Raw genomic sequence first — 121,896 nt, forward strand, 5'->3', positions numbered from 1 at the left:
CGCAGAAAAAATGGAAGAAGCTTTTCCCGCAGTCCCCTCCCCACTGTCTGTGCTCAATAAAGGTGGTTGTGAGCAGTGCATAAATGCTACGCTAAAGCTGAATGCATGTAGAACATGGTAACTGCCTTACTGGCAACATGCTATAGTAAAACTGAGCATCTTATTTATGAATAATGAATAGAAAATAGGATTATAATTTCTTAATCTCATGCTTTTTCTTCTCTTTAAATGACCAAACTATGTCATCTTTATGGCAGCAATGGCATCACATCATGAAATCTGCATATGGATCTTAATGATATACTTTGTATAGGCCTAAAAGAAAAAGGCTGGATTGACATCGGGATGACATTACAATTAGATTTATGTTAAATTCATGAAAAATTTGCATTTAGAATGTGAAAGTACACAAATATAAAATTATAAATTTTATAGATTTAATAAAAATATATTTTTTATGGTAAAATATTACTCATTTACCTGAAAATTACAAAGAAAAATATTAATTTGACTGCATGAACATGAACTTTTATATAATGACCTACATATTAAAATTACAGATAATTATTGCAGTTTAAAATTAATTAGACTGTATTCTAAGAAAGTGGAAAAATGCTGTTTAAATAACAGTAATTTTTCTGAACAAATATTGGAAATAAAAGTAATTTATAATTATTGGCATAATACTTGGTTAGTGTGTTAATTTACTGAAAACATCTGTAATTTTAAAGCTATTTATCTCAGTGGCGCATGATGGTACAAGCTAACAAAGTGGACACTCAGCAGGCTCACTCTCAATATTCAGAACAAATTTGAAGATAAAACCGACCCTTCAAATCCTCTGCACTTAAACTAAAAATACAAACCACAATGTTCCTATTTATTCTATCTTGCACTTGTCTTACGTGATACAGAAACATGTCACATTGTGCTTTAATATTTGACTTAGATTCTTTGCTTGCTTTGTACCTCATTTGTAAGTTGCTCTGCATCAAAGTGGGAGCTGATGAATTTGCTCCATGTGCTGAAAAATCAGTGATTGTTCTTCTTGAAAAAGGCATTTAGCTGTTTTTGTTGTTGAAGTCTGCAGGGGAACTTGTGTCTCAACATATTTTGCCTAATTTAGTTTATATCCTGCGTGAAGAAAATGTCTCGAATCTCTTTGAAAAGAGCTTGTTTCTAGGAGTTTGTTGTAGCTCTCAACCTTTAAAAAAAACTCAACCTTTACAAAAATAACTTGCAGTAATCAGAGCTTTCTATAAACTATAAACTATCTCTCATGCAACTCCACTATAAAAATACTAATATCTACTATATTAAATACAGGCCAGCTTCAAGAAATAAAGACTGAACCTGTGACCTTTGATGAACTATATACATATGTACAATATACAATACAAGTCCCTCTAATTAAAAATTCTATAATCTACTGTAAAATCTACTATATTAACTAAAGGCCAGCTCCAAGAAATACATGTGCAGGAAGCACCACAAACACTGACCTTGATAAACTAACTATATACATATGTACAGTACAAGTCCCTCATACAACCATATATTTCATATGGTGCAGCATGTCTCTGGAGCAAGATGCTGCCAGGGGCCGTGGGTCCACCAGGAACTGTTAAATGCATGAGATCTGGATCATCCCATCAGAGTCTCAAATGCATCCTGGGTGGAGGCAAGCTGCTGCTGCTGTTGTCCCCCTCTCTGTTCGTTGTCCTCCCCTGTCTCTGTGTCGCTGCAAACTGTGCCGTCTTCCTGTTGAAGCGACAGAGGACAGACATGAGAATGTGTCCATCGGCACTGTAGTCAGTCACTCTCCAGTAGTTGTCCAGCTCACTGCCGTCTGAGCAGTACACAGCGGAGATGACTCTGGTGAAGGAGCTGCCAAAAAAGTCTATGTTGCGGACACAGTTCCTCCGGTCGGCCTTCAGCGCTCTGAGTTCGGCCTTCTCAGGATGAACCGGAGTCCAAATGGTCTTAGGAGAAGAGCTGGAGCCTCCAGTGGGCATCACCAAACCTGCTGGTTCCACCATAAGAGGAGATGGTCTTGTGTTCTCTCTCTGGCTCTGCTGGGTGTAGGGAAAAGGTGTGGTGATCACATGTGAGATGAAGGCTCTCTCACATCTAATCACAGGGAAGTCTTTAGTGCCTGTGATGAGGCTGTGGTAGAGGCTGAGGATGGACTCTGACATGGTGGAGATGTGGGAGCTTCTCAGGGGCCGGTTCCTCAGGTTGATAAGAACCATCTCAACGGTCTGACGAAATGGTGTCGGCAGAGCAGCTACACGAAAGAAAAAGGAAATTGTTAGTCACATTAGCTGAGATGAAATTACATGCAGTTTGATAATAAGCTCTGTAACTATGAACCAATTTCTGCTGGTAGATTTTGGCAAATGATTGATTCCAAAACGATTAGTGCTGCATTTGGATTAAATTAAATTAAACTAAAGTAAGTTCAAGCATAAACTTTTATGTCTAGTGTACTTGAGATGACTGGTGCTGTGCAGAGATCTAGGAGTGACTAAGGTTATGGACTAAGGAATGAAGTGATTGACTTTAGTGAGAAAGGTTACACTTATTCAGACAAGTCACATTCGACTTTTATGTTCAGTCACATTGGTTAATGAAAAGTCTGGTTAAGCTCCAGGTACAAACTGTTACTCTACATACATATCCAGTATTTAATTAATAGTTTAGAAGGAAAACATTGTTATTTTAAAAGAATTTCCCATATCATTCTTATCAAACTCCTTAAATAAAGTGTTAACACATGCTCAAGACTCTAAAATAATAATTTTATTTTGGAAGAAAAGAGAAGTATCTTAAAATACTTTATAAAACAGATTTAAATCATGTTCAACTTAAGCTTTAAATAAAATACAACATTGTCTATTCAAACTAATGAACAGTAGAAAAGGTTGTTCAAATTTTCATAACATATGATTTAACACTGCTGGTATCCTGAACTGAAAACATATAGAACAACTACAAAATAAATTCAATTCAATTCAACTTTATTTATATAGCGTCAATTCACAACAAAATCATCACAAAGCACTTTACAGAATAAAGTCAAGACTATAAATATGTATAGAGAGAACCCAACAATTTCCCCTGGAGCAAACCAAGGCAACAGTGGAGAGGAAAAACTCTCTTTAACGGAAGAAACCTCCAGCAGAACCAGGCTCAGGGTGGACGGACATCTGCCTTGACCAGTTGGGGTGAGTGGAAAGTGGAGACAGAAAAGAAAAAGAGCAACAAAAGCAACAACAAAACATCAGGCAGGTTGGTAGGACCAGTAGCTGCACACTGTAAGACATACAGCTTCAAAGCCCGGGGACACCTGCAGAAAGGGACAGAGAGAGGGGGACAGAGAACGAGAAAGACAACTACGGGAGAGAACACAGAGTTATATGTCATACAGTCATACAGTGGTGACAATTGTGGGGTGAGAGAAGAGTAACTTCTTCCTTTTTTCCTTTCAACTTTTAATGTCCACTTTTTTACTTATTAATTCTTTTGTCCATATTTTTCTCTCGTCTCCTGCATCCGTTCAACATTTTGCTGCCTCCTTATTTGCAGCTTTGAAAGTGGAATCCTATCAACTGTAGGCCGTCTCTCATGCAACTCAACAGATCTCCCATGTAATTTGCTCTAAAATGTTTAATTTTCATTATCATATTAAGAAAAGCAATGTGAGACATCTGATCACTCCTACTGTGGTAGCAGGAGAATAAAGGAGTTACATAAAGGAGAATCAGTGAGTTTAATTCTGATGGAGAATAATCAGTAAACTGCACTTTTATTCTAAAAGCTCAATTAGTTTCAGTGCTGTCTAAGTGTTACACCAACTACTTCAAAAAACTAAAGACTTATGCAAAAAAATGATGTTACGCATTCACCCTGATGTCATCATCATTGTGTGCTGGCTGAATGTTAAATTTAGAAGTTGAAGCAAACATTATATTGAGCAACTTTGCATTTTAGCAGGTAGTGACTGGAAGTAGTGAAGTAACATAGGTTCCTACACTTTCAGAGATTTTTCCATTGCAGTTCATGATTTGTCACAGTCTCCATTTCTGCTTTTATCAGGTACCTGTCTGTTTCTTTAAAGGTGCATTTTCTTACTAGTCTGACAGTTTAGCTTTGCTTGTATTTTAGATTTTACAGAAAGCTACTGTAGGTTAACTGCCTGCTGGCTCCTGTTTCACTGTTCTCATCTAACTCTCAAAAATATGTGCCAGAATCTCAAAATGTTACCTTAATATTAGTTTTAACCTAATATTATTAATAAGCATATATTTAAGAAAAGATCCAAGAATGACAATGTCAGTAGGATTGTTGAAGGTCAAAGTAAGTGGGATGCAAACCTTAGAACTTCATGATTACTAAAACTGCACAGTTTATGTGGCATCTCAAAATCATCTAAAAAGTCTAAGATTAACAGAAGCATTAACAATATACGTAAAGCAGCATATTTACCACAATTGTGACGTCTTAATATTTATCAGTTTTAATTGCATCTTTTGCTTTGTATTTTCGTGCTTCACAGCTCAGCAACCAGTAAAAAACATTGTCTGAGCAAATAAGAAATAATTTCTAAGAAATAAAACTGCACGTAACCTTTTCCAAAATTAGAAAATCTAATTATTTTGTTTCAGATGTTTTTGGTGGGTGGCCTGAGTGGACACATAGTCAATTTGTGTGGTCTCTGGCAGTGATAATGTAGTGATGTGGCACAATACTGTTACATGAAGTTAATTGTAGTTGTATATACTGTAGTAATTATAGTTACAATAACTGGGTCAGGTTTTCCTACATTTATCAAATATTACCACAGTATAACAGCCTGAAGGAGAGATGATTTACTGCATCCAATCCTTCTGCACTTTGTTTGTCTCACAGCTTCAAGTATTTTATCAAGAACTACCAAGACCTCTGAGCAGCAGCAGTAGACTGAGGACGTAACAGCTATGGGTACAATTAACAGAACATCAAACCTAAACTGCAAAGAACAACCTCTGAAGAGCTAGGATGACCCAAATACACAAAATTAATATGCAGTACTTTACTGTAATAGAATACATATATCAACAATTGGAAACGATTTTGGGGAAAACCTGGGATGATTAGGAGAGATGGCATCCATCCTACTTTAGATGGTGCAGCTTTCTTATCCAGAAATATGGCTGGTTTTATTAGACAACCAAAAGTATGACAATCCAGAGTTGAGCCTAGGATGCAGAGATCCAGTCCTACATGTCTCTCTCCAGTGTCCTTACAACCGTCACCCCCCCACAACTCCCACATACCTATAGAGACTGTGTCTATTCCCCGACCTAAATTACATAAAGTAAATATGACAACAAGAGGAGTTAATCATAATAACCTAATAAAAGTTAAGACTACTCCTCTTACAGAACAAAACCCCAAAACTATTAAATATCAGATCTCTCTCTTCTAAATCTCTGTTAGTAAATGACTTAATAAACGATCATCAATTGGATTTATTTTGTCTCACTGAAACTTGGTTGCAGCAGGAAGAATATGTCAGTTTAAATGAGTCAACTCCCCCAAGTCATATTAATCATTATGTTCCCAGAAGCACAGGCTGAGGTGGAGGAGTTGCAGCAATATTTCATTCTAGCTTATCAATAATTCCTAGACCTAAACATAGTTATAACTCATTTGAGAGCCTTAATCTTAGCCTTTCACACCCAAACTGGAAAACTCAAAAACCACTATTATTTGTTATCGTGTACCGTCCTCCAGTCCCTTATTCAGAGTTTTTGATTGAATTTTCTGATTTTCTATCTGATTTAGTGCTTAGTACAGATAAAGTCATTATAGTGGGTGACTTTAACATTCATGTAGATGCTGACAGTAACTGCCTGAGCACTGCGTTTAATTCATTATTAGATTCAATTGGTTTTTCCCAAAATGTAAATAAACCCACTCACTGTTTTAGTCACACGTTAGACCTTGTCCTTACATATGGAATTGAAACGGATAATTTAACAGTATTTGCTCACAACTCTCTACTGTCTGACCATTTTTTAATAACATTTGAATTTACAATAACGGACTATATAGCAGTTAGGGAAACATTCCACTATAGCAGATGCTTAAGTGAAAAAGCTGTCAACAAATTTAAAGAAATTATTTCTTCATCATTTGCTTCACCATATGTTAATACAATGGGAAGTAGTCTCCTTAATGTTACTCCTGCACAAGTAGATTATCTTGTTGACAATTCTGCAGCCTCACTACGTACAATACTCGATAGTGTTGCCCCTCTGAAAAAGAAGGCAGTAAACCAGAAGAGGTGATCTCCATGGTATAGTTCACAAACACGTAACTTAAAACAAGCAAGACGAAAATTAGAATGGAAGTGGCGTTCCAGAAATTTAGAAGAATCTCATTTAGCCTGAAAAAACAGTTTAAAATGTACAGAAAAGCACTTTGTGATGCCAGAACAGCATATTATTCATCATTAATAGAAGAACCCAAGAACAACCCCCGGTTTCTGTTCAGCACTGTAGCCAGGCTGACTACGAGCCATAGTTCTCTTGAGCCTACTATTCCCTTAACTCTGAGCACCAATAACTTCATGACTTTCTTTATGAATAAAATTGTAGCTATTAGAGAAAGAATTCACCAGATCCTCTCCCCAGATATTACAGATAGAGCTTTACGTACAACAGTGCTAGAGTCATCAATAAGGCCCCACTCCCTGTTAGACTGCTTTTTACCCATAGATCTCTCTGAGCTAACTTCAATTATTACCTCATCTAAACCAACAACCTGTCTGCTAGACCCTATTCCAACTAAGCTGCTCAAGGAAGCTTTACCCTTAATAGATACGTTCATATTAGATATCATCAATCTATCTTTAGAAACAGGCTATGTACCACAGGCCTATAAGGTAGCTGTAATTAAACCACTACTTAAAAAACCCTGCTTGACCCAGGTGTTTTAGCCAATTACAGACCAATATCTAATCTCCCCTTTATTTCTAAAATAATTGAAAAAATAGTTGCAAAACAATTATGTGATCACCTTCATAGGAATAATTTGTATGAAGACTTTCAGTCAGGATTTAAAGTTCATCATAGTACAGAAACAGCACTGGTAAAAGTCACCAACGATCTTCTCATGGCCTCAGATAATGGGCTCATCTCTATACTTGTTCTGTTAGATCTTAGTGCTGCATTTGATACCATTGATCATAACATTTTATTACAGAGACTGGAACTGAAATTGGGAACTGCACTAGGTTGGTTTAAATCTTATATGTCTGATAGATTTCAATTTGTTCATGTTAATGATGAATCCTCCATGCACACAAAGGTTAGCTATGGAGTTCCACAAGGCTCTGTGTTAGGACCAATACTTTTTACTTTATATATGTCTCCTTTAGGCAACATTATTAGAAAACACTCCATAAATTTCCACTGTTATGCTGATGATACCCAGCTATATTTATCTATGGAACCAGATGAAAATAATCAGTTAATAAAGCTTCAAGCATGCCTACAAGACATAAAGGCCTGGATGTCCCACAATTTTTTACTTTTAAACTCAGACAGAACTGAAGTCATAGTATTTGGGCCCACAAATCTCAGAGATATGATGTCCAACCATATTGTTACTCTAGATGGCATAAGTCTGGCCTCCAGTACTACTGCAAGGAACCTTTGAGTTATTTTTGATCAGGATCTGTCCTTTAACTCACATATAAAACAAATCTCTAGAACAACCTTCTTCCACCTACGGAACATTGCCAAAATTAGGAGCATCCTGTCTCAAAGTGATGCCGAAAAACTGGTCCATGCATTTGTTATTTTTAGGTTGGACTACTGTAATTCCCTACTTTCAGGATGCCCCAGTAACTCACTAAAGAGCCTGCAATTAATCCAAAATGCTGCAGCAAGAGTGCTGACTGGAACTAGCAAGAGAGATCATATTTCACCTTCACTAGCTTCTCTCCATTGGCTTCCCATTAAATTTAGAATAGAATTTAAAACCCTGCTTCTTACATATAAAGCTCTGAATGGTCAGGCTCCATCATATATAGAAGACTTCATAGCACCATATCATCCCAGTAGACCACTTCGCTCTCAGAATGCAGGCCTACTTGTGGTTCCCAGAATTTCCAAAGGTAGAACGGGAGGTAGAGCCTTTAGCTATCAAGCTCCTCTCTTGTGGAACCAGATCCCAGTTCAGATTCAGGAAGCAGACACCCTCTCTACTTTTAAGTCTAGGCTTAAAACCTTCCTCTTTAATAAAGCATATAGTTAGTTATAGTTATGCTACCATAGGCTTAGTTGTCTTTGTCCTCCTCTGTCCCCCTCTCTCTGTCCCTTTCTGCAGGTGTCCCCGGGCTTTGAAGCTGTGTGTCTACCAGCGTGCAGCTACTGGTCCTACCAATCTGCCCGATGTTTTGTTGTTGCTTCTGTTCTTTTCTCTCTCCCCTTTCCACTCACCCCAACCGGTCGAGGCAGATGGCCGTCCACCCTGAGCCTGGTTCTGCTGGAGGTTTCTTCCGTTAAAGGGAGTTTTTCCTCTCCACTGTTGCCTATGGCTTGCTCCAGGTGGAATTGTTGGGTTCTCTTTATACATCTTTACAATCTTGACTTTATTCTGTAAAGTGCTTTGAGATGACTTTGTTGTGAATTGGCGCTATATGAATAAAGTTGAATTGAATTGAATTGAATATTTTAAATATAGTACAGTATCCACTAGCAGAGGTGGTGTTGGGTGTACAGAGGTATACACCTTATCAAGCCGCAAAACTTTGCACATCTTACAGAGCAAAGCACGTTACATAGTAGCTTTAGAAATATGCCATACATATGCTGAAGACTGATCACAGACACAATACTTTGTGTAATGTGGATCAGGTCAAACTTGACTTCCTATATAGGGGATAGCCCCACCAGTTATCAACAATACGCACTTCTTACTAGTTTTTATCATGTTCAACAAACCCTTTTACGCATTTTTTTTTTAATGAAGCTAACTTAAAACAATAGCAAGTAGCAGTCGCAGCAGTAGCAACAAAATACACTACTTAACCAGTGGTAGGCAGCAATTCACAAAAAGGTGCTTAGTTTATTGGGAAAACTTGTAGATAGGTATTAACAGGATCATGAAGGTAAGTATAAATGGGGTTAAAGCATTCGGTGTAATTTATAAACCCAGTGCAATTGACCATTGTCATTTTCATTTCCTAAGGGATCCATCCTTACGATTACATTTTTCAAGTAAAATATATTTCATGCTTATTGCAGTACAGTGTGAAAAACATTTTACATTATGGTGGGAAGGATCTGAGCATTAGATAATTACAGCTAATTGACCAAATAATAATTCTTAGATGGAACAGCTGCGAGGGTGGGGGCCTATCTTCATTAGCAGTATAGTATACAATAGCATAATATTGTGATAGTTTAGTGCACATGTGACCAAAGTAGAAAGTTATGTATAACCAAAATTTAATAACTATTTGTAAATAGAGCAATTCCTATTCCAATTTAATTTTGTCATAGATGAAAACTGGCATCCAGCCTCTAGATATGAAGACTCTACTTACTAGAACCTCAATCCAGTTAGCAGGGATCAGGGATCCAATCTACTTTACATAATATGTGCACATCTTGAATAGACATGTTTCCATTGAGTTCCTAGAGCTTCTCACTTCTGAGAAGGAAAGTGGGTGAAAGACCGGAAAATTATGTTGACATGAAAACTTGCAGCAACTTCAGTGGAACTTAAAGTAGGGAAGTCAATATACACATCAGAAAAAAACTGTAAAAACTGAAGCCATAAAGGTAGTTTTTGGTGCAGTTTAATTTTTTCTCTTTCAGGATCCAATTCAGAATGAATATCCACCAAGTTTTGTTCTTCTGCTTCTTATCAGGTGAGGACTAAATCTTTTTAAACCTGCAGCACAAACACTCCTATGATTTGCATATAGACCTTTTGATCTGCACACATTTATTACTATCAGATTTTTTTTGTGCTGCACTTTAATTTGTTGACTCATATTAATTGATTTATTATATTTTTTATCATGTTTAATAACATGAGAACACAAAGCATCATATGCTCACACTTTAGACTCTGGAATCAGGGAATAAGTCGGGCTGTTTTGCTTGAAAGCCAACAAACAATTAGTGAGAATTAATAAATTGAGTAATCTCAAATTTTCGATTTAGAAGCAGAAAAGCAGCAGATTTTTACATCTCATTTAGTGTTATAGGGTTAAGTTTGATAAATAATTCAAATTTCTCATATATGCATATGTGATACTGTGATTTTTCATTTTTTTTCTGCTTATATAGAACTTGTTCCTGTCAGTGAACCTTGATTCTATGGCTTCTCCTGCACTGTGGCAAAATAGATAATAGCAATTTGAAAATAGCGATAAAATAGCAATAAAAGCTGTAGCAATGTGGTTTAGCCACAAAGACATAGGCTTAAAAACACATCACATCTGAAATGTACAAAAACCACAAATGCCTGTGAACTTGACATGTGAAATGCAAAACTTGAGAAACACACGCTATTTAATTGAATGTATCGTATGTGAAGTCACATGCTAATTTACATGTACATTTTTGAAAGGGCCATATACACGACCCTGGTACTTATGACTGATGATTTCTTTCCTGCAGTGCTGAATGATAGAAACACTGGTATTCATGGAGAAATGATGATTCCCAAAACTGAGGGAGAAGATTTCCGACACTCTATCAAAGTTGGTCGACCTGAAAGCACCATAATTTACCTCTGTAGGAACAACTGCACAAAAGAAGACATCCTTATCGAAGCACTTGGAAATAGAGCCACCACTGGCAAATACATCATTAGATATGATGAGAAATTATTTGTTACCATCAAACAACTGACACTGTCTGATGCAGGATGGTACAGGTTTGGTGTGGCCAATTCTTCTTCCCAAGGTTCTTACATGGATTTTGAAATCAGGATTAAAGGTGAGTTTCCAGAGATATAAAATACCAGCAGAGTGACAGATCCCACAAGCATATGCATCAATTCAGTTGTTAAACCTTTCTCTAATTTAACTGTATCTGAGTTAGAGTTGTGCATCAGAGCCTCCAGCATTTAGCATGGCTAAGCCATGAAATACACTTGAGGAGACTTTTAAATGTCAGGACAATCAGCCATGTAGTTAATTATATGCTTTCTGATTAATTAATGTAGTGTAGAAGTGAATCAATTGATAATTTACATAGATTTTAAAGTTCATTGTCTCAAACATTTTTTCACTATCTATGTGCGACAATGGCCATAACAGTCAAAAATATGATCTAATATGCTGAGGAAATAAATTCTAAAGTGATTCAGCATTCCATCAGTTTCCCAGGCACCATCCAATTTGACTAACCCCCCCCCCTCCCCCTCTTTCTGATCATCCTGTAAGCTCAGTCGATCATGGTGTTTGTACATTGAATTGGCCCATCAGAATGCTCTTCCTGATGCAACCCTTCCCGATTTTTCCTACGTCTTTCTATTCTTTATCTTTTCAACAGAGCGATGCAAAGTAATCTTGGGAGAACCTGGGGTTTACAGCATTCCTGAAGGAGGAAACATCACAATTAGATGTCCCTTGACTGCAGCGGAACTAAACTCGAAGTTCCTCTGTAGGAAACAATGTCAACAAGTCATCATTGAAACCAACAATGTCAAAGCAAGGCAGGACAGATACAGCATTGAATATGGGAACAGCACCTTCTTCAATGTGTCCATCACACAGTTGACCAAGTCTGACTCAGGACAGTACAGATGTGGTGTAGGAAGACAAATGACCGAAAATACATGCTGGGACTTTGAGATCACAGTTACGAACGGTAATTTTCTACTGTTTAGTTGAAAATGAAAATGTTCCTGCATGTTCTGAAGGTCTCAGATATTTAATGTATTTTTTTGTTATTATTGATCACACACAGTCTTCTGGTATCCTGCAACTTTGTCATTCACCCAAAAGAGTCACCACACTTTAATCTTGGGTAGTTTAATATGTTTATGATATCGTTAAATCAGAAATGAAAGAAATGAAGAAATGTCACTTTAACATAAAAGCCTGTGCCCACAACTGCACTAACAAAGGCAATTGTGACTATCAAAGACAACATTTAAGAGTCTAGCTTCTTCAAATTCTGTGAATAACAAGTAACATTTTTACTTATGGTTCAGGAACCATCAGAAAAGCGTGACATATACTATAGGAAGCCATTCGAAAACCATTCAGTTAACCAAAGTGCTAAAAGTTAATCGAGTGTTTAACACAATCCATCAGATCTGTCTGTGGAGATTCTCAGTCCTCTGGCCCATGTCCATCCTTAAGTTAAACAACTCTTAACAGACAGGATGACCAGCAATGCTACATTGCACATCTGCCACTTACATTGCAGCCATTGACATTTTTACACGTGACCTGGTTGCTACCTCAATGAGCCTCAAGGTGTTTAACAATTGAACTCGGCAGAAGTTAAATCAACTAGTCTATTAGAAGTGAATCTGGATGAAAGGCGTTAATTTCTTCAAGCACTTCATTCAAATTCAGTTGCCACTCAGATCTGCTTTCACGTTTTTTAAATTGTGACGAGTTATTTTATTCAGTTTTTCCCACTCTCCAGGTTCAGTCATCCCTCTGGCTGTTTCTCTGAATGCAGTTGTGCTGCTCGCTGTATTTCTACTGTTCCTCTACAAATGGAAGATAATACCAAAATGTAATGATGGGTCATCTCCCTATATATTCTACTCCATATTGAGTTATAAAACAAATAAAACACAATAACTGTCTTTTTGTTCCACAGGTTTAAAGAGCAGAGGGACCTCAACTGGCAGAAGTGAACAACATGATGGAACAGGACAACAGGTATCAGGGCTGTTGGCTCCAAATGGTATTTTAGACACACTATCAATTTTTTGTCACTATGATGAAGTTTCCCTTTTGCTTTTTTCAGCATGCCCTGTATGACAATAATTATCCGGCCTTTGTTGTGGAAGAAGCCCCCTATGAGACTGTGGACCCACCCGCTTCCTACCAAATCCTCAACCAAAGCCACGCAGTCTATGACCATATTTACTCCGCAATCACAACACCAACGTGAAACTAGTTTTTGTATTTGAATAAGATACTTCAAGCAGAAATTGTTGGGGACATGTCTCTGTACTTTTGTTGTTTTATTCTGTTGTATTTTGTTGATTATTTTATGTTTCTATACTTTCTATTAGCCTTTAGAGAAACCACACTTCCGCATCAGCGTGAGGTTCCTTTCTACAGCTGCAGCTTAGTCCAGACATTGAACATAACTCAATTTCTAGATATAATGTGTTGTGTTATGGTGGAGCACATTACTTGATAAGGTCACACTACTGTACACCTTACTAAACATGAGCTCCTAAAGTCCCACTCAGCTAGTGATAGTGATAGAAATAAAGATTGTCAAACTCAATGGTTGTCTTAATATAGAAGTCCAAACTAATTGAAAATGTACACTGACCATAAACTACATCTCCCACAATGCATGTACATTTCGGGACCAACAAAGTTTTGGCATCCCACCACTAGACTGCAGTGTTTTGCCTTCAGAACTTAAACAGTCAATCTTCCAACACGTGGAAATGAGAAATAGCAACAATTAATCCCAAAATGTCCGAGAAGAGAAAAGGTAGAGGGAAGGCAAAAATATTTTGAATTGACTTTTTCAAATATATTTTAATGAGGAAAAAGTTGTTTCAGTCAGTAGCGCAATTCAACTTTATTTAGATTGTGCTTATTCAAAAAAAAGTAATTCCAAGTCATAATAAAGTCAAGACTATACAAATATGTACAGAAATAAAAAATGATATTTCAGATATAAATTGTCACGATCTCTTCCTTCACTTTTGCAGTCCCTTTGTCTCATTTTCTGTTTCATAGTTAATCGAGCAACTTCGACGCTCATCAACAGTCCTGATTGATTTCACCTGTTACCCTGCGTGTTTTAACCCAACTCTCACCACAGTTCTCTGCCAGAAACAATTTGTGTTAGGTTTGCCAGGTGAGCAATATAACTATAACTATAACTATAATTATATTTACAAATGCATTACATTACATAATATACTAGATTTGGTACAATTTCTAGGTCAGAAATTAAACTGAAGCCCAACATAGCAGATAGTGCGAAACAACAAAACAAAGTCAGATTGCTGTTTTGAGCAACTCTCTGACAGAGAAGGCTAGAGAGAAAGCAAGGCTAGAAGCTTAGGAGCAGGGTTCAAGTTGTTCTACCATGGGTCAGATAGGAAGAGAAATGGAGTAGGAGTTATACTGAAAGAGGAGTTTGCGAGGAATGTTCTAGGTGAAAAGAGGATCAGAAAGGTTGTTGAGTCTTAAGCTAGAAATCGAAGGAGTGATGTTCAATGTTGTTAGAGGTTATGAACCACAGGTAGGATGTCAGTTAGAAGAGAAGGAGAAATTCTGATGAAGTGATGCAGAGCATCCCCAGAAGTGAGAGAGTGGTGATTGCTGCAGATTTCAATGGACATGTAGGTGAAGGGAACAAAGGTAATGAGAATGTGATGGACAGATTTGGTCTTCAGGACAGGAATGCAGAAGGACAGATTGTGGTAGACTTTGCAAAGAGGATGGAAATGGCTGTAGTGAACACTTTCTTCCAGAAGAAAGAGGAACATAGGGTGACATATAAGAGCGGAGGTAGAAGCTCTCAGGTGGATGACATCTTGTGTTGATGTTGTAATCTGTTATGTTGTTATAAACAGTGATTAGCCAGATAACACAGGATGGCCGTGTGTAAAATGACTCTGGTGTTGAGGAAGATGAAGAGGACTAAGGCAGAGCAGAGGACGAAGTGGTGGAAGTTGAAAAAGGAAGAATGTTGTGTAGTTTTCAGGGAGGAGCTGAGACAGATTCTGGGTGGTCATGAGGTGCTTCCAGATGACTGGACCACTACAGCTAATGTGATCAGGGAGACAGGTAGGAGGGTACTTGGTGTGTCATCTCGAAAGAGGAAAGTAGACAAGGAGACTTGATGGTGGAACGAGGAAGTTCAGGAGTGTATACAGAGAAAGAGGTTAGCTAAGAAGAAGTGGGACACTGAGAGGACTGAAGAGAATAGACAGGAGTACGGGGAGATGCAGCTTAAGGTGAAGGTAGAGGTGGCAAAGGCCAAACAAAAAGCATATGAGGACTTGTATGTTGGGTTGGACACTAAAGAGGGAGAGGTGGATTTGTACAGGTTGGACAGACAAAGAGATAGAGAAGGGAAGGATGTGCAGCAGGTTAGTGTGATTAAAGATAAGGATGGAAATGTATTGACAGGTGCCAGGAGTGTGATGTGAAGATGGAAGGAGCACTTTGAAGAGTTGATGAATGAGCAAAATGAAAGGGAACAAAGAGTAGAAGAGGTGACCGGTGTGGAGCAGGAAGTAGCAAAGATTAGTAAGAGTGAAGTGAGGAAGATGTTGAAGAGGATGAAGAGTGGAAAGGCAGTTGGTCCTGATGACAAACCTGTGGAGGTATGGAAGTGTCTAGGAGAGGTGGCAGTAGAGTTTCTGACTAGTTGGTTAAACAAGATCTTGGAGAGTGAGAGGATGCTGAGGACTGGAGGAGAAGTGTACTGGTGTCAATTTTTAAGAACAAGGGAAATGAGCAGAGCTGTGGCAGCTACAGAGGAATAAAGTTGTGGGAAAGAGTAGTGGAAGCTCGGCTAAGGGCAGAGGTGAACATTTGTGAGCAGCAATATGGTTTCATGCCTAGAAAGAGAACAACAGATGCAGTATTTGCTTTGAGGATGCTGATGGAGAAGTACAGAGAAGGTCATATGGAGTTTGTAAGTTTGTTGATCTGCATGAAAAGCTCAAATTCACAATAATTTAAGTACATAATGAAATCTACATTAATAGATTTCAAAATAACATCTGTACATTGTACATCACATCTTTACTGTGTATAGCACGAATACTTTACACTGCTTCTCATTCACCCATTCACAATCACACACACACACACACACACCAATGGGGGAGCTGTAATGCAGCTGGGGTCCAGTGTCTTGCTCAAGGACACTTTGACATGTGACCAGGGGATTGACCCAACAACTGTGAGATTGGTGGACAACCACTCTACCTTCCTGCGCCACAGTCGCCCCTGCTATGATGGTTTGTGACTCCCTACTATTTGAGTAACAAATTAAAACATACATGAATTTGTGCATGAAAACAGAATCAGAAGGTTGTAATTTGTTTAAAAAATATTAAATTGTGTATGTGATCATTCAAAACCTTTTAACTCAGATTAGCTGTGATGAGCATGTGTGTAATATTTTGTAGATGCATGTAGGATTCATAGAATGTGAATCATAACAAGTCAATAGGTCCTTGAGTAATATGAGGTAAGTAAAAAAATGCTTAAATATTTTTCATAGTATTCTATTTTATTTCAAGTATAATGCACACAAAGTATGGTTCATATTTTAACAGAAGTTTTCAAATTAGTGTAGCACAGAAATTGTTCTGTCATCACTCAAACTGAGAGTGTTTCCACAAAAACTGCTTTTGGGCAACTGTGTATCACAATTGTGGACTAAACAAAAATCCCTTCTTTCTTTTTCACCAACCCACTTTTATTTCTCTGCTGCTCACTTTTTGTGAGTAAAGATGTTTCTGTTACACACATAAACTTCCTACAGTATTCACTGTGTTCACTTCATATACTGAAGTAAGAGACCTGGGTACTTCTTTAAGTTACTGCACTAGTTCACACCAACTGAATTCTTCCAACAGTGCAATTTACTATTACTGTTACTAGAGGGCACATTGCTCAGTGTTCTAGTCAAACACAATGACACAACCTGACTCCAACATACACAACAAAGTGATACAAAGAGATTCACAAATATATAAGGCTACAAGTTGCACTGATGCACTGAGCTCATTTCAGAGCTCACTGAAATGCTCAAACATGAGCTCACTGAGCTCACTGATACAGTAAAGTAAAATAAAAATAGCAAGAAAAATAGAAATAAGATAAAATACAAATAAAATAAAAAATAAGAGCCAAAAAAGTAAGAGCATTAGGCAATAAAGATAGATAGATACAGCAGCAATGGTCAGTGTAATAGTATTTGAGGGCAGAGTTCGGCAAGAAGTCTTCATTCCTTATAAGGAGGTGGTTGGGTGGGGAGGTTGTACTTTTACTTTCTGTGGCTGATTTTATCTGTCATTGGAAATGACCTTAAAAAACCCCAGTAATAGAGCAGTGCAAAAACAATTTAAAGTCAACATGTTGCTGACATAAATGATCTGCACTCATATAGGACTTTTCTACCTATTGGCACTCAAAGCGTTTTACACTGCCTTTCATTCCCACATTCACACTCACATCACACACACACACACACACACGTAGGACAGATGACCAGAGACAAAACATTTCTATTTTAGTTGATTTACCAAACTTGAATGAATTGTTTCCAGCAGTAAGATCAGATTGATCAGATTATCTTCATTTCCAACATTTAGATTCAGGGATTATAAAGAAAGACAGGTTTAATATTAAACTTGATCTAAATGTAGATCCCCACTTACATGTCAGACAATTAAAAGACAATAACAAAACACAGATATTACAAAATGAAAAAACTCAAATGTTTATATAGAAAAATCCCCAAAGAAAAATATTTGGTTTGCAGTAGCTGTTACACATATTAATATATAAACAAAGTAATAATATGTTAATAGTTAAAATAAATAAAATACTAATAATACACTGAACATTTTGTAATTTAGTGAGGTGAACAGTTCTTTAAAGACACAGCTATGTTCCTGTATTGTCCAGGCCAAAGACATGCGGGACCCTGACCTCTGCAGTATCTGAGCAGAGGGTAACTTTGGCAGCTTAGTGTGAGCTTACAGGGAACGACAGCAACTGTCAGAATAACTGTTACGATCAGATGGCAGCAGTCCAGGGATGAATCCATAGAAATAAAGGACCAGGGGAGTGGGGACACTGAAGCAGAAGTTAATGAAGACCTCTGCACCAATATGACACACTTGTACTTAGTCAGGCTAATTAAAAAATTAATAAATATTAACATGCAGCTATATGAGCTAATATTTCTTTAAAGTGAGGATGTCAGCGTGCTGACATTTACATTCTGACGGAATCACCAGCCTCACACAGCTGCTATATTGGCTGTTCAACAGCAGATTGTCCTGTTTTAGTTAGTTAGAGTTATATTTTAAAAATGGTGTATATCTATTTCTCTTTATTACAATGTCGCTTATAACCATCTTTGTATCTTGAGGGATCAGGGACTGTGAATGCAACCTGTCCCCTTTCCTTGCTATTGTTCAGACTTTACTTTCAGTTTCATTATTGCTCACAAAAACAGCCATGTATCCATCACTTATTTTGACATCAGTGTCCTGACACTTCATCCAATCACAGACACACACACAGACATAAATGGGTGGGAGAAACTCTTCTGGTCTCTTGTTTCTAACAATTTATACCCATGTATCAGCTGAATTTCAGCCTTTAGTCTGAGCACATGAAACATAAAACATCTGCAACAAACCAAGAAACTTCACTTAGGTGAGTCATCAATCCGTAACTTTTTTCTTTTTAGAAACAAACACAGTGTGTGTTAGTATTTCATGTCATACAGTATTTAAATCAAACTGATCTTTTTTTAAGCTTAACATCAGCCTTCTGTGTTTCTCACATCTCAGGAAAATAGAAAGAAAAAATTCAAAATGTTTAATTGTACAAATTGTAATTTTCTGAACACTAGTTATATAATTTAAACTAATACAAAAAAGTATTTTATTTAAATGTTGTTGTGTGTTTTCTATTAACATCATTTGCATTTTACATGAAGCAGAAGCTTAAGGTTTCTATCAGTTTTTATTAGTATAAAATTTGATGAGGACTTTTCCTCTTTCTCTTTCAGAGTAAACAATTTATCCTGAAGATGCCACACTCAGTCGCTGAGGGTGAGTAGGTGGGGGATGATCAAACAACAAACAACGTAATTAAAGGAGTAAAAAAAAATACCTTCCACATTTAGACTCATGTTTCACTAATTTTGAAACACATTATTATAATAAAATGATTTATGACATTGAAACATCTCGAATGCTAGAATGCAACGTAACCCCACTAGAAAGTAAAAGAGGTGTTAAGTACTTTGATATCTGTAATGAGATTTGTCTTACTGTTAGTTTTCCTTTGGTTCCTGTCATTCTCTAGTCATCTGTAACATGCCATTTGGCTTTGTTGCAGCACATTTGGCTCTGCAAGGAGGCTACGAAGTTTCTGTTGGTGTCCCCGGGGCCTTGGAGATGATCGACACCTTTGATCGAACTGGTAAAGCCTACACTGCTGGTACCTATGCAGTTGCTGAAACATTTGCAGATGGATTAGAGAACAAACCTGGAAAGCGCATTCCAAAGGCAGGAGCAGCACTGCTGCAGGGGTGGGTCTTGCTCGAGCTGAATGGAGTGTTTTTGATGCTGAGGCCAAAGGACCAAATGTCAGGAGTCGAAGCCTCTGCAGCATCTCTCAGTGCCAAAGCCTTTGCCAGAGCAGAAGTGGGCAGTGCTTCAGCCTCTGCAGGTCCACTGAATGTTAAAGTTGGTCTGGCAGCAGACACTGGGGTCAGTGTCAGTCCAACATGTGTAGAGGCGAAGATTCTGGGCACAGGCTTCTCAATTGGTAGTAGACTGAGCATTTCCTTATTTGGGAGTGAGATTGGAATTAACTTATGGTAGATTGTGGCTTTGTGCCCTTAATGATGTAAGAATGTGAAGTTACATCACACCATGTTAACTGTGGGGGCAGGAGGGGCCGTCTTGTGAGCTATGCCCCCAAGCCTCCTATGGTCTCCTATACTCACCAACAGAAAGCAGGGGGATCCTCACAATATAAAATTTTTCATTTTATGATGAATTCTGTTTGCAAACTTCACTTTAAGTTCATAGAGCTTTAATAGCATGAATCCATGAATGTCCACAAACAAAGGGATGCAGACGTGTTACCTTTCGGGGTGCAAAGTTAGGAACAGTAGGGGGTCAACTTATATATAATGGATATTTTTTATTTATTTATTTATTTTTTTGTCCTTTCGGTTTATCCCGTGAGTTCCGGGTCGCCACAGCGGATCATTGTTCACATGTTGATTTGGCACAGTTTTTACGCGGGAAGCTGCTAGGGGTTCATTATTACATTATTTCATTATTACATCAAAAAATCAAACATGGTCAGATTTGCTTTCACTAACTACTGAAAAATTTGTTTTCCAATATTGATTTAGAATCAAAAAGCTGTAAGTGTCAAAATAAAAACAATAATTATTCTGGTACTACTATTTTTTAGCACACTTTCATTTTATGCCTAATTAGTGGTTGTATTACACCAGATAGGAGCTTCACGCCAGTGCCAATGTTGTCTTAACAATTTTCTAGTCATTAACATCATGCTGCACACATACTTGAGACTGTAACTTTAGACAAGGCAAACCTAACTGAATCATTTGGTTGCTGCCCTATTTGTGGACAAAAGTTTAAAAGTTAATCTTGTTCTGGTTTTATCGCTGATATTTTCTGACTCTCTACTATTTGAGTAACAAATGAAAATATAAATGAATTAATACATGAAAACAGGATCAGAAGGTTATAATTTGTTTAAAAAAGCTCAAATTGTGTAGGTGATCATCCAAAACCTTTATACTTTTCATAGTATTATATTGTAGTTCAGATATAATGCACTCAAAGTGAGGGTTATGTTTCAACAAATAGTCTTCATATTATAGTAACATAGAAATTGTTCTGTCATCACTCAAACTGAGAGTGTTACCATAAAAACTGCTTTTGGGCAAACAATGTTTTCTAATGGGGATTTGTGGGCTAAAAAATCCTTTCTTAAAATAAAATCTTAAAATTTTTTCTTATTCACCAACCTACTATTATTGCTCTGCTGCTCCTTTTTTGTGAGTAATTGTACTTCTGTTACACTTTCTAAAGTATTTACTAGCAGGATAATGTTGCCCTCCTTGGTCTGGTGGAGGTCAGGGAGAGATGTGTTCCTCAACCCTTTAGTTAGGAACAAAAAGTCAGAAACCTTAAGCTTCCACTCAGCATCACAAACATGTTGAACAACCTTGATTCCAGAATTAATCATAAGCTGAAAGTAGCGCTGGCTTCTATGGGGTTTTAGGGTTCCTCAATGATGATAGGCGCCAACTAGTGGCCTGTTTGAGTATTACGTAGTGTTCACAATAGAGAATTAAACATAAAGGAATTGCCATTCATCATTTTCAAAAGATGAAAAAAATAAATATTGAATAACTGCCACCGGTGCTGTTGACCTACATGATACGAAATTGGACTGTTGTTGGTCAAAGAAGGAGAGGAGGAAGGTATGTTTGTTTGCAGAGAGAGAAGAGGAAAACTAAGAATGTAGGACTGACAGTAGGGACTTTGAATGTTGGGGATTATAGGGAAGGCTAGAGAGTGGATTGACATGATGCAGAGAAGGAAGGTGGACATGTACAAAGATTTGGTCTTCAGGACAGGAACGCAGAAGGACAGGTGGTGGTAGACTTTGCAAAGAGGATGGAAATGGCTGTAGTGAGCTGACTTTGAAGAGCTGATGAATGAGGAAAATGAAAGGGAACGAAGAGTAGTAGAGGTGACTGGTGTGGAGCAGGAAGTAGCAAAGATTAGTAAGAGTGAAGTGAGGAGGACGTTAAGGAGGATGAAGAGTGGAAAGGCAGTTGGTCCTGATGACAAACCTCTGGAGGTATGGAAGTGTGTAGGAGAGGTGGCAGTAGAGTTTCTGACTAGTTTGTTTAAAAAGATCCTGGAGAGTGAGAGGATGCTGAGGACTGGAGGAGAAGTGTACTGGTGCCAATATTTAGGAACAAGGGAGATGTGCAGGGGCAGAGAAGTATGTTAGAGTATGTTAGTATGTTAGTGCAGGACTTGTATGAGAGCTGTAAGACTGTGGTGAGGTGCTGTAGGTGAGACAGAGGAGTTCAAGGTGGAGGTGGGTCTGCATCAAGGATCAGCTCTGAGCCCCTTCTTGTTTGCTCTGGTGATGGACAGACTGACAGATGAGGTTAGACAGGAATCTACATGGACTATGATGTTGTCAGATGACATTGTGATTTGTAGTGAGAGCAGGGAGCAGGTGGAGGAAAATCTAGAGAGGTGGAGGTCTGCTCTGGAAAACAGAGGAATGAAGCTTAGCTGCAGTAAGACAGAATACTTGTGTGTGAATGAGAGGGACCCAGGTGGAACAGTGAGGTTACAGAGAGCAGAGGTGAAGAAGGTGCAGGACTTTAAGTACTTAGGGTCAACGGTTCAGAGCAACGGAGAGTGTGGAAAAGAGGTGAAGAGGCGAGTGCAGGCAGGTTGGAACAGGTGGAGAAAAGTGTCAGGTGTGTTGTGTGATAAAAGAGTATCAGCGAGAATGAAAGGAAAGGTGTTCAAGACGGTGGTGAGACCAGAGATGTTGTTCGGCTTAGAGACAGTGGAACTGAAGAAAAGACAGGAGGCAGAGCTGGAGGTAGCAGAGCTTAAGATGTTGAAGTTCTCTTTGGGAGTGAGGAGGATGGACAGGATCTGGAATGAGGACATCACAGGGACAGATCATGTTAGATGTTTTGGAGATAAAGTCAGAGAGGACAGATTGAGGTGGTTTGGACATGTTCAGAGGAGAAACTGTGAATATATCAGTAGAAGGATGCTGAGGTTGGAGCTGCCAGGCAGGAGGTCTAGAGGAAGAACAAAGAGGAGATTTATGGATGTAGTGAGAGAGGACATGAAGTTAGTTGGTGTGAGAGAAGAGGATGCAGAGGACAGAGTTAGATGGAGGGACATGATTCACTGTGGCGACCCCTGAAAGTGAACAGCTGAAAGGGAGTGAAGACGCTGTCTTTACAACATGTTATTTGGGCTGATATTACACACACATTAACAATAATGACACTTTAATTAGAGGTTTACTTTATCATTTGCACCATTACTTATATGAGTATCTGTTTATAATTCCAATTTTCCAAGTGCATTGTTTAGTGTTGTGGAAGGTTTCATGTAAATTGTCTCTAAATAACAGTCAGTTCATCTATAGACAGAGTAAACAAACCTCCTCTACAAATCTTTTCTTCCAAAAGTGACCTGATCTAACTAGTGTCCCCGGCTCCTCAGGTCACATGTCAAAGTGTCCTTGAGCAAGACACTGAACCCCAACTTAGTTGCTCCCGGTGAGTGTTGGCCAGCTGCATAGCAGCTCCCCCATCAGTGTATGAATGTGTGTGTGATTGTGAGTGTGAATGGGTGAATAAGAAGCAGTGTAAAGTGCTTTGAGTGCCAATAGGTAGAAAAGCGCTATATAAGTGCAGACCATCTGCATGAAAAGCTCAAATTCACAATAATTTAAGTACATAATGAAATCTACATTAATAGAGGTTGAAAATAACATCTGTACATTGTACATCACATCTGTACTGTGTATAGCACAGATACACTGTACTGTGCAGCTCTATATACTGTAGCTGCCACCACAAACAAACCTGTTCTACAAATCTTTTCTTCCAAAAGTGACCTGATCTAACTAGTGATGCAAAGTGTAAACTCAACAAAGCTGTTAACACAGACAACTGAGTAGGTGAGTTTCCATATTCAGTCATGGTGAATAGCTCCTTGTTAGAAACTGCCTTTTTTAATCTTCCATATCCAAATATGATACATACAGAATCTGAGGTCAAACTTAGGTTATACTCATGTTTGACTAATTTTGAAACACTGTCTGAGACATCAGTGACTCATTACTATATAAAAAATTATGTATAACATTGAAACATCTCGGCTGTAAAATAGGTGTTGAGTCTGATATTTGTTATGAGATTTGTCTCAGTGTTACTTATAATATAGTGAGCATCATTTTGTTAGTGACATAATAACTGAGCTTTGAAGTAACAGCACAGCAGGGAGTTGTTGAGATAAGGAATCAGCTGCAGGATCACAGTAAAATGCTCTGTTCAGATAATATGACCAAAGTCATATTTTTAATATGACTTTTGTGGTGCTATTCTTATAAAATTACATTTGGTTGTGTTCTTGAATTCAACCATCATTTTGTTGGTCACATTGTAACTGAACTTTTAAGTAACAGCACAGCGTTAAGGTGAGAAATCAGCTGCAGGATCAAGGTCTGATGCTCTGTTCAGTTTTCCTTTGGTTCATGTCATTCTACAGTCATCTTTAACATGCAATTTGTCTTTATTTGCAACACTTTGGTATCTGCCAGGAGGCTGTGGAGCATCTGGTGAGTAGGTGAATTTCCATGTTCAGTGATGGTGAATAGCTACTTGTTGGCAACTGCCTTTTTTAAGACATGTAAGAGTTCAGAAAAGTCTGTGATGTTTCAACAGCTATTTTATGCCAAGAAGTTGGACAAGCAGGAACAGTTGTTTTCATGACATCAAATATCGACATCAATACGTGATGCCAAAGGCCGTAAAAAGTGACAATATTTGATGTCTTTGGATAAGAACTTGGTAAGGTGCAGGAAACATGAGTGCAGGAAAAAACCTGCATAAACAGCTTCGACAAATTCTTTTTTTGCCCATAACCTTCAGGAGTTTGCAGTTGTTTTAGAAAGCTTTGATTTTACCATAATGTACCACATCAAAGGATGTTTCCCTAATCATGTAAGTCGATCAGGGCAGCGTGATCATAAGGGTTAATGAATAAAGTATAATAAATGTTCCTATTGGCACTCAAAGTGCTTTACAGTGCTTCTTATTCACCCATTCACACTCACAATCTACTACTACTACTATTTGAGTAACAAATTAAAACATACATGAATTAAATGCATGAAAACAGAATCAGAAGGTTCTAATTTGTTTAAAAAATATTAAATTGTGTATGTGATCATTCAAAACCTTTTAACTCAGATTAGCAGTGATGAGCATGCGTGTAATATTTTGTAGATGCATGTGGGATTCATAGAATGTGAATCATCCTCGAGTAATATGAGGTAAGTAAAAAATGCCTAAATATATTTCATAGTATTCTATTGTATTTCAAGTTTAATGTACACAAAGTATGGTTCATATTTTAACAGAAGTTTTCAAATTAGTGTAGCATAGAAATTGTTCTGTCATCACTCAACCTGGGTACTTCTTTAAGTTACTGCACTAGTTCACACCAACTGAATTCTTCCAACAGTGCAATTTACTATTACTGTTACTAGAGGGCACATTGCTCAGCGTTCTAGTCAAACACAATGACACAACCTGACTCCAACATACACAACAAAGAGATACAAAGAGATTCACAAATATATAAGGCTACAAGTTGCACTGATGCACTGAGCTTATTTCAGAGCTCAGTGAAATGCTCAAACATGAGCTCACTGAGCTCACTGATACAGTAAAGTAAAATAAAAATAGCAAGAAAAATAGAAATAAGATAAAATACAAATAAAATAAAAAATAAGAGCCAAAAAAGTAAGAGCATTAGGCAATAAAGATAGATAGATACAGCAGCAATGGTCAGTGTAATAGTATTTGAGGGCAGAGTTCGGCAAGAAGTCTTCATTCCTTATAAGGAGGTGGTTGGGTGGGGAGGTTGTACTTTTACTTTCTGTGGCTGATTTTATCTGTCATTGGAAATGACCTTAAAAAACCCCAGTAATAGAGCAGTGCAAAAACAATTTAAAGTCAACATGTTGCTGACATAAATGATCTGCACTCATATAGGACTTTTCTACCTATTGGCACTCAAAGCGTTTTACACTGCCTTTCATTCCCACATTCACACTCACATCACACACACACACACACACACGTAGGACAGATGACCAGAGACAAAACATTTCTATTTTAGTTGATGTTTATGATATTGGCCTTATTAAACCGCACACATCATAAGGAGAGACACACTATTAGGAAGTGATCAGATCGTGTTATACGTTTACCAAACTTGAAGGAATTGTGAAAAACAAAGAGAAAAAACTCAAATATTTATATAGAAAAATCCCCAAAGGAAAACATTTGGTTTGCAGTAGCTGTTACACATATTAATATATAAACAAAGTAATAATATGTTAATAGTTAAAATAAATAAAATACTAATAATACACTGAACATTTTGTAATTTAGTGAGGTGAACAGTTCTTTAAAGACACAGCTATGTTCCTGTATTGTCCAGGCCAAAGACATGCGGGACCCTGACCTCTGCAGCATCTGAGCAGAGGGTAACTTTGGCAGCTTAGTGTGAGCTTACAGGAAACGACAGCAACTGTCAGAATAACTGTTACGAACAGATGGCAGCAGTCCAGGGATGAATCCATAGAAATAAAGGACCAGGGGAGTGGGGACACTGAAGCAGAAGTTAATGAAGACCTCTGCACCAATATGACACACTTGTACTTAGTCAGGCTAATTAAAAAATTAATAAATATTAACATGCAGCTATATGAGCTAATATTTCTTTAAAGTGAGGATGTCAGCGTGCTGACATTTACATTCTGACGGAATCACCAGCCTCACACAGCTGCTATATTGGCTGTTCAACAGCAGATTGTCCTGTTTTAGTTAGTTAGAGTTATATTTTAAAAATGGTGTATATCTATTTCTCTTTATTACAATGTCGCTTATAACCATCTTTGTATCGTGAGGGATCAGGGACTGTGAATGCAACCTGTCCCCTTTCCTTGCTATTGTTCAGACTTTACTTTCAGTTCCATTATTGCTCACAAAAACAGCCATGTATCCATCACTTATTTTGACATCAGTGTCCTGACACTTCATCCAATCACAGACACACACACAGACATAAATGGGTGGGAGAAACTCTTCTGGTCTGTTTTTTCTAACTATTTATACCCATGTATCAGCTGAATTTCAGTTTCAGTCTGAGTACATGAAACATAAAACGTCTGTAAAAAACCAAGAAACTTCACTTAGGTGAGTCATCAATCCGTAACTTTTTTCTTTTTAGTAACAAACACAGTTACAGTTATGTTTTTTTCATGGTGTGTTAGTATTTCATGTCATACAGTATTTAAATTTAAGCTTAACATCAGCCTTCTGTGTTTCTCACATCTCAGGAAAATAGAAAAAAAAATTCAAAATGTTTAATTGTACAAACTGTAATTTTCTGAATCCTAGTCAATAATTTAAACTAATACAAAAATTATTTTATTTAAATGTTGTCATGTGTTTTCTTTTAACATCATTTGCATTTTACATGAAGCAGAAGCTTAAGGTTTCTATCAGTTTTCATTAGTATAAAATTTGATAAGGACTTTTCTACTTTCTCTTTCAGAGTAAACAATTTATCCTGAAGATGCCACACTCAGGCGCTGATGGTGAGTAGGTGGGGGATGATCAAACAACAAACAACAAAGTAATTAAAGGAGTAAAAAAAAATACCTTCCACATTCATACTCATGTTTCACTAATTTTGAAACACTGTCTGACACATCAGTGACTCATTATTATTAGTATTATTAAAATGATTAATGACTAGAATCTAGAATGCTAGAATGCAACGTAACCCCACTAGATGTGAAATATGTGTTAAGTAGTTTGATATCTGTAATGAGATTTGTCTTACTGTTAGTTAAAAGATCATTATCATTTTGTTAGTGACATAATAACTGAGCTTTGAAGTAACAGCACAGCAGGATGTTAAGATGAGGAATCAGCTGCAGGATCAAGGTCTGATGCTCTGTTCAGTTTTCCTTTGGTTCCTGTCATTCTCTAGTCATCTGTAACCTGCCATTTGTCTTTGTTTGCAGGAGATTTGGCTCTGCAAGGGTACAAAGTGTCTGTTGGTACCCCCGGGGCCCTGGAGATGATTGACACCTTTGATCGAACTGGTAAAGCCTACACTGCTGGTACCTACACAGTTGCTGAAACATTTGCAGATGGATTAGAGAACAAACCTGGAAAGCGCATTCCCAAGGCAGGAGCATCCGCTGCTGCAGGGGTGGGTCTTGCTCGAGCTGAATGGAGTGTTTTTGATGCTGAGGCCAAAGGACCAAATGTCAGTGCAGGAGTCGGAGCCTCTGCAGCATCTCTCAGTGCCAAAGCCTTTGCCAGAGCAGAAGTGGGCAGTGCTTCAGCCTCTGCAGGTCCACTGAATGTTAAAGTTGGTCTGGCAGCAGACACTGGGGTCAGTGTCAGTCCAACATGTGTAGAGGCGAAGATTCTGGGCACAGGCTTCTCAATTGGTAGTAGACTGAGCATTTCCTTATTTGGGAGTGAGATTGGAATTAACTTATGGTAGATTGTGGCTTTGTGCCCTTAATGATGTAAGAATGTGAAGTTACATCACACCATGTTAACTGTGGGGGCAGGAGGGGCCGTCTTGTGAGCTATGCCCCCAAGCCTCCTATGGTCTCCTATACTCACCAACAGAAAGCAGGGGGATCCTCACAATATGGCTCACAGAAACAGCACAGTATAATGTCAGCTTCACAATCTCTATTAAATGATGAAATGATTTTGGAAATTTGAAGAATTAAAAATGAACTGACATTTCAAATCTGAAGTACATTTTGAAGTGTGTAAGTGTTATTAATCATAATGATAAAGTGCACAAATAAAATGATTCTCCCTTTGCTTATCAAATCGACTTTTGTGTACATTATTCAGATTGAAAATTTACACACACAAAGCAAACAATGAGATCACAAAATGGATTCATGGCCTTTTAAAGCATAACAACAAAATGATTTGAAAAGGACATTAATCCTTAGTCTGTTTTTCCAAGTGAATCATAAATTGATTAAAATTTTTCATTTTATGATGAATTCTGTTTGCAAACTTCACTTTAAGTTCATAGAGCTTTAATAGCATGAATCCATGAATGTCCACAAACAAAGGGATGCAGACGTGTTACCTTTCGGGGTGCAAAGTTAGGAACAGTAGGGGGTCAACTTATATATAATGGATATTTTTTATTTATTTATTTATTTTTTTGTCCTTTCGGTTTATCCCGTGAGTTCCGGGTCGCCACAGCGGATCATTGTTCACATGTTGATTTGGCACAGTTTTTACGCGGGAAGCCCTTCCTGACGCAACCCTCCCCAATTTCTACTGGGCTTGGACCGGCACTGCACAGCTGGGGAGGTGAATGGGCTGCTAGGGGTTCATTATTACATTATTTCATTATTACATCAAAAAATCAAACATGGTCAGATTTGCTTTCACTAACTACTGAAAAATGTGTTTTCCAATATTGATTTAGAATCAAAAAGCTGAAAATGCCAAAATAAAAACAACTATTAACTATTATATAACTACTATTTTTAAGCACACTTTGATTTTATGCCTAATTAGTGGTTGTATTACACCAGATAGGAGCTTCACGCCAGTGCCAATGTTGTCTTAACAAATTTCTAGTCATTAACATCATGCTGCACACATACTTGAGACTGTAACTTTAGACAAGGCAAACCTAACTGAATCATTTGGTTGCTGCCCTATTTGTGGACAAAAGTTTAAAAGTTAATCTTGTTCTGGTTGTAAATGTTCTGCACTTATATAGCACTTTTCTACCTATTGGCACTCAAACCACTTTACACTGCTTCTTATTCACACTCATACACCGATGGGGGAGCTGCTAGCTGCCAACACTCACCGGGAGCAACTAAGTTGGGGTTCAGTGTCTTGCTCAAGGACACTTCGACATGTGACCGGAGGAGCCGGGGATTGAACCAACAACTGTGAGATTGGTGGACAACCACTCTACCTTCCTGCGCCACAGTCGTATCGATGATATTCTGACTCTCTACTATAATTTGTTTAAAAAAGCTTAAATTGTGTAGGTGATCATCCAAAACCTTTATACTTATAGTATTATATTGTATTTCAGATATAATGCACTCAAAGTGAGGGTTATGTTTTAACAAATAGTCTTCATATTATAGTAACATAGAAATTGTTCTGTCATCACTCAAACTGAGAGTGTTACCATAAAAACTGCTTTTGGGCAAACAATGTTTTCTAATGGGGATTTGTGGGCTAAAAAAATCCTTTCTTAAAATAAAATCTTACATTTTTTTTCTTATTCACCAACCTACTATTATTGCTCTGCTGCTCCTTTTGTGTGAGTAATTATACTTCTGTTACACTTTCTAAAGTATTTACTCGTAGGCTGATGTTGCCCTCCTTGGTCTGGTGGAGGTCAGGGAGAGATGTGTTCCTCAACCCTTTAGTTAGGAACAAAAAGTCAGAAACCTTAAGCTTCCATTCAGCATCACAAACATGTTAAACAACCTTGATTCCAGAATTAATCATAAGCTGAAAGTAGCGCTGGCTTCTATGGGGTTTTAGGGTTCCTCAATGATGATAGGCGCCAACTAGTGGCCCGTTTGAGTATTACGTAGTGTTCACAATAGAGAATTAAACATAAAGGAATTGCCATTCATCATTTTCAAAAGATTAAAAAAATAAATATTGAATAACCGCCACCGGTGCTGTTGACCTACATGATACGAAATTGGACTATTGTTGGTCGAAGAAGGAGAGGAGGAAGGTATGTTTGTTTGCAGAGAGAGAAGAGGAAAGCTAAGAATGTAGGACTGACAGTAGGGACTTGTGAATGTTGGGGATTATAGGGAAGGCTAGAGAGTGGATTGACATGATGCAGAGAAGGAAGGTGGACATGTACAAAGATTTGGTCTTCAGGACAGGAACGCAGAAGGACAGGTGGTGGTAGACTTTGCAAAGAGGATGGAAATGGCTGTAGTGAGCTGACTTTGAAGAGCTGATGAATGAGGAAAATGAAAGGGAACGAAGAGTAGTAGAGGTGACTGTTGTGGAGCAGGAAGTAGCAAAGATTAGTAAGAGTGAAGTGAGGAGGACGTTGAAGAGGATGAAGAGCGGAAAGGCAGTTGGTCCTGATGACAAACCTGTGGAGGTATGGAAGTGTCTAGGAGAGGTGGCAGTAGAGTTTCTGACTAGTTTGTTTAAAAAGATCCTGGAGAGTGAGAGGATGCTGAGGACTGGAGGAGAAGTGTACTGGTGCCAATATTTAGGAACAAGGGAGATGTGCAGGGGCAGAGAAGTATGTTAGAGTATGTTAGTATGTTAGTGCAGGACTTGTATGAGAGCTGTAAGACTGTGGTGAGGTGCTGTAGGTGAGACAGAGGAGTTCAAGGTGGAGGTGGGTCTGCATCAAGGATCAGCTCTGAGCCCCTTCTTGTTTGCTCTGGTGATGGACAGACTGACAGATGAGGTTAGACAGGAATCTACATGGACTATGATGTTGTCAGATGACATTGTGATTTGTAGTGAGAGCAGGGAGCAGGTGGAGGAAAATCTAGAGAGGTGGAGGTCTGCTCTGGAAAACAGAGGAATGAAGCTTAGCTGCAGTAAGACAGAATACTTGTGTGTGAATGAGAGGGACCCAGGTGGAACAGTGAGGTTACAGAGAGCAGAGGTGAAGAAGGTGCAGGACTTTAAGTACTTAGGGTCAACGGTTCAGAGCAACGGAGAGTGTGGAAAAGAGGTGAAGAGGCGAGTGCAGGCAGGTTGGAACAGGTGGAGAAAAGTGTCAGGTGTGTTGTGTGATAAAAGAGTATCAGCGAGAATGAAAGGAAAGGTGTTCAAGACGGTGGTGAGACCAGAGATGTTGTTCGGCTTAGAGACAGTGGAACTGAAGAAAAGACAGGAGGCAGAGCTGGAGGTAGCAGAGCTTAAGATGTTGAAGTTCTCTTTGGGAGTGAGGAGGATGGACAGGATCTGGAATGAGGACATCACAGGGACAGATCATGTTAGATGTTTTGGAGATAAAGTCAGAGAGGACAGATTGAGGTGGTTTGGACATGTTCAGAGGAGAAACTGTGAATATATCAGTAGAAGGATGCTGAGGTTGGAGCTGCCAGGCAGGAGGTCTAGAGGAAGAACAAAGAGGAGATTTATGGATGTAGTGAGAGAGGACATGAAGTTAGTTGGTGTGAGAGAAGAGGATGCAGAGGACAGAGTTAGATGGAGGGACATGATTCACTGTGGCGACCCCTGAAAGTGAACAGCTGAAAGGGAGTGAAGACGCTGTCTTTACAACATGTTATTTGGGCTGATATTACACACACATTAACAATAATGACACTTTAATTAGAGGTTTACTTTATCATTTGCACCATTACTTATATGAGTATCTGTTTATAATTCCAATTTTCCAAGTGCATTGTTTAGTGTTGTGGAAGGTTTCATGTAAATTGTCTCTAAATAACAGTCAGTTCATCTATAGACAGAGTAAACAAACCTCCTCTACAAATCTTTTCTTCCAAAAGTGACCTGATCTAACTAGTGATGCAAAGTGTAAACTCAACAAAGCTGTTAACACAGACAACTGAGTAGGTGAGTTTCCATATTCAGTCATGGTGAATAGCTCCTTGTTAGAAACTGCCTTTTTTAAGACATGTAAGAGTTCAGAAAAGTCTGTGATGTTTCAACAGCTATTTTATGCCAAGAAGTTGGACAAGCAGGAACAGTTGTTTTCATGACATCAAATATCGACATCAATACGTGATGCCAAAGGCCGTAAAAAGTGACAATATTTGATGTCTTTGGATAAGAACTTGGTAAGGTGCAGGAAACATGAGTGCAGGAAAAAACCTGCATAAACAGCTTCGACAAATTCTTTTTTTGCCCATAACCTTCAGGAGTTTGCAGTTGTTTTAGAAAGCTTTGATTTTACCATAATGTACCACATCAAAGGATGTTTCCCTAATCATGTAAGTCGATCAGGGCAGCGTGATCATAAGGGTTAATGAATAAAGTATAATGCAATAATGGTAAGTGTTGGTGGAATGAAGGTGTCTTGTTGTAGATTTCAATGTGAGGAGATCTTTCAAATATTGTGGGGCATTTCCATGGGTACACTGGAAGGTAAGTAGACAGAGTTTGTAATCAATGCGAAGGTGGATGAGGAGCCAGTGAAGTGTCCGAAGAACAGGAGTGATGTGCTCATGTTTCCTTACCCTCATAAGGATCCTGGCAACGTTGTTTTGAATGTATTGGAGCTTTTGAAGGCTCCTGCCAGAGATCCCAATGAGAAATGCATTGCAGTAGTCCAGCCTGGAAGAGACAAAGGCGTGGACCAGCCTTTCAGCGTCGCAGAGGGAGGGGTGAGGTTTGGCTATGTAACTTAATTTAATTAACTAAATTTAATTTTACAGAGGTGTTGGACATGTGTTTCGAATGACAGGTTGTTAACAGTTGGAGAGGGTAATGGTGCGACCAGAAAAGGAAATACAATTAATGGGTGAGGAATGAAGCTGATGGGTGGTGCCAACTAGAAGGGCTTCGGTTTTGGTGCTGTTCAGCTGAAGGAAGTTCTGTCATCCATGCCTTAAGGTCCTCCAGGCAACAGGTGAGGGTTGATGGAAGTGTTGGTGGGGTCAGGCTCAGTCTGACGTAGAGCTGAGTATCATCAGCATAAGGAGACTCATGCTCACCAATGACGTGGCCCAGTGGGAGCATATAGATGTTGAAAAGGGCCAAGAACCGACCCCTGTGGCACCCCACAGATGACCGAGTGTGACTGAGATTTGGCGTCCCCTAGGGCCCCCTAGGGCCACACACTCAGCTCCATTTGTGAGATAGGACCCAAACCACCCCAAAGCAGTGCCAGAAAATCCAACGCTATGCTGCAGACGATGAAGGAGAATTTTTGAGGTATGGCCTCAAGTCTCCTATGGTAGTTTCAGTGGGTTACCTGCATACTAACACAAGAAAAAAGTCAAAACAAAAACTCCACCTTTCTGTGAGGACAGAAAGGCAGTCCCCCTGCCTTTCTGTCCTCACAACAACACAGCACAATGTCATCTTCACAATCTCTATTACAACAAATGGTTTTGGAAATTAGTAGAATTAAAAATGTACCTGTGTTATTGGTCAATAAGGATAAAGTGCACAAATAAAATGATTCTCCCTTTGCTTATGAAAACTCACTTTTGTGAACATTATTCTTCAGATGGAAAATTCACACACACAAAACATATAATGAGGTTAGAAAATGTATTCATGGTGTTTTAAAGAATAACAACACAATGACTTCAAACAGACCCAAAGTCTCTCAATCATACAGTGATTTAAATGTTTCATTTTACTACATTTCAGGGTGCAAAATTTGGGAACAGTAGTGAGTCTACTTCTCATCCACATTATTTATAAATGAGTATTATTACATTCAAAATCAAACATGGTCAGATTTGCTTTGACTAACAACTGTAAATTCCAAAACCTAAATTGCTGTAAGGTAAAAATGTGCTTGTGTCATAAAATATTGTTTTTTTGTTGTTGCCCTATTTGTGGACAAACGCTTAAAAGTTAATCTTGCTCTGGTTGTATTCTTATTCACCAACCCAATTTTATTTCTCTGCTGCTCCCTTTTTGTGAGTAAAGATGTTTCTGTTACACACATAAACTTCCTACAGTATTCACTGTATTCACTTCATATACTGAAGTAAGAGACCTGGGTACTTCTTTAAGTTACTGCACTAGTTCACATCAACTGAATTCTTCCAACAGTGCAATTTACTATTACTGCCACCAGAGGGCACATTGCTCAGCGTTCTAGTCAAACACAATGACACAACCTGTATGACATTAAATATGTGTGTTTTCTCCCTGTAGTTGTCTTTCTCCTTCTCTTTATTCCTCTCTCTGTCCCTTTCTGCAGGTGTCCTCAGCTTTGGAGCTGTGTTTTTTCCAGTGTTGAGCTACTGGTCCTACCAACCTGCCCAATGTTTTGTTGCTCTTTTCTTTTCTCTCTCCACTTTCCACTCACCCCAACTGGTCAAAGCAGTATGGCTGCCCATTCTGAGTCTGGTTCTGCCGGAGCTCACTTCCGTTAAAGGGAGTTTTTCCTCTCCACTGTTGCCTATGGTTTGTTACAGGGGGAATTGTTGTGTTCTCTCTGTACATCTTTATAGTCTTGACTTCGTTCTGTAATTTGCCTTCAAGATTCAAAGATTCAAAGTGTTTATTGTCATATGCACAGACAGAAAATATGTTTCCCTGCACAATGAAATTCTTACTTTGCCGTCCACACTAAATGTCATACAGTAAATTAAAATAAAAATAGTAAACAGCTATGTCCATGTAAACAGTTGTGTCCATGATAGGACTTGATAGGACTTTGTTGTGATTTGGCGCTATATAAATGAAGTTGAATTGAATTAAAGCCTGTTGTAATCACTAGCGATGCTTTAGTCACTTTCCCTCCTGTACAAACCTGTTCCTTTAGTCTACACTTAAAGCAGATTTAGATTGTTTCATTTCAAGTCCATTGTGGTCATGGACAGAATCACAATGCTGAAAAGTGTGTCACTGTACAAATACGTATGGTTACAAGCTCTGTAACTCTGAGGTTACGTAGCTTGTGCTCTAACCGTTCAGCTATCAGTGTGCTCCTGACAGTGTAGATAGTGGTGTAGTCTAGTATATGAATTAGATTAGATTTAACCTTATTGTCATTGCACATGGTCTAGTGCAAAGCAACAAAATACAGTTAGCATCTGACCAGAAATGCATTAGTAGCAGTGCACAATTTACATATGTACATGGCTATTATAAAAGATGGTAATGAATAAATAGTGCAAGACTCTAAATAAACAGTACACAGAACATGGGTTATAGACAGTGAGATATTGTATGATATTGTATACAATGAAGGTTAAATACATGTGTGCAAATTGTTATTTATATTCAAAATGTACAACAATTATGAATAAAGAAATCTTCACTCAATATACACTAGTGTGTTATGATAGATAGATAGATAGATAGATAGAGCAGCATTGGTCAGTGTAATGGTATCTGAGGGCAGTTTCCAGGGGGCAGAGTCCAGCAAGAAGTCTTCATTCCTTATAGGGAGGTGGTTGGGTGGCTCAACAAGATGCAGGACGTTTCAACTACAGTGGTTTCAAATTACATGAGACCATATAAACACACACAAACTGAATGCAAAGCCTATGATGTGCCTGTGCCTTTACTTTTGCTTTCTGTGGCTGCTTTTATCTGTCATTGGAAATGACCTTCTTGGCGTTTTACAATGCCTTTCATTCACACATTCACACTCACAATCACACACACTCACACCAATGGGGGCGATGCTATGCAGCTGCATAACACTCACTGGCAGCAACTAAATTTAAGTTCAGTGTCTTGCTCAATGACAGGAGCCAGGGATCAAATCAAAAACTGCAGGATTGGTGGACGACCGCTCTACCTCCTGCGCCAGAGTCGCCCCAAAAAGTCGCCCTTTAGTAGGACAGATGACCAGAGACAAAACATTTCTATTTTAGTTGATGTTTATATTGGCCTTATTGAACCGCACACATCATAAGGAGAGACACACTATTAGGAAGTGATCAGACAGTGTTATACGTTTACCAAACTTGAATGGATTGTTTCCAGCAGTAAGATCAGGTTGATCAGATTGTCTTCATTTCCAACATTTAGAATCAGGGATTATAAAGAAAGACAGGTTCAATATTAAACTAAATGTAGATCCCCACTTACTTGTCAGACAATTAAAAGACAATAACAAATCATAGATATTGCAAAATGAAAAAACTCAAATGTTTATGTAGAAAAATCCCCAAAGGAAAACATTTGGTTTGCAGTAGCTGTTACACATATTAATATATAAACAAAGTAATAACTTGTTAATAGTTAAAATAAATAAAATACTAATAATACACTGAACATTTTGTAATTTAGTGAGGTGAACAGTTCTTTAAAGACACAGCTATGTTCCTGTATTGTCCAGGCCAAAGACATGCGGGACCCTGACCTCTGCAGCATCTGAGCAGAGGGTAACTTTGGCAGCTTAGTGTGAGCTTACAGGGAACGACAGCAACTGTCAGAATAACTGTTATGATCAGATGGCAGCAGTCCAGGGATGAATCCATAGAAATAAAGGACCAGGGGAGTGGGGACACTGAAGCAGAAGTTAATGAAGACCTCTGCACCAATATGACACACTTTTACTTAGTCAGGCTAATTAATAAATTCATAAATGTTAACATGCAGCTATATGAGCTAATATTTTTTTAAAGTGAGGATGTCAGCGTGCTGACATTTACATTCTGACGGAATCACCAGCCTCACACAGCTGCTATATTGGCTGTTCAACAGCAGACTGTCCTGTTTTAGTTAGTTAGAGTTATATTATAAAAACGGTGTATATCTATTTCTCTTTATATCAATGTCGCTTATAACCATCTTTGTATCGTGAGGGATCAGGGACTGTGAATGCAACCTCTCCCCTTTCTTTCCTATTGTTCAGACTTTACTTTCAGTTTCATTATTGCTCACAAAAACAGACATGTGTCCATCACTTATTTTGACTTCAATGTCCTGACACTTAATCCAATCTTAAATCATATTCTCGAACTAAACTTTAATGATTTATTAAGATTATAGGAAATTGTTTTTCATTCCTAGAAAGAAGTCCCCACAATGTAAGTGTAAACAGAGTTACTGTAGGTCCCCACAATATCAGAGTAATACAGTTCACACACACACACATAAATGGGTGGGAGAAACTCTTCCGGTCTGTTGTTTCTGCCTATTTATACCCATGTATCAGCTGAATTTCAGCCTTTAGTCTGAGCACATGAAACATAAAACGTCTGTAACAAACCAAGAAACTTCACTTAGGTGAGTCATCAATCCGTAACTTTTTTCTTTTTAGAATCAAACACAGTTACAGTTATGTTTTCTTCATGGTGTGTTAGTATTTCATGTCATACAGTATTTAACATCAGCCTTCTGTGTTTCTCACATCTCAGGAAAATAGAAACATTTTTTTCAAAATGTTTAATTGTACAAATTGTAATTTTCTGAATCCTAGTTATATAATTTAAACTAATACAAAAAAGTATTTTATTTAAATGTTGTCGTGTGTTTTCTATTAACATCATTTGCATTTTACATGAAGCAGAAGCTTAAGGTTTCTATCAGTTTTCATTAGTATAAAATTTAATGAGGACTTTTCCTCTTTCTCTTTCAGAGTAAACAATTTATCCTGAAGATGCCACACCCAGTCGCTGAGGGTGAGTAGGTGGGGGGATGATCAAACGACAAACAACAAAGTAATTAAAGGAGTAAAAAACACATCAGTGAATGATGCTAGAATGCAACGTAACCCCACTAGATGTGAAAGAGGTGTTAAGTACTTTGATATCTATAATGAGATTTGTCTTACTGGTAGTTTTCCTTTGGTTCCTGTCATTCTCTAGTCATCTTTAACATGCAATTTGTCTTTGTTTGCAGGACATTTGGCTCTGCAAGGAGGCTACGAAGTGTCCGTTGGTCTCCCCGGGGCCCTGGAGATGATCGACACCTTTGATCGAACTGGTAAAGCCTACACTGCTGGTACCTATGCAGGTGCTGGAACATTTGCAGATGGATTTGAGGACAAACCAGGAAAGCGCATTCCCAAGGCAGGATTATATGCTTCTGCAGGAGTGGGTCTTGCTCGAGCTGAATGGAGGTTTTTTGATGCTGAGGCCAAGGGGCCCAATGCCAGCGCTGGAGTCGGAGCCTCTGCAGCATCTCTCAGTGCCAGAGCCTTTGCCAGAGCAGAAGTGGCCAGTGCCTCAGCCACTGCAGGTCCAGTGAAGGCCACAGTCGGCCTGGCAGTCGATACCGGGGTCGGTGTGGGTCTGACTGGTTTAGATATAAAGGTGCTGGGCACAGGCTTCTCCGTTGGTTCTAAAATAAGCATTTCTTTTTTGGGGACTGGGTTTGAATTGAAAATACTTTAGCTTGTGGGTTTGTACCCAATACAACTTTTTCCATAATTGTGTTTTGTGCCTTTTTACAACAACAAAGCCTCTTTTGAGTTATACAGTTTTTGACGTTATGAACCAAACCCCAGCAAAATACATTTCTTATGTGCAGTATTAATGGATGATTAATTGTGGATAATAAATTTAACCTGATAAGTGATTTTTCGGTGTCTATTTCTTTTAAAACACAAACCAAATTTACTAGTAAATTATCTGTTTCGTGCCAACAACCTCTTGTTCCAGTTGCTGGCATCGTGGCCTTTTACATAACACTTCAAACAAAACAACCTGCAGCTATCATCAACAAAATAAGATCTATGGTTCAGTTGCCAGTGAGCAAAACCAACATCCTGCAGTACGATAGAACAATTTCAAAATTACTTATTAATTACTTGATACTTTATCAACTCAAGTGTTTTCATGCCTTTTAATGGTGAGTTATTAGTGATAATCATTCATTAGTTATTGTTTGGTCACCAACTACTGGCATAACTATTGTGGACAGTATATGTGGCCAAAGAAATATTACAGAAAGAAAGTTGCATTAGCTGACATGATGCACATTAAACACATATTTCTAAAATTAAAAAAAGTAACTCTTTATTCAGGGTAGATTCAGTCAGTGCTTTTACATGCACCTACATAGGTATCCAGGTCACAGTCAGGTCGCTCAGGAAAGATGATTTAACTGTCACATGAATTGGATAATGAACAATATTATAATAATAATGCACGAAGCTGGGACCAGCACAAAGATTTGGGTTTTTACCTGATGCACTTCGTGCCACAAAACTCCCATGTTGTCTGGATTTGGGACCAGCACCAAGGTGGCCCTTGGTGGTTGGTGGATTTGATCCCACTGCCTTCTGGATCCCAACCCAACGCTCTACCACTGAGCCACCAGTCCCCCCAATGCTGGCATCGTTGAGTAACCTGGATGTTTTAAGAGCAGGTTTTCTTTACTTTAGACTAACACTGTCTTGGTGACTGACCTTATAACATGTTCCACAGAAAGCCAGCAAATCACAATATTTCTACTGTATTAATGTCATCTATGCCACTAAAGACAACACACTACAAGTTTGATCCACACTATAAAACTTATCATTATGCACATCTGTGCAAAACTGCTATGACTTTCCACACTGTGGGACAGTAAATATTTGTGAACATGCTAATTTTTCAATATACTGAACAGATCATGTTGCAGCTGAAGAACCTAAATGTTAGTCCAAACGATATGCAGGTAACATACAAACATAGCCCAGTTGCATTTTATGAGAATCAGACACTGCAATTATCAACCCCTCACCCTCACCAACAACAGAAATATCTCACAGAAATGAAGTAATATCAGGGTTTGATATCAGATTAAAAACAGTTATGGTATGAACTTGCACAACAGAGTAACAGTGGGTTAAGTAGTAACTCATTATGTCGCAATTTGATTCAGAGAGTTTCTGTTCATTAAAGTTGTCTATCGGACACATGAAACCAGAGAAAAAGATTAAAGTCTTTTAATAAAAAGATGATCAAAAAAGGTCATCGAGGTCATCAACAGGACAATCCACCATCTTATCCCTTTGAAGGCAAAGCACTTCTACTGGGAGAGGTTCACAAAAGACTCTACACGCAGCACACTATGCTTTCAGGTTAGGTGGTAAACTCACTTTCTGCTTTGGTTTTAATTCACCAACTCACTCACCTAGCTGCCACTGAACTCCATCCATCCAGAGACCTTTTTTTCTTGGAGACATATCCTAACCATAACTTTACCAAGCATTCAACCTCAAATTAAATGATGAAGTGATTGTTATGGTGGTTTGTTTTTGTCTCCTTAAATGGGCCAGGTCCTCAATACGTGACTGGGAAAAGATTTGCCGTGTGTCCCTGCAACACTATCAAAACACAAACCATTTCAAACACACTGGGTGGGAACTTCCTGTTGTTTATGCCGCTATCAGCATTATCAGCATTCAAGCAGTAAGTCTCCAAATCCCTGAACTGCTGTTGTCACGTCTTTGGAAAAAATACACTTCGGAAGATGTTTTTGTATTTTGTCTTTCTTATGTCAATGTTACAATTCTGTGTCACCCACTATTATGCTGGTTATGTATTATAAATATCAGTCCCTCCAGAATTGTGTGAACCATTTTGTGAATGTTGTGGCCTATAATGATTGATTTTGCAACAGCTTTAAAAAAAAAACAATTTGTAATGCATGTTGTGATGTTTTTATGATGATTTAAGTTTATTCAACCACAACATTGCAAATTCCTGAAGGGACTGAAAATATATACAATATCTTTCAAAGAACTCAACTGTGACTTAGTAGAAATACAATTTTTTGTTACATTGCATCTGTATATTTTAGTGCAGAAATTTAGATTAATTGTGGTAACAAATTAATTAAAAATGCTTTAACATAACAACCTACTTTTATTATCAAAGACATATTTAAAGTAGTACAGAGATCCACCTCTGTGATGAACCTTTTGAGGAACATGAATTGTGGGACAAAAATGTAGTTCTGCAGACTCTCAGCACATTTGGCCTTGAAGAGAAAATACATTTTACATCACTGTCTTCATCAGGTCCAGCTTTTACTTTGAAAACATATTTTCAGTTTCATCAGTGACTGTGTCCAGAATGTTTATCTAAGAAGCCTAGATTGGTCTACACTCAACTACCCAAACTGTTTCAAAGGACAATACTGTCCAATGCCATAAGATTTTCAGCCTCCAGCTGCCTAAACTGTAAAAAACATAAATTAATAAAATAAAGTTAACTTTAAAGGTTTCAAAGTTTTAATACAAACAATTCATATAGCAGTAGCCTATAGATTACACAGTAAGTTGTAAACTACACAGGTCAGAACACAGTGTAGTTTTTATTATTTTCATCACTTCTAACTTGTTTTTTCCTAGTCCAAGTCACACAGGAGCAGAACCCACAGATTAGTAGCACAGTAACATTTCAAGTAGAGTTTCAGTAGCGGTGTGTTTAGCATATTTAGAATAATATAATAAAAATACCTGAACAGCTCGTGACATGACATAATGATGCCTTTTGCCTGTGGTAATGTCGTGTGCAATGATACAATGTGATGTTATCACACGTATTATGCAGTATATTATGTTAAAATACACAAAAACGTAGATATTTACTTTATGGGTTGCATTGGAGACAACGTGTCACCATGCAGCCCCCTCTGCAGTGAAAATATAAAGACAACTAACGTGTGATCAAATAACAAAGTCAAGGACATATTGAGCTGAATCAGATGTTACTGTACTGTGATCATTTTAGAGAATCTGAACTTTTGTCTTTTGTAGGGTGGTGACTGTTACAGTTAAGTCAGAATTTAACATTTCCTTCTGGTAAATATTATCAACGTTCAGAGGTTTAATAACAGGTTGCTCTGCAGCACATACCACAAGCTGCATGTACACACACCGTTTAGTAAATCTAGGTTCCTTTTACTTTTGTTGAAACAAATAGGAGCTGCAACAAACTGTGGTTTGAACTTTTGTTCATAGTTACAGTTTTAGTAATATCTGCGTCAAAAAGGTGAGTGACACTAAAACCCAGATGCTGGTACTAAAGGTCTTCAGGATGTCTTTTGAATTTTCTACAATATACACACTGATAAGGGACCAACTCAAAAACTGCTACATACACATGAGACATGATAGATTATATCATGGCCAGAACCACATAGTAATTAATTTAATGCTTTAAATAATATATCATGTCATAATTGAATTGAATTGAATATACACAACTAGAAGGTCCTTGTTCAAATCCCTGGCTGTCTGTTGCCTTTTGTTGTGGAGCTTGCATGTTCCTGTTTCCCTCCTCCTCCTCTTATCTGTATGTTTGAACCTGAAGACATGTTTGCATCATTTACAAGCTGGGTGTCTGATTTGTTTTTCTTTTTCCCACTAAAGGCTGCAAGTGAATCAGATACTTGATGGTGTCTCCAAACACACATGCAGCAGTTAGATGTCTGCTGCCTCGGGACCACACCGTAAATTTGTTTGGAAATCTTTTTACTTACCTTTAATTTTACCATAAGCTTAGTTTCTTTCCATTATCAAGTTAAAATTTTCATAATTAAAAGAAAGCAGCATATTGGAAAACACACATTTAATTTTGTATTGTCGATACTCAATTAATTTAATTTCTGTTTTTGCTCAGTTACTGTTCTGCTGGTCCAGTGGTGTTGGACATCCAAACAAGAAAATTGGAGGCCTTATCAACTCTAGTGCCCCATTGGATGCAGGGAGGGGGAAATATTGGGAAAGCTTTTCTTTAGTTGCTATAGGTTATTTAAAACTTTATTTGATACATTACTTTGTTATTGCTTTTGCATATTTAAAAATCTGAGAATGTCAGTAAACCGTCCAGTGTGTGTTTATAATTTCCTTAGTTGCAGTAATTGGTTTGGACAGTCAGTATACAGTATTGTTCAAAACAATAGCAGTACAACGTGAATAACCAGAATAATCCAGGTTTTTAATATCTTTTTTATTGTTACCTGGCAAACAAGTTACCAGTAGGTGCAGTAGATTCTCAGAAAACAAACAAGACCCAGCATTCATGATATGCAGCTCGTAAGGTTGTGCAACTGGGCAATTAGTTGAAAGGGATGTGTTCAAAAAAATAGCAGTGTAGCATTCAATCACTGAGGTCATCAATTTAGTGAAAAAACAGGTGTGAATCAGGTGGTTACTATTTAAGGATGAAGCCAGCACTTGTTGAACGTGCGTTTGAAAGCCTGAGGAAAAAGGTTTGTTCAAGACATTGTTCACAAGAACAGCGTACTTTGTCAAAAAAGTTGATTGGAGAGGGGGAACCTATAAAGAGGTGACAAAAATTCTAGGCTGTTCCGCTAAAATGATCTCCAATGCCTTTAAAATGGAGAACAAAACCAGAGAGACATGGAAGAAAACGGAAGACAACGGAAGACAACCATCAAAATGGATGGAAGAATAACCAGAATGGCAAAGGCTCAGCCAATGATCAGCTCCAGGATGATCAAACACAGTCTGGAGTTACCTGTAAGTGCTGTGACAGTTAGAAGACGTCTGTGTGAAGCTAATCTATTTTCAAGAATCCCCCACAAAGACCCTCTGTTAAAAAAAAGCCATGTGCAGAACAGGTTACAATCTGCCAAAGAACACATCAACTGGGCTAAAGAGAAATGGAGGAACATTTTTTGGACTGATGAGAGTATAATTGTTCTTTTTGGGTCCAAGGGAATTTGTGTTGTAATTCAGTTTGATATTTTAAGTTTAGCTAGCTTTTGTTAAACCCTTTTAGGGACCAATCTTAGTTAGTAATTTAATAATAGTATTTGACTTGCCTTGAAAAAAAAAGAGCAGAAGCAGTGCAAACTTTGGAGAAATCAGTAAATCATGGAAACTGAGTGTGTGGTAGCCCATTACTTCAGAGGACATTACACTTTATTTATTTCAACTTAGAATTTAATCATTTACAAATGGGAGTCCCCACAATGTGTGTCCACACAACATGAGTAATACAACACTTCCCACACAGAGAGTGTGGGAGGAATCTGGGAGCAGTCTGGTGTGTGTTTGCCCCTGTAATGTGTGGACTTCAGCATTTAAGTTTAGTGCATCAAACTTCTGCAGTAAACCAAGCAAAATCATTCAGGTAAGTCATCAATCGTGGGGTTTTAATTCAAATGCAAATGTATTTCTGCTTTATTTTGTCGTGGTCCTTTAGCACCTGTTATTGCAGTATGATAGAACTAATTGAAGCTCAGCCTTCAGTTGGAGCTGCTTTTGTCATGTCGCTGGGAAAACTTTAGTTCACTGAAAATGCATCAAGTCTTTCTTGTTTTAATATTACAAATCTGTCTCATGAAGGAACTTTTCATATTTTCCTTCAAATGTATGTATATAAATACAATAATAAATGTGTTTTTGCTGTAAAAATGTACTGTAGTTCTCACAGATATTCTCATCAGTTTGTATCATCTTAACTAATATTGCCTCTTTTGTTCTTCTTCTAGAGAAAATAATTTATCCTGAAGATGTCAGATAACAGAATAGGTATATAATTTATTTTTCTAAAGTTATGAAAAAAATACAAAACTTTAAGAACCAGACAGGCAGAAAGAAAACACAGAAGAAAATCCAACATGCTGTACTGAAATACTGTACAGAAAGCAGATAATCAAATATTCCAGAGACGTTACAGTAAAAAAAGACCAAACAAGAACTGTGTGTCCAGGTGACTGAGATCTATGGTAAGATCAGTAGGTATATCAGTGTATGATTAGAGCCCACATAGTGGAGCAGTGGCACACTGGCCTAAAATTATAATAATTAACATTAATTAATTATATAATTAAGAATTCATTATTCAGGACCCAGTTCACTGGATGAGGTGACTCAGAACAACAATGACTAAATCTTCAAAAATGGAAGACACAGTCAGAAAGATTTAAAGTAATCAAGACCAAAGGCAATAAACCACAAATAAACTTTCTCATCCCTTTTTTCTGTTTTAGGCCTAACTGCTGAGGGTAAGTACATGTTTAAACAGCTGGAGGTGGGTGAGGGTTCACCAGTTAACAAATACTGACTGACCAATCAGATGTAAGAGCACACAGCAGGGGCTTTACATGATATGACTTTTGTCAAACTACAGTATTCTTGAGGACTCCACATGTCGTGGTGTTGTCCTGTGGGTCATGCTTTTCTCTTGAGATGAAGTCTGCATTTGCTTACAGGACATGCACTTGTTGGGGGAGTCTGTAATGTGTCTGCTGGTCTACCGGGGCTGCTGGGGATGATCGATGCCTTTGACCAGCCTGGTAATGTCTTCGCTGTTGGTCCCTATGCCAGTGCTGGAGCCTTCGCAGAAGGATTTGAAAACAAACCAGGAAAGCGGCTTCCTAAGGCAGGAGCAAATCCTGAAGCGGGAGTGGGTCACGCTCAGGCGGAGCGGAGTGTTTTTGATGCCGAGGTCAAAGGGCCGAACGCCAGCGCAGGAGTCAACGCCTCTGCGGCCGATCTCGGTGCCAGAGCCTTTGCCAAAGCAGAGCTGGCCAGTGCTTCAGCCACTGCTGGTCCGGTGAAGGCTACAGCCGGTCTGGCAGCAAACACTGGGGTCAGTGTGGGTCCAACAGGTTTAGAGGCAAAGGTGTTGGGCACAGGCTTCTCTATTGGTCCTAAACCCAGCATTTCTCTTTTTGGGAGTGGGATTGAATTTAATCAGCAGTAGATCGTGGCTTTGTACCAAACACAGCTCATCTTGGTTCTGCTGTTTGTCATGTACAATGGCTTCAATGCAGATAATAAATTTGACCTTGACAAGTGATTTTTTTGTCAGCTCCTTTTAATTAAAATACAACCATATTTACCAGTCATTTAAAAGCCTCTTTATCCACCTATGGCCATAACATGTCCCTCATACTCCTTACAACCAGCACTTATTTGGAAAGTAATTTCAGTTTTTCATTAAACACAGCAGCTATGTCTCTTTTGGTTTAACAATCAAAGACTCTGTTGAAAATGCATAGAATTTGCAGCATTTATATATTAAACCTGTTGCTTTATCAAAATACGCGGCACTGACAGATTTCTCACGTTACACTGTTACTGTGCAGACAAGATTTTCACCACGTCCTCTTAAGTCAAAATATTTATTAAAATGACATTTTTAGGAATTGAATTTTAGGCAGCACGGTGGTGGAGTGGTCGGCTCTGCTGCCTCACAGCTCCAATCCACCTGCCCACTGCAGTTTTTCTGCGTGGGTCTCCCAGTTCAAAGACATGCATGTTAGCAGTTAACCCAACTCTCAATTGCCTGTCGGTGTGAGTGTGAATGGTTGTCTGTGTGTGTCTCCCTGTGCCTCCTTACAGATTGACTGGAGACCTGTGCAGGTTGCACCCTGCCTTTTACCCAATGACAGTTGCGATTACAGATAATGAATGGATGAAACGAAACGTATAATGAAAACGTCTTTCCTCCAACAGATAAATCAAATCCATTTGAGGTTTATTATATCTGGAATGGATTACAAATTATTTAATCATGTGCTCTTAACAGTGTTTGTGGATACAGATGAATCCAGTTAGTCACACACACGTTCTCTTCATTGAAGGGGTTCACACACACACGCACGCGCACACAGATACGTCCGTCTCATGGCTGCATGCGAATAGCTCCATCCAGTCTAATAACTTCTCCATTAATCATAGGGTTCTCCGCTAGTGATGTCACCAAGTGGGCAAACTCAGCAGGGTCTCCCAGGCGTGAAGGGAAGGGCACCTGGCGGGCAAGGAATGAGCGCACCTTCTCAGGAAGACCAGCCAGGAGAGGCGTCGAGAACAAACCTGGAGAAAAACCCGGTGTTGTTTTAGAAACCAAAGAAAAGATCATCAACCAACACTAAAAGGCTTTTGTGTCCGTTCCCACTGGTACAACTATTCTAATATTAAATTAATTGTTAACAGTTTTTAACATATCTTTTTAGTGGGTAAATCTTAATCAATGTAGTGGAAACAAAGTAAAATACAATGCTTGAGTAACTGTAAGTAGTTACCACTGACACAATTTTGAAATGAGGAAATATGTCTTCCAGTGCAGCGATGCATTGCTCTGATGTGTTTTTATTCATTTATCGACAACAAGGCAGGTTCATGGTAGGTTCAGGCTGAAGGCTGACAAGCGACCAAACAAGTAAAGAAGATTTTAACATCTGCCGTGGACAATGTGATTAATGTAAAAATGACTGAAGTTATTCTTTAATGAAATGGCTTCATCAGCCATATTCTTCTAATCTCTTTAGAACTTGTTAAATACTGTCACATACACTTTTTTTTTTGTGAAATAAAGTGTGTATAGATGTGCAAAAGTATTTCCTTATAACCCACACTGAGAGAGTTATGCTGTTAATAATCCCAACTCAGAAAAAAATTCTAACCTGGTGCTATAGTGATGACCCTGATGCCCATGGGTGCCAGGTCTCTTGCAATGGGAAGGGTCATTCCCACAATGCCACCTTTAGAAGCTGAATATGCTGCCTGGCCAACCTGGACGAAAAACAAAGGCAGATGAACTAAAGATCCACTTTGCTCTTTTTTTTATTTATTTATTTGAATGGTTTTTTTTTGTTTTTTGTTTTTTTTAAGTACTTGTCCATCAAATGCTGCCACACTGGCTGTGTTAATGATGCAGCCTCTATGTCCATCTGCATCAGGCTCATTTTTCCCCATCTCACCCACAGCAAGACGAATCACATTAAAGGTTCCTGCAATGTTCACCTGCCACAGACACAAAGAGAGGTCACATGATATAAGCTGTGATCTGCATTTCTTTTTCTTCTCTGTGTGTGTGAGTCTGTCTGATCATCTTACATTGATCACACGCTGGAAGTCCTCCAGACTGTGAGGAATGTCCTTCTTGAAGTTATAGGTTTTAACTGCTACAGCAATACCTGCACAATTTACTGCCAGGTCCAGCTTCCCGAACTTCTCTCTGGCCAGGGACACTGCTGATTGGACATCTGCCTCTGATGTCACCTAGAAAACAACACACCCTCATTTTAACCCAAGACTGTACACATGCTACATGCTGCCTGGTTCTTTAGCAGTCAAAGTTTTATGGGTGAGTGGCAAAGACAAGAAAAGGTGATCAAAAATGAAATCTGACGAGACCAAAACTGATCGTTTGTCAGTAGAGTCTCTCCCATCTCAGCTGGCTGAGCCTGTGAATCCTTCCAGAGGAGTCACTTGTGACTTCCCTCACTAGTCTCCTTGCACGGTCACTCTAAGCAGATTTACTCGTGTGCTATATTCCTTCAGTTTTGTAATGATACTAAATACCTATTAGAGAACAGTAAAACAAACAAACACGTGTATTTATACAACAATCCATTAAGCACATTAACTTTACTCATGTGATCTCCATTTAACTAACCTTGTGACTGTAAAAACCAATTGGCTGCACCAATCATGATTTAGGAAAGTTAGTTGACAGGGGTGTATATTTATCCAGTCACTTATTTACAGTTATACATTTTGGATTCATTTATTTTACTTTGTAGAGAGCTGCTTCTAATTTGACTTGAATTTTTTTCCACTGTAATTTATTGTCAAGAACGTCTAATTAAAAATCGACCCTTAGCCAATGTTGCAAGATAATGACATAAAACTATCCAAGGGGGGTGTTTTCCTCTCTATACCTGCTGCAAGTGAACCAATGTACTAAACACTAAAGCACAGTCAATGAAGACAATTGCCAGGTTGGCCTGTCATAGACAGGGTGGTTGGAAAACATGATCAACAGTGCTGGATGATTTGTGAGTGCCATCTGCTGAGCTAAGAGGACATTACACCTCAATTAAATCCAGAATAATGTTTTGTCTCTGTTCACACATGCAGACTTTAGAGCTTCTATTATTAGGGTAGAGCGGTTCTCCGGTTGCTGTCTAAACCTTCAATCTGTAATTTTTTAAATAGGTATACATGTTGACTTTGTGTCTGGATCAGTTCTGGACTTACATCAGCAGGCGCGAAGGTACAGCGGTCTCCCAGACTGTGAGCTAGAGCTTGTCCATCAGAGGAGGGCAGGTCCAGGATGACAGCAGATGCTCCATTCTTCACTAGACGTTCCACAGTTGCCCGACCCAATCCAGATGCACCTCCTGTCACCAGGCCAACCATACCCTACACAACATGCACATACGTGGACAGAGACCAAGAGATCAATGGAGGACAGGAAAACGCATGCAGATTGTTAAAAAGAGGGTCACTGAGAAAAAACCAGTGAAAGGACAGATCAAAACATTTTTATTTTTAATGCAACCTCATACTTAGTTACATCAATGATCTGCCAGACCCTGATTTTACAGGATAACACAGCATTGTAACTGTAGATAAAACTGTGAGAGCTTACAGGATATTTTTGCTCAAATGTAGCACTTTTTGGCAGGATTGATTTTAATGTATACAGTCAGTTAAGCTGACAACATAGACCTGTTGTTATGCAGACATTTGTTCTGTTTTCATTATATAATATATTAATACATTTTGCACTTAAAAAACAGGTTAAGATGCCAATATTTTCACTTAAAAGTGTGGGTGCAGACAATTTTGTAGGACCCCACCAATGTAAGAGCTCACCACGAAAATCTGTTGTTGGACCCAATAGAGCACCAAGCGTCGCAAAGCTCCCTGATACATTCTGAGAGATTTTAGATATTTCAGTACTATGTGCAGGGCAGCACTGCCTGTGGGTGATAAACCATAGTGTTTGTTCTGAATCAGGTGGACTGAGCCTTTAAATTATGTAGAATTTGCTCCTAAAGCGTCCTATCACGGAGTAACGGAGGGATCAAGTTATCAAGACAGAGGACGCTAGTGGTTCCCGACGTTAGGGACACAATTAAACGTGAACTACAGAAAAATGCAAAGTGACAGAAAAACCTGGGATATACAATAAAGCAAGTGTTACACCTATTCCCTGAAAGTTTGTAATATGAACAATACAATACCAAAAGCGAAGGATTTTCTTTCTTATTTGCTCACCTTGATACACCGAATGTTCGCCATTTTGAGGACGTCACGTCAAAGATCGTGTATTTTTGACACGGGACGGAAGTCAGGAACATATTTTTATTGACAGTTGGTAATTTAGTTGGCTTTACTGCCCCTAGTGGACTGGAGTGTGGCGCATGGGATTGGCAGGAAAATTCACTAAAAGCGTTATTTTATTGTAGCCACACTGATGGTCAAATCTCTTACGTTTGTTTTAATATTTAAACGCGTTTCCCCACATAAATTACACTGTGTCACAGCTATCAATGTTTTGACCCCATCTAAAATAAATGCCTTCAAAACTGATTTTGTCAATCCAGACAGTAAACACAGGAATACTGCATTTTGTTTCTGTCAGAAAAAAAACATTCAAATAGATCTTGGAACTGGGAGAAATGTCAGCATTTAAACTGTTCAGGATTTAAATAAATCTAATTAAAAAAAAGCTTTATCATATAAGCTTGTCGGAAATTAAGGACATCAACGGCTACTTGGAAATTATTTTTCGCGATGAGTGGTATTGTAAATATAGAGAGTGTGAGAGCTCTGTCATTATTCTTCTTTGGCTAAAGCATGGCAAAACCCTTAAGTCCCGCCCACGCCCGTTGCGGACCAATCGATTAGAGTTTGAGGAAACGCCTCCTCCTGGTATTGGCTGAATAAGTCAAAGGCATGTTATCCAATCACTGCAGTGCAAAAGGTCAAATCAGGGAATCAACTGCTCCGACGATCTCTCTAGTAAAATACAATTTTATACCATTATGTTCAGTAGTGGAAAATAATGCAACCGCAAGGGGACACAAGCCAGTGTCTTCTTCTGCCAGTCCCGAGTCTGGATAAATGCAGAGGGTTTTGTCAGGAACTGGGCCCGGGAGGGTGGAAATGGCTGTAGTGAAAACTTTCTTCCAGAAGAGGCAGGAACATAGGGTGACATATAAGAGCGGAGGTAGAAGCACTCAGGTGGACGACATCTTGTGTAGATGTTGTAATCTGAGAGAGATCAGTGACTGTAAAGTATTGGTAGGGGAGAGTAGCCAGACAACACAGGATGGTGGTGTGTAAAATGATGCTAGTGATGAGGAAGATCAAGAGGACATAGGCAAAGCAGAGGACGAAGTGGTGGAAGTTGAAAAATGAAGAATGTTGTGTAGTTTTCAGGGAGGAGCTGAGACAGACTCTGGGTGGTCAGGAAGTGCTTCCAGATGACTGGACCACTACAGCTAATGTGATCAGGGAAACAGGTAGGAGGGTACTGTGTCATCTGGAAAGAGGAAAGTGGAATGTATTGACAGGTGCCAGGAGTGTGATGGGAAGATGGAAGGAGAACTTTGAAGAGTTGATGAATGATGAAAATGAAAGGGAACGAAGAGTAGAAGAGGTGACTGGTGTGGAGCAGGAAGTAGCAAAGATTAGTAAGAGTGAAGTGAGGAGGATGTTGAAGAGGATGAAGAGTGGAAAGGCAGTTGGTCCTGATGACAAACCTGTGGAGGTATGGAAGTGTCTAGGAGAGGTGGCAGTAGAGTTTCTGACTAGTTGGTTAAACAAGATCTTGGAGAGTGAGAGGATGCTGAGGACTGGAGGAGAAGTGTACTGGTGTCAATTTTTAAGAACAAGGGAAATGAGCAGAGCTGTGGCAACTACAGAGGAATAAAGCTGATGAGCCAATGAAGTTGCGGGAAAGAGTAGTGGAAGCTCAGCTAAGGGCAGAGGTGAACATTTGTGAGCAGCAATATGTTTTCATGCCTAGAAAGAGTACAACAGATGCAGTATTTGCTTTGAGGATGCTGATGGAGAAGTACAGAGAATGTTAGAGGGAGTTGCATTGTGTCTTCGTAGATTTAGAGAAAGCGTATGACAGGGTGCAGAGAGAGGAGCTGTGGTATTGTATGAGGACATCTCGAGCGGCAGAGAAGTATGTTAGAGTGGTGCAGGACATGTATGAGAGCTGTAAGACCGGGGTGAGGTTTGCTGTAGGTGTGACAGAGGAGTTCAAGGTGGAGGTGGGTCTGCATCAAGGATCAGCTCTGAGCCCCTTCTTGTTTGCTCTGGTGATGGACAGACTGACAGATGATGTTAGACAGGAATCTACATGGACTATGATGTTGTCAGATGACATTGTGATTTGTAGTGAGAGCAGGGAGCAGGTGGAGGAAAATCTAGAGAGGTGGAGGTCTGCTCTGGAAAACAGAGGAATGAAGATGAGCCGCAGCAAGACAGAATACATGTGTGTGAATGAGAGGGACCCAGGTGGAACAGTGAGGTTACAGGGAGCAGAGGTGAAGAAGGTTCAGGACTTTAAGTACTTAGGGTCAACGGTTCAGAGCAACGGAGAGTGTGGAAAAGAGGTGAAGAGGCGAGTGCAGGCAGGTTGGAACAGGTGGAGAAAAGTGTCAGGTGTGTTGTGTGATAAAAGTATCAGCGAGAATGAAAGGAAAGGTGTACAAGACGGTGGTGAGACCAGAGATGTTGTTCGGCTTAGAGACAGTGGAACTGAAGAAAAGACAGGAGGCAGAGCTGGAGGTAGCAGAGCATAAAATGTGGAGGTTCTCTTTGGTAGAGACAAGGATGGACAGGATCAGGAATGAGGACATCAGAGGGACAGATCATGTTAGATGTGTTGGAGATAAAGTCAGAGAGAACAGATTGAGGTGGTTTGGACATGTTCAGAGGAGAAACTGAATATATCGGTAGAAGGATGCTGAGGTTGGAGCTGCCAGGCAGGAGGTCTAGAGGAAGACCAAAGAGGAGATTTATGGATGTAGTGAGGGAGGACATGAAGTTAGTTGGTGTGAGTGAAGAGGATGCAGGGGACAGAGTTAGATGGAGGCACATGATTCGCTGTGTTGACCCGTGAAAGGGACCAGCTGAAAGGAAAAGAAGATTATGTTCAGTGGTGGAAAGTAAGTACTTTGTTACTGGCTCACAGTATCACACAGTAATCTTGTTTTTTTTCCACCCACAGCCTTATTTAAAAGACTTATCTGACATATTAGCAGTACTCAAAGGGAGTCGGTACTCTGTAATTTTATTCTTTGGTGTGTTGTGCCAAGTTTAGCCTGTCTACAGAGATCTGCATTCACTGTACAGGAGCCCACACAGCTAAAGGTTAAACCGCAAGACTGATGATCTATTTCCAGACATAAAGCTACTAAACCCATTGTGCCTTCAAATAGGATCATTGAACATGGTCTCAAAGTCGATTAAACAATAAAACGAGCAGCGCTCCAAACGTTTTGTTTACATATTTCTGTTAACTTTTTTTTGTTTGTGCATCCTGAGCTTTTTCTCAGTGTTATATTCTTAAAATCGCTGAGCTCCTATACGGTTGTCGTCATTATGCCACGTTACAACATGAGTGGTTTAGAAATGAAACGAAGAAAACACCAGATCATAGCAAAAACGGATTCAACTCATCATTTGTCTATTAACATTAGTTAGTTGATGCTTCCACCCCCCACCAAAACAAAGCATCACTGGTCCACAGACAATAAATAATAGTCTTTTACTTTTTAATACTTTAAGTAAAATATAAATCATGTATTTACTTTTACTTAAGTAGAAATGTCAGTGGGTACTTATTCTACAAAATGTCTGTGTTTTTGTACTTTTACTTAACTAAAGCTTTTGAGTACTTATTCCACCACTGATTATGGTTATTGTTGAATGACTTACTTGACAGCTGGACTCCAAAAGACTTTTTCTTTTAAAGGTAAATAGTATGTTCAGGCACTGGAAAGGATTTTACCCACTATACTTAGTCTAGTAGGCCCCAAGTCCTTTATTTGAGTCAGGCGTGGAATACAGATTGGGTAAAAAGTCTCGACCAGTAAATATTTTATTAATAAAACACTAATAAATGGCAAAATTCAGTTGTTACAGGTTTACTGTTTATTTTCATTATACACAAGGAAATATATCCTATTGTTAAATGACACAATTCAATCAATCAAAACATATTTATAGCTTCACTATAAATGTAACATGCTTACTTTGCTAAATCCACTTATTTAACAGCAGATTTTAACACTTAAAGAGGTCAAGTAGTGAACATGTATGAACATACTGCAGAAGCTGGAACACAGTGCATCATGCTGCCACATTGTGGAAGGCAGTAAGTTGTATAGTTGTATCTCCAAAATAGGGGTTGCAATATCCCACACCCCACAACAACACAACTTACTACCTCACCACAGCACAGCTAGAATCACATCTGCCTGACAAACCATTCAAACTGAATGCATTTCCTGCCCGTTTGAAACAACTATAGTAAATCTGTTCCACTGTTTGACTTTATGTAAACAGAGATGCAGTTTAAATGAGCCTACATTTTTGAATACAACTATTGCAATATTTGCATGTTTCCGGGTACAGCAGTGGACTCTACAGTTAAAAAAAAAAACTGAAACTAGGGTAAAATACTACCATATTATATCCTCTACTCGAGAGTCAGGTATTGTCTTCTTTACAGTGTCCGATGATCAGAGCAACAAAATACAGAATATACCTGGACAAATTACTCCAATGTTAATACTGTTGAACAGTTTTAGGCTCCCTAGATGTTTAAATTCTTATCCTAATACAGAAGTGTCCGATCAGTCCTAAATTCCTTCTACAGCATGGCACCAGTCCGAGTATACAGCCACAGTTATGAAGAACTAGCTTCAGAGCGAAACAAGACCATGAAGGAGTCCTGAACTAGATTTCATGACACTCACAGAGCCCAGATTTCTAACATCACAATCAGTCTGGGATCACATGAAGAGAAAGTGAACAGAGTGATGACTTCAATCTACAGAACTGTGTGTCTGGAACAATCTACCTGGAAAGTACCTTGAAAAATTGCATTTAAGGTACTAAGGAGAAACAATGACATTTTAAATGCAAAGGGTTATAACAACTTCAGTAATTTCCTGCACTTTTAGCATCTACTGACAAATAATTCATGACATTACTTTTGATGACATTCTCTCTTTACTGCACATGTTGTAAATCTTCAAGTGTTGGTTGCCAAATGCAACAGAGGCTCCAGTCACCGTGGTAACAAGAAATGGATGAGGCTGGCAGTCTTCCTAGAGTAGGTGATGGCCTGGTTGCCGTGAGAAAGACAGTAGGCTGTATAGTTATCTCCCAGATCTGTTGTGATCCTAAAACTATACAAACTACTACCTCATCCCACAGCTCCCCATTCTTCTGGAGTTCAAGTCCTCCACATCTTTATACATCCAAATGTAATTCCTTACTACACAAACCATATCTAAAGGGTTCTTGGTTATACTTACAGACTCTACTGAGGACTGAGTGGAAGGAATAACGTGAGGAAACAAAAAGGTGACTGATTCTATTAAAATGATGTCGCCTACTTCTCAGGGGGCTCCCTGTCCTTGAGGAGGATCTTCAGTGCCAAACGAGTACCTGGTGAAATACAAGACACAAGCTTGACAGAGGGCAATTAGACACTAGCACACACATATCCTCATCATTATGAAACTAACGAACTGACATAATATTGCTAACGTTCTCTGCTGACAGCCTATATCATAAATCACGTTAGGCTAACAGGCTAAGTAGAGAACCACCTCAGCCTTTTCATGCTCTCTGCATCAAAAGTGGTCATGTCCAGTAAGAACGACCACTGACTGCTGTTAAGCGCTGAATAATTACTTCAGCATTTAACTGGAGCACCAATAGTCTGCTTCGGAAGTCGGCTAAGCAGCTAGCACACAGTGTTAACAAGCTAGCTGACAGCTAGCTAGAATTGGCGGTTCTCGACATCTCAGTTCGGCTGCTATCACATCCGCTGAGCCAGTCACGCTCACATACCCGCGACTGTCAGGGTCGTATGTGTCACTAATGGCGAACACATTTCCGTACGTGGTCTGTTTGGGTGCCAACACGAAGCAGCAAGCTTTCACCCCAACGCCTTTACGCCGACCAGGTGGCTCCCCGTATCATCCTCGCCATCTTTCCTTAAGCAGCGGGTTGGTTTGTGGTTGCTGCCTGGTTAAAACTGACGGCAGGGCGAAATATCTCGATATCTACGAGTCTGTGGACGAGACTTCAGCTGAGTTTTTTTTTTTTTTTTATAATTCCAGCTACACAGAGAACATGTCACAAAAAGTGTATGTAACATCAAAAACGTGGTTGCGCAAAAAGAAAAGAAAAAGTGGAAACTAATACATCATAAATAAAATACTTAATTACAAGTAAAGGTTTTGGGTTCGTGAGTATGATGATGGATAATCTGGCGCACAGGGCCCTTGGTCAGCTCCTACAAAAATGCAATAAAGTCAAAGTGAAAAAGACACGAAACGACATCAAACCACACAGCCATGGTGACTTGGCCTAACAAAAGTTGTTTTTTGTCTGTTATGTTATGTTTCGTGGTCTTTTTATTCAAGTCGTATCTGGTGTTTTCTTTATATTTTGCAAGTGAAGATCATGCTCCCACTCACCCTTTTGATAGTTCAGCCAGCCATCTATGGCAATGACATTACTAAGGCACATTCTGAGGTTTCTGGATTGTGGAAAATACTCTACAATCACTCTCTACCCATCTTTAGAGAAAATACGGGTACCCACCATCAGTGCAGTGGGCAGGTGTCAAAGCTGACAAGCTTCCAGTCAAAGCCAAAGTCAATCTAGAAATAAAGACACTGGACTCAACAAATCCTTTTTTTACTAAAAGAATAAATTTTATTTCAGCACTGTAAGTCATTTCCCAACCAGTACAAACATGACTGCCATCTTTGTCTCTTTCTGAACTATTCCTCCCCTCCCTCTGTGAGATTAGACCACCAACAGCCAAAGTAAAAAACAAAAAAACAAAAAACAAACAAACAAAAAAAAAAACAAAACTTTCCTTTTCTTGACTTTCCACAAACAGTCTGGTGCTTCCATAATGCTAACAATGACAAATTATACCAACCATAATTATAACAGCAATAATGATGATAATATTTCTATAACAATATTATAGATAAATTTGAACCCTTTTCGCTGCACAGGAAGTTTTGGGTGGCCCTGGGTACTTAAGTACATGCACTGGTTTCATTGAGGGTGCGATTGACTAACATGCCAAGAAAAGGCCCAAAATGATCAACTTGAGTCTCTTCAGAGACTTCGCTATAGAGGAGGAGAGGGTTATACTGATACTTGGGGGCTGGGGGGGGGTGGCAATGTAGAGAGAGACAGACAGATTAGGGACTTTGAAACTGAACTGAACAAAATGCTGTGAGACTCCGAATAGATCAAAAAGATACAAAACAATGAATGATTCCGTTTCACATTCTGTATGACAGACAATAATACTGTGCAACTTCAACAATACTAAATATCACATCTCTATTCTGGTACTTAAAGCTTTCTTGTCATCAAGCTCTTGTGAGATGCTCCCATTTCTAGGTACAGAGGCAGGGTGCTTCTATCCATTACTGACAACTCTTAAAACTTTATCCAGGAGGGTGAATTTTCCTTGCATCACTTCAACTGAGATTGTTAATTTTTAAATTTTCCCTTTGTCTTACGCCAGACACTGGTCAAACAAAGCCATATGGAAGATGAGGAATGCTCATGCCTGTTAGGGATGCAACTTATTTTTGTGTGTGTTTATAATGTAATGCAAAAAGTGACGTGTTATTTCCTGTAGCTCAATTTGATGAAATACAATTTGCTTTCTTTGTAAAGACAAACCGGATGCTTGACATGTTCGATATATTTGGCAATTGAATAATTTACACATGCACAAAATAAGAAGGATGAAAAATGTTATTTGAATTGACTTTGTCCTCAGAATTCTGACTTAAAGCTTAAAAGTCTGGACAAAAAGTCAGAATTCGAGAGAAAAAAATAAATCAGAACTCACATTTTTAATGGTGGCCTTAATCTTCTTTTGTATTGAAATCTTGTTGCAGCTCAATTTATTCAGATTCATTAATTCTGGCTCATACTTCACATTTTATATGACATCTACGATCACACAAACTAATCTCAGATTTGTTTTCTTTTAAGGAAAATTCAGCCCCTTTCATTAGCGTCTGTGCAAAGTATGAAGAGACTCAGTGGAGCTGTATTTTACTCTGTCGATCTGAATCTAGGGAGTTAAAGGCAAGTTTCAGAGAGCAACAAGTGCATTTAAGAAAAATGTAATAAAGGGTCCCAGACCCCAGCATGAGTGAAGCATATTAGTCAGGTGTTGCTCCTTCCTGTGTATCATTGTAAATCTGATGCAAGTGGGTGCAGTGGGTCACACGGGCTGAATTCAGTCCAAGGACTGAACAAGAAAACATGAGTAGTGAACTTACTCTTAATGCCTACACACAGACTCGCTCTCCAAACCACACTTGTTTCCTTCTTCCCTGTCTGTCTGCATCTCCACGACAGCCACAGTGTAAGATCACCATTACCTCACATTGTCAGACTTGTCAGACGTGCTGCAATATAAAATCATATTCATCAGAAAATTTGTTGCTCGGGTCAAACCGTCAATATCAGGTGGGGTAAAGGGGAACTTATAGGGGCTTTATAGCGAGTCGGGGGGATGCTAGGTGCACTTTGGTTCTCAGGTGTTTACAAGAGATGTTCTGCTGCTTTGTGCAAGGGCGCAAAGTTAAGCTTAAATTCATAATGACAAGGTCAACCACAAAATCGTTATAAGGGATATTATGAGAATCAAACGGTGCAGACGACGACTTTCAAATCAAAGAAATGGGCAATATTTACTTACATATAAACTGTGAAGTGGTCTAAAGATGCCATATAAAATACAGGTAAGGAAAATCGCAATCATTACAGTTCAAATCTCTAGGTTGGCTAAGCGTGTTTCAGTACTAACTGAAGCAATGGTAGAAGGATTAGATTAGAAGATGTAATAACATTAAAAATAGTAAGAAAAACACATTTGCACAATTGAATATAACAGTTTTGATTTTTTTCAGATTTTTTTTCCCAGACTCTGCTCTGGCTAGATACATACAGAAACTGATTATCAACGTTAATATAACCTTTACTGTTAGTTGGGTTGATTAAAGGGCGGGGCAGCCCAAAGAGAGAGAGAGAGAGAGAGAGACAGAGAGAGAGAGACAGAGAGACAGAGAGAGAGAGAGAGAGACAGAGAGAGAGAGAATTAAACAAAAAAAAAACAGCCAATAAAAATGGTCCTAAGTGCTAAGGGGGAGGCAGAGAGGGAGGTGTAACGTGAAAGAACTGAATGGGAGAATGGGGTTAACCTGTGTCAAATATCTGTATTGGTGTGTGGCTGCTGTCTCTGACAATCGGTAGGCATGGTGTTTGTATGCTTGCGTGTGGAGAAAAGATAAGAGAAAAGTGAATGAAAAGTTTGAGGAAGTGAGAGAAGGGGAGGCAAGAAAACGTGTCATAATGGAAGGGGTGGGGTTAGCATACCAAGCATAAAAAAAAAAAAAGATAAAATCACTGATCAAATATCTATTGAACTAAAACGGACAAGGACAAAAGAGGGACACTACATCATGTATTGTTGACTTTTTTTCCATACTAGCTACTGAATAACTCAGGGTTTAACATCTATGTATCTGTGTGTGTCTGTATTAATGTGTTGTTGTGTCTACCTGATGACACCTGTAATGTGTAGTTTTTACCAGTCCATGCAAACTTTTGTGAATATGGGACTTTGGAGTCAGTAGAATGTGTTACCAAATGATCTCTGATGAACTGACAACCACTCCACTGGGAACTGAAACTGCACAAAATCACTTCAGCACAAAAGCAGAGAGAATGCTGCTGGTAACAAATGCAACTGAATACCTGCCTGTCCTGTGTGTGCATGTATGTTCTGAATGTGTGTCGTTGTGTGTTTGTGTGTGCGTCTGTTATCTGGCGAGCCAATCAAGAGACTCTGGCTCGCCGCAGAAAAGCCATCTTTTAACAACGTACTGTGAGACACATATTTGTACTAATGTCAAAAGGTTGAAAGCAGTTAAGTATGACTCCTAGAAATTCTAGACTTAGTATTTCGGCCAGTGGAGCTATATTCTCTAGCCTAGTCAGTTTGTCTGTGTATTACAGTCCTGTGTTAAGCCAGATGCTGTTACCTATTCTTAACCTATTAACACCTACAGCACTCGCATGCTTTAACCCTACCAATAACAGCTAACAAGTCTGAACCTCTGATTTCATTTGGTGTTTGTGTAAGAGACAGCGGTGCAGCCCATCTCTGGGATGACAAACGTAAGCCTGCGCTCACGGTTGGGTAAACTGTCAGCGGTTCACTGTAATGTGTTGAGTTCATAACAGAGGGGATGTCTGACGTAACTACATTAACACTTACATATATAGTCAGGGTTGTTTCCTTCAAAACAGCATATCATAAGAGCTTTTTCCATGTCAATTGTTGTGGCACACGATAGAGCACAAGTCATCAACATAGTAAGAAAATAAGGTGCTTCCTGTTGACTTGCCTTTTTTTCCAATTAGCTCATTTTAACCTCGTATGTTTTCTGAGATTACAAAGTTCATGGGCAGCATCTCTCAGGTAGTATCTGTCCAGCTACTGCTTTTATATTAGCAGTTGTGCTACCAGAACTGGTAAGAAATATATACGTGTATTTCCACTGTCAGGTAAAACCTACTGTAGGGGACACATCTTATTCTCTACAAATATAAGTACTCTAATAAAACTATGCAGATTCTTAGAAGTCTCAGATTGCGTGCGGTACACTCAGGTCCGCCATGAGGCCTCCCTCTCCTCTGTCATGTAACAGGTGATCTGACCCAGAAAGCCTCTGCCGTGTTTGGCTGAGGTCCTCCGGGCCTGGGAAGTGTTTCCTGCTGGTCTAAAGTGACACACCAAAGCTCTGCTGGTGGGGGGGACGCAGCTCTTGGTTTTGGGCTATTGTCATGACAACAGCTGCTCAATCACCACTGGGAGGTGGGAGGGATCTTTGAGGTGTTGAGGCCCCCTCCCCCTTTTTTTTTTTTTATTAAATCAGTGGCTGCCTCAGAGGCCTCGCCTTGTTAAAATACACTTTGGATACAAGTTTTTAAAAATCTGAAATGATTCCCAGGAATCCAGGAGTCTTTTCAGCTTCATTGCAACGTTCTTAAGTGAATGTGTGAGGCCAAACTCAAGGGAACTGCGTGGTAGCAGTCACCCAAACCATCACCATTCATCTCCTTTAGGGCAGCATCATTCTTTTCTTTTGGCCTTAAACTACAGAAGGTGCCTCAAGAGTTTTTCGTTTCTTTATCACCTGGTAGAGGACAGTCCAGTGTGGTTTAACATTTTAAAACAAAGTGCTTCTTTGTTTGAAACCACTCTGTTCACATTCTGACGTCTCCCAAATAGATCTCTACCTTTAAATGTAGTTCTGTGTGTCATAATGATTTATTTAGGTGCAGGGGACACCCCTCACAGACTCTCAATTCAACTGTATAGGGGCTTGTTCAATGTCATTATATTTAAATACAATATTAAGTGCTTCTGTTGGGCTTAAACAATCAAAGCTTTGGGAAAAACTTACAAGAAGGAGGGGAATATAATATAATGCATTGTATTTTTTTTGGGGGGGGGGGATAAAATCTTGCATACTTGAGGGCTTAAGGTGCATAATTTTTATTGGGTCTCTTAGCACAGCTAAGCACTAGGCTATGCTACATAGATCAAAATAAGATAGCACGGTAATACCATGGTGGTGCGTAAGTGCTCCAGTGATAGGTAACTAATCAATCTATAAAGGGGTTTTTTGCTAGCAAGTATGCTAAAGACTGTGTTTAGCAGTGTGGCTAGCCAACAGAGTGGGAGTAGATGAGGGGCACTGCACGGTTGAATTGTACATCTGAGTCCCACTCATCCAGAGTCACACTCTGAACACTCAAACTCATGAGCTCATGTAAGAGAATCCTCACATGAAATGGCCATGGCAACAAACTGCATCCACACACAACTACCCACCATGGTGACCTGGCCTAGATACTGTAACCATGGCAATCACATCCAATCTGTCACCGTAACCACAAGCTTAAAGTCTGTGGGCAGAGATTCCAACAATGGGACCATTAAAAAAAAAAAAACAATAGATAAGTAACTCAAACTGTACAAATAGTCATACCTAAAGAGGGGGCTCGTTTACGTGGTGGGTGGGGCTTTATGTTTACTTTTGAGTGCGGCAGGGAGGCATTTAGGATTGTGAGGGGTGGGGCACTAAAGACTCATGGAGAAAACCTCTCTTCATAAAATAATGAATAACCACATGAGAAACCTAAAAAGGGAGTATCTGCTAACTGTTTGAGCCTATCACATGGAGCATCAGGGAGGGTGAGGGGGAGCCACGTCTCACCTGCTGCTCCATGTGATTATGTGCGCAGCTAGCAGGCAGGGCTACAAAAACAGGGAAAGGCAGTCGAACACAGATAACTCTCATAGAGCAGTGCATCCTAGGAAGGATGCCATCACTCCTCCTTCTGTAGCGCTCCATCTGATGGGCAGTCGTCAAGGCAACAGGGGGCCTCCACTTCCACCCCCTCTGATTGGTTGTCTCTGCTGGCTAAGGCACACGGGATTGGCTGGGCCAGGGGGGCCAGCTCCAAGGACTGGCCGATGGCGGAGGCTGCTGAGCTGCCATTCAGCTGCTGAGCTGTAACCTCAGGCATGGAGCCAGACTCCTCTGAGGACTTTGGGGGACTGCTGGCTGGGGGGGATGATGACATCTAGAGGAGGAAAGCCCAACATAGACAAAGAGAAGAAATGTGACAGACAAACAGAATATTGTTGGGATGTTTTCTGGTGATCTCACAGTACATCAAGTACAACAAACTACATCATGAAAAAAATATGCATCGTTCGATAAGCCATACCTGTGTTCTATTGGCAACTGTCTTTTTCCCTCCCCTTACTTTTGCCGGAATCTCTTTACCCCTCCTGTGATGAAGAAAGACATATTTAATTAGTATTTGATCAATTTTCGCATCATCAGTCTCACAAAGTTAGTTTAGTATAACGTTAATGTCTCTGTATTTCTTTATAACCCTAGAACGCTTGTGGTTTCATAGCAACATGCTTGTGGCTGATCTGTAACTACACGTACAATACTTATGGGCAAAGCAATAAAGTATATCTGAGCTCTCAGTGTTTCCCCTCAGTGGCAGGGTTTTGCGCTCGCACAAAAAAAAGAATTGCGGGTATTTATTTCTCATCCAGCACCTTTAGTTGTTAAATTCAATGTAAAGGTCAAGTAAAAAAAAAGTGAATATTAACAAGATATATTTATTGCACGCAAATTAGTTCTCCTGTATGTCTCACTGGGCGCCTCAGTAAAGCCCCCAGCATGTTCCTCTTCTACCAGGCTGTTTATGCTGATGGCATATACAACAGAATATTCCTGCCAATCCTGCCAGTTGTGAAAGACAATGTTGAATTGTGCTATTTTCATATATATTGCTTAAAAAAACTAAATTATAATAAAAAGAAAATACATTTACATTTTACTATTTAAAACTTCCTCTTCGGGGAGGAGGAGACAAGTAAATGATGCATTTAACGGACAGCAAGTCTTTAGTAAGTCTCTTTGGGAGTGGAGTGGATGTAGGACAGGCAGTGAAATATTAACAGGAAAGGCTCTCGGAAACCTTTGTACCTACATAAAACAAAGACATAAAAAAAAGAATGGTAAATGGTCTGCACTAATACAGCGCTTTTCTATCTCTTGGTATTACAAGCGCTGAACATTGTTTCTTATTCACCTATTAGCACTCACAATCACACGCTATACACCTGGCCTACAGTCACCGGGAGAAACTAAATTGGGCTTTATTGTCTTGCTCAATGACACTTTGACATGTGACCCGAGGAGCAGAGGAACGAACCAGTACCTGACTGGTGTACAACTGCTCTACCTCCTGCTCAACAGTCCCCCCCCCCCCCTCAGAAGTGGATTGGTCGTGAATGTAACATCATCATATATAAAAAAATGTTTTGTTGCCTGTCGTGTAAGCGTGGCGGGGGTCTCGTTGGCAGGGCAGGTCGCAATGCTTGTACCAATGTAGGGAGAAACAGTGGCTGTACAATAATGCTTTGTTCTTTCTTGAATAATATTGTGGCAAAACTTTTCTTTTGCAGCTGAAAAGACTGGCTGTTTACTCACCCTTTCCCTGCTCCCACTGACACCACCTGCATGTTGAACCCCCCTCTTCCTCGGACTGGTTTGTTCCCAGCCCACTGGCCAACAACCATACCAGCTATCTCCAGCTTCCCTCCCTGAGGGGGGATCGACTGAATGCCTAAAGAAAGAAGAAACAAAGTAATGAATGACGGTGATAAATACATGTCTAAGAAGGTTTTGTGTAAATTGGCCGTTAGACGGACTTGTATTAGACTCAGATTAACAACTCTCTCTAAAATGAATTTATTGATATAATTGGCTCCATAACTTTCATATTGAGGTCTACCATTTCCTATCATAGACCTCATTAAATTATCTTTGATGAATGTTTATTGAACATTAGTATTTTTATTGTCTTACTATGTTAAATAATTAAATAATCTTTTCTGACTGATGCATAATATCTGCCTAATGTATTCAATAAGTATTTTAACTTTGAAAAGGTATTTATCAAAAAGGCAGGCATTTCACAATGGGAAGGAGGGTATTATATTGGGGCCAATATCTTATTTTTTTCCTTTAATATTTTTATTTGATATGTTTTTTTGTAGGGCTACATAATGTTGCAGCATCATTACAATGTGCACATGTGTAATATTTACACTGCAGGATATATAATAGTTAATAAAAATGTATACAGCTATATGTAATTATTTTGGACACACTTGAGAAGAGTAGTCACAGAGCTCACCAGCTTGTGCATGGAGGTGCTACAAAATGCTGTTCATTGAAAGTGACATTTTGTTGGTGTTTGGCCAATAGAACAAATTTATTTGCAACTAAAGAAAGTGAATGGACAGACATAGTGAACATGAACAGCAAATACTTCATTTACTCAGTGTGTTTTGCTTCTATTCAGACTTCGGAATGACAGAGCCAACTAAAGCTGAGGAATAGCCTGCAAAATGTTTTCTCAAAAAATAAGGTTCTGATTTTATGAGGTACTTATTACCACCCACAAAACAACTCTGAATTGTGGGTGAGTAGTTTAACAATGTAGTTTTTTTAGTTTGTTTATTCTGTTACTTTTTCAGACCGACAAGAATATAAACTCCAAAGCTGCTTGGAATTAATATGTACTACATCACTGGAAAACAACTCATGTCTACGTTCACCTAAAAGACAAAACCTGATCAACAGTATCTACATATTGAAAACGGCTAAAAGAATTCATCTCTGTACCTGGAAAGGCTCTGGGTCTGTGCTGGGCAGGATGATGTGGATGATGCGGGTGATGATGAGGAGGCATGCCACCCATAGGGCGTGGTGGATAGAGGGGGGGCATTGGGTAGAAAGGGGGCACCATGGTAGGGGGCAGGAAGGCAGGAGGTGGAAGTGGAGGGGGTGGGGGAGGGGGGCGTGACAGGTTGATGCCCTCGAGGATCGCCTGACGCATCTTCTCAACCTTAGACACCAGCTCCTCCTGCAGAGCAGAGAGACTGTGAGTGAGCCTTTTTAGGTATAGTTAGTAACCACAGGCTGAATGAGTCTGAGTGCCCTTAAACCAAGGTACCAAAATGCTCCGTGTCACCACCACTGTGGGGTTAGAAGCCTCTTTTTAACATGTAGCACTACAATTAAACGGAGAGAAAGAGAAAAGGCATCCAAGATCACTGTTATATATTATCTCAGTCATCTCCTCCTCAGGGGCAGGAGGACGTGTGTTTCATCAAACTGCTCTAGTGTTGCCTGTAATGTACAGGCAAGATTTCTGCTGTTAAGGTAATCTACCATGTCTGAACAAATGAACAAGAACATCAACATGAAGAGCCATAGTTTGAACAGATTATGAAATGATGATGTATTCCATTTATGAAAGAGCCTAAAGCATTGGTAAAAATCTGTGTATTTACAGTATTCCATCAAACCATCCAGCTTCCCTCTTTGTTACCGTTTTGCACGTTGCACATTTTCGTTAACTGCTCTTTGCTTGAGAGCTTATGTTGTCCCACCTTATGCTTCAACATACACAAAGGTGTTTAATTTGATTCAAATCCAGGAACACAGTTGGCCAGATGATTGGGTAACTTTACTCCATTTGAAAAAGTCTTAAGTGATTTGTGCTGTGTCTGACATAACTACTGGCAATCTTTTTAAGAGAGGAAGAAAGATTTTAATTGTTTTCAATTATAGATATAAAGTATAGGACATTTAAATTGTCTTCCGCTGAAATCATCAGGAGAAGTTTTTCAGTTTAAATGATCTTGAGTAATTCTGGCTAAAACCTCCATCGTATGAGCAAAGAGACAACATCATCTGAACTGAAAACTGAAAAAATAATAAACTCAGTGAAGACGAGCAGCAAAAACAAGATTGTCAAGCAGTGAGACTGTTAAAATGTAAATAGGCCTATCTGGACCACTGCTGTATGCTCAGTTCAATGTTGTCTATTTCCATGGTGCAATGAGCTCACATACAAACACCCTGAGGTTCATACCTGCCCCTCACACATGTCCAGCAGGGCAGCCCGGTCACGAGCAGCCCGGGCCAGTTTGCTCTGGAACAGTTTGCCATCAAAGAACCCCCAGGGGCAACAGTGTTCCCATGGCAATGGCTGGCCACACACATCATTGATGAAGAGTGCTGTGTCAACGCCGGCCATAAAGAGAGCAGCCAGCTGCACGCCGCGGGCATCCACCTTCTCCACCTATGGCCAACACAAATGAAAAATGATGAGTTATATGGGCACAAACATAATTCCTTGGCTCCCAGGACAGTCTTTGCGTGTAAGAAATTAGAAGAAATTACTCTTAAAATCTTATTCAGGAGACTCAAACTTGCTCTGCACAATGACACTAAATCTGACCAACAAAAAACAAGAAAAACAAAGTGACAACTGTGTGAAGTAACACTGGATTCAGTGAAACAACCCCTGTGACCCTTCACTACATTTACACCTTCATCAACTGTTGGCTAAATTAAGTCCTTCTTATACTGATCATTCTAGCACAGCAACAAATACAGTGGTCTGATTTGTTACCACAATTTTAAACACACAAACCTGGAGCAAATTTTAAACTAGCAGACAAAACATTAATCAAACATGTCATGTTAGCTATTAGCCAACGTAAAAAATAATGGACTAGGGCTGGACAATATTGTAATAATAAAACTGCCATTACATCTATTTTTATGCAGGAATTTTTACCAGATGAATTCAATAGCTCTATCGGAAATTAACGCTTCTAGAAATATTAAGGATTTGTTTGTGGTTGACCAACACTCTATACGTCCCTTGAATGCCTCTCAACCAAGGTGGGATTAGGGAGGGCTAGTAGTTGATTAAGGCATAGGGAAAGACATCTAGTCAACAAATGAACATGTTCAGTTTACTGCACAACACCAGCTATGCTGGTTTTTACACACCACTCACATATCAAGGATAATGCTGTGACTACTCGTCCAAAGTGATTTTGTAGGGCAATTTAAGTGGTTTAATACAATGATCGACTGTTGACAAAGTCCCAGATGATTATATTATTAGATGTGGAAAATGGGAACCGTCTGAGTTATATTCTGCATTAAGGAGAATGAAAGCTGTAGTGTGACATGTTTCACTTCATTTGCCTTACTTGATACCGCATCTCCTACACTGTGACCATTGCACATGTGCAAGATGTCCTATCACGAAGATGATGCCAGAATAATGATTTGTGCAGCCTTGATTTGGACGTCTAACATAAGCCACGAAAACTACAACGATGTTGATGTTTGTACTGAAAAGGATCACAGGTGCTGGTCTTAATAGTTATTTTATTCGACTTTTCTGTTCTTAAAATTCCGCATGCACACACTTCACTGACCTGATGTTATCATTTTAAAAACAGCCTAGACACTCTCAGCCTTGCCAAACTCATCAATTTTTGTTTCTACGGCAACATGCCACTGTCCTACTCTCATTTTCCTGATGTTTCCCAAGACTGAAAACTTCTCTACAAGTTTCTAGGTTTTCCAGGATGTGCAGGAACATTCTTGCTGTGTTTGTCGTGGCAAACAGACAGCACAGTATTCGCAGTGTGAATATGTCTGACTAACAGTCTTATATTCTGCAGGGAAAACATATTTACACTTCATGAGACATCTGTTGGATTCAGTCGGAGTCTAAACCTACAAAGATGCATTAATAAAATGGAAACAGTGATTTATTGACCTAATTTTCACACGCCTGTGTGTTATCATGGTAACACATATACTAAATAACATTACTCACTCAATTAACGTTACTTACATTTAAACTAGTGAAACTAATTCCCTTCACCTTTCCACTCTTCACTGTTTCGGGTTGCTTACAAAATTAACACCTCTTATTTTTTGCTAAACCAGTTCCAAATAACAGATGAATGTTTTTCAGAATTCATTCTCTGTTACGCTCTTCCTACATGCAGGCTTGGCCTTCTGCCAAGTGCTTGCTGTGTTTCTAGGCTCATACAAGATGCCCACATTACAGCGTGCACATGCAAAGTGTCAATATCATGATGTTAGAAATGCTTTTATCATGCAGCAAAATTATCCCAATACACAATAGGTGACATAATATAGCACAGCCCTATCTGCTCCACAGTGATGCTAGAGGTCTCCTAACAGAGCTCAAATGCACCAGGGTCTTTTTCAGCTGAACAAGAGCTGAAACAGTTGACTAGTTCATCTATTACTTAATTATTAAAACATCAACAAAAAACAAAGTAACTCTTAAGGCTTAATATTCTCAGATTTCATCAATAGAAAAAAAAATAAAAGGAGGAATGAAATGTGAATTATGCGCAATCATCTATAATTAGTGTTTCACCTTAAGCTCCTGTAGCTGGTCAGGTTCATAGAGCTGGCTGGAAACTGCTTGTGCCAGGAAGGCATCTAGCTCATGTCTCTGGAGGATCCTTCCTCCAGGCCACTGCATCATATACCTATTTAAAAAAAGGAAACTTTAAAGCAGGAACACAGAACTACACTTTAGTCATGTCTATATTATACTGAACAATACTGACAGTAAGAAAAAAATCTGCACTGCTTTGTTTAAAATATAATCTGTAGGTTAAGTATAAGTTGAAAGATTATGAGCTGCTCATACAGGCCACTGAAAAACAAAATCTACACTAGTTCATGCAAAAGAACAAAAGTCACAAAACACTGTCTACACATCAAAGTCAAGGTAAGTATTAGGAAATAGTTCTAAGAACTAAGCCCTGAGGAGCTTTCTATTCTATCTAACTATTCACCTATTGATAGTCAATATGGTTTATGTATTTCAATACTTATTTGTGGTGAGACTGCACCCTTCAGTAATATCCAATAAAATGCATTTTGTTTTATTTTTCAAAATGCATTAATTTTTACAGGAACATTTAAAAAAAAAAAAAAAAAAAAAAAAAAAAAAAAAACTTAATAAAGCAACGATGTCAGCACAAAAATTACAACAGGCATGAGCCTCAAGTCTCTGAAATTACCAATGCACTGGAGGTGCTCTGAAAAGCAAAAGCAATACTGTAAGAGGAGGTCTAATAAAGCAAATTGGGTTAAAAAATCCAGAGTTTCTAGACCACAGTAAAAAAGCCTTTGAACAACTAATGTGGGCCGTTTCTGCAGGGTCATCTTGGTAAATTATCTGAATTATTAACTATGTTTTGCTGTATAACTGTACCCCGCAATCCACATGGAAGTTAATGGAGTAGATTTATTAGTTTACACTGTGTTTTTACAGTAGTGTTCTGAGAAACTGCAAAGTGCACAGCAGAACTGCAGCTAACAAGTATTTCCATTATGAGTTAATCTGCTGATCATTATCTTGATTATATCAAGAAATTATTTTGCTGTTAAATGTTAGAAAATAAGTGTGCCAGCCACTGGGCTGATCCCACAGCACAAACCTTTGTGTTCTTTTTCTCTCACCACCATTTTTGCGAGACCAAATGAAAGAGTACTGAAATCAGCAGTGGGTAGAGCAGAGTCATACCTGAGCACGCAGCACATGAGCAACAGATGCTGTGGAACCTGTGCTGGGTTGAGTAGGGCTGGGCAATCAGAGCGTAGGCAGGCCAGGAAAGCCCTGGTTCTCCTGGAGCGGTCTTCACTGGCACGACCCAACCACAGTCGCCGCAGGTTGGGGCAGGTCCACTCCCGGAAACACAGGGCTGGAACCAGCTCTGGAGTCAGGGCTGATTTGGCCTTACCACTGCTCCACTCTTTGACAATCACCGGAGGGACTGTAACACAAAGACAAAGAAGGTGTGTTAGCACAAAAGTGAAGAATACAAAAATGGATCCTAAACATATTAAAGACACTGAGACTGATGCTTCAGTGCCAGCTTTAGAGGAAGTTGATATATGAGTGTTGCTGATTGTGCGTAACACACTGATCCTAACAAGCACGGTGAGAGCTATCCAGATTAAAATGTTGATTCAATATACATCTTTATATCAAATATACAATTGTTTTGGTTTTTTTGGTTCTTTGAAGCAAATTTAAATGTATCTGGCTTTGTTGTCATAGTATTCATTCCTTGAGCTGAAGGGCAGGTTTATTTACAGTTAGTTGATTTGAGCACAAGAGAGAATCAGTTTTACACCTAAAAACGATCACTTCTCTAAAGTCAGCAGAAATAACCAATTGTAACGTCACAATTTAATTCCATATATGGAAACATGATAAGATCAAAAACTGAATAAATTATGCCTCAAAGATTTATCACGTGTTAATAAATATTCCAAATCAACTGAATGCAATTTTCATAATGCAAATGATTGCAATTAAAATTATTTTGTAATGCTTCAATAATATGAGAAGCATTCCTGCAGGTTTTATATGACCACAACCTACAGAGGAAGTGAGTGAGAGCAGATGAAAGTTTACATCACACACATATATCGACAACTTCAGTGCATCGAAAATAGCCATGCTGGGTCATCTTATCATTTAAGGCTTATTTTCACTGAAATAATTACATAATTTATAATAATAAATCACTCAAATAATTTGTACACAGTAAATTATCCAACAATACAGATTTTTAGATGGTAAAAATATATTAAAACTTTAACATGACAATTTCTCATTTGAATGCCAACACTTTAAATTATTTGCTGACTTTACTTTGTTGAAAACTGCATATGTACTTCATGCTACTTTTACTACATGCTACATTTTTTTTTGTTGCATTTCAAAGTTCAGGGCAGGCACAAATGTTACATGGTTATGAGGAACCCTACCAGTCATGGATCAACATAACGCATGGTCTGAAAATGAAAACATATTTATGAATATTATAAAAACAAGCAAGACACTGAACCCCTTACAGCCTATTCCCCCTCCCCAGCTGTGCAGTGCCGGTCCAAGCCCAGTAGAAATTGGGGAGGGCTGCGTCAGGAAGGGCATCCGGCATAAAAACTGTGCCAAATCAACATGCGGACAATGATCCGCTGTGGCGACCCTGAACTCATGGGATAAGCCGAAAGGCCAATAAAATAATAAAAAAATATTTCAACAGTAATAATGAATAGCAAAACAAAAATAAAGTTATCTAGATGAATGTGTTTAAAGACCTAACTCAGGTACAAGATACCTGCTGTCACATGATCAATATTTAGTCAAATGAATGCTGATCATTGTTTCAACTTTGGGCTTTTTAAAAAGCAAAAATAAAACCACTTAACTCAGGATTTACAAATAAATGGTTTCTAATACCCAAATTAGCTGGATGAGCATTGACAATATTATTTAACATGATATTACCAGGTTAGTCTGACCTACTTATCTCACCTTTGAAGAACAGGGCCTGGGCTAATTCCAGTAATGAACTCTGTGACCTTCCAGTAATGAGACAGTTGCTCAGTGCTCTTTAATATAAATAGAGGTTTTAGTTCCCATGGTTTTTAACATTCTGCCAGCAAGCACTCTGACAATTAATTTCAGGTAAAGCACAAATTTAACCAATTACAACAATACAACAAAATGTCCAGCAACTGTTAGACCTGAAAAGATTGTAGAAATCATTAATGATGTAGTGTTTTTTGTCTCTTACTTAGTCAGCAACAGTAAAGCTACAAATGCAAAGCCAACTGTCTCAGTTCCTTAACCAGACTGAAAACTCAGCAGATATATAACCAATACTAGTCTACTTCCCATTAAAAAAGGAAACTGATACGCACCTAAACATTTCATCAACAAGAAGGATTTTACTGGTGCTGTGGCCAAACAGCAGAGCAATATAAAACTTAAAACCAGCCATGACCCAGACAGGGTTGGTGAAAGGTGCTGCTTCCAACCCTCCCAGTGTAACATTTAGATGCTTTTTATGGTTTGTTATATCATGATAAACTGTTAAAATTCTATTAAATATCTGTAAACAATGACATTTAAAGATGGCAGCTTTGATAGGCATTGTGTGGAATTTCCTAACATTTCAAAGACCAAACAAGCACTTTAACCATTTTGTATTTACAAGACATGCAGCCGGTACTTGGTACGGATATAAAAGACTGACAACTAACCAACTAGAAACTGGAGGACAGGGTTTATTTAATTAAGTGAACCTGTTAATGGCGCTATGGTAAATTACAATGTACAACCCAAATTCCAAAAAAGTCGGGACGATGTGAAAATGTAAATAAAAACTGAATGCAATGATTTGCAAATGTCATCAACCCATATTTTATTTACAACAAAACTTAAACACCATATCAGATGTTTAATGCACTGCATTAAAAACAGGCAGGACTCTCGACTGGACATCACTGCCGGGGCTCAAGGAACACTTCTAGAAATCACTGTATGTGAAAAAAAGGTCGCCGTCCAATCCACAAATGAAAGGTAAAGCTGTATCATGCAAAGAAGAAGCCATACGTAAACATGATGCAGAAGCGTTGCCATGTCACCATCAATGCTGAAAAGTCCATAGAGGTTTTAGGGCAACATATGCTCCCATCCAGACAAGTCTCTTTCTGGGAAGGCCTTGCATATTTCAGCAAGATGATGTTAAACCACATACTGCATCCATCAAAACGGCAGAGTCTGGGTGGTGAACTGTTCTGCCTGCAGTCTAGATCTTTCACCAATAGAAAACATTTGGTGCATCATAAACCGAAAAATCCAGCTACAAAGGCCCAGGACTGTTGAGCAGCTATAATGCTGCATCACATAAGAATGGGACAACATAACTCTACTATAACTCTAGCAATTCTCACTTCTCAGACATTTATAGACATAGGTTAAAAGACGAAGGGATGCTAGACAATGGTAAACATCACCCTCCTCCAGCTTTATTGAGATGTGTCGCTGCCAATAAATTAAAAATGACCTAATATTTTCCAAGAAATGGTAAAATGTCTCAATTTCAACATTTGATATATTTATGTTTTATTGTGAATAAAATATGGGTTGATGAGATTTGCAAATCATTGCATTTTGCCTTTATTTACGTTTTACAGAATTGGGGTTGTATTACAATTGTAAATCCACATATGTGACACTTGACACTGTGACTAAACAAACCATGCAAACTGAATTTTCGATATGTTAAATCAAACATGGAGTTCACCATAGCTAATCACTTAGCTAAAACACAAGTCCAAACTTTTCCAGAAATAGAGTTTGTAAAACAAAGCCTACACTAAAATTATCAGGCTGCTCAATGGAGAGTATTGCAAATGTCAGGTAAGGGTACAGCTAAAGGATCCTCCTGGATTGAAGGTGAAATTACTTTACATAAATGACAGAAATGTATTTGAAGAAAACCTTAACCAGACACATAATTATCAGGCACAACAGTAGAAATAAATGTGAGGTTAAATACTGTCAACAAAAATCACCCTGCTTCCCAAACTGTGTTCATCAGTCAGCTGTACTCAGTCCAAGGACTTACCTTCCAGGGGAGCTCTCTTTCGGAGAGCAAGCCTCTCCAGGCGGCGATGTGTTTCAGCCAGACTGAAGAGGACACCATAGGCATACTGTCTGGCAGCACGGAACAGCAGAGAGGCAGGGGGCAATTCAGAGTTACACTCGTCCTCTATACACACTGGCATTTTCATCTCTCCCTGGGGGGTGGGTAGAAAGAGGGGGGGGAGGGGGGCAAGCACAAAAGGGAATATGAAGTGTGATCAACGGAGGAACGAGAGCTCGGATAAGACTGATTTAATATCTGGCACTGTTTTTACAGCCTGTGCTTAACTAGACAAGATGACTTGGGGTTCTTGTAAAAATGGACACATACTTTCATAAACAAATGCAAAGACAAATAATACTTAAATATCATCTAAGTGAAATATTGTTTACCTTGGTCAATATGTGGTAAATCTGGGGGTACATCAGTCCTCTCCTGTGTCTGTGTTCGGCTACACGAAGAACCTCAGCACTGACCTAAAATGACGGAAGTGACAGAGACAAAATGAAACTTGTGCTCCGTCATTTGGTCAGAAAAAATGTTCACAAAGAAACCAACCTGAGGCAGAGGGGGTGTGGTTATGTCCATGTGACTTCGCGTCGCCATAGACAGCAGTGACGGAATGTTTGACCCGCTTCCATTGCCTTGAGAACCGTCTCCAGAGGCTGAACCCCCCCTTCCAGCAGGATCTTCCCACCGAGAGGGCTTGTCCGTCAAATGGCTGAGGGAAATGAATTATGGTTATGTTTGGTTATCCTGCCCAGGATTAAACATGAGTATGTGCATATTAACACACAGCATCTGCTTTTGCTGGTTTCAGGACAAGCAGGATATATAAGATATAATATATTGAGAAATTGAGAGGAAAAGGCAGAGCTCTTTCTGATGAGTAGAAAAAATCTACAGTACAGTGGCTACATCTGCATTAAAGTCTGTGCAAGTTATTTTAATATTGAATTGTTGGGAAAAGTGGTAATGATCCAAAAGAGATAGAACACATTTCTCACCCAAAAATTTAATTAAGCTGCGATTTGCACAAGATGAACACCATCACTGTAAATGTAAAATTCCACCCACGTATTCATGATTTGGGTTTGTTGACCTCAAACAGATGACTTGTTTGGACATAACATTGATTTTTGTAAAAGGGGAGAAATTTGCATCCCCGACCTCCCTGATACGGCTACAACCCTACTACACAAGTGCAACTGGGCCCCATTTGGTTAGTAACTCATGGTTAGGAGCATGTGTTTGCAGTTCGGTCTATTTGAAATAAGGAAATTGCACAGACAAAAAGTCTTTTGTCCCAGTCCCAGCTTCTCAAAGTAGAAAGTATATTCAGTTTACAGTTATAGATAACCAAGGAAACAGGAAAATATTTACACTGAGAGTCTGGAACCAGAACATTTAGGCACTTTCAACTAATGGATTATCGAGAGCAAGACACTGAAACCCAACTTAGTTGCTCCCGGTGAGTGTTGGCCAGCTGCATAGCAGCCCCCCCATCAGTGTGAGAGTGTGTGTGTGAGTGTGAATGGGTGAATGAAGCACTGTAAAGCAGTTTGACTACCAATAGGTAGAAAACCGCTATATAAAGTGCAGACTCACATAAAGCTTTCATTATAAGGAGATCATTGCAGATGTTGTAACAGTAACAAGCTTCTTTAATTCAGACGTTTGTCAGCATTTTTAGGTAAAAATTATGACTTTAATATCTTGTGATAATTATTAATGAGACATGAAATGTTCTGTTTTCTGAGTTACGGCTTTTCAGACCCAAGCAATGAATAGACCTATGTTTGCCACTGGTGTTCATGTGCCCATTTACCATTTGTGCAATAAATTTTCTGCTTGTCAAGTAATATTCCACCCAGTTCCTTGTTGCGGTTTGTAAAGTAGACAACATTGTTAAAGCTACAAATAAACATACAAGGAAATAAGCACAAGAATTAGCACAAAAATCATCCTTTCTCACAACTAGCTGTGTTTTTTTACCACCAATTATTTACCAGCCTTTTAACCAGCACTTTTTCTCAAAAGAAACTACTACTACTATGCTCGGAGTATTTAAAACGTGTTGTGTAAATTGATTTGCTCCACCTTCACTTAGAATATAATATATATTCAAGGCACTTGTTAGTTTGCTGTGACCAAAATTGTACATCTTACTTAGCGTTGCTGTCATTGGGTTCATCTCCATCAGATGATGAGGAGGGCGATGGAGAGGGTCCAGACTGAGTGGCTGTGTGATGATTGGGTAATCGACTTCCCCCCTGAGTGGAATCATATGGAGCTGACCAGTCAGTAAAACCCATCTTGCCCATCAGTGAATCGTTACAGTCCTGGGATGGTGGCGGTGGGTTCGGGAACAGAGGGGTGGAACCAGGACCATATGGAGCATTTTGATAGGGTGGCTTTAACCCTGGTATCTGGGGAGGAGGGAACTGTGAATGGACAAAAGAGGAGGAGCAAGGAGAGATAGAAGAAAGGAAAATGGGTTGAAAAAGAAACAAGAAAAACATGGCAACAGAGAAAAGAAGTATGAGAATAGAGGAGCGGGAGGAGATGTCTCAGGGACAAGAATTAATACGGTCCTTTTTTACTTTCTATCACACTAGAAGCTTCTAATTAACCCTGGAGGGAGGAATTATCGATGGAGGAGACTGCATCCTGTACCCTTACCCACTTTTTCCTCGTAATGAGTTTATGTCAGAGATTTCAAGGAGCAAAAACCTAATCCACTATGCTATAGCTACATACATCATCATACGTAAATCAGAGAATAATACAACATACATCTAAATGATGAAAGATTACCAAACAAAGAATTCTACCTGATTCTTTCCAGGCTGCATCGGTCCCATGTGGCCAGGTGGTCCCCCAAATGGAGTGGGTCCAAACCCAGGTACTAAGAACAGAATAACAAAACGTTGTTTTCATTAAGTCAATTAATGTAGCATACAATTGATTACATTTTCAAAAGTTGTTTCCTAAGCTGTTACTACTCACAGATGAAAGGGGAGGGCCCCATGTTGGGTGAACGTGGTTTGGAGGCAGCTGAGAAATACTCCACAGCTTTCTTGAATCGGTCCACCTTGTCCTCCATTCGAGACTGTAATAGAAACAGATCCATATTTTTACTACGGGCTGTGCCATATGGTATATCTGACACCAAATCCTCCCAATCATGAAAATGTGTCCTAACGTGAAATTGTCTAAATAGTTTCATGATCATGTCAGTAAAACAAAAGTAATTTTTTCGTGCATACTTTTGACATGGGCACCCCACATAGGCCTCACAAAGAGAACACAGGTGATGGAAAGATTAAAGAACAGAAAGCCTTCATTATAAGGAGATCATTGCAGATGTTGCAACAGTAACAAGCTTCTTTAATTCAGACGTTTGTCAGCATTTTGAGGTAAAAAGAATGACTTTAATATCTTGTGATAATTATTAAAGAGACATGAAATATTCTGTTTTCTGAGTTACAGCTTTTCAGACTAAAGCAATGACTAGACTTACGTTTGCCTCTGGTGTTCATTTGTTATTTGTTATATTTTTATATAATTTGTTATATTGTTATATCTAAGATATATCATCTGAGAAATGTACGTGTCATATAACATACCTGCAGTGATTCATCCATAATATTTTCCACTTTCAATTATTAACTGGGATTTGTGTTGAACAAAAAAAGGACATGGCTTCACTTTAGTTAGCTGCAGTGAGATAATAGAATGTTGACTGTGGCAGCTCAGGTTCAAATATTTCACTGCACCTGTATAATGAAGCTACTTACTGTCAGGAGGACTTAATGAATTCCTAACACAAAGTTTTGAGAAAATGATACTTGATTGAGGAAATGTTACCATTGCAGCAAACACTTCTTGCAAAAAAAAAAAGATCAGTATAAGGAGTGTTAGCAAGCACTAACACGTGTCACATAGGTTTTTAGCCTGTTTCTAGATTCATAACTAATTTGATAATTCATCAACGTCTATCATGCATCAATTTGTCATTTAAATGGTGAGTTCAGTGGCGCTATAGCTCTGCTTTTCAGGCTGACAGGCTGATAACCTTGTCAGGTGGCAGATTGCAAAACCTAGGCTACACTTTCACTTTATCTGTCAATCACAGGAATTACACTTTTCATTCTCCATTCATCATTAAATTGAGAGTTACGTTAAGTAGTTAAGTTTCAGTTATTGTTTAGTAATCTGAATGCAATTATTAACATTTTTTTCGCATTTTAATACTTGATTTTTCCAGCCAAGTGCCAATTGATACCTAAAAAAATGTAACACACAAAGATACTGTTGAATTTATACAATAATTATACATTGAGAAAAAACATAGGTTGCTTTTACACAAGCACTGCATAGCTAAACTTCTCTAAACAAAACCTGGAGAAGCTGGCTATGAGAATGCCTGGACATTCCTCAGGCTTTTTCAGGCAAGCCCTCTAATACAAAGTATGGTAAATCTTTAAGTCAGGCCCTGTGGAGCTAATTGTCCAGACCTGATTCTCCCGACACTGTGTGCGTTAGAAGTCACACATCTAACAAAAAATCTGGGGAGGCATTAGGCTGCCTTGATCAAAGTTAAAGTAACAAAAGAGTCGCCCAATAAAAGGGTCAACAAAATGGCGATATACCAGAATCTGTGCAATAAGGGCCAAAAATATTTAGCATAACTGTATACAATACTTTTTTTCATGGTGCTAAAACTACAAGGTTATCCAGTGATAAAAATAATGGTTTGGTACAGACGTGTCATTTAATCCACATACTGCCGCACTCTCTTCTAATGAAGTAAAACTAGATAATCCTGTTAAGCAGGTGGATATATAGAAGGTGTGGTGCAATTCTATAATTCCGCCCTAATATTTAAGTGCAGATGCTTACTTAGATCTCATGTCAACGGCAACGACAGTCGGGTAGGTTACTTCAAACATTACAGTCTTTCTTTTGCTAAGTCTAAGCCTCCTTCCCTCTTTTCTATTCCGCGCTTAAGTCTGCTCAGCAAAATGTAGCAGAGTGGGGAGACAGAGGGCTAATTTTGAATACTGTGCTACTAGCTAGATTCTCCAAAATCAATTTGTACCTTAAACTTATGATTTAAAATATCGAATCAATTTTAATTCAATTCAAAATCAACAATAATCACTGAAACATTCAATGCAAACTGGACTTACCTGTGACTGTTTGAAGACATCTCTGGCGATAGCGTCAAGGTTTCCCAGGTCTTTGATGGAGGAGACGTATTCTGCGACTGCTTTGATCACCACTTCACAAGGCGGCAGCACCAACTGATGGGCTCGCACCTGAAGCAAAAACACAGCACAAAGGTTGTAATACGGATAAAGTGGGGTCAAAAAGTATGAGATCACACTAAAACATATGACCTACCTATTCGCACTCAAAGCGCTTTACGCTGCTTCTTATTCACCGACTCACACTCACAATCACACAGACACTCACACACTGATGGGGGAGCTGCTATGCAGCTGGTCAACACTCACCGGGAGCAACTAAGTTGGGGATCAGTGTCTTGCTCAAGGACACTTCGACATGTGACCGGAGGAGCCGGGGATTGAACCAACAACTACGAGATTGGTGGACAACCGCTCTACCTTCCTGCGGCCATGAACACTTCTTAGTAAAAAGTTCATCAGAGTCTGTTTCAGTCAGGTAATCAACCTACTACCTCTACTTTGGTTTTTACTGAAAATCAAGATTATCCTGATCCACGCTCCAACTTGGCCCTAAAACTAGTGCTGTGCATATTGTGCCAAATGATACAATGATAAATACTTTGATAAAAATGTGTCATTTCATTATAATGACCAATAAAGTGAACTTCTAACACAAGCCTAGAAAAAGACCACAAAGAACACCAAGCTCATATTTGTTTGAGGCTCAAAATGTTTGACGAAAAGTTAATTTAAAAAATATATCTTAAATAATTTATATGTTGACACATTACATGATTTGGGAAAGTGCCCTTCCCTTCAACCGCTAAGTATTTTAGGAGTGCACGGAGGCATAGGTTACCTTGAGAGAAGCGAGTGGGTGTTCTGGTCCAAGTAGACTCCAATGGAAGGCAGCCAGGTCCTCATCAGGCAGTATATGATTTCCTGCAAGAGAGAAATTCTTTGAAATGTTTTCTGTGTCAATGAACAACTACAATAGATGAAGCGAGATCCTAAAAATACTAACTCCTACACAAGGGAGTGAGGATCAGTGAGAGAGTAACGAAGACAAATGTGGGTTATGTATTGGATATCTGTGTGAACCGAGATACCTACAAACTTTGCAGCTCCTTACCAAGCAGAGCAGCAAAGCAGGGCAGGTGTTGTGTCTTAAGCCCAAGCTGCCTGGCAGCCTCAGACAGCAGGTACTGGTGTGTGGTCAGGTTCTTGCCATTCCAGCTCAGTTTGAGCGCATGTGAGGAGAAATAGGCAGGTACGTTGCAGAGGGCAAACTCAGAATCCTGAGCAATCAGGCCAGAAAATCCATACTCTCTGTAGAGAGACAACACTTCCTGGTGGTGGTCCTCCAAAGTCTGTACGACCTGAAAATGCAAAGAAGATTCATTCAGTGGGGTTTGCCTTAGTTAAGGTTTTAATTTTAAGTAAAAGAAGCCAGTTAGGGCATTTTATAACATGTAGTTTCAAAGCTCTGGTCCAAATGAGTGGACCAGTTTATAAACTTAGTCACCCCCCTTCATTTAGTTTCCTTTATCAGTTAATATTTTGTAAAGAAAACATACTGTCAATTAACCTCTTACCAAAAAACCTGCCATTTAAGGCCAGATCGAGATCAAATTACATTCTCACCACAAACAAATGCCTCCAAAGTTTGCTTGCGACCCCTTTAAGACCCCATATAGTATAGGGTCTACATGCAATTGTTTCAGTTTACACCTTAGTGCAATTGCTGTGTTAAGACTTTTCCAAACAAATCATATTATAGGGGGTGAAAATGAACCAGTGTTCAATTCAATGCAGCAGTGCCTACTTCTCCAATCATTGCCGTTTATTCTGCTGGTTTTACAAAACAAGAAATGTGTTGTAAGTTTTGACTCTAGGAAAATGTGACAGGAATTTGTCAATATTTCCTAATGTTTTATAGAGCAAACAACTACTGGAACAATTAAGCAAACAACTGTGGGATTAATCATTATCTTTGTATACCAACACAAATCCTCATGAGCTGTTGCAACACTTTATACAGAAGTCTTAAGGTTAAAATACATTTTCGGTCATTGGTGCTGCACCAATTGCAAACAACTAGCTATGCAGACACTTAAACCTGAGAGCACTGATGCCACACTGAAAGGATAGCTGCACACAGATAAGCCACAGAGCTCAAAAGAAAGAGAATTATGCAAGAAGTGTTAAGTTAATCTTGCTAGTCAATGTCAATCAAAATGAAAACTCAATAATTACATTAAGTAACAGCATTATAAATCTATTTAATCAACTGGTAATGAAACACCTTCCATCAAATTTATGCCATATCCAACAGGAAGTAAGGTTGATAGTAAGAAAACGTGACAGTCTGGTTCAACCTGCTAATAATACCACCAATAGCAGCATAAACAGACAACAATAAAAGTCAATACAGGTGTTATTCAAGCAGATGTAAATAGAAGCTGCAGAAATAGGAGTGTTTTCTCAGAATACAGGTAGGAAAAACAAGTACACATGGGAGTAATGACAGTGTACATGCACAAAGCGCAACGGAGTGCGTTCTACTGTAATGTGGGTGAGATTTTTCCATTTTAACAAGGATCCTCTCAAGATAAACTATGATACTCTGTTTCAATGCTAGCACACAAGCACATGGGACTGTAGATCGAAGGCAAAGAGTGACAGCAAGATAAAATTGAAGGGAGGGAAGCTTGTGAGGCGATCAGTGGTTTAAATTGCAATTATGGCAGTCGCATTTCTATCTTCAAACAACTCGTTTGCCATTATTCAAATGAGGAGTCGGTTTGAGACAGTAATAATATATTGTATCTTTGTACTAAATCTTGGCTATAGATGGAAAACACCTTGCTGTGTTTTCCATCAGAGCAAATGCTGTCATCGCAAAAAAGCCAAATACAGAAAAACTGTAATTCCAAATTTTGAAATTATCCTAACAGAAACGCATGACAGAAGTCATTACAAATGCATTACCGCCGCTGATGGGAGGGTTATAAATAATCTATCCACTCAGCAGTTGTCCAACAATGTATGAAAGGTTCATTGAGTTCAGGTTATGCAAAATATAGACTAGGTCATACTATACCATACATGTTTCTAACCTTTGGTAAATAAGGATGCATAAACTGGCGAGCTAGGAGCCTGCTGCATATGCCTGCACTGAATACATCTTCAGTCCCATTAGACCATCCCAAATATGTCCATGAAAGCAGAGTAGCCCAGATACACGCATCAAGCAGACACATCTGCTCTGCTAGCTAGAAACAACCAATGCAAAACATCCAGTTAAACAGATCGATGTTGTGTAAACTACAAAATCCGAGGCTGACTCATCCCAGTGGTTTGGCCTCGCAGTTGTACTTGCATAAAAAAGTGGAAGGAGTTAACGCTGGATGATGTCAGCTACTGATTGAGTGGGCTACGAGAATGACAAGTGTTAATTCACAGGCACGTCAACTGACCACAATAAAACAACTCTATACAGCCACGATCACATTTCTTACCCGCACTCGGAAGCGGAACATGGCAAGGCGGACGCAGTGGCTGAGGCAAGCCGGGGGCAGGAACCATGCTCGTGGAGGCGGTGTGGCCTTGCTGCCGACGTGGTTGACTATCAGCTGCGCTGTCTGTCGCTGGCCCTGAGCTCGCCGCGCCCACTCGGGCCAGCGCTCCTTCCCCAGTGTGCCGTTGAAAACCACGACCAGCTCCAGGCCACCCTGGTACAGGCAGGCCTGTGACAGGGCAGCCAGGTAGCCCAGCATGGCGTTCCACTCGCCCCCGCACACCCAATCCGTCTGGTAACCGCCGTAGAGGCGCTGCAGGCCAGAGTCAGCGTCGATTAGGATCCTGGCAGGTGGCGGGGGAGGCATGGGCCCGGGGTGATGTGGGTGGTGGTGTGGGTGATGATGGTGAGGGGGCTGGCGGGCCGCGGTACGGGCAAGCTTCAGGAGGTCCACCGGGACTGCTGCCCCGGGACAACGCTTCTCTAGATACTCTTGAAAACCCTGCACTCCCATGACGGTGTTGTTGAGCCTGTGTGTCTGGCCGGGAGGGGGCTCAGAATATGTTCTGTACGCCGTGTTTGTAATGTGATGTGGGGTGAGACTGTAGCTAGCTGTGCACTTCAGGCAAGCTAACTGGTCTCCGATGTAGTGACTAAGTGTAGTTTAGTTAATCCTGCAAAAGAAGTTATGTGTCACTCAGACTAGTGAAATGAGTCACCGTGCACTGTTGTACGACCGTGTCAGCCAACTCCACTTAATCTGAGGTTCCGAAACGACAATTTTTTCAATTTTGGTCGCGGGTGCTCAGTTTAGTGTCCATCCCTGTGGATTTTTGGTGAGATCCCAGCAAGGCCAGCGTAGCTACCTTACAGCCAGAAAAAGTTCCAAATATGCACTGCTCCCATAATTTGGCTTTAGGATACCGAGCTTCCAAAATGTGGTTGAAAGCAATTAACGGACATGCAACACGGTAATGGAGAAATGCCTACAAAAGAATAAACCTGCTGGTTTCTGCACATGAAAAATATGCAATACTGCGCATTAGTTAGCAACCCACAGGCTGGATGGCCAGTTCGCGGACATGATGTGCAACCGAGTAGCTTCAAAATCGGTATTTATGAGTGACAACTGAGTTATTTCACATTTGTTCTGCGCTACCTCAAAGAAAACGCAGCACATGTGCAGCGTTAGCTCGTTGGCAGGCCGGCTTCTGAATGCCAATTTAAAAACCCTAATAAGCTATGTGACTGGCTAGCAGTACTAATATTTGCTAACTGTGTGGTTAGCTGTTAGCTGCTGGCAGGGTCCCCGGCGTGATTTGACGCGTCAACTCCCGAAGACAAGTCCGGGGCGGACACGACGCGGAATGAAATGGATGTTTGACGAAATAAAACAAAAATAACTAAAAGAAAATAAAAATAAAAGCCCGATGGTGCCTCCCTCGCTTTCTTCCACACTCACGGCTTCATGTTGCAGAGGGGAACATTACTTCCAAGCGACATCAGCCATCTTGCGACTTCCTCGCGGCCCTGTGGAGTGGGAGGGAAGACTGAGGGAGGAGGCGCGGCCGCAAGGGCGCTGGGAAATGTAGTCTAATACCTAAAATTAGGTTTACCAAGGGAAGCTGTGACGACGAACTGAAAAACTACAACTACCAGTATAAGACGATGGAGAGTTGGATGAGGATAAAAAGCTGGAGAGAAGAAATTCTTCTTCAAGTGGCCCACGAGTGATTGTAGTATAGTCGCAGTTATTAGTCCGCTCGCAGTTTTCAGTTTAATTAAAATTGTATCTTCATTTGTGTATTAATATAACACTATCCTTCATGTAACTGCTGTTGCAGTATGTCAGTGTCGGGGCCACTCTCTGTTTTATAGTTGCACTTAACATATATTTAATCAGTGACACTGGGAAAAAAAAAACGCAATGTAAACGAGTAAATTTAAATGTTAAATATGTACCTGACGTTATTTAGCGGGTAAAAATGACAGAGTGGTGTAACAGGTAGAATTCCACTGTCCCGTCCATGTGGATGTTGGGGGATTGTCGCCTCCTGGTGGTTGTCTGTAGTTTCGTTCAGCCAGAGGAGAGAAACATGACTGAAGGCCTTCTCTGCTGGCTGCTAAGCAGTGAGCCCGGCAATGTCCAAATAAAAACGCCTTGGATTCCTACTTTCTCCTGAAATGAGAGAGGTGGATGCAGAACGAACAGTATCATTTTGGCTCATTATTCAATGCATCAGTCAAAAATGCGACTGATTTTTTTTTTATTTGCAGAAATATCAGTAAACCATGAATGCATTTTTGTTTCTGAAATTTACATCCCCTGCCTCCGCAGACCAGGAGTGTTAGATGTATGAAATATGTTCTGATCCCTGCATTTGAAGTCTCAAGAAAGAATGTCAAAAGCGTGACGCAATATTAAAAACCCAGATTTGCTTTGTATAGCCTACTATTTATTTGCAGAATTAGGGCTTGATTTTTTATACTTTCTTTGCAAAAAATCTAAAAAAAAAAGCAGATATTAGATATGCCAACGTGTCTTTATTCCATATACAGATGTAGGGATGTTTGGTCTAATTGATATGCTAGTGATGCCACGAGAAGGTTCCCGACCTCTTTGTCCTGCTAACTTCCCTCTTTTCTCTCCTCTGCTCTGAATCTCTCCTTCCTCCATCCACCGACTACAGACCAAAGTGACCATGGCTGCTTAAAGCTCACACAGGCAGTAGTCTTAGAATTAGCAGAATAGCCAGTGTGCCTGTCTTCTCAGTAGTTTGAGTTGCACCTACTGGATTTTATCAGGAAGCACCTCTTATCTCTCCCTGTGTGTGTGTGTGTGTGTGTGTGTGTGTGTGTGTCATAGTCCCTCCTGCAAAGTATGGAGGCAGACATCCAGTGACTCTAGTTTCTGAAGATGGCATTAGACCAGAGCCTCCCAAACGTGTGTATGTGTGAACAAAATATTCCGGTGAGAATTTACTCATACTGAACTTAAAATGACAGACTTAAAATGAAGTCACTAACTGACTCATACTGTTGTCAGATCACTCCCTTTCCTCATACTAAAGTGCTTCCCATCAGTTTTTACTGTCCGGTGTATGAGTGGACTTTAAAGTTGTCAGTGTGGTCCCGAGTATGGTGGCTATTACACACAACGCAGTTAAAGTTAAGCGTTTAATGTATGTGTAAGCCTTGGAAATTCGATAAGTGTGCAGTACTGTGCGACATCTATAGGCGCTAGAAGTTAAGTGAAAATGCTTGAAAAATGATGCCATCAATTCACTTCATACCCAGAGCAGAAAATAGTTAAGTGGTTAAAAGTTAGTGTTAGTTCAATGTTAGCGGATGCACACTTAAGCCTCAGTGTAAAATAATAATACTGTGCATTCAGCTAGTACCAATGTTATTTTATTAGAGGAAACAAAAATGGTCAGGGACTGTATACAAAAATGGTCATAGTAAAATAATAATTACATAGGTGTAAAAGTTTGCATCTCCCTAATAAATTAATAAAAAAAAAGTTGATTACATTTCTGATTTGTAGTAGCCAAATTTGCGTGAAATTTTAAGTCGATGAAAAAAAACTTGTGTTTAATTAGTTATGACATTTAAAAAAACGGGACAAACTTTTGTCCCCCAACAACAACTCTCTGCTGCTATCCTCTTTTTGACTCTATCTGTCTTCTCCTTGGTTTTCTTTCTGCAGCACCACTGTGGATCGTTCTGCCAATGTTCTGCACTGCCAGTGTCTCCCAGAAATGAGAGGTGATGACACAGAAACACTGACAGGAGGATCATCCAGGAGAACACAGTGGGAGAGCGAAGCAGCCTGGAGCATGAGGTGTGTCAATAACTAAGGTTACAGTAAATTTCCTGTAACTGTGCACAAAGAATAACAAATTAAAACATGTGTCTCTATTTGCTGTTTTGTTCTGTCTATGCAAAGTTTACCAGGGGTTGTAGAATGTCTCCATATCACCAGGAACGAATCTTTACGTATCGCTGACTGTGCTTTTAGAACAGCTTGAGAAAAGGACATAGATGCTAACGACATGTCAGTTTCTGCCTGTGTTTTATCTTTTCCTCTTATTTTATTTATCTTTCTTCCTCTCTATCAAACACATGACACATCCTAATTTCACTCAAAATGTGTTTCCTGCAGCAGGACGTTTGGCCTCTTCCTGGTCTGTTAAAAAGCGGTTGCCTGCAGTTACCCTGAAATCTCCTTCGACAGCATGATTGTTGACAACACCCTCATGCAGGTACACGCATTTAGAAGAGAACACTCAGCTACTGCCCTGCTGGTCCGAAACAACCTGAGCCTTTACTCATCTTATTTATAGTCAAACGAGCATTAAAATTGTAACTGAGGAGTTTAAGAGGGATCTTTTTCCCATGATACCTTTATGTTTATTCACGGTGAACATTGTGGCTTTTTTAAAAAAAAATTTGACTAAATTATGACTCAGAGAAGCGGAACAAATTTTGTTGCAAAAATCAGACAGTAAAGTCTGTGGCTCTGTGTCACAACCTCTGCTGCAGCTGACTATGTTTATAAATGGGTCAGATCAATCGAACTACAATCGACGAGCCACTGTTGTTAAACTGCAATGATCTATTATTTTACCATAATCAGCAATTTTTATTTGCAAGAAAAAGAGTGTAATCACTTCAAAATGTGTGTGTTCAAAAAGTCCACAAACACAAGCTTGTGAAGAAGACATTACAAGCTAAAAACCTGAGAAAGAATCTCTGCTATCTCAAGAAACTAACAAAGTGATCTTCTACTTTTTCTTTCAGCTGTTCCCTTTCAGGTGTCGCCACAGCGAATCATGTGCCTCCATCTAACTCTGTCCTCTGCATCCTCTTCTCTCACACCAACTAACTTCATATACTATAACTTCATATTCTCTCACTACATCCATAAATCTCCTCTTTGGCCTCCTCACTCCCAAAGAGAACCTCAACATCTTAAGCTCTGCTACCTCCAGCTCTGCCTCCTGTCTTTTCTTCAGTGCCACTGTCTCTAAGCCGAACAACATCTCTGGTCTCACCACCGTCTTGAACACCTTTCCTTTCATTCTCGCTGATACTCTTTTATCACACAACACACCTGACACTTTTCTCCACCTGTTCCAACCTGCCTGCACTCGCCTCTTCACCTCTTTTCCACACTCTCCGTTGCTCTGAACCGTTGACCCTAAGTACTTAAAGTCCTGCACCTTCTTCACCTCTGCTCCCTGTAACCTCACTGTTCCACCTGGGTCCCTCTCATTCACACACATGTATTCTGTCTTACTGCAGCTAAGCTTCATTCCTCTGTTCTCCAGAGCAGACCTCCACCTCTCTAGATTTTCAAGTCTCCTTGTCCACTTTCCTCTTTCCAGATGACACACCGAGTACCCTCTTACCTGTCTCCCTGATCACATTAGCTGCAGTGGTCCAGTCATCTGGAAACACCTCCAAACCATCCAGATTCTGTCTCAGCTCCTCCCTGAAAACCACACAGTATTCTTCCTTTTCAACTTCCACCACTTCGTCTTCTGCTCTGCCTTTGTCCTCTTTATCTTCCTCACCACCAGAGTCATTTTAAATCCTGTGTTGTCTGGCTACACTCTCCCCTACCAATACTTTACAGTCACTGATCTATTTCAGATTCCAGCGTCTACACAAGATGTCGTCCACCTGACTGTTTCTGAGGGCAACTATGGTGCAGGAAGGTAGAGCAGTTGTCCACCAATCTCACAGTTGTTGGTTCATTACCCACCTCCTCCGGTCACATGTTGAAGTGTCCTTGAGCAAGACACTGAACCCCAACTTAATTGCTCCCAGTGAGTGTTGGCCAGCTGCATAGCAGCTCCACCATCGGTGTATGAATGTGTGTGTGATTGTGAGTGTGAGTGGGTGAATAAGATGCAGTGTAAAGCGCTTTGAGCGCCAATAGGTAGAAAAGCGCTTTACAAGTGCAGAACATTTAACACCTTGTTGGTTTTAGTCTTTTTGTGGGATTTGTTGTCAGCAAAAAAAAGTTAAATTGAGGACTTTTTCCAATTTTATTTTCCGAAATCAGAAAAAGTCCTCAATTTAACTTTTTTGCTTTTTTTTTACTTCAAATGCTCGTGAGTCTTAAATTTGGATTTAAAAGTATGAAGTTCAGATATAGCAGGAATATCAGGAGGCAAAGAGTTCCGCAACTTAGGGCAATAACAGCAAAGCCCCTGTCACCCTAATGCTTTACTGATGGGTTGATCTGAGATTGCAATTTACTAAATCACACTATACAAGCTGCAAGGAAGTAAAAGCATGATGGCAATTTCCAAGTGACTGGTGAAGCTTATTTACAAACTGCTTCACACATGAGAAATGGGTTTTCTAGTCGCACAATGTGAGGAAAAACCGTTCGAGGACTGTGCAGCCTCGTGTGCGTTCGTGTGTCTCTGTGCATGTGTTTACGGTCACTCAGCGGGGCCCCTCAATAATTAGAGGCCTCCCCAAATGAGGGAGAAATTGAGTGAAAGCAAACAGATTATTGCAATGTCAGAGAGAGCCAGAGAAGGAAGAGGTGGAATGCAGAAGAGGGGAGGGAGGAAAAACAGGGGGCAGGACTGAGGGAGAAAAAGGCTGCTGAGAGAGACAACTGCCCTCTTGCTGCTGCTTTCTTGTCGTTTCTCTCCAACAAGCTCACATCCCATCTGTCACAACATCTGACACTGTCTCTCCTCCCTCTCTCCACCTGTTCCCACCCTATCTGATCGCCAGCTGAGGCAGAATCACACGTACACATGAGTTTAATGAGCGTATTAAAGGGCTTTGATCATGCTGAGAGGCCAATAGCAGAAATCTCATTTGAGCTGCAGGTGGATAGTCCTGCACTCTATGTGGATCAAAGTAGGACCAATAGCAACATGCACAATATCCAACCAGTTACAGGAAATTACATCATTCACCTACACAGCCTGAGAATCACTTCATCGAAACACACATGCTTTCCACCCAAGAACCCCGTCTGTCCTATTCCTCTGCTTCTCTTACAACGAAGAGAGGTGAGGATAGGGAGGTTTGAAGAGGAGGGAGAAGAGAGTGGACCAAGGGAGGACATGGGGAGACAGGAAACAGCAGCATGAGTTGGCAGAGGTCACCCTCAGAGAAATAGAGGAGGAAAAAACACACACACACACACACAGCATGGATAGAGCTGGTGTGTGCGATCAGGTTGTCCTGACTCCCACCGATGCTCCGTCTGATGCTGAGGACTGGGTGAGTAAGTTGTCTACAGTTGCTCTTACTTTGCTCCTGATTTCCTTTGTCTTCTATTGAAATGGGAAAAATAAATTCTGTAGAAGTGGTTGGACAGGTTACGGTTGCAGCTTTGGCATTTTTCTTTTGTGTATGGATTAATCTGTCGAAGTTGAAAAAATTAAAGTAAATGCTCTGAGAGGTGTATAGTGAAGGGTGGATGAGAGAAACCGTTGAACAGCCGGTGTCTGGGCTTCTAATTTGATTTACATGTGCAAGAGATGTCAGCAAACTCGGTTTTGCAATTGGAGAACCAGAAAGCCCATCAGCTATATGGACTGAAATGGATTCTGTATTTAATTAGAAACTGTACGGTGTCTTTAAGGTGGTTTTAAGTTTAAGTTTTTTTCCCACTTGCAGACTAAATAAGTTTAACAGTTGTGTAATTTAAAAGATTGTGATTTCTTAATCAAAAGTGGGTTATAAACATACAAATTTTGCTTGTAGTAGTAGTCTTTAAGTCCAAAGCTACTTTTCAGGACAAGAATAATAAATGCAGGGGGAGCTGAGAGCAGTGTGAGACCTGTTCATTGTTACTATGGATTAAACAGCAGCTTTCCTTACTCTTTTCTGTTGACAGTAGTAAAATAACTAGTCGTATCTTTTACTGAGACGTACTAATATAACAATGTAAGAATTTGTATTGCAAATAAAAGTAAAGTACTGAAACCAGCAACTATTAAAAGTAGAAGTATGTGTTGATGCTACATGACTGTTAGTGGTAGTTTAGTGAAATCGTTCCCAACCAAGGGGTCAGGCCCAGTTAAGGGTCTTGAGAAACATCTGAGGGGTCATCAGAAGATTAATGGGGGAGAAAAGGACAAAATATCTCTATTTTTTCTATAATCTTTGTAATGAACAACTCTTAAAATAAATGTAGTACATTAAAAAAAGTATAAGGTAACAGAAAAGAGTAAATGTACAATGCAACTTTCTACCACTTTCATCTGCAGTATTTTTTTCTTGAATCCCCTACAGCCAGTTAGTGTGTACTGTCCTACTGATTAGTGAGGAGTGGTCACACTGTGACCTAATTACAACCATCACATTCGCACTTGGTAAATACGAGGAGCCCTCTCAGCAGGCCCCTGTGTGTTGAACTGTAAAACTGTGTGAAGCACTGCTGTAAACATGTTTCCCATCTCAGTGTTTCACAATGGACGTGCTCATTACAGCCTCACCCCAGACGTACACCTATTTTGTTTGTTTGTGTGTGTGTGTGTGTGTGTGTGTGTGTGTGTGTGTGTGTTTTGGGGGAGGGGATAAAGATAAGGTAAAGTATACTTGGTGCCAACATGCAGCTTATAGACTCGTCCAGAGTAAATAGATCAGGGACGAAATGGTCAGTAGATGGTCGTTATCCTCAAACTGCAAACAGTGTAATGCTCATGTTTCATAACCATTGATATAACAGCACACTATGATCCATCCTGGCAGAACATTCCAGAACTAAGATATGGGATTTGTACTACTAATTGGCTAAATACCAGGCACATTCTAATCTACATTTGTAGATTAGTACTGGTTCTTTACAGCTGTACTTTAAAGATTAAGATATTTTATCAAAGACCTTAGAAAGTTATAAGATGTATTTGAGTTGTGTGCAGTTCAAAAAGTCTCATCTGGCTTATATAAAAACTATAATAGATAATAACAATAATAGAAACTTCCCCACTCGCCCCTTCTTTGGGGTGCGAGTGGGGAAGTTTCTATTATTGTCCTTATCTTACACACCCTGTTGCAGAAACACCTATGATAACAGTCATGTTTGCTGATTGTTAATCTCATTGTCAGTATGAATGTGTCAAATGGAAATGAGTCAGAACATGAACCAGCTTCTCATTTTCTTGTTGCTTTGAGGTCTATTAAAAGATAAATTCACCAAAACCACAAACATGGCCACTGATTTTAGAAGAAGGCAGCTCAGTCTTACTGGCACACTGGTCCTGAGTTATACCTATACTAATAGAAGTGTGAGGTTTTTCTGGTTCTAACCAAAATATTTCACAAGTTAAAAAGTTAACGCTTGGCCTAGATAAAAAGTTAGAGACATTATAACTGAACAGATTAGATAAAAGAGGTTCATTAATGAGCTTTGCAAGTGTTGGTAGGAAAACTTTGTTAGGACAGAGCAAAGCCAGACTCCCTGTTTCCGCGTTTCCAGTCTTTATGCTAAGTAAGGCTCACTGGCTGCTGGCTCTTGCTCCAGACCTTTGAAAAAAACCGTGAACCATGTGAATGATATCAATTTTCTCTGTTACTTGCTACATCAAAGCAGGTAAGTGGCCTATATTTCTCTTTAGTCTCCGGTGGGACAGTCAAAATGTTTTTTTATCTTTGTCCCCTTTCTTTGTTTGGTTTTTATCTCCTCTCCTCTGTCAGCCAACATGTCAGTCTCCACGCAAACAGTGACGCACCCGTCCACTGACTGGCCGTTGGTCTCTGTGACCCAGGCTGGTACAAATGGGACGGAGGTGAAGCGTGACGCCGTGCTGGCAGTGGCTGAGGTGGTGGTGCTGGCAGCCACCTTGGTGATGGCGCTGTTTGGTAACGGGCTGGTGCTAACAGTGTTGCTTCGGAGGAGACTACATCACAACCCGCTGCACCAGTTCATGCTTAACCTCTGTGTGGCTGACCTGGTGGTAGCACTGTTCCAGGTAACGCAAACACACATTGGGGGTGCAACCCTCTTCTGCATTCTCCCTCATTCTCCTCTCCTCACCCTTTCTTCCTCCGCCTCCTCCTCTTCCTCTTTGAGGTACTGCCCCAGTTGGTTTGGGATGCCAAAGGCCGCTTTCCTGGCCCCGACTTCCTTTGTCGTCTGGTGAAATACCTGCAGGTTCTGGGGATGTTTGCCTCCTCCTACATGATTGTGGCCATGACGGTGGACCGCTATTATGCTATCTGTTGCCCCCTGCAGGCCCACCGTGGCGGGGCTATGCATCGGTGGAATGCTGCCATACTGCTGGCCTGGGGGCTATCGCTGCTGCTCAGCCTGCCACAGGTGGGGTGGCTGACATTAAAAAGGAAAGTTGATAGAACTTTCAAATTAAGTGTACTTTATAAATAGTTGTTGATATTTTATCTAATATCTAATATGATATAAATTATTTATAGAGCATCAATAAGAAGCAGGAACGATGTGATGGATAGTTTGACCTCGGACCTTTAGGATCATGTTGCGGAGCATCTGGACACACATCCGGCTTCATTACATTGCAATGTGTGTTGCTGTAAAAGCTTGTACCAATACCTTCATAACAAATTACAGCTCACATTTGCTGTAGCATGTTAGAAAGTTTGAAACATTATTTTTATCCCTATTAAAAGCTACAACAGTCACTGTTTAAAATACAGAAAGAGTCACTGAAGAGTTAAAACTCAAAAACAATGCATGCATTTTTATTAAAAGGTCATTTAATACATTACATGAATGGTCAGTAGTTTCAACATTCAACATCAACCTTAAATATTTTCTACATATCCCAACTGTCAACAACCAAAATGAACCCACGGTCACCTGATATATTCTAAGCAGACACACACACACAGTCACAAATCTCTTTGTTCCCCCCCACACACACTTCTTTCCACTCTAGGTTTTCATCTTCTCTCGTTCAGAAGTGGCCCCAGGGGTTTATGAATGTTGGGGCCACTTTGCTGAGTTCTGGGGCCTCAAAGCCTACGTGACCTGGATGACCCTGGCTGTCTTCATCCTCCCTGTCCTCATCATCACTGTCTGCCAGGTAGAGGGGCACTTATTATTCATTTCTGTCATGGCAGAGACACAGAACGCTGCTTCTAATAATAACAGATTTACATTTACGTTTAGTCCTTTCGCTTTTATCCAAAGCGACTTAGCAAAAATCTAAGTCAAGGAGAAAACATCAAGGTCATATCAGAAAAGAGTTTCACGAGATGCAAGTGCGAGAAAGAGCAGAATGGAAGTTTTGTTTTTTTTTAAATATAGATCTAAGTGCATAGGAAGAACCGGAAGAGATCTGTTTTCAGCAGTTTTATGAATATTGGGAGAGTTTGCTGAGCGTGCAGTTTGGTAGCTCGTTCCACCATCTAAAAAGTTTTGCTTGGTGTCTTCTGTGCGGTGATGAGCAGATGAACAGTGCTGGACACCTGTGGACATTTACCATCTCTTTACTGTCAGGTGCGAATCTTCAAGGAGATCCACAACAATCTGTACCTGAGGTCAGAGTGCCGCATGTCCCCCACCTGCCTCCCCTCAACCAGCCGGGACAACCAGAGAAGTGCAGGGGGGGGAGGGGGAGTGGACAGAGGGAGGTCCAATGTACCTCTTTTTGTCTCACCTCACATCTTCAACAACACTGGGTGCAAAACCAACTTCGAGCCTGGATTGACGCATCAGCACCTGCCCACGGGTTCACTCAGGTCCAACAGCATCACCTCACGCTGTGATACTCACACTTACTCCCCTGTACAACCTGGTGAGAGCTATTCACTGTTGTATTGGAAAAATGTGAGGTACCCAGAGGATGAATCCTCCTTTTGACTTTCGCTCTGTATCCGTCTTTGTTTAGTGCCAATTAGAAAAAGTCAGCATGGTAACAGTGTAAACTAAGATAATGAGCTAAAAACTCATCACCATTTTAGCCTCGTTTAGCCTTTATGTGTCACTGTCACTAATCCTCCTGTTATTATAGGCCTTCAAGGGTTTAGTGCATCACAGTAAAGAACCTGGCTCTATATGTGAGAAAATGTTTATATTATACTTTACAGATTACTAAATATAAAGTATATGTGCAGTGCACAGAACACACCCATTTTATTTTGGCTTATTTATTTTTTGTCTCTCCTCTTTTTTAGAATAAATCAGAGGAAGGCAGGCTGAAGAAATGAGCTAAACTGTTGTGGCTTGCTGCTAAACATCATGCCATCATCTTTTACCCTGTAATTAATTTAGACACAGCATCACTTTTGTCAAAACTTTTTCAAAAGAGCTGTATAGAAAGTTATATATAGAGTGCTCATATGAAGTATTCTACTCAAAATACCTTGTTATTGCCTTTACTATGTGGGTTATAGTTGAACCACAGCAGTGAACCACTGCTCTACACGTCTAAGACAAGTTTGATATTCATGCTTTAATTGGATAAACTGATTGTGCAGAAGGAAGGAAACAAAGCTGTAAACTGTGTTATGGTAGACAGTAAAGTGTAAATGCAGTATGTGGGATTTAGCAGAAAGATTTGAAATTGTTCAGAAACAAAGTATGTCTGTGTTTCCTGTCAGTTGAACTGAGGCTTGACATGCTGCCTGACCCAGCAGCACCCTCTGCTGCCCACTGCCCCATACCTAAAGGCCCCTCTGCACTTGGTGGAGAGGTATCAGCAGCCATGTCGAAGACAGTGAGGATGACACTGGTCATCGTCCTCGTCTACTCGCTCTGCTGGGCACCGTTTTTCAGCGTCCAGCTGTGGGCTGCCTGGGACCCCGAACCACCTCAAAATGGTGCAAACACACATGAAAAACACTATTTTTGGTGCAGTGGTTTATTCCCCAAACGTGTCTCTGTGTTGTTTTATTCCTAATATATTGATATATTATTATTAGGTGCAGTGTTCACCCTGCTAATGCTGCTGGCCAGCCTCAACTCATGCACCAACCCCTGGATCTACTCCGCGTTCTCCAGCAGCGTCTCTCCGGAGCTCCGACTGCTGCTGCTCTGTCGCACACACTCACAGCGAGACTCCTTACCGAATGACTCCACCACCACGCACGCCTCCAAGTGCTGACCTGTTTACACAGTCACCAAAAGTGCAGGACTCGTGCAGATTTGTTAAGATGTTTAAGATCTGTTTATAGAATCGAATTCCGGTTTCATCGTAGCACACGATCACAGTTTCAGGCAGGCAGAGTCAAGTCATTTAAAAGAAACACGATAGAAAGTGTTTTTTTGTAGATCCACAGTGTAAAGTGAGGGCGGTGTAGGGACTAATGAGGGGCACGTATCCAGGTGTGTATAACACGTCAGATGACAAAAGCAGGAACAGGTAAGCAGGAAGAGAATCACAACAAACATAATGAAATGGATCATTTTGAAATCATGTTATGTAGAACATTCAGAACAAAGAAGTAATTATATTTGATGCTGAAATAAATTAATTACAATTTTATCATAACTATGAATTATATACTTTTTTGTGTTGTAGCAGCTGAAACTGTATCTGCATCTCTGCATGAGATGGACGTCACCCCACAAACTGGTTTTACTGTTTGACCTTTTGAAATACAAATGGCGATTAGCTTTGTTACCATGTCAAATCAAATGTGACGTCTCTTATGCTGAATACCGATTCGTTTTATTAACAACAATATGGAGTATTCATTTCAAAAAACATGCTTTTTAGTATGAGTGCAATTAGTGATGGTTCATTATTTCAGCCTTTTTTTGATGTTACTGACACCTACATACATTAACCATCATTGAACATAGCACCTTTGTATCGGATGAAGGTTTGGAGCAGATCGTTTTAATGTAAGTTAAATAAAACATTTAGTTGAAAATCCCTTGTGGGTGTGCGTTTCCCTTGACAGCAGCTCTGCCAGAATCGGAGCATCTGGGATCATGGTTTCCAGTATTGGCTCCTACCACTGTTTGCTTTTAGGTTATACTTCAACAACTCATTCTACACAGTATTTACACACATCCACATTATGCATCTGACTAAAAGATGTTTTGAATTATCTTAATTACTTTTATGAACATTAAACTGTGGTTACGTTGTGTCTTTTGCAGTTTGTCATGACCTGTGAGCCTGGTTATGACACACAACTCACTGACATCACCAAAGGCCTTCAGTTTTTGTTCCTTCAGTTTTCAGGGGAGACCCATGTTCAGCTGGGTTAATGTCTGGTGATTTGATTCAAATGTTCCACACGACTGAGATCAATAAAGATCAAAGCTCCTGTTTCCAGACACAGTCATGCAACCCAAGCTATGACTTTACCTCCACTGCATTTACAGATGAGTTTCAGTGATTTGGATAATTTGCATAAGCAGATTCTTTCTTCCTCCACACTTTGGCTTCTTCTAACCTGGTTTTCTTACTGCTGATGAGGGGTTTTCATCTTGTGGTGTGTTTTTGGGTTTTCAGTCTACACATGTAAAACCCAGGGCTATATGCAAGAATACTGTAATTTAGAGCCATTTCAAAAATCCCACACCTGGGTTAAAAGTAACTCCATCACATGTTTCAATGCTTTTACTTTAGCTAAACTTTGGGTGATCTGTTATGTTGTTTAACATTTCTATAGGTAAATACCATCAAACTACGATTAAATTCTTAAGTTTATTGCAATCTTAAACTTAAATGTCTATAGATAGAGTACAGCAGAAAGAAATGAATTGGCCTGGTTCTACTGCATTTCAGATACAGCCCTCTATTAAAAATAAATACAAATCTGTAAATGAACAATTTACTGCTCATTTAGGAACCATTTCAATCAATTTTCAAAGACAAAAGTTTTGTTTAAAAACCGTTTATTCAGTCACAAACACATACAAAACATAAAAACATCTAAGACCACTAAACAGTTATTTTCCTGAAGCTTTGATTTCATTGAATTGTTCATAAAAACTAAAAGATGCTCTAGTATAAGTACCGTTTTCAGAAATTCCTGCACTGGAAAACATTCACTTTTTTAATAAAATGGTTCTGTTGCAGTCTTCCCAAGTATCACCTCTTCATTTCACTAACTCATCTAAAAAGATCAAAATAATTGAAGATTTGAGTCCATAAATTACAGTAAAATCATGCTCGTCTATTGGCTGACAGCAAACAATATTACCTGAAGGAAAATCGAAGTTTAGAACAGGGGAATGTGGAAACAGATAAGCCTGTCTGCAGATCATTTCTCTACTTTCAGACTGAAACTGGACCTGTGGATTATTCCAGAGATTCAGTCTATATTCAAGTACATGCAAGTAAGTCGAATGACAAACTGTTCTCCCACACTAATCAACATGAACAACACTGACTGTTAAAATCAAGCATTTGCTTTCACACAAGACTTTGCATGTAACTGGTCTGAAAACATTTGGTCAATCAAAAGGTAACGTGCACCCATTCAAGGCGTTCCAATACAAAGAAAATGTGATGGACCTCCTCCCCCTAAACCAGGAAGGAACGTGTTTCAGCATCCAACCAAAGATCAGAATTAGAAAGAGTACTATTAAACATTTCTGTCTTAATTAAATACAAATGAGAACTCTTTAGTTTTGTTAATAAATCTCATTGTAAAGACCAAATCACATTTATAATTCATCTCCAGGTTTTGCATTTGCTGTCCCGTCTCGCTTTCAACTGGCTTAAGTCTAAAGGGTAAAAACAGCACATCTTCCTCAAAACTATTAGTCATAGAGTTTTCGAAATCACTGTTGCAAATTTAAACCACATACCAAGCAGTATCTGAGAGACTAAAACCTTATAACATCCTGTGCACAAGATTATTGTTTAAAACCGTTTATTTTCCCAGTAAGAAAAAAGCTTATTCGGGCTGACGGGGCTAATATTTCCTATGTCTTCTGTTCCCTATAGTCTCCAACAATCAAATACTACATAGTATATGTGACTGATAAAGTAAGTACACAGTGCATTTGTACAGTTTCTCTGTAAATGGACTGCAGGTCACTGAATCTTAAACAAAATAAATCCTGGGTTCAGTTAAACCTGTCTGATGAAGTGCAAACAGACAGACACACCTCTTCCTCTCAAACTTGCATATCCTACCACCCAAATGCCCTAGAAATGTTTAAAAAAAAAAAAAAAAAAAAATCAGATTGTCATTGTCCCTATAGTTTGTTAATCGAACTGTAAACCAGGCTGTGTTACTATTCAGAAAATGGGTGTTGGGAGTCTGCTCATTGAAATGAGGAGAAATTAGATTTAGGTGCAATTTAGTGAAAGATTTCTTTCTAATTTGGTCAGTGTGGTGTCACAGCCTGTTATTGCCTATGAACCTGTGTGTGGTGTAATGTGAGCAGCACCTTCAGCAGATGCACTGCTGGGGTATTTGTTGAAATGTGTCTCTTCATAAAAAATTGAGACAGCAATGTTCAAAGAGCTGCTCTGGATTTAGTGTATAATATTGCTAAGTTTCACACAACTACACTCATATCTACAAGCACAACACACACATTAGTTTTCTCTCAAATCCTTACTTTTCTATATCTGCGTTTTTAAATACCTCCCAGTTTTTATGCCCTACATTCTTTGACTAAAAGATTCAAAATAATACTGCTGAGACCCATGTTTGGTGTTAAAGTGACTAATTTCTTTCTTTCTTTAAAGTTTGTTTGTGTCCCTTAGCACAGATCTGCATAAAAGTTAAAAAGGAAAAAGTACTAACTCCACACTCTAAACTAAGGTGCACAGACGCCGTAACTATACTTAACATGACTGTGTCCTTTCATTTTCAGCCATTTTCGGAGTGAACCAATGCCAAGTGTTTCTACAATTACAAGAGAAAATGTATAGTATCTCTAACGCACTGTAACAAATTGTTTAAAACTGACAACCAGACTCCATCTGACTAAATCAAGGCCAGGTGATGTGTAAGACGACCCTGAGAATAAAGTCCTCATTTACTGGATTTGCATTGTGCGTCTATCTGCTGCTGTAATAGAAGTGGTGCATGTGCTTCTAGAGGACTTAAAAAAGGCACATCAAATACCAAAACAAGAGGTCAACACAGTGAAACACTGCATGATGAGCATGACGGTCAGTAGGAGTTTACAATAAAAGGGGGAGAAAAAAAAAAAAAATACCCAAAACAAAACACGTTTTTAATAACTGCACGGTTGTGTACAAAGGCGACGTGAGTTGGTTGAGTAACTGCAACTTCCATGTGTGTTTCTACAGTGTGTGATGCATTGTGTGTGTCCACCTTGAATATGCTTTTTAATGTTCTACACAGTGTCCTCATCCATCCTGGCCACGTCATCTAGCGTGACACCTGTTGCAGTGTCCTCCACCTCCTCTCCTGATTTCGCTGAGGGGGAAGGTGCTAACATGGCAGCAGCTTCCTCCTTGGGCTGCTCCCTCTCTTTTCTCTCCTCCTCTTTCTTTTCACGATCCAGCAGGCGGTAGTTGATGCCCATTCCCACGAAGAGGAAAAGACTCCCGATTATGAGGATGATGCCACACAATATGTAGGTGTAGTTGTAGTGTTTGTATGTGTTATACAAACTCGCTGGAGGTGGACAAGAGAGAAAACATTCAGATTTAACATTGAGAAATCAGAATTGTGTTTCTCAGTTGTCACTCTCTCACAGCTGCACGCCAAGTTGCTACTTTTAAAACTAGATAGATTAGACACACACACGCACATAAATTCTAAGCGGTGCACTCAGATCAAATTCTTGCCAATTTTGATCATAGTGGCAAAATAATACAGCTGCTTTGTGTCATCCCTATCTGAGCTGCTGTTCCACATCTGGCTTGCAATGTTTTAAAGAAACTGTCTTTTCACATTTGAATTCTTTTCCAATACTTAATTGGTAGATTGATCATTAAAACAAGCAGAAATTTGTTGCAGCCCTGATTGTTTTTGTTAAACACAAAGCAAGACAACAGTACATGCTTAACACATCAAAAGTAGCTCTGTGCATGGTGGGCACCTTACCTGTTAGCGGGGGGCCCAACAGCACTGGTGCACACTCTACTATAGTAACCAGACCGACAGCTGAGGAGAACCTTTGGGCTCCCACCAGGTCCATCAATGTCTCAAACAACACTGAGCTCAACCATCCAAATGCAAAACCAAAGAAAATGGCGTAGACCACAAATCCAGTGTAGTCCACTGACAGTGGTGCCAGCACGTGACACACTCCATTGTAAAGGACAGCGGCAGCGTAGAAGTACTGGATCCTTGGACGAACCCATTTGGTGTTGGCCAGTAGGCCCATGGATGGCCGGGCAAACATGTCAACAAAAGCCAGCACTGACAGCAGGAAGGCAGCCTTTTCTTTGCTGATGCCAATACTCTTGGCATAATTAGAGAGAAAGACGAGTGGAGCAAAGAGGCCGAAGAACAGGATGACGTTTCCCATCAGATACAGGAGGAAGCCACGGTGTTTGAACAGCGTCAGGTCGATGAAGGAGTTGATGGTCTGCAAGACTGTCTTCTTTGGCTTGGGCTGTACTGAGTCCGGGGCCTTGACATCAGCGGCCTCAGGATCAGCTTTGGCCGGCTGAGGTTTGGGTCCGATGGGGCGCATGAGGGAGCCGGCCACGCAGCAGTTGAACAGAAGTCCACCCAGGATGAGGAAACTGCCTCTCCACCCAAACTCATCATATAGCCAGGTGTTAATAGGTGCCAGGGTCGATAGAAAAACCGGGCTGCCAGCCATGGCAATGCCGTTGGCAATTGGCCGCCGCTTGTAGAAGTATTTACCGATCATAGTTAGAGCTGGATTCAAGTTAAATGCCAACCCCAAACCTGGAGACAGAGAGGATAATTAGAATACAGTCATGTGAGGAGTGACTCATTTTAAAGCCAACGTTTTTATGTTAACATAACTTGATCAAAACGTGGCTATTACATTTCTAGCAACCTTGCACCACAATATGGTGAAGCAGAGCTTAGAGTCCATATTAGACATGTTCATCATCCAGTGGACCCAAACACAATTACTGTAATATTAAATTCATTTGTTTTAACAGCTGGATGTTTAATCAAGCAGCTCGACTTCAAAACATCACTCGGGTGCATCCAAGTGACCAAATACAGAGAAACATAACAGATGTGTGACACCCTGTAAAAATCAGGGAAATTCTCTAAAGAATATTTTGAAAAGCTAATGGCAATATTTTGATTGGTACTAATATTAAGCATGTATATCCCTCTGTATCTAAAAGACAATATTTAGGATTTTGCAACACCTGCTTTCAAAAGATAGAAGGGATTGTTCTGTATATTTTGATGCTGACTTGAACAAACAGCCAGCTTAAAATAAGTATAGCTGGTTTAGTTGCATACAAATGAACTGACCTCCCACTACTCCAATGAAGAAGTAGAGCTGTCCCACTGTGTTGCAGAATGAGGCTGCAATGAGTCCTGACCCTGCCAGACAACCACCAAGGATGATGATTGGTCGACTGCCATATTTGTTCACAAGGATACTGCTGATTGGACCTGAAGAGAGAGCAATGTTATCATTTAAAGAGTGTGGCTTTCAGACCACAGCACTGCTGTGTTGGTTTTTTTTTTTTTTTAATTCAATTTTTTCATAGATTCTTGAACCATAACAAATACCAGCGGGTCAACATCCTTGATTAGTAATGAATTTATTTGATAAATATCTCATACTGCCGTCCAATCATATACATATTGATAAACACCACAATGGGGGGAATGTTTTGGCTCAGTGAACCAGATGGATGCAGTCTAGTTCAACAGCTTTATTGAATGTTGACCAGCAGGTGGCGCTAGGATGGAAGAAATCAAGGGACTAAGTGAGAAGCACAAAGGTGTCAGGCAGTGTGTGGCATTTTATTAAAAAAATAAAAACACACACGGATAAGATAAGGACAATAAAGAGAAAAGGAAACAAAGACAGAATAAGGTTACTTCATTTGAAAGTAACCTTTCAAATCTAGTGCACTGTAATGCATTTATAAAACCAAACAAAAAAATACAATTATAATAACCCACTAACCCTACATTCAGAAACACAATCGTTTGCCAAATACAACCTGAAAGTGCTTTTTAATTTGGGCCCAAAAGAGAGAAAAAAATAAACAACAACAACTTTTCCCTAAACCCTGAAACCACACACTCAGTAAATCAAAACCAGGCATTCAATAAACACACACGCTCAAGTTTCCTAGAGGACACTCCTCCTCGAATGACCAGGATCAAAGTGCTGCAAGTTCATGCATCCCATCCATCATCCTCTGCCACTTGCAGAGAAGAGAAGAGAAAAGAGGGAGAGGAGAAGTTCACGTGTCTGCTTGCATGCCAGGCTCACTATGAATGGGCCTTCACATGAATGCAGGCTGACAGTGGCTCCGCTGGATGTGAATACAAAGTAACAGCCTATACGACCCATGTAAGAACTCCATGTACATTCTGCATGAAAGTACAGACACAAAGAGGGGGATAACCATTCCTCAGCCATAACTGCTGAATTGCATGTGTAAAGAGATAAAACAATCGCTGCTTTAGTCAGTTAATAGGTACTATTTTTTATTATCAATTACTTTCCAAGCAAGCAAAAAAATAAGTCTCTCTACCCGTATCATGCACTGCTAGTTGGACTAAACAGGAGCCTTGAGGTGGTCACCTTAGACAAATCTTTGATGATAGTAAACATAATAATGTTGAACCAAAATAAGTGGCAATTTTGGCACTGAATTTCTTGCCCCGAGTTAGACAATACTTTATTTGCTCCAAAGATAGACAAAAAGAATTTGTTCTGTGACTAATACTACTCCCAAAAAAGGAGTCCAGCACATGACCCCTTGTCATTTTCCCAGGAGCAGGTATATAAAAATAACAGTGATAAAATGTGAATGATCTTAGGAGACAGACTGCTCTTGAAATCCCTGACAGGGTGCTCTCAGCCGGCATCCATTTCCTCACAACCCCCGGAGCTCTTCACAGACCATGGTGGCTTTGCCCTTGAAATTTGGCAGATGATCATGAAGGCCAGGGGCACTCTGGACGCACGGACGTTCGCTCACCAAATATCTCCCCGAAACACCTCATCTCTGTGTTGTGTCCGACTGCCCAGCACAGAGCCTCTTTTGGCAGCCAGCCATGGTCAGAGGGGTGGGTTTCCATGAGAAAAAGCAGGTCATGGTCAACTTAAAAAATATTCATCATACATTTGTCCTGAACACAAACGTGAACCTTTACAAGGACACACCATCCACTCATATAAATAGTAAGTAAATAAAGTAGTGATAGTCTTTGTTGCTGTGTAGCAACACACAAAGAGGGCAGTGAGCTGTGTTCTCAGATATTATATAAACGCTTCACTCCCCACCCCCATCATCATTTGCTCTCTGGAAAATAAAGGACAGAGGAGTAGAGGACAGGAAAAGAGCTGTTCTCAGCTTCACACAGATTCATCTACAAGTGAACATTTCCCATAAAAACCCATAGAGTATGTGACGAGCTGCTACTTTTAGGAGAGATGCTTGCTTCTTATTGGCTAGATTAAAGCGTTCAGCGTTTTATTCTGTGAATTAGGCAGCTGGTAATGAGTTAGTCCTACCAGGACAAAATAGAACAGGGACAAGACAAACGGCTGACTGGACTTGCCCCAAATAGTTCTCCACTAGTTACATTACCCCCAGAGCAACACTGCTCCAGCTGGACTGGCCCGTTAAACAGAACAGTTTAACATTTTGGAATATGGAAAATGCTGGATGAGAAAAATGAATATCCCTTTCATTTGAAGCTGGAGTCAAGAGATGATTTGCTTATTTAAACCAGACACTAGCTCTGTGGATACAATGCAGCTGTCTCATTTATCCGAGACTGCTGTGGTTTCCACAGAGGGCTACTGTTAGTCTGAGCACAGCCTTGTTACTTTAGACGCGGTGGCATAGTTTTCTTACTTTACACAGAGCCAGGTTGGCTGCTTTCCCTGGTTTCCAGCCTTTACGCTAACATCTACTGGGTAGATTCATATTCAACAGATGGAGGGCAAAAAAACCAACACAACAACAAAACTTAAAAGCAGTGTTTATATGACTTTAGCAAATTAGTGTGTGTGTCATCACTGCACTGAAGCATCTTAGTTCCTGAAACTTATCAAGTCTAATATACACCTGGAAATAAAGAACTGATCAGAAAACAGACTCAGCTTCTGTTGGGTTAAACACGTTAAAGTTCACAACCAAGAATTAAAGTCCTTTCACTGCATTCCACAGCTAAATGACTAATAGGTATAGACTTAGCACTAATAACTGCTTAATCCTCAAACGCATTCACTAATGTTTAAAACACTTATAGGAACATATGGAAAACACTTATAACTTGTGGTTATAACTGACACAATAGTAAATACCAAGACAACCTTTTAACTATGCGAAGGGTGATGAACCTGCAGAGGTTTACCGGCTCCTCTTAGCTTTAGAACTTCATATCGTTTCAGCTCATTGTTTAACAGTCAGAACTGTACATTTCCCGTCTGGGATCACCAATCATGTGGTTTGTGTTCAGTGCAGGCATCTGTTTTCACTGGAAAAGTGCTAAAGAAGCTACTTTGTGCTTTCTGCCTAGTGACAAACTGGTAGGTAAATTTTACATTTAATTAATTTCAATTACTTTGACAGTTTTTTTTTTTTTAATTTAGAATTTTGTAAAATTGTCTACAAAAAGCCAAGATCACTTACACTCCTTTAGACTGCCTCATATCCTTAACCTTCTTACTAACTAAAAAGCAAGAACATGCTTGTTTTTTAATCTGTTGGTAGTTTATGTGAAAGCTAGACCGTTCACAAACCCTCTTTCCTATTTAACTACATGCAGAGCATCCTGTGCATTAACTGGCACAATTACTCAGTCACAGACGTCATCCAACCACAAAGAAGTAATGAGTGTGTCTGTGTGTACGTGCGTTGTCTCATGTGTAACCAGTCAGTGAGTAATATAATTGGTAAATTATGCCAAGGTTTGGTCAACAAGTCTTAGAACTTTATTCTTAGTACAGTACAAGCAAATCCTGTACATGCAAATAATGCTTGTTAAAAGGTGAATTGTGAAACCAGGAAGGAAGAAAATGTAAAAATCCTGTTACACAACTTCACTCCTCCCCTCGGTTCCTCCCTTGGCACTTCTCTCTTCTCAATACGAAAATCTACTATATAAACCTGCAAGCATGTGGTTCTGTGCATCTGAGAGAAACTAAACCTGAAAGAGCATAAGTTTCCAATTCTCGAATCCAGTCCAATGATAAAGACTGAAATAATTCAACAATTATTAAATGGCTTATTCAAGTCTCCCATGTCGTTCAATCCTAACCAATAAGCATGCTTACACACTTACACAACTAAAATGCTGAGCAGGAAAATTATGCCTGCTAAACATTAGCATTTATTCAGACCATCTATTGGAGCTAATACTTGTACATACAATCCCCTTCAAAAGTACTGTATCCAAAGATTATCGCAATGTTAGGGCTCATCTAGTAACGAAGATGACACTGAAAAATAAGATGCTAATAAGATATATGCGGTTTAAAATATTTAGATGTAAATATCAGAAGAGTGACAAACGTAAGGAGCATATTCCTCGACGTCTGTGGGCAATGTTCACTTATTTTTCCATCCCTTATTATTCACTGGGTTGCCCATGGGACAAAGACACAATCACCTGAATTTTGTTACAAATGTACCAGTATACACCAAGCAAAACCTTGTTAGAAAGCATAAATCCTCATGATTCCAATGCCAGCAACAACAGTTTCTCAAAATGTAACAATAGTTCATACTCAGTGAGACAGTAAATCTTAAGTTTTATAATGTTTGCAGAGTGTTCCTTTGTTTCCCTGGTTGTCTTGGCTGCATATGAAAAGTAAACACAGTGATGACCACCATTTTGAAACCCCACATCTAAGCTACATCTATGACAAGGATTGGGCCTTCAGTGAGCCTCTAAACCAATCAAAGCCCCCGACAGTAACGTACAAATTAACTTGGTGATTGAACACTTCTCGGCTGTTACAGCTCACTAATGGTGTGCGTTTCCTGTGATGGTGCAAAGCCGTCGTAGCTTTTGAAATAATGGTTTCAGAAATTTATAGTTTGCAGGCATATGTGGCAGCACTGACAATTTTACTTCCCATTTACTAAGCGTTGATGCACGTTATGCTAGTCGACGTATTTACGTAAATCGATTATGACTACGTCTCCCACACCCCAGTCGCGTCATTGCTGTGTACCATTTTATGCACATACTAATCTACATTTAATTTAAGACAGCGGTGTTAGAATAGTCTTATTGTAGTGAAAACTGAAATCTTAATTTTGCAAGAAAAAGTTTCATTAACGTACCTACTTTTGTCCTCGTTTAGATGTAATATTTTTAATAGTGCAGTTTTTAATGCATTCTGCTAAAGTGTACTGTACACTTGCTAGAAATATTTACTCACATCAATGTGTGCTTTCGATTGCCTTGCATTTCCCTCCAGCAACTTTAGTCAAATTATAATACAAGTGTGCTCGTTTTCAGTGCTCGCCTGCAAGCAAAGAATCAATTACTCATATTGTCCCATGTGCTCATTCATCAGCAGTAAGTGTATTTTCTGATGTAGGAAAGTGATAGTGTACATGTGGAGAGAGAAAATATAAGCAGGAAAAAGGCTGGTTTTTATTACCGCTTTGAATTAATGTAGGATGAAAGATGAGAATTTGCTGCTTTTCCTTGTCCAACAGTAAACATCTTATTTTGGGTTCAATTTTCAGGCAAAACTAAGAGATTTCATAGTAAATAGAAAAGTGCCACAGCATTTCTTTCTCTGTAATTTCTAAAATTTAATAGATTCAAGTTAACTGATTTAGTCAACACAAGTACAGAGTAATAATTTATGAAACAATTCACAATTGCAGACCCCAAGCTACATATAAAAAAAAAAGCTAATATAGTTAAGGTTGCACTAAATCAAAACAGCTGCTTCCGGATCTGTAACTCATCCAAAACTATTTCCGTAGAGACCTGAAATAAAAACATTCCTGAAATCGAGTATGATTTTCATGTAATAAAAAATATTTTTTTGGCACGGTTCCCATGATTTCTTTCATATGCAAAGAAAAAAATAAGTAAAAATGATATCTGGTCTCATAAAACTTACCTGCTCCATACATTACAGCCAACATGATGGAGGAGATCCAGGACACCTGACTGGGTGTGGCATCGAAGATGACTTCTATCTCTTTGAAGAACACAGTGATAGATTTTGGGAAGGCATATGAGAAGCCAATCGAGATGAAGGCCCCTAGCACCACTGCCCAGCCCCAGCCACCCTCAGGAGGAGTGTATCCCACTGGCCCACCCACTGCTGCAGGCATATTTGCTTAAACACGTTGACAATGAAGCAGGAAAAGGAGACTTCTGGAGGACCGCTGACCTTTAGAGGATTAAAGGTCTGACAAGCTGATCGAGCAGAACCTGTGAGAGAAACAAAGCAGAGAGATTGTATAAAAAAGGCAGATGGTGAAAGAGGGTGAAAAAAAGTAAATTTGCTGTGTATTGCAAAATATATAAATAAATAAATAAAAATAATAATAATAATAAAAATGGAAAAAAAATAAGGATGATATTGGAGAGTAGTTCCAATCCAAACTGAATTACAGCTAACAAGTGAGGAAAATTACTGTAAATATAGTTTTATTAAAACAAGATTTTAAAGATTGACTAACATAAAAAGTAAAATAAAACTGTGTGTCAAAACACATTTGGACAGATAAAATAAATTAATAAAGCGAAATTTCTCTGTAAATGAACATTGTAACAAAATACTTGCCAGTGTTGACCAGCAGAGAACAGAGCACGATGAGCCATTTTGGAAAAAGTTAGCAATCCAAACACATAGAAACAGTTCCCTAGTAATTACACTCAGAAACGCTAGCAGAAAACCTTATTAAAGTTAAATCATATCTAAAAATAGGCAATGTGCAGTCTGAGTGTAAAAATAACACAAACAGCCCCTGAAGAACACCAGCTTGTGTGACCACCAGTGGCTGAGCATTGACAGAACAACCTCGTCTCACACAGGCTGCTCTTCCAAGCAAAGCAGCTTGTAACAAAACTCGTCTCTATTGTGAAATCAGTGTTTCATTAGACTTTTACATTTCAATGAGACATTTACAGCTTCTTTAAGGACTTTTTTCCCTTTTAGCTCACATAGTACTGAGCAAGTTACCATCCATTCTGCTACTGTTAGGGTCTTTGGCCTTGACACTAGAATACACATTTACAAACCACAGAAGGACTTACACCTGACTGACATGACTTCAGGATCTCCCTTGATCCTGAGGTCATGACAAACTATCGTCCAATGTCCAATCTTCCATTCCTTCTTGGTCTTGGAAAAAGCTGCCTTAGCCCAGCTCCAGGATCACCTCAAAAGACACAATCTGTTTGAAAAATTTCAATCCGGCTTCCGCCCCTCCCACAGCACAGAGACAGCCCTGGTCAGGGTCACCATCGACCTCCTAATTGCTGCTGACCAGGGCTTCCAATCTCTTATCATTCTTCTGGATCTCACTGCCGCTTTTGATACAGTTGACCACAAAATTCTCCTTCATCGTCTGCTGCATAGCGTTTGATTTTCAGGCACTCATTTGGGGATGGTTTGGTTCCGTTCTCACAAATAGAGCTGAGTGTGTGTCCCTAGGGGACGCCAAATCTCTGTCACACGTTAATCTGTGGGGTGCCACAGGGGTCGGTTCTTGGTAAATGGTCTGCACTTATCCTACCTATTGGCACTTAAAGCGCTTTACATTGCTTTACACTGAGCCAACCCTTTAACATCTACATGCTCCCACTGGGCCGAGTCATTGGCAAGCATGGAGTCTCCCTATGCTGATGATACTCAGCTCTACGTCAGACTGAGCCTGACCCCACCAACACTTCCATCAACCCTCACCTGTTGCCTGGAGGACCTTAAGGCATGGATGACAGAACTTCCTTCAGCTGAACAGCACCAAAACCGAAGCCCTTCTAGTTCGCACCACCCATCAGCTTCATTCCTCACCTTTTAATTGCATTTCCTTTTCTGGCCGCACCATTAACCTCTCCAACTGTTAACAACCTGGCGATCAAGTTTCCCATTCACCTTCGCATTGATTACAAAGTCTGTCTACTTACCCACCAGTGCATCCACGGAAATGCCCCACAGTATCTTAAGGAACTTCACACATTGCAATCTACAACAAGACACCTTCGTTCCACCAACACTTAGCGCCTCTACCCCCCCAGATCCAAACTCTACTACTACTACTACTGTTGGGTCATGTTGTTTAAAACTAATAAACACTACATAAAGGGCTTCTAAAGTGGCATGGCCAATTTGAATGTTTTTGCCATGTCCCACACTGAAGACATTTGAATTTAAGATCAAAAGATGGATATGGATGAAGCTTCAGAAGGTCAGCTTTTATTTAAAGCCAAAGTTTAAGTGAGCAAAATTAGAACAGAGTTTTAAAGTAACTTAAACTTGCAAGTCCTTGTTTTGGATCAATGCTGCATCATGAAACTCATTCACATGTATTTGATGCATTTCTGATCATTTACAGATGAAAGGTTTGTCTGTAAACAATCATGCTACCATCTTCCAGAAACAGCCATACTTCACAGATTGTATGGTCTGGCTCATGGGCAGATCCTTTCTTCCCCCAAATAGCATCTAATGTTGGACTGTGCTACCTCAACCCCTGCTCTGTAGTGGCATTTAGTGATATCACTGACAGTTTTAGGGTAAAGGGTTTTCATCATTCTTGCAATGCTTCTGCCAACCAGCTCTTTGCATGTTGCTCAGTGCACCAGTGGTTTATTTTTCAAGACATTCCAAATTTTTGTATTTGCTATGCCCAAAGTTTCTGTGAGGTCTGTTCCCCCCTCCCCCTCCATCTTTTCTCAGATTCAAAGGCTTACTCCTTGGTGATTTATCCTTTAACTAGTCTTTAGTGCTAAAACCAAGAGTAGAGAGAACATATTGGAATACCACTGATAACAACCCATCTCTTCAGCTTTGTGCAGCTTTTAGTTCATTTTTTCCATGCAAACACAGTGAATACTCAAAAATACTCACCAACTCTTATAGAAATCCTAAATTAAACCAGATCACAGCAAGCAAAATGTGATTTTGTATTGCACAGCAGCAAAGCAGAGCCAATGTAAATGCATAACTGGTGACAAAATGTTAAGCAGGATTTTCTAAATAAATAAATAAATAAATACAAAAACAAAACTGCAGGCAGTGCAGTGTGAATGAACTGCTGATTAAACCTACAGTTAATCTACAGTTCTGATTATCTTCTAGCTAGTGTAGTGTTTGAAAAGCAACCCCATTTCCACTCACCACTTTTTATGCACATTTCATTTAAGATGATTATTCCATTTAAGTTATATCAGAGAGGCGTCAGCCATCAACACACAGTTGAATCAACACCTCCCTAAAAGCACAAGCCTAACTTTTTTGATTAGACAATCGCAGATGTCCCAAGCAAAACTTCAGCTCGGTGGTCCCATGATGGTGGAATGAGTTAACCAAACAGATCCCGCAGATCTCCCCCCAAAAAAAGTGTAACCCTTCCAGAACTTACATTTACATTTATTCATTTAGCAGACGCTTTTATCCAAAGCGACTTACAGGTGAGGTACAAGGCAGCAAAAAGCTAAGTCAAGGAGAAAACATCAAAGCAAAGTCCTATCAGAGTCCTATGCAAAAAAAAAAAAAACACATACAACAACAGTCCTATCTTGCAGTTGCATCTCAGGAAATGGAAACTTTTTACTCATAGCACTTTGCTTCTATGTTTTTCTTTGACAGATTTTTTTTGCTTACCTTACTCGCTTTGAAGAAACTTGTTTGCCAAACAACAATGTAAATGTGTTTACCACTCATAATGTTGCTTCGTCATGTTAGTTCAGCTATTTTGTTTGGTATAGCAGCCATTATAGTTAGTTTTGTATTGCTAAATATGTATATTTAAAGATTCCAACCACACGTCTCTGCTTGGTCATAACCGTTTTTCATAAGCTTGGAAGACAATGTTCCATTCTGAATTAATAATTACATCAATATAATGGTTTGTCTCGCTCTGTTTTATTGTGTACACACTAATGCTGATCAGACAACAGTCAGAAAATGCTGGTGCGTGTAGCGTTTTAAACCAGTCAAACGGATGACATTAGAAACATTCGGCACACGCACAAATGTGCACAAGCATGAAGGCAGTTCCACTTCCTTCTTATTCCTCGTCTTTTCTGACGCAGACAAAATACCACACATTCATGGCAACCACACAGCTGGCAAACATCACAGACCTTGACATGAATCCCAACAGTCAGTTTTACTGTGAGTTGGCCACTCTTCTGTATACTGTACTGTGAGTCTTCAGTTCGGTTACATGCAGAACAAGGAAGCTGAGACTCCACCACGGAAATAAACGCAGACTGTATGAGTGTGTTGTTACACACGCATAAAAAGTCACAAAATACTGAAATGTCACTCCCTGAGGTTAAAGCTTTCGAAGAGAGAAAGAATTTATGTTCAGATGGAAAGCCTTCATTTTTTATTAATCAATTCTTAAACACTAGCCAGACACCAAATCACCCTCAAAATTTTTTGTGTGGTGTGTGCAGCTTAAGTAGGGGATAACGCGAAATTAAACGTCATTCTAGTGTGAACACTATAGCCCTGACCTTTAATGTATTATGTCCTTGGAAGGGTGTGACTTTAGTAGTACAGTTATGTAGTGACAGGTTGTCTCAGGATCATAGAGTACGACTGGCAAAGATCTGCAGTCCCTCTTGTGTTGCTAACAGTTTGCCACAAAGTCTGTCATCCAATGAACTCAGCACGGGCATTCACACCGTCACATGCTTGGCTGAACACATGCATTCTCTCTCAGGCTGTCAGTGCAGCTCGAAAGCCAGTTTACAAGGAAGGCAAACTGAATGTGCTACTGATCAAAACGGTTCACATTCACTGACAACAAGCCCCAAAGTTATAGCCCTACACACAAGTGCTAAGTGAACTGGGAGCATTGGATCTGGCCATCAGTCACAACATGGCCTATGTGTTGAAGAGGAATGTCATGACTACAGGAGTAATGCTGCAGCCAACCTTCATTTGGTACTGGCAAAACACTCCAAGAGAAATCTGCATCATCTTACACAGGAAATGCTCTTCAGAAATTAGAGGTTTCTTCTTCTTTTTAAATTAGCAGCTCAAAACTGCTCAGAATTTACACAAATATCCAAGTTCGTCTTTTCAGTACCTCACACACAGACACACTATGTGCTGCTTATTGCATCTGGGGAAAAAGGAAAAGAAAAAAACAAAACAAAAACACACCACTTCTAGTCTCCAATTGTGTGCGCGATGCTTTTCAGGTCACGTTAAGCAACAGGGCAAACACACCCATACAGGCATTTACGTTTTCAATACGCCTTTATTGCTTTAGATATGCAAGTTTACTGGAGTGAGTGTCATAACAAGGAGACTTATACAACTCAAGATATGATGCTGAAATAACCTTATTAAATGTTTCTTACAAGACAAGACTTGGGGTTAAATTTTAGGCTATGGACACATCAATATGCCTTGGTGTCATTTATTAAAAAAAAAAAAAAAAAAAACCTAGTGATAAAAACATAGCTGTCACAATAGCTCACAAAAACTGTCACCTAACTGTCCAATTTTGCAACAGTGACAACTGTTAAATGCAACTATTTCTAAGTAACTGAAAAATATTATACATGAAACTAAATACATCAAATAGGAACACTCAGTTTTCACATTGTTTTTTTACTACCCCTAGACCTGCAGCACAGCCAAAATCAAAATACCTGCATTAGGGCCAAATATGCAGAGATAGAAATTCATTCATACAGTTGATTCACCAGTCAATCTAACGTGCATGTCTTTGGACTGCGGAGGGAAACTTACACAAGCCCGGGAGGACATGCAAAATCCACAGAGAAAGGTCATTCAAAATGACCAAGATCAAAACCCCACACTCAATTACTGTTAAGCTGCCCATAAACATGGCACAATCGAAAACAATGAAGTAACAGCAATATTTTTAACCCTTTTTTCACAATAACCCAGATTTAAATCCATTTGTCTATTTTAATAACCTGTGCTCACTGACAAATGCCCAGGAGCGATCTACGAACTTAAAGTAAAAGGTTATCCAAGGACCAACTTTACAGAGACAAACCAGTGTCTCATTACACATGGGAAAAGGACAGGGAGGAGAGGTGGCCATAACCAGATATATCTGGGTTGCACTAGGCATCTATTTTTAGCAGGACCCTCTCAATAAAATACTTTTTTTTTTTAAAGAACATTTTTAGAATGACACACAGGCCGTGCACATGAAGTGAGGTCCCAAATTTGACTTAACAGCGATAGTTTAAAAGTAGCTTTTCAAATCTAACAAGGGTAGCAGACCTGTTGTGCATGAGATTTTCCAGTGTCTAGCATTGTGCGTGAAGCTGGGTTTCTTTATTGTTTAGTTTATCATAAGAAACATGAAGCTATGAACACCGTTCATAGGAGAAAGGGGATATTCACGAACCATTGTCATGGGAAGCAGGTGTCACTAGTGGTTTCTGTTGCCATTTCCCCTGAGGTCCAAGTGCTCTGTGCTGCAGTGTAGTTAGGTGTGTGTACCACTAAAGCAGGACAGTTTAACTGCAGGAGTTATCAAAGAGGTCATTCATTCCACATTAACAAATGCTCTCTTTACCAAAGTCCACAGAGGGACTAGAGTCACCTGATATTCCCTTAACAAATGAAAGTTTCTGGAACTAAAATGTTTAAAACAAACACAAATAGTAACAGGTTTTATACCATTTCACATATAACCGGAAAAGTCGAACACGGGTAAACACCGAAACATCTATGATTCATGATGCTTTGCCTGTCTGGTCTGCTGGATTTCCCAAATTGCGCATAAATAACAGGATACAGCAGTCATCCATCGAAATCTGAGGACTGGGAGGGGAAGGAAGATAAGGGGTTAGCAAGGGTACACGTCTTTCTTTCCATGAATAAGCAAGTGTAATTTAATGAAGTCACTGTGCCTTTGGAACATCTTTATTCTAAAATCAAAACTCATGAGAATTAAAGAATGATATAAACAATACGGTTTTACACACACATTTTTGGATTTCCTATTTAAATCCTATTTAAGCTCTTTGAACACCACATTTATTTTGTCTTCACCAATTTACCTTGCGGCTTAGCCACAGTAACTTTACATTCAAACTAGTCATGTCATAAATTGCTGCCAATTCATTTTCTGCCAGTCAGGTACTTATAATGAATGAATTGTTTAGCTTTAATGTGAACTAAGAACTTCCCTCAACAGATATGATTAAACCCAGTCTGCTCTGCAGCTACTCTTTCAAATAAAGTTTGCAGTTAAAAGCTTCTTTCCAATAGAGTGCTTTAGAAATTATTCCCGAAACCTAGAAAATCAGTTGGCATTTTTGAACTCCTAGTGCCCTCATCCCAAACCAAATGTGTCTTCTTAAATCTCTGAAATAATATCTATAGTAAACATTAAACACCATCAAGCTGAACACGAAGACTCATGAATACAGTGTCTTTGCAGCCTTTTTGAGTTTGTAAATCATGATCGCTAGCTATAATCATGTCCGATAAGATGAAAGGCTTTTGTAGAACAGGTAAGTACTGTTGTAATGTTCTAATAACATTCCAAACTGATGTTAAGTAATGTACCTGTCATGTTGTTTTTGTATACCTTGACAATACCTTTTTGCTTCTAGCGATTTATCTTTTTTGAGCTGCCATACAACAGCAAAAAATGACACTCAAGACTGGACTTGGTCCCATCTGATCCTACTTCTGCCTCTTTGTTAATTAATAAACAGAACTTAAAGAAAAAAAACAACAAACAAAAAATCCTCTCCTCTCTGTATCTGTAGTCAATTTAGATAACCCTCTTATTTATTAGTTCAATCTTATACCCTTAAAACCACATTTCTACATATTTATTGATGCACCTAAAATGATCTAGATCTTAATTTCAATTTGCTTCTCCGATCATGACATTTAACCAACAATCACCAAAATATTAGTATGAAAGAAAGTAAGAAAGCAAAAAAGTTCAAACTTTTCCGTGCAGAGCCTCGTCTCTGACAAGTCATGACAAAGATTAGGCAAAAGAGAGGCATAATACAAATTGCACAAGAGGTACCACTGACATGTTGGTGCTATGGCCAAAGTCAAGTGCCAGAACACATACTAAACAAGAAACCACAAATTAGGTTCCTTCAGGGTCAGCACTAAAGAGCTGATCACACATTTCTATCCTCTGGAACTAGCCATGGTGTTGTCGTGACCACAAGGAAGTAAGACTGGCATCTTTTTAAAGGCCCTTTTTACAATGCTTAATCATTATGCTCAGCTACAACAGGTTCCACGAATAAAAATGCGATTCATTTTTCCTAAAGACAATGTTGTGTGACAAAGTCGGAGCACTTCTACCAAAATCCTAGGGACTGTATTGAGCTTTCAAGCCTTTGATTGGCCACTGCTTTAGCACCACATAAAATTTGTCACTGACAGTAACAACCATGTGCACGACAAATAGAAGACCGACCTTTATAGTCATTGAGCACAAGTATTTAAAGTGCTTTTTTGGAAATGCGTTTTCTAATTTTGGACAGGGAGCCAAGGGGGGTCTGATGTGCATGCAGGTGACTTAACTAGAGAAGGAGGAGAGTGTACAGGCTAAACTACAGCCCGTGTCTCATTTGACATAGAGGAATGACACAATTAATAGCTATTTCACCCATGAATCATGAAGAAATAAAGTTGTTGTAACCTAATCACACAAATCAACTGGGTACTTATTCTTATTACAGATCCTGTGCATTTGGACTTTGTTGTTGGCACTAATTATTTGACACTGGCTTGGTGTCCGAACAGTCAAATTAGGACTGAAAGGCAAAGCATTGTAGTTCAGCTCTTCTAAAACAATGATAGCAATGTGAATGGCTGACAGAACTCAAAGAATAAAAAAAAAAAAAAAAAAAAAAAAAGTATTTCACTTTTTGCTCATGGCATTGCTACACCAAAGCTGTAGAGTTACACACCACCCTTATCCATTATGTTCTACTACTGTTGACCTCCTGAGGCAGCGCCATCAATAACCGATAAAGGTCATAGTTCAGATACACAGATTTCAACATCAAACCAGAGCCTATGCTCGTCTCGTGCATCACCCTGTCGCCACTCAAAGAAAAATCACTCACTCACTTTCTGCCCACTCTTATGGAAATTCCCCAGGTTACAGAGACATCACTAAGCATTATGAAGCTGTAAGGACGATGTTCTGTCCGTATCCGTGCGATCCATCAATTTAGTCCGGAGCTTCATAGAACCATCAAGTGAAACAAAATTCAGCTGTGGAAAGAACGCTGCGCTTCATCGCGGAAGATAAGGTTACGCTTTGGTTCTTTGCCGGTTAGCACGGGTTGTTAAAGGGCACCGCCGTTTCCTCGGAAAAGGACGAGGCAGATTCCCCGTGTTCTTGTGTAAAAATAGCAACACAAAGCATCACACCACAATGAATTAACCTACATAGATTCAACACGGCCTTGTGAAACCAGTTACTTCAATCACGTGCGCCTCGCTGCAATGGAAGCAACACGGAGGGCAGTTGACTCACTGGTACTAGAGGTACTAGAGCGCACGTGAAGCTAATTGAAGAGGGGAGCTAGCCAATTTAAAATTTAAAAGCTAGTTGGCGACGAAACACATGTTGAGATGTGAAAGGAATAAATGAAGATTTATTCATCAGCCGCATCTCTCTGTACAACCCATTAAAACTATTAGTTCACCGCACGCTCACTTACCGCAGGGTTTCAGCAGCGTCGCATGTGTCCGGTGAAAAGCTCGGTTCAGCGTGTGTAGGGGTCGTTCGAGGTGTCCACGTTCTCAACAACGTATACACGTTGGACCAGCGGCGGCACCTCAACTACCAACGCTGACAACTTTGATGATGACGGTAATGACGTCGACGTGGTGTGCGAACAATTTCCACGCATGCGCACAGGACGCCCTGTTCTGGGAGACTGTAGGAATCTGACGAAACGCACGTTCGCACGGGGCCAGAGACGCTTGCGCTGTGTTCAACGATGCCGAGCTGCAATTAATATGGAAAACAAAATCAGTCTTATGAGATTGTCTTTAGATGTTTAAGCATTATATACCGTTTTACTTTTTATATCATAAAATGCGCTATTATTACTAATATTAAGTAAATAATAAGCAAACACAGTAGAAAGAATAATTTGCTTTCATCTGTTTTACAGTAAGTTATTCTAAAGTCTAGCAATCTGTCACCATTATTGCTACATGAGAAAGAAAAGCTTTCAAATATCTTAGGAAATGAAGCAGAGCATTTTCAGAAGGCAGTACTTTTTGGATGGCTATTTATTGCATCATATTATACAGATGTTTGGTTTTTTTTGTATCCACACCCTCATACATTGTAAAAAACATCATGTTGAAATTGTTCTCTGTCTCTCCCCATTTGTGAAACAGAGTGATTATTGCACAAATTGAGAATGAGAGCAATTATTTGAGTTCGAGAGTGGGTTTGATGCAGACAAATGGTAGATAGCAATCAAATTAAATTAGATGGCAAATTATATTTCTATATGGTAAAGTATAGCTAAATAATGTATTTATAACTGCATTACATATAGGGGGGTAAGTAAGTACTTTCAGCATGGTGCCCCTTTTGCCTTTCAATCAATCTAATTTGTATTGTGAGTGTGTGCTGTATGAATCTTGCAATGATGAGATGTTTATAGTTCTCATCTAAATATCTTCTTCGGAGGGATTGGCTAGGACTGCAAATTTATCTTCCAGGGTGGTCTTTGTTTCTCCTCTGACCTGAAATATTTATGAGGTGGACAATAGACAGGATGTTAGGATGCCACCTTTGTTAAGGTTTTGTTCCTTACTTGATGGGGTTGTTATACAGACAATAAAGAAAGTGAGCGTGGGGGTTGGGGACTCACAACTTTTCCACCCCTTGTACCCTTAAAAAGGGATTGTCACATTGGGGGGATTACTGGCCATTGTTTCTTAGACTGAAAGCTACTTGGATGAGTCTCAAAACGTTTTGAACTAAAGGGAGAAACTATGCTGACATCTATGAACTAATGTCGATGATGGCCGACTGTTGCATAACCTCACACCAGCTTTTGTTTGGCCGAAGTAGTGGCACTTGAACACACTGCAAAGACTACAGCCAAAGAGAGAAAAGGAATGCGACATAGGACTGTGAATGCGAATCTTAAACAAAGCAGCATGATCCTACCATTGTCACACCCACAGACGGTTTATAACTACTTCTAATCCAGAAGAACTGAGGTGTCGCTGCTAGAATTCTTACTGACAAAAAGGTGCAAAGTGACTGTAAAGAAATAAAAATGTCCACAAAGCAAAGCAATTTGACTACAACCAAAAATAAATGTAAAAAAAAAGACAAAATTGTCAAAAATTACATTAAATTTATTTCAAAGTATAGTTCAGTGTAGTTCAGTACCAATCCATCCTCCAAAGAATCTAATATTTCATGAGCCATCTGGGACAGTTCCACCTGATTAATGGGCTTTTGTTTATTGACTGCAAACATTCTCATCTTCTGTCAAATCTTTCCAGCTCAAAGCATGTGAGGATGCCTTTGGCACAGTGATGTGACAGTTCCTAATTGGAATATTCACTCTGTTTCTACTAATGAGGCAGAGAAAGAAAGGTGCTGACAGTGGTAGACTTGAGTTGTTGGATCAGTGAAATGAGGAAAATAGACATTTTTGCATGTCTGTAAAGAATTTGAATCATACTTGTGTTTCCACATCAGAGCCAGAGTACTGACATGATATAGCTCTGAGAAGTTTTTGTTATTTCTGTGGAACTCACTCCTCCCAGCAGCCTGTTTCCCCTCAGCATTTATCTGGCCTCAACAGGCAGGATGACCAAGACTGTTTGCTTAATGTGTGTTTGTGTGTTTCTGTCTATTCAGAAGACTCATGGAACAATAAACAGTTTAAAGAGGTTGGAAACACATGTCTGTTTTGTCATTTTACCCAAGACCCCAGATCTCAGTTGGAGGGGTTGGAGCAGGTTCAGCGGGACAGTTTGGGCTAGTTGGTGCCTGTGATGATCTTTGTTTCTAAGCTTCTCTCTTGACCCGAAATGATCTCAATGGCACAGAACAATGGCTTTGTTCTGTGCCAGGCCAACTTTGACACCATTAATAAACTGTTGATGTTCAGAGTCCAGTATGTCATAACACAACTGTTAAACATGCACTCGCACAAACGTTTGCATTTCTGTCCCCTCGAACGACATTTCACTGACTTAAAAAGATTTGTTGGAGGTTTACAGTAACAATCACTTACATGTCACACCCCGAGCCTTAACCTAAACCTAACCTCAAACCAAGTTACCCATACATGCTGTGATTTATGTTATAGGGACATGGGTTTTGTCCACAATTGGGGGTTGGGTACCCAAGTGAGTGCCTAAACAGATGTATTTCTTTAGAAAAGTTGTACAAATAAAAGTAAATACAACCTTGTCCTTCTGTCTTTCTCCTGGCCTTTTGGTTATTATAATAAAACAAACATGAAAGTTTTGGTTTTTCATATTCACTGTGATAAGCTGCCGTCACATCTTTCGCTTTAGCTATAACAACAGCTTAGAAGAAAGTTGCATTGAAAAATCATATATACAGTAAAGCAAATACAAAGAAAACTGTTACACATTAGCTGGCATCTCCAATCTAATAATTCTAGCATTCAGCCAAGAACGTGAGTTTCTAAAACTGAGCTCCAAAATAGGATTTAAAAGTTAAGATAATGTCAACAGATTGAGTACTAACTTGAAAATTGCTCCAGCGCTGAGGTGCCAGTACAGCAAAACATTTGATCACTTCTTTTCTTTAACTTGGACTCTGGAACAGCTAAAAGGCCTAACCCAGCAGATTGATAAGCCTTTTTGGCATAGTAAGATGTTTAAGGTTCACTGATGTGTTCACTGGCTGCAATGTGTTTCCAGCACGGTGCAATGCACAGCGGTTCTTTGATCGACAGTAAGTGCTAATGTCAGCACGCATTACACTTGTGATATTAACATGCTGATGTTCAGCAAGTATATTAAAACTGGACTGGAGGAACTGGGGTTTAAATGTTGCAGTCCTGATCTTCAGAAATCATCTAAAAGTTGTAGAAATATGTTGGTTTGATTTAAAGAGATTGGACCAACCACCAGTCTCAAACTGGATTGGTCGTGAAGCTTCTTCACTACCACCATAAGCTAAAGCTGCATGACCATAACACATTAACAATGAACAGCTTACAAGTGAAATTCTGGACAAAATGCAATTTTTGTAAGGGTGTAGACTTGTTTTCATTTTGTCATTTCACCCACAAAGCAAATAACAAGTACGTAGACTTGAATACAAAACTAGGTGTACTGTTTATTTGCGTGAGCGATTGGTCAACTGAAGCCAGTTTCCCAGCATAGGTCCCACAAGTTGTGACGTCCACAGTGGGAAAGATTAGAACTTGCTGAGTTTTGCAGGCCAACCAGTGCAGGTCAAAACTAGCAACTGATTAAACCTGCAATATTTATTTGTTTTCTTCACTCATTCTGGTGC

The 121,896-nt window shown here is 39.5% G+C and overlaps 5 protein-coding genes across 7 annotated transcripts; 2 read left to right on the forward strand and 3 right to left on the reverse strand.

The window, feature by feature from the left end:
* The first annotated feature begins 9,792 nt into the window (after positions 1–9,792).
* On the forward strand, positions 9,793–13,855 carry LOC137139775 (CXADR-like membrane protein). The gene is made up of 6 exons (XM_067527503.1): positions 9,793–9,928; positions 10,686–11,006; positions 11,565–11,882; positions 12,672–12,764; positions 12,852–12,913; positions 13,002–13,855. The coding sequence occupies exons 1-6, from the start codon at positions 9,889–9,891 to the stop codon at positions 13,146–13,148; spliced, it is 981 nt and encodes a 326-aa protein (XP_067383604.1). The 5' UTR covers positions 9,793–9,888; the 3' UTR covers positions 13,149–13,855.
* Positions 13,856–46,891: 33,036 nt separating this feature from the next.
* On the reverse strand, positions 46,892–50,503 carry hsd17b10 (hydroxysteroid (17-beta) dehydrogenase 10). The gene is made up of 6 exons (XM_067528223.1): positions 50,446–50,503; positions 49,420–49,584; positions 48,274–48,438; positions 48,052–48,180; positions 47,841–47,949; positions 46,892–47,250 (listed from the first exon to the last, which is right to left on the reverse strand). The coding sequence occupies exons 1-6, from the start codon at positions 50,467–50,469 to the stop codon at positions 47,060–47,062; spliced, it is 783 nt and encodes a 260-aa protein (XP_067384324.1). The 5' UTR covers positions 50,470–50,503; the 3' UTR covers positions 46,892–47,059.
* Positions 50,504–57,121: 6,618 nt separating this feature from the next.
* Positions 57,122–84,723, reverse strand: fam120c (family with sequence similarity 120 member C). The gene is made up of 17 exons (XM_067526353.1): positions 83,172–84,723; positions 80,783–81,029; positions 80,510–80,592; positions 79,651–79,779; positions 77,465–77,567; positions 77,290–77,363; positions 76,625–76,899; positions 75,014–75,176; positions 74,848–74,931; positions 74,438–74,609; positions 70,534–70,783; positions 69,373–69,487; positions 67,024–67,233; positions 65,769–66,009; positions 64,569–64,704; positions 63,283–63,346; positions 57,122–63,135 (listed from the first exon to the last, which is right to left on the reverse strand). The coding sequence occupies exons 1-17, from the start codon at positions 83,682–83,684 to the stop codon at positions 62,878–62,880; spliced, it is 3,117 nt and encodes a 1,038-aa protein (XP_067382454.1). The 5' UTR covers positions 83,685–84,723; the 3' UTR covers positions 57,122–62,877.
* A 4,532-nt stretch (positions 84,724–89,255) lies between these two features.
* LOC137139378 (vasopressin V2 receptor-like) lies at positions 89,256–98,088 on the forward strand. The gene is made up of 7 exons (XM_067526537.1): positions 89,256–90,430; positions 92,852–93,126; positions 93,228–93,473; positions 94,069–94,215; positions 94,632–94,929; positions 95,735–95,953; positions 96,056–98,088. The coding sequence occupies exons 2-7, from the start codon at positions 92,857–92,859 to the stop codon at positions 96,235–96,237; spliced, it is 1,362 nt and encodes a 453-aa protein (XP_067382638.1). The 5' UTR covers positions 89,256–90,430; positions 92,852–92,856; the 3' UTR covers positions 96,238–98,088.
* Positions 98,089–99,270: 1,182 nt separating this feature from the next.
* On the reverse strand, positions 99,271–121,562 carry LOC137139377 (monocarboxylate transporter 1-like). 3 transcript variants are annotated; one of them, XM_067526533.1, is made up of 6 exons: positions 121,120–121,562; positions 118,079–118,368; positions 108,309–108,625; positions 102,497–102,640; positions 101,129–101,944; positions 99,271–100,696 (listed from the first exon to the last, which is right to left on the reverse strand). In XM_067526533.1, the coding sequence occupies exons 3-6, from the start codon at positions 108,523–108,525 to the stop codon at positions 100,413–100,415; spliced, it is 1,461 nt and encodes a 486-aa protein (XP_067382634.1). In that variant the 5' UTR covers positions 108,526–108,625; positions 118,079–118,368; positions 121,120–121,562; the 3' UTR covers positions 99,271–100,412. The 3 variants fall into 3 exon arrangements, with proteins under 3 accessions (XP_067382634.1, XP_067382635.1, XP_067382636.1); XM_067526534.1 differs by lacking the exon at positions 118,079–118,368; XM_067526535.1 differs by lacking the exons at positions 118,079–118,368; positions 121,120–121,562 and adding an exon at positions 117,480–117,832.
* Between the last annotated feature and the right edge of the window lie 334 nt (positions 121,563–121,896).

This window comes from Channa argus, chromosome 13 (genome assembly GCF_033026475.1).
Source record: "Channa argus isolate prfri chromosome 13, Channa argus male v1.0, whole genome shotgun sequence".
NCBI lineage: Eukaryota > Metazoa > Chordata > Actinopteri > Anabantiformes > Channidae > Channa > Channa argus.

Bases quoted from the DNA above. Each gene is read 5' to 3' on its own strand.
- LOC137139775 (XM_067527503.1), top strand. From the start codon at position 9,889: ATGAATATCCACCAAGTTTTGTTCTTCTGCTTCTTATCAG. The intron at 9,929-10,685 runs GTGAGGACTAAA...TCTTTCCTGCAG, and splicing joins GTTCTTCTGCTTCTTATCAG to TGCTGAATGATAGAAACACT. The intron at 11,007-11,564 runs GTGAGTTTCCAG...TCTTTTCAACAG, and splicing joins TTTTGAAATCAGGATTAAAG to AGCGATGCAAAGTAATCTTG.
- hsd17b10 (XM_067528223.1), bottom strand. From the start codon at position 50,469: ATGGCGAACATTCGGTGTATCAAG. The intron at 49,585-50,445 runs GTGAGCAAATAA...CATGTTGTGTAG, and splicing joins CGAACATTCGGTGTATCAAG to GGTATGGTTGGCCTGGTGAC. The intron at 47,950-48,051 runs GTACTTAAAAAA...TTTTTCGTCCAG, and splicing joins TGGCAGCATTTGATGGACAA to GTTGGCCAGGCAGCATATTC.
- fam120c (XM_067526353.1), bottom strand. From the start codon at position 83,684: ATGGGAGTGCAGGGTTTTCAAGAGTATCTAGAGAAGCGTTGTCCCGGG. The intron at 69,488-70,533 runs GTATGACTCTGC...TTTTTTAAATAG, and splicing joins CTCATGTGCTGCGTGCTCAG to GTATATGATGCAGTGGCCTG. The intron at 67,234-69,372 runs GTGAAACACTAA...TGTTGGCCATAG, and splicing joins ACCAGCTACAGGAGCTTAAG to GTGGAGAAGGTGGATGCCCG.
- LOC137139378 (XM_067526537.1), top strand. From the start codon at position 92,857: ATGTCAGTCTCCACGCAAACAGTGACGCACCCGTCCACTGACTGGCCG. The intron at 93,127-93,227 runs GTAACGCAAACA...TTCCTCTTTGAG, and splicing joins TGGTGGTAGCACTGTTCCAG to GTACTGCCCCAGTTGGTTTG. The intron at 94,930-95,734 runs GTGAGAGCTATT...GTTTCCTGTCAG, and splicing joins TTACTCCCCTGTACAACCTG to TTGAACTGAGGCTTGACATG.
- LOC137139377 (XM_067526534.1), bottom strand. From the start codon at position 108,525: ATGCCTGCAGCAGTGGGTGGGCCAGTGGGATACACTCCTCCTGAGGGT. The intron at 102,641-108,308 runs GTAAGTTTTATG...CTCTCTCTTCAG, and splicing joins GGCTGTAATGTATGGAGCAG to GTCCAATCAGCAGTATCCTT. The intron at 100,697-101,128 runs GTAAGGTGCCCA...GTCCACCTCCAG, and splicing joins GTTGGGCCCCCCGCTAACAG to CGAGTTTGTATAACACATAC.